Here is a 137,281-nt window from a genome sequence, read left to right on the forward strand (position 1 = left end):
TGTGTCCAGCGGCTATGGCATGCTGCTTCAATGGGCATTTCTTGAAGGCCAAAAGCCTTCAGAGCATGGGATACAAACCAAGGTAAGCAGGCTTCTTTAAAGCAGTTCTTCTCAGAGCCTTTAATATTGACTGTACACAGAAAATCTCCACAAGGAGACAACACGATGCACATTCAGCAAACTTAGCTGTAGAATCCTTTTTCTGCAAAACACCCCAAGAGCAAACCCTCTCCACCTGCAGGGGAAGCGGAGTCAAGTGACGGACTGAGGACGCAGGCTCAGGAGTTAAGTCCACAGGCATGCGTCTGTGCCTTGGCTTTCCCATCTGCGAAACGGGTACGTAGTGCCTCCCTCACAAGGCGGAGAGCGCAGGAGGTAACGTGTGTAAACCTGAAACCATCGATCGCAGTTGCTGTGCCTTCCTGTCCTTCTTGGATGCTACTTACCACCAGAGTTCCTAAATCGTGTCGGTAAGGGGAGCTAGTATCACGATATTTGCTCCCGCTGTGCCCAGGCACAGTCCCCATTCTCTCTGGAGACTGCTCCTCCCGGGCTCCAGGGCCTCTCAGTCTCGAACAATCTCTGCTGCACACTGGAAAAGCTTGCAGAATTTCAAAACAAAAATGGACCCAAAGAACCTTGTGGAGCCACAAAGCACACACGGCGCTCTCCCCAACACAATGTAGAATGACTGTCATTTTATCATTTACGTCATTTCTTGTACAAGCACAGAACTCAACACACAGAAGGTAAATTAATACAACTCACAAATACCGCCAACAACCTCAGTGAGGCGTCATTGTACACGTGTTTGTGCGTGCACCTCTGTGTGTATACAGTACTTCAAATAGTTTGTGAAAAATGGAATTACAAGGGTTTAAGATTGATTTATTTATTAGAAAGGGGAAGTTCAAGAAAAGGAGAGGGAGGGAGGGAGGGAGGGAGGGAGGGAGGGAGGGAGGGAGGGGAGGGAGGGAGGGAGGGAGGGAGGGAGGGGAGGGAGGGGAGAGAGGGAGAGAGGGAGAGAGGGAGAGAGGGAGAGAGGGAGAGAGGAAGAGAGGGAGAGAGAGAGAGAGAGACCTTCTGTCTGCTGGTTCATTCCCCAGATGGCCCCAATGGCGGGGGCTGGGCCAGGCTGAAGTTGAGTTTGCTTTGGTCTAAAAAATGTTTGGAATCCATGCAGTTTCATAATACGCGTTTTTTCCCACGGCCGTTCTAAGAGCTCTCTCACATGCGTGCATGACCGTCCGTGAGAGGGAGAGTGCTGGCACGTGAGGTTACAGGCCCACCCGCCGCGAGACACTCAGGTTTCACAAACCACCAGTGGACGCAAATATTTCAGGCGAAGCTTTAATACTTACAGTTCTCCACTTCACTCCTCCCACGCTGTCCACTCTCTCCTTCACTGTCTATCACTATCCCAACATGTAGCACTTTTCCTCCTTACCCACTCCCTGGCCATGTGGGTCACGGACATCTTGAAGTCTTGTCTTCACGGCACCACAGGAGCCTGGGCTGCACGAAGCATGGGCCCCACCTTGCCACCAACCCCACCTGTGACCAGGGGAAGGTGCAGGCCGCAGGACCGGTCCCCAGGCCTCACCCCGAACAGTGCCCCGGTCTGAGTTTGCCATCCGGCCAGCTCACCCACAGCTCAGCTGCGCTCTCCCCAGGATCTACCGCGTGGCAGCGGTCACTGGCTGAGGAGCACTGCTAAGGGTCTTCTCCAACTGTTTCCATCACGTCTGTCCTACAACTGACCTCTGGCGCAGTCCGACCATGACCTTCACGCTCCTCCCCCATCTCCACCCCCTCCCTTGCCCCCAGCTCAGGCCCCTGCGGGTCAACAACGAGCATCTCAGGAACTGGAAGGAACCAAACAAGCTGGAGTCAGCGCAGCTTTCCGGCAGCATCCACCCCTCCTCACGTGACACACGGCAGCCCTGGTGCCAGGCCCTGGGCAGGCACCCCAGGTGGCACCTGCCTATGCGACACTCAACACACACACATCTCGCCTGGCCACAAGGCCACAGAATCCCTCATGAGGACAGAACTTGCTGTGAGGCAGCAGAGACAGCCTGGCCCAGCGTGGCCCCACCTGGGGCCAGGAGGAAGACCCATCTTGGAGTAAATACATTTATTGATACCCATTTTATATATAGCTCAATGAAATCATCTATAAATATAAAAGCACTTTTCTCTTGGATATCACCGTGGTCCATGTAAATACTCGACGGTCAGCGTCGGCTGCAGGGGCACTGCGAGTCTCACCGCAGGCTCCCCGCCCAGGACACACGAAGCCGTTCCGAGTGGCACTTATGTACTCAGCTGGTCCAGTGGCTTTGGAACGCATGACTATTGGGCATGTGGAGCAAAAATAATGTGTGAGTTGACATCAGCGGGAAGGGCATCACCCATCAACACAAAGTATGCGATTACGAGTTAACACCCCAGGCAGAGAGAGTACCACGGGAGCCGCGGCACGCCAGGCAGCACACAGTGCGGCCCCACGTGCTCGCGCCGGCTCCCAGGGCACAGCCCGCCAGTGCCTGGGGGTCACTCGCGGTCACCGAACAGCACTTCTTAGAGACTCCCGAGAGCGGAGAAGCGATGCAGAGGCTGATCCGGAGGTTAAAGGGAGCTACGTAGTTCCAGTGACACAATGAGTTCCTCCCCTGGGAGTGGATTCTAGGGAAAACAAATTCGTCTCAAATCCCGTCATGACACTGAGCATGATCGTTATGTGACGCAGGAGAAAGAACCCAGGCATCCGGTGCCCCCACACGGGGGCACAACTCCTCTCCCGTCTCGAGCCTCCGGGAAGAGACGCAGACGCACCGCCCTCCGCAGAGTCGCTGTCTTCCGGGTTAGGAGCCAGTGCACTGCAAAGGTCTGAGATGTGCAATGTCCAAGATTCAGATCGGAGAGGCAGTGTTAGAACTTAAGCGAGGCAGAATTTTGAGAGACTACTCAAACGAAAGCCTACGTGAAGCGTATAAAAATTCGGTCTTTTCTATTATTTTTGACTGGAATCGATGGCAACACTCCCTGGTAAGGATGGGGACGCCTCCAGGTCCAAAAGGTCCCCGTACTTGCAGGAGGGCCGAGCCAGGAGAAAGCCACACAGAGTTCCACGGTCTCCCGAGGGCCCAGGGGCAGGCTGTCCGGAGCAGACTGGCGCTTCGGCTATGCACCGCGGCCTGCAGGGGCTTCCCCCGAGTGAGCAACTCGACCCTGTGTCTCTAGGGGCCAGGCACCCGATTCCGGCCGCCCCAAGGCAGCGGCTCCTGGCCCCGGCGCACGGAGGCGGCGGCCACAGCGGCAGACTAGATGGCGGTGCGCGGCGTGCCGTTGTGCGTCAGCGCTTTCAGGCTGGGGGTGCTGGCCAGGTGGCCGCAGCTCCGGTGAGAAGCCACGCCTACCTCGAACACCTCGTGGATAGCTTTCCGGAAACAGTGGAAGTTGTAGTCTATTAAACCTGCAAGAGAGAAGACAGCCAGGCCTCCTGAAGGTCACGTGGGAACTCACCTCCCAGGAACACACACCAGGTGTTAAAACCCCTAACGCCGCATGGACCCCTCGGGGCCTGGGCAGGAACGAGTGGGCAGGCTGCACAGCGACTCTAAGCAAGGCCCGGGAAAGTCAGCTGGAGAGACGTGCAGTGCAATCTAAAGTCCAAGTCAAACCCTGCTCCTCGGGTGCACCTCGGGGTGGCCACGGAGAGCCGAAGGAGACAGCAGAGCTGGGCTGGGCAAGCTGTGGGCACAGCCCTGGAGCCCGGGCAGAGCCAGAGCTGCAGACGGCCTGCACCATCGGCTTGTGCACGCGGCTCCTCCTCCGTGGTAGGAACTGCTCCTCCACTAACATTTTGGTTGAACAATGGTTTCAAAGCTCATGACAGAAATGGCTGCTTGCAGGCACCAGCACTGTGGCACAGCAGGTTAAGGCACTGCCTGCAGAACGGCATCCAATATGAGCACCAGTTCTGGTCCAGGATGTTCCAGTGGGGCCCAGCCCCCCGCTAACAGCCTGGGAGAGCACCACAAGACAGTCCAAGTGTTTGGGCCCCTGCTCCCACGTGGGAGACCCGGACGGAGTTCCAAGCTCCTGACTTGGGCCTGGTCCAGCCCTGGCCATTGTGGCCACTGGGGAGTGAACCAGAGGATGGAAGAGTTCTCTTTTTCTGTCTTTCCCCCTCTTGCACTGCCTTTCAAATAAATACCCAGTAACTTTTTTTTTTTTTTGACAGGCAGAGTGGACAGTGAGAGAGAGAGACAGAGAGAAAGGTCTTCCTTTGCTGTTGGTTCACCCTCCAATGGCTGCCATGGCCAGTGCGCTGCGGCCGGTGCACCGTGCTGATCCGAAGGCAGGAGCCAGGTGCTTATCCTGGTCTCCCATGCGGGTGCAGGGCCCAAGCTCTTGGGCCATCCTCCACTGCACTCCCTGGTCACAGCAGAGAGCTGGCCTGGAAGAGGGGCAACCGGGACAGAAACCAGTGCCCCAACCGGGACTAGAACCCGATGTGCCGGCGCCGCTAGGTGGAGGATCAGCCTGTTGAGCCACGGCGCCAGCCCCAATACCCAGTAACTCTTAAAGAAATGGTTAGTTGCTGCTATATAGCCATTTCCCCCTTCCTCCTTAGAAACGGAACCCCAACCCTGCAAGAGCACCTTGGTGCTGAGCCAGAACATTAACTTCCCAGTCTCCCTTGCAGTTAGATAATGGCCACATGACCAATTCTGGCCAGAGGTATACGAGAATGTGCAGGACTTCGGTGAAGTTTCCTCACGAGAAGGAAGATGTACTCCTTCATCTACACCTGCTGTTCCTTCTTACTGTCCGGAACTCCAGAAGCCACTTTGGACCATGAAGTAATCTGAAGACAGTGCTAAGAATGGCAGAGCCGGAAGAGACCCCCAGGTGCTAGAGGACACCAGGAAGCTGTCTTGGACTGTCTACCTCCAGACCTCCTTCCTGTGAGGAGCACAGACTTCCCAACCCTGACTGATAAACACTACTTGAAAATCTTCAACTTCCAACCTAGACAGCAGCTTCTTCAATCACAAGAACGGCTGAGTCATCACAGCTGTCCACTATCATGGCATCCAAGTAGATAACAAGTGTGCACTTTAATCATCACTCTGGTCAAATTAACATCTCCGGCATCCAAATTTCCGATTGCTCAACTGACATTCAGGAAAGGAAAATACCAAACGCACAGAGTGGCCTGCCTGAACGTGGTGTGCCTTCACTACTTTCCACCTGACGGGGTGACGTCGTTAGATAGCTACCGAACAGCACGCCAGAGGGTACAACGTGCCAGGAGAGCAGCAGACACAGTCCATGCCTACCACGATGCGCTGGCTGGGGCATAAAGCCAGCTACACACAGGAAACAAACCAAAACAATCTGCTGTCAAGTTGGCGACCATGTGAAAGGCGGCCAAGGAAGGGGGTGCTGCGTGTGGGGCACAGTGGTCGCTGGAAGCCTCAGAGCAGGCAGCACTCTGGGGGTACGGGCAAGACTTATCTAGGCAGCAAAGGGGAGCAAAGCTACAAGAAAACTGCAGAAAGCTGGCCAAGAACACAGCACACGAGGAAGACAGGCCAGCTACTGGTCTGACCGGGGGGGAGGAGGGGAGTAGGGACACTGAAGAACTCCCGGGAGGAAGCGCTGGCCATCAGGTCTGAGGTGGACCTGGGTTAGAGGCAAATTAAGGGGGTCCTTAGACTCTGAAGTAAAATAAACTAGAAAACACAAATTTAGATCAATTCAATTCCATTTAAATCAACTTTGGAACTGGTGCTGCACCCTAGTACATAAAGCTGCCACCTGCGACAAAAGCATCCCCAATGGGCGCCAGTTTATGTCCCGGCTGCTCCACTCCCAGTCCAGCTCCCTGCTAATGGCCTAGGAAAAGCAGCAGAGGCTGGTCCAAATGTTTGGGCCCCTGCACCCATGTGGGAGACACGAATGAAGCTCCTGGCTCCTGGCTTCACTGCCGCCATCTGAGGAGTAAAACCAGCAGATTGGAAGATCAGTCTCTGTGTCTTTCCCTCTCTCTGTGTGACGCTGCCCTTCAAATAAACAAACTTTAAAAACCCTGATTTCTGGGTTAGGCATCTGGCATTGCAGTTGGAAGGCACACATCCCATAGCAGAATGCTTGGGTGCAAGTCCTGCTCCACTTCCGATTTCCGCTTCCTGCTAATGCACACCCTGGAGGGCAGCAGGCGATGGCTCAAGGATTTGGATCCTTGCCATCCATATGGGAGATCCAGATGGAGCTCATGGCTTCGGCCTGGGCCTTTCCTGGCTGTTGTAGGCATTTGGAGAGTGAACCATCAAATGCAAGATCGATCTCTCTGCCTTTCAAACAAAATGAAAATAAATAATTTTTAAAATTGATTTCTGTAAATAGTCCAAGTTCTTGGGCCCCTGCACTCACGTGGGAGACCCGGAAGAAGCTCCTAGCTCCTGGCTTCAGATCACCACAGCTCCAGACATTGTGGCCATCTGGGGAGTGAACCAGCGGATGGAAGACACCTTTCTCTCTCTCTCTCTCTGCCTCTGCCTCTCTGTAACTCTGCCTTTCAAATAAATAAATAAATCTTTTACAGGAGGCAGAGTGGATAGTGAGAGAGAGAGACAGAGAGAAAGGTCTTCCTTTTTGCCCTTGGTTCACCCTCCAATGGCCGCCATGGCCGGCGCATCGCATTGATCCGAAGCCAGGAGCCAGGTGCTTCTCCTGGTCTCCCATGCGGGTGCAGGGCCCAAGCACTTGGGCCATCCTCCACGGCCTTCCCGGGCCATAGCAGAGAGCTGGCCTGGAAGAGGGGCAACCGGGATAGAATCTGGCGCCCCAACCAGGACTAGAACCCGGTGTGCCGGCGCCGCAAGGCGGAGGATTAGCCTAGTGAGCCACGGCACCGGCCAACAATTTAGGAATTTTATTCCCAGATTAATTATTACTCAAGAGGGCACAGCAGACGTTTTATTTATTTATTTATTTATTGACAGGCAGAGTTAGTGAGAGAGAGACAGAGAGAAAGGTCTTCCTTCTGTTGGTTCACCCCTCAGAGGGCCACTATGGCTGGCATGCTGCACCAATGCAAAGGCAGGAGCCAGGTGCTTTTCCTGGTCTCCCATGCGGGTGCAGCCCAAGCACTTGCACCATCCTCCACTGCACTCCCAGGCCATAGCAGAGAGCCAGACTGGAAGAGGAGAACCGGTGACCCAACCGGGACTAGAACCTGGGGTGCCTGCGCCACAGGCGGAGGATTAGCCTAGTGAGCCACGGTGCCAGCCAAGACTGGCTGATGTTGATAACTGTTGAAACTTGGTGACAGGTTAAAAGGTGGTTATAAAACTGTTTTCTCTTTATTCTTTCCAAATTTACAGATTCCACACCAAAAGGATGAAAAATAATAATCTAACTGGGAGGAAGATATCAGGAAACAAGACTGAACACACTGATGAGAGCTGGCCAGGAGACAGCACACGGAGATTCTCGGTGTAAGGCTACTTTTGTACACACCTAGAAATGTCCTTTACCAAAAAGCTTTATAAAACTAGAGAATAGAAGAGCGAAAAATAAAGAAATTCTCAAGAATCAGTATCCAAAAAAAAGTACAGAAGAGCAAGCAAACTACAAAGAAGAAAACTGAACAGGCAGGTAAAGGCGCTTACCCCAATGAAAGACCTAAACATTAGAACCACAGGAGGCACCACTTCACACCTACCAGACGGAGTCGCACGACAACACACACCAGGGAGGACACAAAGCGGTAAGAACTCCCGTACAGCACCACGAGGGTGACAGAGGGAAAGCCACTCTGGAGAGCAGCTGGCAGTGCTGAGCAGATCCGTACTCTGCGAATTCCACTCCTAAATACTTACTCGAAAGAAACTCTCCACAAACGCAAAGGCAGACTTGCGCATGAGCCTCTGCTGCAGAACCACGCGCAGTCTTTAAAGGAATCCATACGGCCGGCAGTATGAAAACAGACTGTGGTACACTCAACCCACAGAATAGAACGTGGCAGTGAACACCAGTTACATGTCATCAGTGTGGTTAAACTTCAAAAGCCCTGAACGCACAGAACAAGCAAGCTGGAGAAAAGTACTTACATTTTCATATCATTTATACAAGATATTCAATACTCTGTACTGGTTAGCGATAGATAAAGGGGTAGGGATCTGCCTAGTGGCCCAGAGGCCCACAGTGCCATGCTGGAGTTCTATTCCCATCTCAAGCTCCCAAGTCCGATTTCTTGCCAATGCACACTCTGGGAGGCAGCAGGTGACGGCTCAAGTGGCTGGGTCCCTACCACTCACGCAGGAGCCCTGGAAGGAGTTCCCAGCTCCTGGTTCCAGCCCCAGCCCAGTCCAGACCCAGTCGTCCAGCTGTTACAGGCCTTGGGACAGCACAGGAGCTTTCTCTATTTCTTTCATTTTGCAAAAATTTCTAGTTTTAAAATATATATATATATGTGTGTGTGTGTGTGGGTGGGTATATATATACATAAAATGTGTGCTTTCCATGAATTTGTTGAAGCACCCACATACATATTTTTGCTTTACCTAAAACAACGGTGTATATCTGAACTATTTCACTGAAAGCTAAGGTAAAAGAAGGGGACTTGCTACGGTGAATAACAGGGCACTGGGGCCGGCGCTATGGTGCAGTGGGTTAAGCCATGGCCTGTGGCGCCAGCATCCTATATCAGCACCAGTTTGAGTCTGAGCTGCTCCACTTTGGATCCAGCTCCTTGTTAATATGCCTGGGAAGGCAGCAGAAGATGGTCCAAATCCCTGGGGCCCTGAACCCACTTGGGAGACCCAGAAGAAGCTCCTGACTCCTGGCTTCAGCTTTGCCCAGCTCCAGTCACTAAGACCATTTAGGAAGTGAACCAGAGGATGGAAGATCAATCTCTATCTCTTTCCTTTTCTGACTTGTTCAAATAAACAAATCTTTAAACAAACAACAACAAAAACAGAACTACTACAGATCTCTGAGGAACTAACAAAATAAATTCTCTGAAAACTAGTCTGCCTCTGGGATAAAAGACAACAAACACTAGATCCTCAATATGTTTGTCAAACACATGAATATTATCAAGCAGGTGGTCACTGTAGCACCACAGGCCTAGGAAGAGCTGGACTAGACTCAGAACAGCGGAAACAGAAAGGAAACCCGAGAAATAGTTCCAAGAAACAAATGAGCCTTGGTGAACATCCCTGTATGTGACACAGAAGAGCGAGTGAGGGAAACACGAAATCGCCTCCGTGAGCAGCTCTGTGAGGGCCTCTTCAGGAGTCACGCAATTACCTGACTGCAAGGGAGCTAAGCTTGGCCCCAGGAATGGGGTGGTCCAAAGTCACGAACCACGGGAAAATCACCGTCCATCAAGGACGGCCACAACAGCTACGCGCTCAAGACTGTAAGTGAAGATGTCGGACAGTTACAGCTCCAAACACGAGCTGGAACAGGAGCCCAAGTCAGAGCTGGAGGTGTGCACTTTTTCATCAACCACACCTGGAAGATTCACGGAAGCCACGGACTGGAGGGGCCGACCTGGACAGCAACGAAGGAGACAGAACACTTGGCTCTGAAGCACACTCAGGCCTGAGAAGAGTGTTCAGGGAATCAGACTCACAAAACAACCCAGCGAGGAAGTCCCAGGAAAACAAAAAGGGAAGCAAGTTTTGAGAAAGGAGGGAACAACAGGATCGCAGGCTGCAGAGACTGGAGAGGCTGCAGAACGAGAAAAGGCCACAGGATGCAGCAAGCAGGCAGCAGGGAGCCCCCCAAGGAAGTTTTCAGGAGATGGGGAGCTCACTGCAGGCAGGCAGGCAGGCAGGCGCAAAGTAAGAGAGGCCAGAGTAAGAAACTGTTGAAGACAAAAGACCCAAAGGAGGAAGGAGAGTCTGGACTCTATGGAGGGGAGGGACAAAAGTAGTTTGAGATGATTTTCTTTCTTCAAGACAACCAACCATTTGTCTACCCTGCAATATTACTTTCTCTTATTTTCAAGAGCTCAAAAAATTGAGACCAAGAACTTAACATAAAAAAGCTGTTTAAAATGCCATTACCTTTTCGTTCAAAGCTTTCTTCCCTAAGAATGCAGACCAGTGCCAAAAATTTCGTCACCTCCTTTAAATAGAGGACAGTCGTGTTGTTCAGCTTGATGATTGCCATGGACTCTTTGTCATAAGCACTTCCACTGCCATCTTCCTTTAACCTGTTTTAAAAGAAAGTGCTGTTCATTACAGGTTTCCCAAGCATTCGGTCACATGTAATCTGCACAACGACAACCCCTGCCACCCAGGTTCCTGAGTGTCTTTTGAGAAATACTAACACTGGCTTCATCTATCAGAACAGGGCTGCCACACAGGCACACAACCCCCAAACACAGACTCTCAGGGATTCCTCTCAAAGCAGCAAGTTCCTCACATAGCCTTTACTATCACAGGTAATTGGGCATTTGGAGAAAACAGGGAAACACGTGTAGATTTTAACCAGGGAAATGACAACACAGCAACATCTTGCCAGATGGGGCAACCCACCGCCTTGGCTTGCCTGCACCCTAAGCCCCAGCTAAGGTGCCTCCTTCTCTCTTTACTTCCCTCAGATCACGGGGCCCCACTGCCATTGCTACCATCAAATAATATATCCTTCAAGGTGTATGCTGTACAGCAGGACAATCATACAGTTTCTAAAAAAAAAAAAAAATTCATTTTATTCATTACAAAAAATACGCAAGAACAGTCACAGCCAGAGACCTGTGGCAACTCTGTTGAAATCAACTGATAACAAGGTCTGTGTTCTGACATCCATTCTGACGTGCTTGCTTAATAAAAGACTAAGGGTTGTCTAGTTCTTAAAAAAAAAAATTATTTTAAAGAGTTACAGAGACAGAGGGAGAGAGAGAGAGAGAACTTCCATCTGCTGGTTCACTCCCCAGATGGCCACGACGGCCAGGGCTGAGTCAGGCGGAAGCTGGAAAAGCTATCAGCCAGGAGCTTCACGTGGGTCTCCTAAATGAGCGGCAGGGGCCCATCCTCCGCTGCTTTTCCCAGGCCATTAGCAGGGAGTTGGACCAGAGGTGGAGCAGCCAGAACAGGAACTGGCATTGCAGGCGGCGGCTTAACCTGCTATGCCACAACACTGGCCCCAGGGTTGTCTAATTCTTGCTAAGGATTAAGAATTGTCAAAATTATCTTTTCACAAAAAGTATTTGGGGGCCAGCACTGTGGCAAAGCAGGTTAAGCTGCTGCTTCTGACACTGGCATCCCATCTGGGCACTCGTTTGAGGCCTGGCTGCTCCACATTTGATTCAGCTCCTTGCTAATGTGCCTGGGAAAGCAGCAGAAGTTGACCCAAGAACTTGGGCCCCTGTACCCACATGGGAGATCCAGATGAAGCTCCTGGCTTTGGCCTGGCCCAGCCCCGTCCATTGTGGCCATTTGGCAAGTGAATCAGTGGATGGAAGATCTCTCTGATTCTCCTTCTCTCTAGAACTCTGCTTTTCAAATTAAAAAAAAAAAAAAAAAAAAAAAGTACTTGCCTTCCCAAACAAGGTGAAGAAAGGGAGATATTTACGCTAGCAGTTAAGACAACCTGCACATCAGTGCCCACGTTCAACTCCTGGTTCCAGCTTCTGACAACGCAGACCCTGCAAGGCAGAGTGCTGGCTCAGAGAGCTGGGGGGTTCCTGCCACCTGCACACGGGAGACACAGGCTGAATTCCTGCCCTCAGCTTCAGCCTTGGCCCAGCCTCAGTCGTTGCAGGATTTTGGGGAACAAACCAGCAGACAAAAGCTCATGCTCTCTGTCTCTCAAATAAATGTTAATAAATTAAAAAAATTTTTAAGGCAAAGTTTTTTTAAAATTAATGAAAAACACATATTATGATAAAACTACAAATCTCAAAATTTTGCACCAAACTTACAATTTATTTTTTCCACAAAAATTTTCTTAAAGATTCATTTATTTATTTGAAGATCAGAGTTAAAGAGGGAGATCTTTCATCCACTGATTTACTCTCCAGATAGTTGCAACAGCCACGGCTAGGCCAGACCAAAGCCAGGAGCCAGGAGCTTTATCCAGGTCTCCCATGTGGGTGCAGGAGCCTGAACGCTTGGGCCATCTTCCACTGCTTTCCCAGGCACATTGGCAGGGAGCTGGATCAGAAGTGGTGCAGGGGCCAGCACTGTGGCACAGCAGGTAAAGCCACCGCCTGCAGTGCTGGCATCCCAAATGGGCGCCAGTTCAAGACCCAGCTGCTCCACTTCCAATCCAGCTCTCTGCTATGGCCTGGGAAAGCAGCAGAAGATGGCCCAAGTCCTTGGGCCCCTGCACCCACACAGGAGACCTAGAAGAAGCTCCTGGTTCCTGGCTTTGGATCAGTGCAGCTCCAGCCACTGCGGCCAACTGGGGAATGAACCAGTGGATGGAAGCCCTCTCCCTCTCTCTTTCTCTCTGTGTAACTCTGCCTTTCAAATAAATAAATAAATCGTTTAAAAAAGTATATGAAGTGCAGCCAGGACTCAAACCGGCACCCATATGGGATGTTGGCATACAAGCAGTGATTCTACCTACTAAGCCAAAACTCCAGCCCTGATAGTTAAGACTATCAGAAAAATGTGGCTATCTGAATCTGAATCAAAATATACTAAGGCAGAAGTAGGGCAGTCTTAACCAAAAGGAACCAGAGCTAGTGGCAACACACCCTCATCGCTTCCAGGAGAGCACAATGGGGTATCACAAACTCTGAGGGTGGCACTGAAACTATAAACGGGAAAAGCCTGCAGCAAAACCGTGGGACAAAATATGCATCAAGGTGTCCACAAGGGCCACTTTGCCGTTCTGTGACCTGGCAGTATGCCACGCAGTCTCACCTTCAACTTTTTTACCTAGGATGCACAGAATACAGGTTTTACATCTTCCCTCATTCTAAATAGCACACAGAAAAGGAGGATCTACAATATGAAAATCGCCACTCGTGAAAAAGAAGTAAACATAAAGTCTAAAAGAAATCTGACTTATTACATCTATGGTGTAATGTATGTGAGAGTTTTGCTTTCACAGATTTTTTTAAAACATTTATTTATTCATTTGAAAGGCAGGGTGGGGGCTGGTGTTGCGGCACAGCAGGCAAGGCTCTCACCTGCAATGCTGACATCCCAGAGATGCCAGTTCATTTCCCGGTTGCCTTGCTTCCGGTCCAGCTCCATGTTAATGGCCTGGGAAAGCAGCAGAGGATGGCCCAAGTGTTTGGGACCCTGTTACCTAAATAGGGGACTCTGATGGAGCTCCTGGCTCCTGGCTTTGGCCCAGCCCTCCCCCAGTCATTGCGGTCATCTGGGCACTGTAAAAGCAGATGAAAGATCTGTCTCTTCCACTCTCTGTGTAACTCTTTCAAATCAATCTTTTTAAAAAGAAAGAAAGAGAGGCAGTTACAGAGACAGAGAAAGAGACACACACACAAAGATACATAGATCTTCCATCAGCTGGTTCACTCCCTAGATGGATGAAACGGCTGGTGCTGGGCCAGGCCAAAGGCAGGAGCCTAGAATTCCATCAGAGTCTCCCAAATGTGGCAGGGGCCCTAGCACTTGGGCCAGCTTCTACTGCTTTCCCAGATGCATGAGTAGGGAGCTGGAGTGGAAATGCAGAGGCCAGGACTTGATGCCAGCATCACAGGTAGCAGGTTAACGCCCCGTGCCACAAAGCCAGACCCAATGTATGTGTTTCATAACATATCTTATACTGAAAAAATTTTTACAACCAAATTGATTATTAAATTATAAAAAAAATCAGTTCATTACAGTTTTGATTTGTTAATATTAAAGAAAACGTGGATGTTCTAGTCATTTTCAAAATTAAGAATGGAGGAGCATGAAACTTTACTGAATAATATAGTAAGCACACCAGACACTTCATTTTCATTATGAAGAGAACAGAAACAAAGGGGAGCATGTCATCACTGAAGTAACGAGAGCAGGTAGGACAAATGCACTCTGCTATTCAGAGGCAGCTGGAGAAAGACACTGACAGATGAGGCAGGGAGGCCAAGGTGAAGGGCAGGATCCGAGACGAAGGAGTTTAAACTAAGGGAGCAAAGAGGTGGGTCAAAAGGTAGAGACAGGTATTAGAAAGCAAAGAGCATCGGTAAGCACTTCCGGAATTCTGATGTGACTATCCCCAGAGAAATCAATCAGCTATGACAGGGTATAAGAACTGGGAGTGGCTGCTGAAGTGCCAGTAATTCTCCAAAGCGTCATCTCTGGCCTGGTCTACAAAATCACTTGTTCGCCGGCTTTTGTAAATCTCTGTGTAGAGTTCAGTACATTTACATAAAGGAAGAGCTTATATTTTAGCATTTATTATGGAAATCCAGTTGTAGAGATCATATTTTTATTTGTAAGTCCTTCTAACATCCACAATTCCATTATTCTGACTCTTTGCTCTCTGAAAGAGTAAGAATCTTTCATTTCACAAGGCCTCAGGTTAAATCAGGAACCAACACTCACTTGGTTATTGAAATCACTTTAAATAATCGCTTTTTCGATCTAGTTAAGTCCCAGTAGCGAGAAGGCACAGGACAAAACCCCAAACAGTGGCGGGAGAAAGCCAGCCTGAGTCTGCTTTCTAAGACTGCTCTCCGAGAAGACCCCACAGCAAACCTGAAGAGAAACCATTCTGCAACCTGAAGCACCTGGATGAGAGCAAGCGACCCCATGCCCGAGGGTCCCTGCCAGAATCCTCAGAAATTAGACCCTTTTCAAACAGCTAGTTGTTTGCCACCTGAGAGGTTGCAGGAACATGTATGTAACTTACCCATATATACAAGACACATCGATTACAACATCAATCATGTCACAGCAAAGTTCATAAGACTGCATATCCACAGGGGAACTGTCTGTTGCAATGTAGATTTTGCTGACAACATCAAAGAGAAAAGCTTTTTCAATACCTGAATTCTTGGAAAAACAAAATTGGGGAAGTATTCAGTATTTTTTTAAGAATCACAATGTGCTAGTTATCAAAGATCTTGAATTTTTAAATAACAGCCAAGGTCATTTTTAATTATACAATCCAGTACTAAAAAACAAATAGTACTTGCTTGAAACACTTATGTTATCTAAATTCTATTATCTAAAGAATAAAAGTGGAATTACTTCTCTGCCAATTGACATAACTACACACATCAACAGTTTTTCTTTCAATGACCAACCAAACATTTGACAAAAACATTCTCGAAAAATCAAGCTATGTTACATTTCAATAATCTTTTCTCCTTATTATAATAGGTTTCAGATTTGAATGACTTTGTAATCAGGAAAAATACTTTACGTACCAATTAGCAAAAGATAAAAAAATTACAATTTGATGTCAACATCAAGTGTAACCCAAAGACCCTAAAGAATCAAAGTGGGAATCACATGACAGAGCCCTTTCAAAACAATGTTTGGAGGGAGGCATTGGCGTGCAGTTAAGCTGGTGGGAATGCCAGCATTCCATAGTGGGGTGCCTGGCTCCCGACTCCTGGCTCCAGTTTCTTGCTAATGCAGATCCAGATAGGCAGCAGTGAATGGCCACAAAATTGGGTTCCCACCACCCACATCGCAGACCTGGAATGAGCTCCCAGCTCCTAGTTTCAAGCATGGCTGGCTTCAGTCCTCTAGCCACTGTGGGCTGTTAGAAGGTGAACCAGAAGATGGGAAAATTCATTTCTCTGCCTTCCAAATAAATAAATGGCTTTTTTTTTAATAAATAATGTTTGGAAATATAATAGCTAAATTCTAAACTTATTGGGGAGCTGTCTTTCTATTAAGCTGACTCCCCAAAATAAGAATGCAAAAAATACCAACATTATAGTCAGCAAAAGGAAAAGATCAGTTTCTCAACGTATCCTCCAATAAGGTAGAGATGAAAATAAAACCCAAAATCCAGTTTTTTCCAGTTGCTACTCTCTTCAGCAACTGACATCATGAAGGCATTTTCAATTAAGCAAGCACGAGGAGGACCTTTGTGTGGCCTAGCGCCTAAACCACTGCCTGTGAAGCCAGCATCCCATCTGAGCACTGGGTCAAGTCCCAGCTGTTCCATTTCTTATCCAGTTCCCTGCTAATGCACCTGGGAAGGCAGCAGCAGCCTGCCAGGTTCTTGGTTCCCTGCACCCACGTGGGAGATGCAGAGGAAGCTCCTGGCTTTAGCCTGACCCAGACCCAGCTGCTGCAGCCATTTGAGGAGTGAAGCAGTGGATGGAAGATCAATTCTCTCTTTCTTTCTGTAACTCTGCCTTTCAAATAAAACAAATCATAAAAACAGAGGCAGATTTTTCATCAGCTTATTTAAAGACTAAATATTAAGAATTCAAAAAATGGCCAGCGCTGCGGCTCACTTGGCTAATCCTCCACTTGGCGGGGCGAGTACCCTGGGTTCCAGTCCCGGTTGGGGCACCAGATTCTGTCCCAGTGCTCCTCTTCCAGTCGAACTCTCTGCTGTGGCCCAGGAAGGCAGTGGAGGATGGCCCAAGTCCTTGGGCCCTACACCCGCATGGGAGACCAGGAGGAAGCACCTAGCTCCTGGCTTTGGATCGGCACAGCATGCCAGCTGTAGCGACCATTTGGGGGTGAACCAATGGAAGGAAGACCTTTCTCTCTGACTCTCTCTCTCACTGTCTAACTCTGCCTGTCAAAAAAAATTTTTTTTTCAAAAAACAACAACTCAAGCCATTATTCATGATCTTACTTTTTATTTTACGTGTGAAGTGTGTCACTAGCCTTTAAGCTTGATTCGGACTGAATCATGTCCCATTTTGAGAGAATGTGCATACATACATATATTTAACAAAAATGTAATCAGAAACTATAGCAAACTAAGTAGCTCACTTACTGATATAAAGATATTTAATAGGTTTTCCAAGGTCGGCAGTTGTGGAATGAGTTTCTGCACCACCTTACTAAAGGCTTCAAATATTGAATGGTCATAGATACTAGTCAAATAAAAGCTGAAAAACACAACACAGTTTAATTAATGACAAATACCTTAAATTCAGTGACAACTGTCATAATATGTACAATTTTGCCTCTTTCTTCTTCTTTAACATACAAGTATTTTTATTTGACATGTAGAAATGTTAAATCGTTTAAGTTCAAATATCTTGTTCAGAAATGCCGTCTCCCACCTGCGGTGTGACCACCAGTCCCTTCCCTGAGTCTGCACGGATGGCAGGCAACTGAGCTGCTGCCCGAGAATGCGTCTGCTGAGACAGAAGCTAAACAGCCAGCCAGGTCTTTAGAGCCTGACCCCAAAAAGCTTCATTTCTTCAGAATATAACGGAGACAAAACCCAAGCTTCAAACCCAAGAGAAAGCAAGAAAAGATACATGTATGAAGAGTACAGTTCAGCTTTCTGCTAAAATGTCACCTCCTTGAAAAGTTCTTCCCTGACCACCCTGCCGAAAACGGTCCCTCCATCCCAGCGCTCTCTGCTCCTCTCCCCCACGTGCTCTCACGCACAGCACAGCACTTAAGGCTCCACTAGACACTGCTCTGTGGGGCTTTGGAGCGGTATCACTCCTCGGAGCCTAAGCTCCATGAAGACACCCTGTCTTGCTCATAGCTGCCAGCTGACTGCCCTACACAGTGTTTATATTTGTTGAATAAGCACATAAAATTGCTGCTCAGAATGTATGCGGACAGCACCCTGAGGAGGATGGGAGCCGGGGCTCCACGGAGAACAGCAGGAGTCTGTAGGCCTGCAAGCATGCACAGCAGGGAATCACATGGGTATCTAACAAAATACCTCCCGGATAGAGACAGACCTTCAGCAATTTCAGCATGGGGAAAATTCTACTTGCTTTTGCACCCAGGGAGTATACTCTTCATCATACAGCTGCGTTCATGACACATCTATGTACATTTTACCAAGTCAGAGACACAGGACTGTGGGTATGACTTTACAGGTGACCTAAAGCTACTTTCCAGAGCCGACCTAAGAACCTAACCCTATGCAGGAAGAGGCTACCCTCTGCATAGAAGATCACTGAAGGAGCCAAGGCCAGGAGAGCCTGCAGGCGCTAGGGAGAAAGGAGCATGTCCGTGTTTCCTGTAGGCAGGAGGGTTAGCAGACGGAGAAGGTCCTGCAGGGCCTGTGAGGCTTGGAGGTGGACAGGGAGAAAGAGAACCTACACGGCACAGGGCACTTTCACAAGCTGAGTTTCCAGAAACTGCAGATCAAATACAGTTTCAGCCACAGGCCTGCTAGTACTAAATAAGGCTTGCTACAAAATTCCACTGAGGTTACATGGGGAAAGGGATGGTGTGTAGCATAGGGGTGGGATGCCTTGGAAAGGGACACAGACATGGAGTAAAGAGAATCAGATGAGCCACGGGCACTGGGGGGACACAAGACAAGCATGGCTTCAAATCCAGGTGAAAGTTAATAGTGAACATCCAAGAAGTAAGACTCAGAAATGTTCCAGGGCAGCACCTTCACCTTCTCTACACACAGTGCTTATGTTCTGCCTTTTGAAATGTGAATTACTTGTAATTTTTAAAAATATAACCCAGGCAAACCACAGGTCAGTGAAGCATTTCTACATGGCTTCCTGAAATAATAACTGAACAATACTGGAGGCTGGAAATACCGGCCTGGGCCCATGGGGAAGTCACTAGGAGGGAACAGGGGTAAGGAAACTACACTTGTCCCTCTCCCCGCTCTTCCCTTAAGCTCTTTACTTCCTTCTTGAGTACTCCTCAATTTTCATTTCTACCTATATCATCAAAAAAAGTAAGATGCATGGAAATACTCATCACGCACTCTCAGCACCGAAACACAGAGATGACAATCCTATCTAGGAGGTGTTCTATAGTAATAACTTCTTAGTGATACTTAATTATAAAACAGCAATCCTTCAATTGAACGGCAGCTCTATGCAAACTTACAATTAATCCCCCACCCCAATTCAAACGTTAGAGTCTCATAATATTAAGCTTTAAAAACCGATACAGTAGAGTCAGTGCAAACTTGAAAGTGGACTCCCTGCAAGAGGCTTGTCCTACTGAGAGCTCAAGCTAAAGACTTCTCCAACAAATGAGAGATTCCTCCTCGCACTGAGATGAGGAAGGCAGCAGGGGAGCCCCGAAGCAGAATAATGTCCCGAGCAAAGGGCCTGACTCCAATCCCAAGATGCACTTGCAAAAGCGCCACTGAAGACACTTCATGTGACTTCAGTCACCAGCAAAGAGCAAAGGAGGTGGGAAAGTAACTTCTCAGGAACACCAGGCTCCCAGAACATTCCCGAAGGGCAAGGGCTGAGTGGTAGCAGAAAGCAACAGTGTTCGTGATGACAGAGATGGGAATACATTTACACGGCTCTCAGGGCTCTCACAGCAGACACACACGTTGTTACCTAAGATGGAGTTTTTCTAGCCCAGCATCTGCAAGGTCATCATTGGCCCTTTGATGAATGTCCCTCTGTGTTTCTATTTTGTGATCATCAGACAGACCATCAACTTTGTGAATAAAAACCTCAAAATTCATGTCTGGGTTAACTTTGTAGGCTTTAGAAACAGTAATGTGAAGTCTTGTTAAAGCCTCCATGTAGTCATCCTGTAAGTCAGAACAAAATATTTTTTAAAATCTTACAAAAGTCAAATAATGAGTTAAGAAAGCCTCACACCACTTCGCTCCCCAACCACAAAAAACGGGTGATTCTAATTACTCACAAGCATTCAAACATTCAAATACACTGACTTACACTAACAAATACCCCTTCAAGTTCTTAAAAAATTCAGCTACCAAGTTAATGCTTATAATTTTTAATACTGATAATAGAAAGAAATTAAAAAGGAAAAGGCCATTTCTTCCCAGCAGAATTGTTCTGAAGTAATCCCAGCTCTGCCATGTATTAGCTGCGTGGCTGTAAGCAAGTCGTTGAACTCCGTGACCTCAGCTCACTCCCCTGTCAAACTGGAACTGCAGAATCGACCTCGCCATACTGTGAAGACTGAATTAAGCTGCATCATGTATGTGAGAGCACATGTGACGGAGGCTGTCACTCAGAGCACGCGTAATGTCTAAGCTTATCAAAAGTAAGCTTCCTCAGGGACAGGGACACGGCCAATCCATCTGACCCCGCCACAACTAAATATTTCTTAGACTAAATCTGATTTGGAAGTTAAGGACACGATGCACTCGAGTATCTCCTGACTCAGTTTGCTTATTCCTCCTTACATTTTGAGCACTAATGGGATCTTTCCAGTGAGTGACATCACTAGTATAATAATTAATGAGGTACAGCAATATCTATGAGTAACCAATAAAAGTGGAGAACCAATGTTAACTACTCATTAACTAAGACTCGAGGGTGTAAAACGCATCTTGTAATCATCTGGTACTCTGTGCTCCATAACACTGCCCACTCCCGCACCACCTCTGTAACACCTCTCACGCTGTTACAGAATCCACTGGTGATGAAATATGCTGCAAGCACACGACAACACAAAGAACCTTCCTCTGTTGCCACATCTTTGTGCCCTAGGAAGAGACGTAAACATCATTATTCCTAACTACCTGTGCGTCAATGACATATATCAATGCTCCTGTTCCCCTGAAGATCATCTCATAGTCAAAGGTTGGGTCAAAAAAGTCCATTTGCCCAGGAAAATCCCATATCTGGAAATTCACAAAGGAGCTATTGGAAATGTCATCTTTGTAAATCTTGTTGGTACTTTCCAGGAAGAGGGTCTCATTGGGTGACATCTTATGAAACACCACCTGTCAAAAGAAACAAGAAAGTTTTATGACTATTAAACTGTACAATTTCCATTCAAAATTTCACCCTGGATTAACACAAGAAAATGTGGTCCTGTAGCAAAAAAAAAAGGAAAGTTAAAAAAGTCTACATTCATTGGTATTCACTATCATTGTATTATGACAAAAGATGGCCTCAAATTAATTTCCATTAACTCTATTTTGGAGCTGAATTTTTTTTTTTTTTTTTTTTTTTTTTTTTTGCTCATTTTTGTGCATCCATATTCAGTACTAGTAGTAGCATCAACTCTCACCACCACAGGTTTTCAGGGAAAGAACAAGATTACAACGTATTAATTCTGCCAAAATCTGCTTTAAGATTATGAAAGATGGGGTGGGTGTTATGGCACAGTGAATTTAGCTACTGCTTGGGACACCCATATCCGAGCACCTGGTCCAAGTCCGGGTTACTCCACTTGCAATCCAGTTTCCTACTAATGTGCGTGGGAGGTAGCGGATAATGGCCCAAGTGCTTATGTCCCTGCCACCCACATAGAAGACTCCGATGGAGTTCTGGCTCCTGCCTTCAGCCTGGCTCAGCCCCTGCTGTTGTAGGAGTTTGGGGAGTGAACCCCAAATAACTTCACCCCATCCATCCCCCCCACTACTCTGCCCTTCAAATAAATAAATCTCTTTTAAAAAGTTATGAAAGCTTTATGGCTGAAATGTAAGAAGTTTTGTCACTCCATTTACTTGAGGGGAGGGAGTTGCAGCACAGTTTAAGCCGGTGCCTGCCTGCCTCCCGTATCAAAGTGCCGGTTTGAGTCCCAGCTACTCTGCTTCCAATCTAACTTCCTGCTAATGCATTCTCGGGCAGCAGGTGACAGCCCCAGTGCTTGGGCTCCTGTCACCCACAGGGGAGACCGGGATGGAGCTCCCAGCTCCTGTTCCAGCTGGCCTGTTCCAGCTGCTGCAGCCATTTGGGGAGTGAACCCGGAACATATCTACTCTCTTGCTCTTTGAAGTACATGAAAATAAACATTTGTTTAATTAATTGAATGTCTACCTCAGGCTCTGAGAAATAATAAAAAATGAAATGGACAGTCTTGCCCTGAGTTTATGACCTTGTAGGAGAAATAAAATTAGGGCAGCAACTGTACCAAGAAGAACGTGAAACTGTCCAGGGAGTGAGGGCTGGAGGCTTCTAGGAGTTGACAGGGGAAAAGCAGCTCCATGGGGGTGGGGGGCTGACAGAGGCAATGTTACAAATCACAAAGATCTCAATCCACAGGTTCTCACATCAAACTAACCTGAGTTACTTTCTGTACGAGAAGAGCGGACAGATATTTCCATGGTTTCACCACGAGAAAGTGAGAACTAAAATCAGCTTGCTAAAAAACCCACTCTTAACTGTGCAGGTGAAAATCAAGGTGAATACCACACGGTAATCCAGCAAATTGGGAAAGTTACTTCGTGAGAACTTGGCGTGTGCAGCAGAGGGGAAGGGGCGGCTGGCCTGGCTCACTCCGGGGAACCTCCCCTCGGGCCACCGTACTTGAGAAAGTTCATGGGAAATGGAATGGAACGTCTTCTGTTGGGGAGGATGCTCTGAAATCCGTGCAGTTTCTTTCCTAATACGCAGCTCCGTGGCCTTTCCGAAGGCCCCTCGTCTCTCCCTCTCACTAAAAGGCGTGCAGCCCTGCGTCGCTTCCTACAGACCCCAAGCGTGGACAAATGGGCTGAGGTCGCTCTGCAAAACCTCCCCCAGGTCTTAGAGGATTCTGGTTGACCACCTGCCCGCGGGGGGCGACCGCCTGTCACGACCCTCACCGGGACCTAAGCACCGAACAGGTGCAGCGGCGGCAGAACCCGACTCCCGGCGACGCCACTGGGACCTAGAGTAGGCGCGGGGTCGCTCACAACCCCCCGCCGCGGCTCGGCCAGAGAGGGGAACGAACCAACACCGGGCTGGGGCAGACGCCCGCCAAGTTCTCCAACGGAGCACTGGAAGGCTCGTCTCGGTTTCGTCAATGACAGGGGCCGGGTCCCAGGGGGCGGAAGTCTCGGGCGGCACCGCCGAGCACCTGCCTCCCCGTGGCCTCTCGGGTGCTGAGGTCGGGGTCCCGGCGCACGCCGCGCCCCGGACTCGCACGAGGAGAAGAGAAAGTGCGGCGGGCCGGGGCGCAGGGCCGGCCGCCGCCCTCCCCGGCCTCCCCGCGGACAGCACCTGCGCGCCGGGCAGCGGGCAGGGCCGGCGCGACCCCACTCACCTTCTGGATGGAGGACTTGCCGCTGCGCCGCAGCCCCATGAGCAGAATCCTCGGCTTGGAGCTGTCAGCGCCCCCCGGGCCGCAGCCTCCGCCGGCCCCCGCCCCGACCCCGCCGCCAGCCGCCGCCGCCTCCTCTTCCTCCTCCTCCACGCCGTAGCCGAAATCCTTCGGGAACGAGTCGGCCGCGCCATAACTGCCGGCCAGGGGAGCCTCCTCAGCCCCGTACTGCAGGGACATCGTGCCGGACCCGGAGGAGCCGCCGCCGCCGCCGCCGCCCGCGCCCTGACAGGCCAGGCCAGGCCGAGCCAGGCCGACGCCTGCCCACTCCGCTGCCGCCGCCGCCGCCGCCCCCGGCAGCCACCACCGTCCGGCCCGCCCCCGAGCCCGGCTCTCATAGGCCCTGAGCTGGGGCCAGGCCCCTCATTGGTCGCCCAAGCTGTCACTCGAGAGCAGCAGGGTCTGCGGTGCCTGTCACGTGCCCGGAATCACCTGACTCGCAGCGGCCGAGGGGGGAGGAGGAGTCACGAGGAGGGCGGCCCGGCCGCGCCTCTCGCCGGGCTCCCAGGGCCTCTGCCCTCCGCCCCAGCCCGGAGCCCGCGCGCGTCGGGGTCCTCGCTGCTCCCCTGCCTTCTGCCTGGCTGCCAGAGCACCGACGGGGGAGATGCTCTCTGTGCACCTAAGGGGGGAGAATCGTTTGCCGTTCTACGGTGGCGCTCGCCCGACCAGTGTGTATGGATGCCCGCGATGTCCTGGGAACCTACTAAGGGGCACAAAACTGGAACCGACTCGCACCCTGCCTGTCCTCAAGTTGCCGGGAGATGACAGAGCGCACGGACCTCCCGTGAGTAGCCGCGAGCCGTCATAGGGCAGCGATGGGCACAGGTGAAAATCGAGTTGGGAGGACGAGGACGTCTGTTAGGGGGTGGCGTCGGGGCAGCTCTAGCGGGTGGACGTGAGGTATGGAGGAGGAGCCGAGCCTGAGGGCGAAGCCTCATTCCAGGCAGGCCTGCGTCAGTGTGGTGGCCTGTTCTAGCAAAGCGAAGCCAGCGCGACCAAAGGAAAAACAGCTTCCCCCTTCAGCAAATGGCTCCATAGTGGGTACTGCTGCCACTTGTAACTCGACGGGACTCCGTATCCCTCCTTTCCACCTAGTCAGTGCACTTCTCCAGGGAAGTCCGTCCCCTCGGGACACTGTGTCTCTGTGACCCCCATCAGGTTGGTGACCAAGGGAGTAAGTGACGAGAGCAGAGCAAATGCTTATCACCAGCTGTGTCTGAGAACGCTGTAGGGATGTTCGCTTTCAACCATCAGGCTCTAGAACCGCAAACTTAACGAGAGGCTCCTCTTAAGAGCACAGCAGGGGCGGTGGCATCCTAACCTGGTAGACTTGGAAGGGCAAGCACACCCAAGCAAGGTCTGCAACTTTGGGGAAGTCCAATCCTAGGAGGTAAAGGCAGCCTAGCCTCTCAGCTACACTGCAGAAGGCACCAATGATGGTCCTCCCGTGGTATTCATGGGAACTGGACCCCCCAGGACACCAAAAGCTGCAGACACTCCAGTTCCTTGTGTAAAATGGTGTACTATTTGCGTGTAGCCTATACACACCTTCCATATATTTTATATCATCTCTAGACTATTTATAATACCTAATACCATTTTCAAACGATGGTTTGTTGAATCCGTGGATAGGGAAGGCTGTACAGATCCAAAGGAGGCGGGCTCACTATCTCATCAGGCTGCCTTTCCCACAATCTCCTAGACACCAACTACAATGAATACAGGAGCCGTCTTCATGTTTTTCACGACAGCCCCTCGTAGATTTCAGTCATCATCATCACCCACTCTTCTATCCCAAAGGTTCCTTCAATTATTCCTTCTATAGCATTGGTCGATACAGCTTTACGTAATGATACAAATATTCTGCATCACTACAGTTCAACATGGTAGCCACCAGCCACATGTGGATTTAGCCCTTGAAATGGTGTAGTTTTTCTACACCATTTTCACTTAATTTTAATCACCATGTGTAACTAGTGGCTACCCTGTAGAGAGCACAGCCTTGTATTTTCAAATCTCATCTCCCTGTTGGTCACTCTTATTTAAATTTGAGCTTCCTGACACCCTTCAAACCCAACACTAGCCACAGCAGTCTTCAGGAAGACTGTCTTAGCACCTGGACACTATTTCCAGTAATGCTTTCCTGGGCAGATTTTTTTCTTAATTATCTATATGTGTCGGTGGTCCACACTGATAATCACTGGGGCTTGTAATTTCTCAGCAATCCTAGTTCTAAAGTTGTATAACTACATTTTCTAATCTAAATATAAGACTTGATATTTCAATTTCTTGGTTTAGCTCCAGCAGTTTGGGTACTCAGGTTGTTAGTCATTTTAAAGCTTGTTTCAATATAATCTACCAACGAGCCCTTCCAATTTTGTGGCACTTACAGATTTGGCGTTTCTCCCATCTGGTCCATATGTAGTCCTTTACAGTTTGCAAGGCACTTTTACATCCATTATGTTCAATCTGATCCTTACTACTATCTTGTGAGGTAGGCAAGACATAAAATCCCTATTTTATAAATAAAACCACAGAAGCACTGCAGGAACTGATCTGCTATTGAGCATCTTCTGGTATACCAGTCTTCATCCAGATTCCTGATAGAAATATGGAGGAGGACGCCAGAGCCCAAGGTAAAACAGCACTGGCTAGCACAGCAGTTTAAGCAGGTCAGTTCCACCTGAAAGTGTGATTATCCAACCCACACTTACCACAATGTCCAAAAGGATGGTACAAGAAACAGACACCTAACTTACTGACAAATATTAATGCTAGGCCCCTGAGAAAAAAAGCAGATGAGGATGGCTGCCAAGAAAACAACTTGTACTTGTCTGTATCCACAAAGAGGCTGTCATACTAACTGCTTAAAAAGCCAAGTCTCCCTCTCTTCCAAAACCTTCTTGGGGCCATGTTTTATTATTCATATGGTTGTCAGCACATCCTAACCCACACTGTAACTGTTTATATACACATCTCATAACCAACTTCAAGTCACTCATCTTTATCACTCCCAACACTGAGCTCACTGCTGCCCATGTAGAAGGCACTCAACTTGGTAAGAGAATCTATCCAAGTAGCATCTGGCCCCCCTCCAAAAGCAAACTTGTGACTAAGAGACACACAGACCACTGCCACATTCCTGCCAACATGACTGATTAAAATGCCCTTATAATTGGCTTGGTCACAGTTCCCAGCAGGCGCCAAGGCTCTTGTTTGTTAAACCAGCTTTCCTTGGATCATTTGCTATCTATATGTGTTTTTACCAAAAAATACAGTTTCTCTAACAACAGGGATCGAATACATGAAATAAAAGCTTCTTTAAAATGTCTATCCATGAGGAAAATAAGTGATCAGTAAAACAAGTATCTAACTACAGGTCTTCAGGACAAAAGGACTGACAGACAAGAACATAGTGCGTTACCATTTACAGATCTTTCACATACATTCTCATTTGATCCTCACAACAACCCTGTGAGGTAGGCAGCACAGACAGTCTTCTCATTTAACAGATGAGGAAGTATCTCAGAACACTAAATGGATGTGCCCAAGTTCTACAGTGAGCGCACAATTTGTATTAACATCATCAGTCTAAAAATTTAGCACCCAGTCTCCTCTCATATGTGCCCTACCTACTTCACAGGGATAATGAAGATAAAATGAATTCAAGGTTACAAAAAATATTTTAAGGAAAAAAAGCACTGTGTAATTATACCCACAAACTCTAATTTCCCACAATATATGGCTCATTCCCCTTTGCATCCCAGCTTGTGCACAAACCCCAAATTTTCTATTGCCTCTGTTTTTGTGCTCAGTTAAGCAATGCAGTAAGGCAGGAAAACAGTGTGGTCCTGTTTAAAGTCCTGTAAATTACAATCAGGGTAACTGCTATTCTTAAGCAAATTGAAAACACCACACAGAAAGGCCAGTGTGCAGCTGGGACTCACTGAGGCACAGAGCAAAGCAAGGCAACAGTATCAGATAGGGCACGATTGCATAGAAGGAAAATGTGGTGTCAGAGTTCAGACTGGCACACACACAGTTCTCTAAGGCAAAGTGGTGGCAAAGAAGAGCTACTTGTTCCTCATTACAGAAACAAGAGCAGAAGATTCATGGGAACCCGCTGCAAAAGCATCTTGAATCTCACAGCTCTCTCTAGCTGCCTACAGCAATATAAATGACAGTGTCATCTTCATTTTAAAGAATGACTGTAGCTGTGCTCATATCCTGAACTAAACTAATAGCCCCATGCTAACCTCTGTACCCTCCTCATTCCTCAGCAGATTAATAAACAGAATGTCTTTAAGGTAATGGATTAGATGGCTGCATTTGACGGGTTTGGTTTGGTTTTGTTTTCAGGATTTACTGTGGATTCTCCTGCTGTAAGACCCAAAGAAAGTTATATTGAGTTTTTATTGGTGATTCTAATATATGTGTTTTTAACAGTTAAAGTATAATAGGTGAATTTAACATATTAAAAGAGTTCTATAGCATCTGTTCAGAAAAGATTATATACTATACAAACTATTTAAGTCATACAAAACCATTTTTCAGTGTCTTTTCAACTGAGAAGAATCCTATTCAGCACGCTTCTCCTCCTGAGGTGGTTCATACTGAGCAAGCTATGGGGCAAAGACAGAGGAATTTAGGTGAATTGTATTCTAAATTGGGTAAAATAAAAAAACTTAGTAACAAAACGACTCAACTATTATGTTCAGTTTAGATACTGAATCAGAAAGCTGTATAGTAACAGTTTCTATATCTGTGCTTCTGAAACCATTCGATGACTTTCAATTTAATATCGTCAAACCTAATGAAATTCCTTTTCATGTAAACCTTAAAATTACTGGGAAACTGAAATTCCAATTCATGACCAATTCCATATCATACTGATATGCAATAATCTCTATCTTCCCAAAGATGCAGTATCTTAGAGTAAGGAATTTCTTCCCCTCCACCAAGTTTACTGACATATCCCCTGAAAACTAGAGAAAAGATGGCATGGACAGGGATTAGTCTAGCCAGTAGAAATAACTAATGTCTTAAACTTAGATGGTGCCAAGAAGTTAGCAAGCACTGGCTCACTGTGAGAATGCATACTTCCATGCTGATGAGTAGTTTCCTGCAGGAACACTAGGTTAAACTTTGGGGTCTTCCAATCAGCTGCTGGATTCAATAAGCTTGTTAGACTTCACTGTGCTCTGCTTTCTCACCTATAAAATAGACTGTGTACCTGCTTCACTTATCTCACAGAGTGGGAGAGAAAATAAAGCCCATGATGAGAAATACCTAGAGTCATGTAAAATGGATTATGTGATTCAAACTGTGATAAAACCTCAAAGACTTAGAGCTGACTGATTTAAAGTTTATGAACAAAAAATAAAGTTTATAAAAATTCTCATAGGAGTTTGAACAAAGAAAAAATGTTGGCACTATATAAAATAAAGTGCAAACATATTTAAGCAGCAGATTTGTTAATTCAGGGCCACCACATATGACCATGCAGAGTATGCATTGCACAACTCTAAAAGGTACCATTTACAAAGCAGCAAGCTAACTGAATCAACTGCTTAACAATCTCAGAGCTACTCATTAACCAGTATTCTCATCTTTATGTTGATGCAGGTTCCCAAGAACCTCTTCTTGACCACACTTTGCTTGTCCTATTTAATCTGTCTTGAGGCTTTCTAGAGTCTTCCTAAGTTTGCCTTGCAGTTAATTCAGATTGGTAGGGACCCTACCCCCTCCCCTGTGACCAGTTTTAGTGAGGCCTTGATTATACAATCATTAAAGGTGAAATGACTTTTAATATGAATTCCTTTTTAAAATTTACCTTTGTTTTCAGTTTTTTATTTTCTTCTACAATAGCTTCATATTTTTCTTTCATTTCTGCCAATTCTAGGCGAAGCAGCTCTATTTCTGGATTTTCTGGGGTAGCAGCTCCTAAGTGATGCTTTAAAAAGCTAGTATCAGTGTTAAGAATCCACTGCTCAGAGCTGAGTGAAACTACTGCAGTAACCCAAAGTAGCATCAGCATCCCTGACCAGAGTCACCCACCCTGCCAACAAAATTTACCCAGTGGTTACCCAAAAACTCAAAGGAAAATAATTTTTTCAATAAACAAAAGTACTTCAAAAATTATTATCTGTTTGAAAAAATCAGAGTCTCCAAAATGAGGCCTTTTTTTTTTTTTTTTTTTACTTCAAAGATGAAAAGGATACTCCAAAGCACTATTAGGTTTCTCTGGTTCTTCATATAAGGCTACCAACACTGCAAATCAAAAAAGCAGAAAAAAGTAACAATTAAAGTCTTAAATTTGAATGGCTGAGATTCTGTTTCTTAAGCCAATAAGTACTAACCGCCTACTGCCTGCCAAGTACATTGTTAAGACAGCCAAGGCCCCTGCCAGCAAGGACTTCACAGTACAGCACAGAGCAGGGCACTAGACAGAGCATCAAGCAGCAGTCCTGGACCGGGGGTAACAGGAGTGCAGCCTTGGGCTTCAGGGAGAGCATCAAGGGAGGGAAAGACCCGAGATCTAGGCGATGTATGTTTCAGATCCAACAGGAAGGCCATGGGCAAGAGAACAGTACTGAACTGAAAATTCAAGTATGGCTGGCTGGAGCTGTGAGTAATGTGGCTGGAAAGGTGGTCAGACGCCAGGCTGTGGAGGATCATGCAAGTGTGGCTGGACTTTGATCCGAAGAACAGCAGGCATCTAATTAAACAGTTCTAAGCAAGGAAGACACAGGATCGCCCTTGACTGCTGTGTGGGACGCCAACTGGAGTGGGACAAAGATGGAGGCTAGAGAAACAGTTCTGAGGCAGATATGGTAGTCCAGTTTAAGAAGTGACCTGCACTAGAGGGACAGAGGAGTGGGCAGAAAGAAATCTGGAGAAAACCCAGGTATCCAGAGGGCTACGGTAATTACTGGAGGAAGCCTCAAATTCAAATGTTCTTCAAGAATGAAGTTTCACACACAGCATACCAAATAACCACCAACCAAAATTTCACCAGTATTCGACATTAAAATATATACTGTAATGGTTTCATATCCAATAGCTCATGAGTACCACCTTGCTCTTCTATTGAACAAATTCCTCCTAGAATCTACTCAGAAATCTCACTAAACCAGTTAGACTTTTTGTAAATGAAACTCTTTGAAAGATCTCATAAAACATTGAACACGCAAAAAAAAATGTGCCTCTCTAGACCCTAAGAAGTCCTGTTGTAAGCCATTTTGCGTGCTTCCCCCTTTTGTCTTTTGCAATTTTGATAAAATATAGAGTATGAAAAAAATCAAACAGGCAACCATGTAATACCTTGACAGCACTGTTGCTTAAGAAGCTGGTGTATTTGCACCCCCGCTGTCCCCTCTCCTCTCCATCAGTGTCGGCTACAGTACTCTTTAAGCCCTGTTTATTACTTCTTTCTTCATATGCTCCAGCCTGTTTTTCTTCCATTAATTCCTACTGAGCTCTACTGAACCCTGAATTTCTGAGACATGGATATTAATACTCTTACCCTTTCCTCTCCCTTGTCTCCTACCCCACTTCTTTCAGTTTCTAAATTTGTCCATGGTCCTTAAAACCTGAATAAAGAACGAATGTAAATGTTGTTTCCTGTGCTTTTCTGTAGATGAAATATACTTCCTTTTAGTAAGAGAAGGAAAACTCTTTGCCTGATTATGTTCCCCTTTTTTGCCTGGGCAGCTAGAATGTTTAGAGGTTGATATAGTGCTCAAATAACTAAAATGCCTTCTCTTCTAAAGATCTATCATCTTTAGCCATTCTTTTAGTGTTTTGTTATAAGCAGTTCAGATCTTCTTGGAAATACCTGGATAAAAAACAAATTTGTATAAAGAACCTATGTTTGAAGCTGAAAATAAAACTCTAACTAAATCATACCAGTAGACACTACACTGTCTGGTGTTACGGAGAGTAGAAATCTAAGGAGATGAGGAGTTACAGTGCAGTGGGTGTGTGCAAGGGAAAAGGCAGCTCCAGGGTTTTCCACCCTCACGAAGGAAAAACCCCACATGGCCACAAGGCTGTGCCTCTCCTGTGCAGTCAGTTACCAAATCCTATCGTCCTCTGTTTTGGCTTTCTGCCACTCACTCCACCCAGCCGCTTTGGCCTGCTTGATATCCCTTATCCAAAAAGCCTGGGCAGGATTTGAGTGGTTTTTTCTGGATTTTGGAATATTTGCATATACATGAACTACCTTGGGGATGGAATCCAAGTCTAAACAGTTTGTTTCATAGACCTCTTATGCACATTGCCTAAAGACAAACTGACATAGTGTTTCTAAGGGTAAATTTACACAATGCACATTATGACTGGCACCCATTACATGGGGTCAAGCAGTGGCATTTCCCATTGTGGTGTCATGCTGACACTATGTTTCAGATATCAGAGCATTCTGGATTTTAGATTAAAGACGATCAACCTGTAAGACCTCCTGGAACTCAACATTATTTCATTCAGGTCTTCTAAAGGAAAGCCTTGGTATTCCCACACTTTGAGTGGCACAATCACACCCACCACCTTTGGCCCCCTAACCTTGCTAGGTTTGCATTCCTAACACTTACCACTAGTTGACACTATGTATTTATCTACGCTATGTCTCCCCAGCTAGGATATTACTGCATGAGGCCTGGGACATTCTTCCCCAACTACTGGATCTCCAGTGTCTAGGAGGCCTGAATAAAATGGTCAAAGAAATGAGTTTGCTGGATTTTTGGAGGGAATGACATTCCAAGCATTCAAGACAGTTGCAGTGACAACACAGCACAGCGCTTTCACAGAGGAATTCCTTCACATTAGCTGAAACGTATTTGCAAAGACGGGGAGACTAGTTAGTATCTGAACCCAACGTGGGTAGTAGTAAGTCAAACGGCCATGCCTGCATAGGAATTAAAAGCCCTACCATCTTTTAAGACCGGAGAGTTCTTGGCCCAGAAGCTTCCCCCAAACCCTTGTTTCTGAACACAGAGCAGTTACCAAATTATTTCTCAGACATTTCCTGTTCTTTTCCCATGGTCCTGGTCTCATCTCTGCCAGCAATTCCGTTCTACACTCTGCAAAATCCCAGCCAGTGGGCCAGGCGACACACTGCTGAGCTCAGGAAGCAAGCAGAACCCTTATCACCTCTGGGACCCCTCCTGTTTGAAGCATCTCCCCCAGTAGATGCTGAACTCACGCGGGCACTGATACAGTGTAACAGTGGACTTCCAGCTTTAAGCTTGTGCACAATATAGAAATTCTGATGTGTCCTCGGGCTCCACACTGCATTTCTACCTTCATTACGAAATCTACACACAGCAGGAACTGAATTAGACCAAGACAGCGGGGGAAGCGGGGAGTGCTGCACAGCCCTCTTTCGTACCCGGTCTTTTCCCCAGCTGTCCTGTGTCTTAAGATTCAGGGGACGGGGTGGGGGTGGGGTGTCCGCAAACGCCCAGAGGCGGGAGGAACCGGCACCTACAGGTCTCCAGCAAACACGTCCACTGCGGCTGCTCCAGGCACAGCGGCGGAAGTTGGAGCGACTTTGCAACAGCTGCAAGAGCTGCGCTCCCGGCGCGGGGAGAGCGGGGAGCGGGAGCCAGGCCGCCCCGCCCGCGGCGGCCGGCAGCGCCCGGCCCCGAGCCCACCTCGCTGCGGCCGGGACGGGTCCCACCTGTTCGCCCTCCTTCCCCGCGCCGAGGCCCGTCAGGGGCGCAGCGCCGAGCGGCAGGGCGAGGGGCACGCGGAGCCCTATCGGAGCCCATGCTCACCCTTGGTCAGCGTGTCCAGCACCCCCGACTTCTCCAAGTACCTCCGGAACTGCTCGCGCTTCGAGTCGGCGGCCTGAGGAGACACCGCGGGTCAGGGGCCGGAGCCCAGGGGCCGGAGCAGGAAGAAGGCTCTGGGAGTCCGGCAACCCCGCGTCCACCGCGCTACCGCGGGGGCCCCCCACACCTGCGCGCGCCCCCCACTCCCGCCCGGCGCCGACCCGCAGCTGGCGACCGCCCGCACGCCCCCAGCCACGCCGCGCCCCCCTCACTTTGTAATGGGCCATAGTGACAGCGGCAGCGGCGTCGCTGGCGCCGGAGACCGTGGCTGGCGGGCTCCGGCCGGCACTGCTCATGCGCAGCAGGGCGCACGCGACTGCGCACTGGCGAGCCACGGGCCGGGGCGGCCGGGGTGTGGCCTGTTTTCATGGCGACCGGGACGCTCTGGATCCCCACTCGGGGGCAGAGCCGAGGGAGGCTGCGTGCGCCCGCCCCTCGGGTTGTCCGAGCAGCGCCTCTTCCGGTCCCCGCGGCGATTCGGTTGCTGAGGGAGAAGCGAGGTCTCGGGAGCCGGGGCCCAGCGCCCAGGTGCGGCCGGAGGGGGCGTGGCGCCAGGGGGCGGGGCCCTCGAGCGCGCGGGCGGGAGGGGCGGCCGTCCCGGAAGCGCGCGCACGGTGGGCGCTGGGCGGTCCGTGCGTTTCCAGTGTCCGAAGGTGCGTGCTGCGGCGCCCACATCTGGGCGCGGGCCCTGGAGGGCGAGCGGCCATGTGCTCCGGCAGCTGCCAGCGCCGCGGAGCGCTCACGGGTGCCTTCGCGTGAATCAGCCGCCCTGCCGTGTGGGAGCTGCCGGTGAAGTGGCGAGGTTGGGTGACCGGTGACGATGCGGGAGGCCGGTGGGAGACAGCCACAGATGTGTGTGGCATTTTATTGTGGTTACACTGCGTACAAAGAACCTACGCTATGGAGTCCCAGGATACACAAAATACAAAATCCCCCCCACCCACCCACACACCGTTGTCCAAAGATAGAGGATAAAGGGGCTAAAAGAAGGAACTATGAGGATCAAGAACAATTTCCCAAAGCCATGGGTCCCTCTCAAGTAGGAAACCTGACTCCAAACCACGTAGCCGCGATGCCGAACGTGTGGTTTTTCACCAAATGGATTTCACACATTCTGAAGAGAGCTATAGAAAATGAAGATAAGAAAAATCCTGACCTGGCAACCCTTGGTCTTTGAATTCAGAAGTGTCCCTGCACAGATGAATCGCAGTTGCCACAGCCCTGACAGCTGCCCCTAACAGCTGCCCCTGGCCGTTTTGTCCGTGCTCCGCCTGGGCGAGGCTACTTCTCTGATAACCTAGGGCGCACCGGGTCCAGAAGCCAGAGCTGTTCAGATCTGGAGGTCGGTGGGAAGCCGCCTCCCCGCGAGGCTGTTGGTCAAGGACACTGCAGGATTTGGAGGACAAACAGGATTATTGCAGGGTCTGACCAACCCAGGCTCACAGCACGGCCCTCTCAAAGAGCTGGGTGCCTGTGGACTAGGAAGCAGCTGGGAGTCCCCTTGTGAGGCTGGGGAGGTGCTGGCTGTGCCCTCCCGTAACGGGCCCTCGAGGCTGCCGTTTGGAATGAGGTTACCATTTGGAGGCGACCTCCAGTTTCCACCTTCTGCGGAGGGCCCCCGCGTGGCACTGAGCCACCTCGGTTTCCAGGTGTGGTTAGCTGGCAGAGAGACACCTGCTTGGGGCAACCTCTCGGTGTAGTTGTCCAGGTCTCCAGCAACACCTGACACAGAACAGCGACCTCTGCTGCAGTGGTTCCTTTGGCTGTCTTGGCCGTCAGTTGCTCTTTTTTCCCTTAAGTGGTTCCCACTAGCTGCTTCTCCAAATGTTTTATGAGGATCCTTGCTGTGATTGGAGTGGATGTGTTGAAGATGACTGTGAGCAGTACGAAGTGAACGCATCTTACCAGAAAACACAGCTCCTGGTTCATCCAGAGCACATTGCTGGTCATTTACACGGTGCTTGCCAGGATCTGCCTGGAATGGGGGAGATGGATTTAAACTAGGGTGCACTGCCCTGTGTGTTTGCTTTTCCGCTGAGAAATGACCAGGCACAGGAGGGAGTCGCTTTGGCGACTTGGCAGGTGCCCTCTGATTTTGTTTGGACTGGTTTGCGTGGAATTCCTTATGTTCAGCCTTCCATTTTGATTGGCCCCAAAGCCCTCTTTTAATCTTTTTAAACCCTAGGTAGAAGATTTCTAGAATGCTCAAGAAAAGTGAAACCGTGGCTATGGATTGCATAAATAATAGGAATATTGTCTTTTCTGTTGGTCGTGAGATAAAACAGTCAATTATGTTCGGACAGGGCTGCCTGTGGCATTTAAATAGAGGCTGCAGGTGGAATCCATATAAAAGGTATTGTCCAATCATGAAGCCGACTTCAAGCACAGAGCGAGTGAGAATGTGTATCATGTAGGTGCACAGTAGGACACCTCGGAGTGGAGCTTTGCTCCGTTTCCTCTGTCCCAGCTGGCAAAGCTCTGGCTCCAGGTTCCTCTGATCCCCAGGTGTCTCGAACTCTACCCTTTCCGGTTCTAAATGAGCTTTCATCCTCCGCCGCTCTTTCCCCAGAACCCTCAGCCGGTACAAAGCATGGCCCATGTAGCACAGAGACGGTGACGACACAAAGACCACCTGCAAAGCCCAGTACCTAATGAGGGAGATGGGAAAGGCCTGGTCGTAGCATGCGTTTCTGCAGCCGGGTTGTTCTGTGTTGCAGATGAAGCCAGACTGCTCGTCCTCCCAGATATCTCCAGCTGCTATGCCCAGAACAAGCATTCGGAATACGAACAGGATGGTGAGCCAGAGCTTGCCGACCATGGTGGAGTGGATGTGAACTTCCTCTAGAATACGTCCCAGCAGACTCCAGGCCCCCATGTTTATTCAGCCACCGTCTTAGCTCTGACTCCCATCAGATAGGAGGCAGGGAAATCCTTCCACTCTGAAGGGAGTACCGTTCATTCGTTAGAGCAAACCTGTGGCCAAACGAGAACAAAGCATCACTCTTTACATGTGCTGCTTGCTTTGCTTTTTCCCGAAATAGCAGTGATCATCCAAACAAGAATGTATTTTGGATGTCAGGAATTTTCAAATATGTATGTGTAGATATAAAGTAGTGAAAAAAGAAAATACCTGGAAGGCCGGCGCCGCGGCTCACTAGGCTAATCCTACGCCTTGCGGCGCCGCCACACCGGGTTCTAGTCCCGGTTGGGGCACCGATCCTGTCCCGGTTGCCCCTCTTCCAGGCCAGCTCTCTGCTGTGGCCAGGGAGTGCAGTGGAGGATGGCTCAAGTGCTTGGGCCCTGCACTCGCATGGGAGACCAGGATAAGTACCTGGCTCTTGCCATCGGATCAGTATGGTGCGCCGGCCGCAGCGCGCCTACCGCGGCGGCCATTGGAGGGTGAACCAACGGCAAAGGAAGACCTTTCTCTCTGTCTCTCTCTCTCTCTCACTGTCCACTCTGCCTGTCAAAAAATTAAAAAAAAAAAAATACCTGGAGAGGTGGGTGTATGTCCTCAATTAAGAATGGAATAACGGGCTGGCCTGTGGCACAGCGGGTTAAGCTGCTGCCTGCAACACCAGCATCCCATATGAGTACCAGTTCATGTCCCAGCAGCTCTGCTTCAAACCCAGCTCCCTGCCAATGAGCCTGGGAAAGTAGTGGAAGGTGACCCAAATACCTGGTGGCCCATGTACCCGTATGGAAGACCTGGATGGAGTTCCTGGCTCCTGGCTTCAAGCTGGCCCAGCCCTGTCCTTTGTGGCCATTTGGGGAGTGAACCAGTGGATAGAAGATCTCTCTGTCTCTTCCTGTCCCTCTGTAGCTCTACCTTTCAAATAAATAAAAATAAATCTTGGTACCAGTGCTATGGCATAGCAGGTAAAGCCACCGCCTGCAGTGCTGGTGCCAGTTCGAAACCCAGCTGTTCCACTTCTGATCCAGCTCTCTGCTATGGCCTAGGAAAGCTGTAGGAAATGACCCAAGTTCTTGGCCCCTGCACCTGAATGGGAGACCTGAAACAAGCTCCTGGCTCCTGGCTTCGTATTGCATAGCTCCAACCGTTGTGGCCATCTGGGGAGTGAACCAGCGGATTGAAGACCTCTCTCTCTCTCTCTCTCTCTCTCTCTCTCTCTCTCTGCCTCTGCCTTTCTGTAACTCTGCCTTTCAAATAAATAAATAAATATATTTTTTAAATCTTAAAAAAAATAATTACAGGATTCTGTATCAGAAAAGTCATCTTAGTTGAAGTTTGTTTTTTGTTCTTGTTTTTTTTTTTTCACAACACACAACATTTAATGAAACCAGAACAAACAGATCTGGCTCATGGTACTGGAATTTTAAATCCACATTTAAAATTCTCATACTTTGCTATGAAAAAGTCTATAAATTTTATCATGCTAAAATGAACTCCAAGAACTCTCAACTATTATATGGCACCAGAATGTCATTAGATTTTACTTGAAATAAACTAGTCATTGCTGTGGTATTGTAGAAATTTCCATTGTAACAATGTTTGACCTGCTTAGATTTTTTTTTTTTTTCTGAAGGGAACACTGAGGCAAATTATGCTTCAGTGCTTGCATGCATTATCAGCTAAAGTAGGTTCCATATTCAGATTGACATCCCAGGCGATCTCACAGGAACTGTACCCCAAAGGAAAGATAAAGAGAGTGAATGTCTTCACTCACTTTCATTTAAAAGACTCATACATGCCGTATATCCCTATATAAGGGGAAATGTTACACACATACTAGGGCACGATAGACACAAGGTATATTCAACACAGAAATTCTGTGAGGTAGGTGTATTGTTTCCCAGGTTTACAGATGAGGAGACTGAGGCTCGCCTTACTTTTACCCAAGGCCACACAGCCGGAGCTGCCCCTGAAAGTGTAGATCAAGTGTAGCTTTAGAGTCAGCTCTTGTTTTATTATGCTGTTAGTTTTCCTGTGAGCAAACTTGAAATTTGCATAAAAAGGTATCTGTTTTTTCTTAAAAGTTTATTTAAATGTAGGAGTGTCAAATTCTGATAGTTTTGGCTTTCTAACTGGCTTTAGAGTCTTTACTTCCTTTTTTAAAACCTTGTACAGGGGCTGGCACTGGCATAGCGGGTAAAGCTGCTGCCTACAGTGCTGGCATCCCATATGGGTGCCAGTTTGAATCCAGGCTGCTCCACATCAGATCCAGCTCTCTGGTGTGGCCTGGGAAAGCAGTGGAAGATGGCCTAAGTCCCTGGGCCTGGAAGAAGCTCCAGGCTCCTGACTTTGGATTGGTGCAGCTCCGCCCATTGCAGCCATCTAGGGAGTGAAACGGCAGATGGAAGACCTCTCTCCCTCCATCTCTGCCTCTCTGTAACTCTTCCTTTCAAATAAATACATAAATCTTTTTTTTTAAAGAAAAAAGTTTACTAAAACAGTAAAAAAAAAAAAAGACAAATTTGTACTAAATAAAGTACATGTGATTCTTTAAAAAAAAAAAAAAAACCTTGTACAGTTCACAAGACTTGCAAAAGCACACTGTACATCCAAAATTCCTGAAACAGGGAAAGTTTCTGCTGACTTTATGATGCGAATAATCACATACTGTGACCCAACAGTGCAAAAACACTCCGACATGGAAGCAAGGATGTTACTCATGTCTCTAATCGTCATAAATTGAAAACATCTAAAATAATTATCAACACAAGAAGGATTGAATAAATAATGGTGCATTCCCACTGTGATACTGTGCAACCAGTACATGAGTATAGACTAATACAAAAAAGCATTTGATGTACTGTTTCAGTGAAATTCAGGTTATAAAGTAGTAAGATCCATTGTTATAAATGTATTCATGGGTAGGGATACATACCAAACTAGAAGGTTTTTCAGCAAAATAGTAACTGATTATCTCTGGATAGTGGAATTACCACTGACTTAATCTTTTATAATTATGTGTATTTTAATTTTTCATAAATACCTTTATTATCACAAAAAGAAATCAAGGATTTTTTGCTTCAAGGATAAGAGCACAGTATATCCTAAAAGAAGGAGCAGTATTATTTAGCCTATTATTTAGCCACAAATGTCCCTGGGCCCTTACACACATGGGAGACCTGGAAGAAGCTCCAGGCTCCTGACTTTGGATTGGCGCAGCTCCGCCCATTGCAGCCATCTAGGGAGTGAAATGGCAGATGGAAGACTGACACGGCAGATGAAAGGTTCCATAGCTAAGGGCATGAAAACTAGTATACATAAATACAGTACTATAGAATCCAAAGGTTTCAGGCATCTCTTCCAGAATTAGCGAAGACAGAAATTGACACAGACCTTCTTGAGTGTAGGTAACTCTGAGCAGCAGTCATGCCTGGAAGTCGGACCGCGTCCTCTGGATCTGTCGCTTGGCAGAGCAGATGCAGTGCAAGGCAGTGCCGCGAGTCAGCCGTTAACTGAAATCCATTCCCCTTTCTGCTCGTTCTTGCCTCTAAAACAGCACTGTCCAATAGAGCTGCCTGCTACAGTGGAGATAATTCTCATGCTATCCAGTAAGGTTACATGTAGCTATTAAACACTGGCCATATGACTTGCATATCACAGCAACTAAAATGTTTATTTTAATAGAAGCTTAAAGAGCTACATGTGCCTAGTGGCTAACTTACTGAACGTCACAGATGAAGAATGTTTCCAGTATTCCTAATAACATTGTAATAAATCAAGAGATGTCAATTTAAAGCACCAGGAGGGATGAGTGTGTGTGTGTGTGTGTATGTGTTTGGTGTAATTGTTGTGGCTGGGGACATCCAGTAAAATGTAACTGTTTTTGGCAATGTGAAACATGTTTCCAGTATGAAAACACCTTTGTTATTAAACAACTTCTTAATCATCAGCCCTAATTAGTGGGTCATGTCCAATTTCATTATCAGATAAATCCTGTTTCTCTGTCACGTTTTCTGTTGGTAACATTGTACTGTGGGTCATTGGTGAGTTGGCCATGACTGATGAATATTTCTTTCCTGATCCCCTTGGCCAATCAATAATCACTTTTCAGGGGCAGGCTTTGTGGTCCAGCAGCTTAGGTCACTGCCTGGAAATGCCCACGTCCCCTGTGAGAGTGCTGGTTCAAGTCCTGGCTCTCTTCTGATCCGGCTTCCTGCTAATGTGCACCCTGGGAGTACCAGATGATGGCTCAAGTTCTTAGGCCCCTGCCACCCACACGGGAGACTGGATGGAGTTCTGAGCTCATGGCTTTGGCCTGGTCTAGCCCTGGCTGTTGTGTGGGCATTTGGGAAGTAAGCATCCATCCCGGTGGATGGAAGATAGTCTCTCTCTCTCACTGTACCTTTCAAGTAGATGAAAATAAATATTTTAAAAAGTTTCATATTAAATGTAAGCATTTTATATACATGTTTATTACTATAGTCCATAAATTACATATATGTAACATAAATTAATAAACTTGAAAACTATTCAACCTTAGAGAAATATACGTTTAAATGTATTATATTTTAACTATAAAAATACAAAAATTTCAAGATTTACAATCCCATCTTTCAACAAAGTAGGAGGAAATTTACTTTACTATACTATAGGTATAAAATATAACTAGATACATCTACTTACAAGGCAGTTTAAATATACAAAGTTAACATAGCATTTCTGCTTCTGGATGTATGAGAAATTCATTCATTCAGCAAACCTACCCAAAAACATACTGCACGTATTAATATGTTCACATAGCACTGTTGGTAATTGAAAAAAATCAGCAATAACTTAAATGTGCAGTAGAGGAAGTGTTAACCATAGTACATCTACATAATCCAGCAATTCAGAGGAAAAAGGATTTTTATACATTAACACAGAAAGACCTGCAAGTCATATTACAAAACAATTATAAAACAATACATGCATTTGTTTATTTTGTTAAAAAGCTACATTTTATCTGTCTAAATTTGATTAGCTCAAAGAAACGAACACAGACTTTTCTTGTTGAGGTAGATCTGGGAAGCCAATCCCGCTTAGGAGTTATAGCGTGTACACCTTCAGTCTGTTCTCTAAGTGCATTTGTTCCTTCGCAGGTAAAGAGCAGATGCAGCACAGTTAATGCGGTAACTGAGTCAGCGCTCAACTAAAATTTCTTTCTCTTTCTGCTTATCATAGATAGAAGAAAGTCTGTAAGGGTATACACCAAAGTGTTGACAACGATCATCACTGGGAAAAAAGAGCCGGTTTGGGGTAGGAAGGTAAAAGGAGCATTTATCTTCTAAATTCCTGTTTGAGTCTTTGTTTAAGCAAACACATGGTCATATTCTCAGACTCGTGCTTAAATTCTCCTGGCGAGGGGCCGGCGCCGTGGCTCACTTGGTTAATCCCCTGCCTGCGACGCCAGCATCCCATATGGGCACTAAGTTCTAATCTCGGTTGCTCCTTTTCCAGTCCAGCTCTCTGCTGTGGCCCGGGAGGACAGTGGAGGATGGCCCAGGTGCTTGGGCCCCTGCTCCCGCATAGGTGACCAAGAAGAAGCACCTGGCTTCTGGCGTCGGATCGGCGTAGCTCTGGCCATAGTGGCCATTTGGGGAGTGAACCAATGGAAAAAGGAAGACCTTTCTCTCTGTCTCTGTCTCTCACTATTTATATATCTACCTGTCAAATAAATTTAAAAAAAAAATTTCCTGGCAAATCCCAGATCAGTTTTGCTCAACATGCTAGAGTACTGACTATTCTCACTCTACCTAATTGTTATGTGCTCCTTTCAGAATTCAGTAACACATTTAGATATTTAACAAATAAAACATATTGATGATGAAAGAAGAAAAAATCTATATTTCCTGTGTTCAGGTGACTGACAACTACCATTTTAGAAAACAGAAAAATCAGCAGTCTACATTCTGTACGGGTAAAAGGAATTAGGCTTCTCAGCCTGTAGATGTGACATTCCTACCTCGTAGAAATAGATTCTTTCCACTGCAAGGAGAGCCACTTCGTGGCCACACGAAGAGTGAGAAGCGGGTGACCAATGAGAATTCAGAGAGCCCAGGTGCACAGCGTGCGCCAGAGAGCCAGCTCCAGCTTCCTTGGGAACTCAGACATAATACTAGAATCTTAAACTCGCATCCCAGAAACTCCACGTCTTCAGTAAGGTCTTGCTTCCACTCATGGCGTAGCCCCAGAGAGGTTGGTTTCACTACTCCTAGGATACTCCAACCTCCTTCAGTATTTGGCATATACATGGGCTTTCCAGTCATGTGTCTTAGGTTGAAATTCTTCCCCCTTCAGACAGACAATCGATTTTTAAAAAGCGTTTCAGAACCCGATGTCTAAGTTACAGACTAGTTAATACCTACTTTTCAGGTTAATAAACATCTGTACAGACCCAGAACAGCAATAACATCTGTACAGACCCAGAACAGCAGTGATCTACTTGAAGAGCAATCTACTTAAACACGGTTATCAAGAGTCTGACCACGGGTATGCAAAGTTTTTATTGTCAGCATAGTACATTATTCATGGGTGCTGTCCAGCCATCTCCAAGCACAGCGACTTTCCCTTGGAGGACGCAAGCATGCCAGGTGCCGGAGGAAGGCTCAGCCTCAGGCCTTCCCTGCTTTTCTGTCTCTTCCCCTTTCTCCCCTTTGCATCATAAGCCCCGCCTGCCAGCCGAAGTGTCCCCTGTAAGCAGTCCTTGCGACTGACGGGTGCTGCTTCCGTCCTCCTTATGCAGTCGTTGGCACAGCTGGGACTTCCATGTCTTCAGAAGAGTTTCCACTCTCCCCACCACCACCTCTACCACCACCACCAGCAAGATGGTAGTTTCATTAATCGGCTTATACTAGGGGTAGGTCAGTTTGCTGGGGATAAGAAAAGGTTGAAAAGCACAGCAAATAAGACACAGGCTAAATAAGCAACAATTGCTATCCAAAACCTTGGATCTTTCAGCAGTGCCTTATCAAAGCAGCTGAACACAGTGTAACCTATGGACATCCCAGCAAATCCGCCTGCTATGTGCGCCGCAAAGGACACCTTTGGAGAAAAGATAAGAAAGGAGGGGGGATGGAGGTAAGTGAAGAAAACTCATGACATATTTCAGTTGTACCTCTCCTACTCAAAACACAAACTCTGTCACAGTTGAACAAAAATTTAAGTCTAGAAAACTGAGACTGGCGTTGTGATGTAGTAGGTTAAGCCTCTGCCTGCAATGCCAGCATCCCATATGGGCATGGGTTCAAGACCCGGCTGCTCCACTTCTGATCCAACTCCCTGTGAATGCACCTGGGAAAGCAGCAAAAGATGGCCCAAGTGCTTGGGCCCCTGCCACCCACATGGGAGACCTGAATGAAGCTCCCGGCTCCTGGCTTCAGCCTGGCCCATCCCTGGCTGTTGCGGCCATTTGAGGAGTGAACCAGTAGATGGAAGATATTCATTCTCTCTCTCTCTCTCTCTCTCTCTCTCTCATACAATTATTCAAACAAAAACTACCAAATTAAAAGATGAATCCTAGTGAGACTGAAAGCATCAATCTTTATGTTATACATTCAATGGGCTGAAATTTCCATCACTAGTCTGCAGCCTGCTCTTATTTCTCTGAAAGGGAAATCCTTTCTCTCCTTTGGAATAGTCCCAGTATGGTAGGGCCAGTGGGGTAGAGCCCAGTGGCCAGGGAGAAGGAGAGGTAAGTGAGGACAGTTCCCAAGTCTATTTTCCTTAGGAATTTTCTTAACTTACACATGGATTTGACCTCAATCACAGAGTTATAACCCCTACTTAGTGACTCTTTTTGATGGGCAACCAATTTTTATTTGTAAAAAAGGAAAGTCTGAACTCACCGGAGACCCATTTGCAGGGACAAAGAACCTTCTGTAGAGAGCAAATCCCATGTCTGACACAACTAGAAGGAAAAACACCTTGATGAAGCCCAAGGGTCTCCATAACAGTGTACCAAAGGTCTTTGGTTCCCCCCAAATAATATAGTAATAGTAATAGAAGTTATTGAGACTCTGCTGGGTGCTGTCCAAAGGGCTCATGAATGCTCACAACCACCTGTTGAGTAGGTGCTATCATCACCCCAGTTTACGGACTTTGTCATTCATCACTGACATCCACTGTGTGCCAGGCACCACTCCAGGCAGTAGACGTACAGTGTGGCAGAGACCAAACTGCCCTGCCTCGTGGCGCTAACAGTCTCATGGCAGGAGGCAGACAGGTCAAGTACAGCACGTCACATGGCACTAAGTGCTCTGGAGCAGATACAAAGAGAGGGAGGAGTGTTGGGGATGCCAGGAGTCAGAAGAGGGGCAGGGAAGATCCCTCCAGGCATATGACATGGGGTGGAGAGAAGGGACGGGGCCTCGCTGATGTTAGAAGCAGGAGTCTTCCAGGCAGAAGAGCAAGCACAAAGCCCGAAGACAGGCGTGTGCTTGGTGTGGGAGAGGAATTCCAAAGCAGCTGAGCGGGCCGGATCCATGGTCTTCAAAGCAATATCAGCATCACCTAAGAACTTAGCAGACATGGAAATTTCCAGACCCTCCCTAGACCTGTGACCCAGAAACTCTGAAGATGGAGCTCAACGTTCTGCATTTCAACAAGAACTCCAAGCGATTCTGGACTAGAGTTAGGGATAAAGCAGCAAGCGATGAGACCAGAGACATAGCAGAGGACAGATTCTATGAAATAGACTATAAGGGAGCAAGAACAAGAGCATGGAAACCAGCTGGAAAATTGCTCTGATTGTAGCTCTCTGAGTGCTGACGGTTCCATTTTATACGTAAAGTCTGCTCTGCTTGGCTGGTGCTGTGGCACAGCGGGTTAAGCTGCAGCCTACAATGCCAGCATCCTATATGGGCACCAGTTCAAGTCCTGGCTGCTCCACTGCTAATGTGCCTAGGAAAGCAGCAGGGGATGGCCAAGTCCCTGGGCCCCTGCACCTACGTGAGAGACCTGAAAGAAGCTCCTGACTCCTGGCTTCAGCCTGGCACAGCCCTAGCTGTTGCGGCCATCTAGGGGAGTGAACCAGCGGATGGAAGATCTCTCTCTTTCTCTCTCTCTCTCTCCCTCCCTCCCTCCCTCTCTCTTTGCAACTCTACCTTTCAAAAAAAAAAAAAAGAGTGTTCCACTCTCATGCACCGCACTGACTGATCACCCTCAGGCATTCAGAAGATGGGCCAGGAAAAGAAATACGCCCACATTCTCTGGGCCTCTCTGCAGATACATCAGCTCTCGCTGCAGGAGCTTCCAGGTCTCCCTGCCTAGGCCTACAAGAATTCTGCCCTCTGTGTGCCATGCTGGGAAATTCCTCTTTCACACTCTACAGCAACCCTCAATTCCCTGTGCTCTGCTTGCTGAGCCACCGTGTCCCGTGAGGGACTGAGACCTAGTCCTTGCCTTTGGGGAAATGGCAGCAGGGACCTTGTGTTCTGGCCATATCCCCTTTCAATACTGTATTGACGCTGAAGTCACTGCACAGAAATTGAGGCTGAGCAAGTATTCAATATTAATTTAATTGTACATGACTCTCCCACGCAGTGCTGGATACATGAAGCTCTATCACACTTGCAGGCATTGGCGTTTCTAGATGCAGCCTGAAAAACACAGGGCTACAAAAGCAGAACAAAAAATCTGTGCCAGAGAACAGGGCAGACTTAACTGGAAACAGTTGCTTTTGGTCTAGAAGTCCACAGTAGGAGTCCCCCTCTCCGATGCTGTAACCATCAGAATGTCAGTGTCTTCTTGTTTACCTCACTAGGGAGCTGCCTCTTATCTCTGCAACTCTTTCCTCAGGGTGGGGTTGCTACAACCTCTAAACTGGGACTTTTTTTTTTTCCCCACCTAAAATGAAGCCCTTATTGCAATAAACCAAGTCGTTGTCCCCATTAAAAATTCAGCACTCACTTTAAGAATCACCTTTATATGGATTTTTTTTAAGGATGAAAATGTGACATTCCCGTAACTTTTCTCAAAAGGAAACTCAGTTGCTTAGTTGGAAAACACATCCCACGATTAACACTTGATGAAGATAGGGTCCTAAGCCCAACTGTCCTTCACATGAAGAATAATATTGAAGACAAGACATTCACTATTTAAAGCGAAACAAGGGGCAGGTGTTTAGCCTAGCCCTTAAGACAACTGCACCCCACATCAGAGGACTTGGGTTCAACACCCAGCTCTGGCTCCTCACCCCAGCAGGGAACGTGATGGCTAACGTGATTGGGCTCCTGCCACCTATGTGGGAGACCTGGATTGAGCTCCTGGCTCCCAGGTTTGGCCCAGCCCAATCTTGGCCACTGTGGACATTTGGGAAGAGAACTAGTAGATGAGATCTCTCTCTCTCTCTCTCTCTCTCTCTCTTCCTTTCTCCCTCTCTCTCAAATAAATAAACAAAGCAATACTGTATATGTTTCCAAGAAAATGGGTTTCAAATAAAAATATATTGGTATTCCTTGATTTGTATTTTATGAACCTAGTGTTGCAACTCTTCTCATTTTCAATCCCAGGGAAACCAGACCAAAGAACTGTTAGAAATAGCATGTGCCAGGAGCTGGGAGGGTTCCCATGAGCATATCCCATGCGCTCACCAAGAAGTCTGTAGGCTAACTGTGAACAGGCACCATCGAGTGCCATCAGTACTTGCTAGGAATGGTGTCACACTCCATAAACTGCCTGTCCTGCAGCACTGAGCAGTATTAAAAGACGTCTGTTGAGCCCATTTTCTTATTAATGGCATGGGGTGTATTTTACAAAGGTCATTGATAATCACCTAAAAGAAGTGGATTGACTGAAGACCCGGGTAACTTGGGGAATAACGCTGGCTCCTTCCTTGGTTCTGGCTGTGACTCCTAACAACTTGGGTGGGGGTCTGCTCCTACAGCGGCTCTGCTAGACCCCAGATTCTCCCCCTCCCTTCTCTGCTGGTAATATCCCGCTTGCTCTCTGGGTAAGATGTAGAGAAGAAAAGAAGTATGTATAGTACAGTATAAACAGGTGAATAATTTTACCTCCAAATGAAATCATGGCTGTTTTTACAAATGGTTCAACACCTAAATTTAGTCTGTCCCCACAGAGGTAGTGACCCTTGGTCCCATAATGTGGATAATTGAACTCTTGATGCCAATTAGCAGAATAATTTTTTCTTACTTTGAACAGTCAAAAGCCTAAGCTTTATCCAGTGTCACCTCTGCCTTGGCTTCGAAGTCTGACCTCAGGGCCTACCCAGGGTGGCTACAGCTGGACTGGAGGAGGTCCATGAACACAAGCCCCCAGCCCCGCTCTGCTCATCCCTTCTTCTAGCTTGCCTGGCCTGCCAGCATCCCAAATCTATCCTTGCTTTCAGACTCGGCTAAAATTCCACTCTCTCACCAGATGGAGCATTTGTCCTAAATTCCTTTTAGCATGTAGTTCTAGAATTCTCCAAGATTTCAAAAGACTCAAATTAGATACCCTCCCAGCTCCTGAGCCTCTCTGTTCCTTGGCCTCCACTCTCTTCTCTTCAATACCCAGTCACCACCTCTGGCCTTCTGTCCTAGATCAATTTTGTGTGTGGTTTTTTATGGGGTTTTTTTGTTTTTGTTTTTTTGTTTTTTTATTTGAACATTTAAAAACTAAGACGAAGACAGGCTACATCAGTGGTTCTGAGCTTGCCCTTTGCGGACAAAATCATCCACAAATTCCAGTGTAGGAAAGAGGAAAGCCTAGCATGAGTGCTCTGGGAGGCCACTGTGGTTGAAGCAGAGGAGAGCACAGAGCGCCACTTCCTTAGCCCCCCTCCCTCCACAGGGAGATAAGAAAAGCAAGAGCCCATCACTGAAGCGCCCCCAAGAACCACCCGTAAGGTCTGAGCGAACGCCTCCATTCACCCCTTTCTGGGTAGGGATCCGAGGGACAATCCCTCCTGACCCAGGCCGGCAGTCATCCTCGCTGACAGCGTCTGGGAGATGTGAGAAGGTCCTGGGAAGGCTGAGCAGCTGCGGTGGGAGGTGGGAGGTGGGAGGTGGGAGGTGTTCACAAACACACTTACTTATAAGGATGATGATCAGTAGTCTGATAATTCCAAAGGCAGGAATCATTTCTCGAAAATTCTTGCAAAAAGATAAATAATGATAATATAAGCTAAATATTGGCAAATGAAACCTCAACTTTACCCCCTCTTCATCTACTTTCCATCTCATTTGAGTGTCAGATATTTGCAAAACAAAGCATGAGTTTTCCGATGTACTTGGGTACAGCACCAGTGCACTTTGAACAAAGTGAAACATGATGTTTCATTTCATGACTAGATACAGTTTTATCAGCCAGAAACAACCTAAGTAATACAAAACCAAACTTAACATGTCCTTAAAAAATGAATGCTGTCAAATTAAGTCTGACGGGATATTTCTAAGTTTTCTTTGTTAATATCCGTTGGATATTTCTTCATCCTCTATCCCAGTGGTAACTAGCAAAGACAGCTTAAATTAAGGATACTTCAAAAGAAAAGTTTAAATGTTGGTCAAAAAACATTTGGTTTTAGCTTTGAAAAATTGTAGTGTACCTTCAGAGACCCCTTGCATCACTACAAAACTTTTCAGAAATTTCTTCTTTTACTGAATTACCTCTCTTTTTCTTTTCAAGTTAGCAACTTTCTTCTCAAAAAGTAAAAGTGCTGAAATAGGCATGTTTACTATCAATCATTTTCAAGCTCTGTAACCATAACCTACAGCAAGAAATAATATATATTGGGGGTGGCATTGTGGCATAGTGGGGTAAGCAGCCGCCTGCAACACTAGTATCCCATATGGGCAATGGTTCAATTCCTGCTGCCCCATTTCCGATCCAGCTCCCTGTTAATGCACCTGGGAAAGCTGTGGAAGATGGCCCAAGAGCCTGGGCCCTTGCACCCACATGGGTGACACAGAAGAAGCCCTGGCTCCTTGCTTCAGCCTGGCCCAGCCTCAGCTGCTGTGGCCATTTGGGGAGTAAACCAAAAGATGGAAGATCTCTCTGTGTGTCTCTCCCTTTCTCTCTTTCTCTCTCTCTCTCTCTCTCTAACTGCCTTTCAAATAAAAATAAATGCATTTCTTAAAAAAGAAATAATTTAATAATTTAGATCACAATTCAGTACACACATAAATCGAACCTACTTACCCATATCAGACACGATATGCTCTGATTTTTTTAATTTTGTTCAATTTTTGGCCACAATCCCTTAAACTAAATTCACAACCACTCAGAGTTGCAATCTAAAGTCTAAAAACCATTTTGCTAAATGACTTCTGCATTTGGGGCAATTTTATAATCATTTGATATTTTTTTCTCCTAGAGCACTTTTAAAGTATACCTAAAAGGTTAAAGGGCTAAGAGCCAGTCAGGGTTTTAGCCTGTTTTAAAAAGCAGTTGGCATTTGCACCTACTGCTCACAGCAGGGTAAAAATGATATGCCAACTTCAGGGGGCAATCTGGGGGAGAGAGAGAGAGAGAGAGAGAGAGAGAGATCAAAATGTGAAGCCTTCATCCAGTGAATCCACTTCCAGGAACTTCTCTTACAAAAAAAAAAAAAAAAACCACAGAAATACAAAACAATAAAACATTCTTTACAACATTCTCTGTAAATATGAACAGCTTGAGTCACCCCACGTTGTTTTGAAGGAGCAATTCCCTAAACGAATCAGGACCTAGCTCCATACAGAATACTCTGGGGCACCTGCCAAGACTGACAGCAGCTCCATGCTGGCGAGGTGAGTGGGTGGGCAGGATCCCACATCAACATGCAGCACAATACAAAAGCACTTCCATCTTTATAGTAGTAGCATCACCAGGGTTTTGAATACCAAGAGAAGGTCTCAATGGAGATACAGTCATCAAACTTAAATACTATATGGAGGACTTTGACTTTCTATTTTTTTTTTAACTTAAACCCTTATTTAGTGCTCATTAGTTTAGAGATCAGGCAAAAAAAGATGAGATAGGCAAGGTGAACGGTTGGTCCTACAGTTCTTAGAAAGCAGATGACTGCTCAGTAAGCACTGGTCGGTGAGGACTGCCTGAACCAGTTACTGTTTTAAAAAGAGACCAGGAAGTCCACAGACTCCATTTCTAGAGGTCTTACCACCAGAACATTCATAAAATAGCCTCCCATCAGAGCGTAGACGCCTCCCGAAGCACCCACGAGAGATTTGAGCGGGTCAAAGATGGAGCTGGCAAGGGATCCTACGGGAAGAAAACAGGCACGATCAGACATGACGAATCGTGGAAGACAAAGACTACGGTGATATTTCCAAGAACAAATTCACTTTGGCCCCTCCATAGTCAGTCAGCTTTTTGTTACTCTAAAATACTTGAGAGGAGCCACTGAGGAAGAAAGAAGGCTTATTTCATTTTACAGTTCTAGGGTTTGGGCCAGATGGGACAGCCCCATTGGTTTAGGCACCTGGCAAGGCTGGGGCTGGCAGGGGGACAATCTCAGGTGACCCAGGCAGCAGAGGGACAGGAAGTGAACTCATCTCCTTCCGATGTGGCCTCTCCTGATAGTGCCATCACAGTTCAGTCCTGGGGCTCCACCCAACCCACTTCCCAAAGCCCCACTTTCACATGCCATCACAGATTAAGCTCCATCCTTAATCCATCAACCATGAACCCATTCGTGTTCATGTAAGACTTGGGCTGTGAATAAGCATCCGCATGACTTTGGGGCTCCAAGTCCTGTGCAAAACCTAACCAGAGAAGTACCACTCTGGAGGTTGACTACTCCGAGTTTTCCAAATCAAAGCAGGCAGGGACAGAAACCAGACTCTGGAAGCAGAATTACCAGTTATTTAACCGCACCTCACTTTCCCTACCTGCAAAATGGGGCTATTAGTAGAACTGAACTTTCTGAGTTGTTCATAGAAGTAAACTATCTATCTATATACATATACATATATATATCTAACATACATTTTTTTAGCTATTACTTTGAAATATCTCACGCATTTAGTCAAAACTATCAAAGTATCTGAGACATGCCAACATTTTATTATCTAGTGGCTGGCTTTCTCATGGAACCAGGAAGTAGCCTCAGAATCCTTATCAACATACCATTCGATCCTCTTCGCCAAGCAAGACTTAACTATTTGCTAACCCAATCCAAAATCTCCTGGACTCCAACAGGCTTTAGAAAACACCTCATTCAAAGCTCAGATGTTCTCTCTCTTCTGGTTACTGATAATGGTTAGTCTCTGCCTTCCAAGGCCAGGTCTCCTTCCTTCTGACTGGATACAACACCTACTAGGGGCAACAAAGTGTCTGACTATAGGAATCTTACAAATAGGTGAGTAAACTATTGTAATAAAAATGCAGACTATAACAACTACTAGTATCACAATAGCATGACTGCACTGTGGAAGCTCTCTGGAAGGATGACTTACCCCATAGAGGGTGGAGGCTCCGTTCACGTGAGAAGCAAGGGATCTGGGTGGACATCATGGGAGCAGGCACTTAACCTAACAGTCAGGACAGTCCTTGGAATGTCCCATATCAGGGCCTGGGGTCAAGTTGCAGCCCCACTCCCAATCCCAGCTTCCTGGTAATGCAACTGGTAGACAGCAGATGCTGGCTTAAGTACTTGGATCCCTTCCATTCACGTGGGAGACCCACTTGGAGTTCTGGATTCTAACTTTGGTATGGCCCAACCCTGGCTATTGTGGCCATCTGGGAGTGAACCAACAGACAGAAGATAGATCGATCAATCAATCTCTCTCTCTCTCTCCCTCCCTCCCTCCTTCCCTCCGTCACGCTGTCTTTCAAATAAATAAAAACTAAATCTTAAAAAAAGTGAGAAGATTATTTATTACTCACACAATACCAGTGCCACTGACTTTCTAAACTAGAACATTTCATAATCCACAAGGTACTAAAATACTTTCATATAGGATCAAAGTGCCTCCAAGTAACTTAACTGAGTTCCAGAACAAACCTAGAGGTTTATAAGAATATAAAGATATCCCACAAGCTGAAATATCTAGCATCTGATCAAAAACTATCAGGCATGCAAAGAAGCAGGAAAATATGGCACATGCTAAAGAGAACAATGGATCAAGCAAATAAAAGCTGCCCAGAACTGATTCAGAAGTTAGATTTAGGAAAGGCATTAAACAATTATTACAACTCTATATTCTATGCTCAAAAGTTAAGCAGAGGCATGTAAGATATAAAAGGGGCTCAGATTAAATGTCTAGAGATGGGGGCCAGTGCTATGGCATAGAGGATAAAGCCGCAGCCTGCAGTGCCGGCATCCCATATGGGTGCCAGTTCGAGTCCTGTCTGCTCCACTTCTGATCCAGCTCTCTGCTATGGCCTGGGAAAGCAGTAGAAGATGGTCTAAGTGCTTGGGCCCCTGCACCCACATGGGAGATCTGGAGGAAGCTCCTGGCTCCTGGCTTCGGATTGGTGCAGCTCCAGCCGTTGCGGCCAATTGGGGAGTGAACCAGCGGATGGAAGACCTCTCTCTTCTCTCTCTGCCTCTCCTTCTCTCTCTGTATAACTCTTTCAAATAAAATAAATAAGTCTTAAAAAAAAAAACTTCTAGAGATGAAAATGATGTCTACAATGAAAAAAAATAAGCAGTGGGTTCCATGGCAAATTAGATACCGCAGAAGGAAAGATTAGTGAATGTGACACAGAAAGAGAAACTAGCCAAAAGGAAACACACCAGAGAATGTCTGCTAGAATAAATAAAGCATCTCTGAGCCATGGGACAATTTCAACAGCTGCTACCTTCATGGTTCCCACTGAAAAGCAGAAAAGTTAGTTAGGTACAAGAAAAAAAAAATGATTGAAGTTTTTTCAATGTTTGATGAAAATGATAAACCAACAAATCCAGGAAGCTCAACAAACCCCAAGCACAAGAAACATGAAGAAAACTCCATCAAGGCACACACATACAAAAATCAAATTTTTCTATAGAAACAGAAACCAATAGAAATCTTAAAAGCAGCCAGCATAAAAAGACTCATTTCAAACTCAGGAACAAAGACATGGATGATAACAGATGGTCACTGGAAGTGATACAAATGACAAAACAGCACAGCAATAAGAAAAATACTGTCTCTGAGGACTAACCAGGCCATTGGAACACAAATGGTTAACTCCGCTACAGCAGGACCCTGAGGATAATTGAGGCATTGCCTTGCCTCAGAGTGGCTGCGTGACTCTGACCCTCGCCCCTCCTTGCCAGGGCCGTGGGCTGAGAAGACCACACAGTGTACATCGCTGGTGCTGATAAACCCCACTCACGGGGCTTTCTGCTTCTCCAGACCCCGTGGATGTGGGTCCCTGCAGGAATACATGGCAGGGAGCATCAGAAGACATCTGCCCTCCCCTAGACTCCCTGCCTGCTGTCCAGGTGCTGTCTCTTCTACAATAAAAGGCTTTGGACCTACATCCGTTATAACCCTACCACTGTCAAGCTTGACTGCGACCCCTAGGAAAAGTGTTCAGAAATGAAGGCGAGGGACAGGCGCTCGGCCCAGCAGTTAAGACACCATTTGGGATGCCTCCATCTCCTATTGGAGGGCCTAGGTTCAAGTCCTGGTTCTGCACCCAATGCCAGTCTCCTGCTGAGGAGCACCCTGGGAGACAGCAGGTAACAGCTCAAGCACTTGGGTCCCTGCCACTCACATGGGAGACCTGGCTGCAGCTCCTGGCTCCTGGCTTTGGTCTGATTCAGCCCCAGTTATTGTGGGCATTTGGAGAGTAAGCCAGCAGATGAGAGGTTTCTCTGTTTCTCTGTGTCTCTACCTCTCAAATAAATAAATATTCAAAAAGAAAACAAATTTTTTTCAGACAAAAGCGGAAAGAATTAATAAGTGGGGCAAGCACTGTGATATTTCAGGTTAAGCCACTGTCTACAGCACCAGCATCCCATATGAGTGCAGTTCAAGTCCCAGCTGTTACCTACTCATGTGCCTGAAAAAACAGCAGAGGATGATCCAAGTGTTTGGGCCCCTTCCATCCATGTGGGAGACGTGGATGAAGCTCCTGGCTCCTGGCTTTGGTCTAGCCCAGCCCTGGTAGTTGCAGTCATTTGGGGGGTAAACTAGGGGATGGAAAATTTCTCTCTCTCTCCCTCCCTCCCTCCTTCCCTTCCTCTCTTGCTGTAACTCTTTCAAATAAATAAGTAAATAAATAAGCCTTTAATTTTTTTTTTTTGACAGGCAGAGTGGACAGTGAGAGAGACAGACAGAGAGAAAGGTCTTCCTTTTTCCGCTGGTTCACCCCAATGGCCGCTGTGGCTGGCGCACTGCGGCAGGCGCACCGCGCTGATCTGAAGCCAGGAGCCAGGTGCTTCTCCTGGTCTCCCATGCGGGTGCAGGACCCAAGCACTTGGGCCATCCTCCACTGCCCTCCCGGGCCACAGCAGAGAGCTGGACTGGAAGAAGAGCAACCGTTACAGAATCTGGTGCCCCAACCGGGACTAGAACCCGGAGTGTGGGTGCCGCAGGCGGAGGATTAGCCTATTGAGACGCAGCGCCGGCCTAAATAAGCCTTTAAAAAAAGTTAATAACCTACATATCCATGCAATAAATACCACTTATACCAAAAATATAAAATATATAGAGATCAATCTAACAAAATAATTTGCCAGATCTAAGCACTGACATCTGAAAAACACGCTGCAAGGAATTTTGGAAGACCTAAATAAATGGTAGGATATACCTTGTTCGTGGACTGGAAGATTCACTTTTGTTAAAATGTCAGTTCTCCCCAAGATCTATAAATTCAATGCAATACAAATCCAAATCCCAGACTATTAATTTTTGTAGAAATTGAGAAGCTGATTCGTGCGGAAAAGCAAAGAACCTAGAATAGCCAAAAATGTTTGAAAAAAAAGCAAAATTGGCATGCTATCACTTCCTGCTTTCAAGACACACTAGAAAACAACGGTAATCAAGACAGTTTGGCATTGGTGTAAAGATCTATAAATACATGAGTAGAACAGAACAAAAAGTTCAAAAATAAACACATACATGTACAATGGACAGCTGATTCCAACAAAAAAAAATGCAGAAGAATTCACTAGAAAAGGACAGTCTTATTAACAGATGCCACTGGAAAAGACATTCACATACCAAAAACTGACACTTCAATCCACACCTCGTGCCAGTTCTAAAAGTGAGTCACACTCCTAAATGTAAAGCCCCAAATGATAAAGCTTCTAGAAGAAAATGTAGATGAATGTGCTGGCACTGTGGTATAGTGGGCTAAGCCTCCACCTGAAGTGCCGGCATCCCATATGGGTGCCGGTTCAAGTCCCGGCTGCTCCACTTCCAATCCAGCTCTCTGCTATGGCCTGGGAAAGCAGTAGAAGATGGCCCAAGTCCTTAGACCCCTGCACCTGCGTGGGAGACCCAGAAGAACCTCCTGGCTCCTGGCTTCAGATCAGTCCAGCTCCGGCGTTGTGGCCATGGAGGGAATGAACAAGCAGATGGAAGACTCTCTCTCCCTCTCTCTGTAACTCTGCCTCTCAAATAAATAAATAAAATCTTAAAAAAGAAAGAAAATGTAAATGAAATCTATACAACCATGTGTTAAGCAAAATTTCTTTGATGTAACACTAAAAACATAATTCCAAAAAATTACAAATTATATTTCGTCAAAATGTAAAACTTCTGTTTTTCAAGAAAATGAAGTTTTTAAGAGAATGAAGGAGCTAGCATTGCGGCACAACAGGGTAAGCCACCACTTGCCATGCTAGCCTCCCTCTGTCAGAGTATTGGTTTGAGTCCTGGCTGCTCCACTTCTGATCCAGCTCCCTGCTAATGTAAATCATCCATATGGGAGACCAGGAGGAAGCTCCTGGCTCCTGGCTTTGCCTGGGGAACCATGGCCCAAGTGTTTGGCACTCTGCCACCCAGACAGAGTTCTAGGCTCCTGGCTTCTGCCTGGCCCCACCCTGGCCATGGTGGCCACTTGGGGAGTGAACTAGTGGATGGAATCTGTCTCTCCTTCTCTCTCTATTAATCTGCCTTTCAAATAAATCTTTTATAAAGAGAGAGAATGAAAAAGCAAGCAATACACCAGGAGAAAATATTTGCAAGTCATATATCTGACAAAGGACTTATAATCATAATATATAATGTATATTATTATATATAATAAAGAAGATAACCCAACTTTTTTTAATGGACAAGTGATTCAAACTGACCTTTAGCAAAGAAGACATATATGGGTGGCAAGTGAGCAAAGGAAGGCTGCTCTCCATCACTGGTACTGGGAGATGCAAATTCAGGCTCACTGAGATCTTGCTACATCCTTAACAGATGGGCTGAAATGAAAAAGACTGACCACATCCAGTATGTGTGAGCATGCAGAAGAACAGGAACGCCTGGTGAGAATGGAAAACGGTGCCACTTTGCTGCCATATGACCTAACAATTCTACTCCCAAGAGAAATGAAAGCACATATCCACACAAAAATCTTACACACGTATTCACAGCAGGGTTATTCATAACAGCTAAAAGGTGGAAACTCTCCAAATATCCATCAGTGGGCTAATTTTATACCCATACAATGGAATATTATCCAACCAGAAAAGGGAAGGAACAAAGAATAATACACACTACCACAGGGATGAATGCTGAAAACATTATGTGAAGTTTTAAGAAGCGAGTCACAGAGGACCATATATTGTGTGATTCCACTTACATGAAATGTTCAGAACAGGCGAATCTGCAGAGACAGAAGGAGAGGAGTGGTTGGCCTAGAGCTGGGGCGAGGATGTGGGGTAGGGACTGAGGGATGACTAATGGGTACAGGGCTTCTTTTCAGGGGATGAAAATGTCCTGTGGTTCTGTGATGTTGGGTACCTAACCTTGTGAATTAACTGAACACTGGATTGTGCACACTAAGTGGGTGGACTGCATGGTGCATGAACTATTTCTTGGGGCCGGCACCGTGGCTCATGTGGTTAATCCTCTGCCTGTGGCACCGGGATCCCATACGGGCACTGGGTTCTAGTCCCGGGATGCTCCTCTTCCAGTCCAGCTCTCTGCTGTGGCCCTGGAAGGCAGTGGAGGATGGCCCAGGTGCTTGGGCCCCTGTACCCACATGGGAGACCAGAAAGAAGCATCTGGCTCCTGGCTTTGGATCGGCGCAGCGCCGGCCATAGCGGCCATTTGGGGAGTGAACCAATAGAAGGAAGACCTTTCTCTCTGTCTCTCTCTCTCTCTCACTGTCTATAACTCTACCTGTCATATTAAAAAAAAAAAAACAAAAAACATGAACTATTTCTATTTCTCAGTCAAGCCAGGAACAAGCTTGTCAGTTTGGGGACTGTGTTTGGCTCAGCAGTTAGGACACCCATGTCTGCCATCAGAGTGCCAAGGTTGGAAACCTAGCTCCAGCTCCTGACTTCAGCTTCCTGCTAATGGGAACCCTGGCAGGGCACTGGTGATGACAGCTCAAGTAGCTGAGTCATCCATGGGGGAGACCTAGCTTGTGTTCTTGGCTTCAAGCGTTAGCCCCACCCTAATGCAGTCATTGTGGGCACTTGGGAAGTGATCTGTCTCTCAAACAAGTAAAGAAGTAATTTTTAAAAGAGTGTGACTTTCTAGAAGTTAAACATACCATATCACAGGACCAAACTATCCCATTCCTAGGTATTTGCTCAAGAGAAATGAAAACCTTTGTCCACATAAAGACTTAGGCGTACATGTTCCTAGCAGCTTTGTAACAGCCACAAACTTGAAACACCTCAAATATCCATCAACAGGCTAAACAAAAATGGGGGTATATGTCCCAACACTGACATAAACCAATAGAATCAACTGTGATGCATGCAACCATGTGGCTAAATCTCAAAATAATCATGAAAAAGGAAAGAAGCCAGGTGATAAAAAACATATTTTCTATAATCCCCTTTATGGACATGCCTAGAAAACACAAAGTAAGCCATAACGACAGAAAATCAGTCTGTGGGTGCTGGCGAGGGGAGGGTCACAAGGAAACCTTTGGGAGGTGGTAGATTGTGATGATGGTCTCATAGTTATATACTCATAGCAAAACTGATAAATTATACACTTCAAACATGTGTGGCCTATTGTATATCAATTACACCTCACTAAACAAATAGAAAAACAAAAACACAGATCCCAGGGCCACCTCCCCAGAGACTCTGACTGGGGAGGGCTAGGGGGAAGGGGAGCAGAATAGCTTTCCATGTAACATGCTCCCCGGGAGATCTGAGCATGGGTCAGATTGGGGCAGCCCACACTTCTCAGTCTTAGATGTGCATAGGCAACACCTGTGAATATGTTAACAATGCACATTCTGATTAGCAGGTCCCACATGGGGCCCAACAGGCTGCACTGTTCCAACCTCCCAGGTGATCCCAGTGCTGTGGACTGTGGAACACACTTTGCTAAGAGCAAGGGTAAGGAGTTGGAATCATATTCATATGTAGGAAATAATCTAGAAAAAAAGCAAAGCAAGAAAAGCAGCGAGGAGAGCTGGTGGCCTTCTTGGAAGGTCGGTTGATCTCCGCACCACAGCAAGTGTTTTAGAAAGGGTGGAATATGATCTCATCCATGGTTGAGGAAGGAGACCCAGCCTGCACTGGGGAGGACAGACTGGAAGGGCAAAGGGATTCGTGCCAAGAAGCTATTGCAGAAACGGGCAGAGGACATGAGCAGGTTACTCATGGTGGCTCTCTACTCTCTGCTCTCTCACTGGGGAGTGGCTGAGAGCACAGGTTGAAATTCAGCTGTGGGAGACACAGGCTTGTAGATGTGGGAGCTGAGCAAGGCTTGTCTGTTGCAGAGGACTTTGCAGGGCAGGGGGTGGGGGAGGCAGAGAAAAACAGGAGTGTGCAGAAAGGGAACGTGGAAAAACAGGATCCACAGAACAGGTGGAAAGAGGGCAGCTCTGTCACCCTTGCTGATTCCATCTCTTTAGCAGGGCTAATGATGGCCTCCTGCTCTCCCTCCCCACAGCCAGGGCACCACGCAGGATCAAGGCCCCCCTGCAACCCTGGGCTCTAGGAGGTAGGTCAGGAAAGAAGTTGTGGGTGCAGTAATGGACTGGACTGTGTCCCCTAAGGGTTCCCTGAAGTCCTAACCCCCAGGACCTCATGGAAACAGGGTTGCTGTGGGTGTGATCTGCTAAGGTGATGTCATCCTGGAGTAGGGTGGGTCCCTACAACACAATGACAGGTGTGCCTCTGAGAAACACGATGGGAGGGCAGTGAGCAGAGGCAGGGATGGAAGCAATGCAGCTGCAAAGCCAAGGAACACCTAGGAGGGACAGCCACGACCGGGGGTGCCAGAGGCCAAGGACTCTCCCCTGCAGGCACAGAGGCGCGTGGCCCTGCAGACGCCCTGATTTCACACAGATCTGAGTCCCTGCATTTCTGTTAGGTGAGCCACCCAGTTTACAGTGTGTTGTTACAGCAGGCACAGCGCTAATACCACACCCACAGTAGTGTGAGTGTCCCTACTTATTTGTAAATCACATGTACACCAGGGGGTTTCAAAAGGCTCACAGAAAGGGGCAGGCATTTAGCTGAGTAGCAGAGACCCTGGTTAAGATGCCTAAGTCCCATATACGCTATAGGACCTAAGTCCCATATATGCTACAGGACCTGGGTTCCACGCCCAGCTCTGGCTCCTGACGTTGGCTTCCTGCTAGTGCAGATGTTGGGAGGCCACAGTAATGGCTAAAAAGTCAGCTCCTGGCCCCCAAGAAGGAAACCTAAATTGAGTTCCTGGTTCCTGGCTTCCATCCAGTTCAGTCCTGGCCATTGTAGTGGATGGGAGCTCTGTCTGTCTCTCTCTCTCTCTCTCTTCTCCCACCCCATCTTTGTATGTCTCTGCCTCTCAAATAAATATTTTTTAAAGTTAAAATTAAAAATGGAATTAAAAGATGTTTATTTTGGTGAAAAATTTTGAAATCTATGCATATGAAGGGTCTTCAAAAAGTTCCTGGAAATCATATTATAAAAATCTATGCATGGATTTCCAATTTTTGAACCAAAACAAACTTATCTTTAAAAAAAGATTTATTTTATTTATTTGAAAGGCAGAGTTACAGAGAGAGAGAAGGAGAGATGTGGGGGGAGGGGGGTCTTCCAGCTGCTGGCTCACTCCCCAAATGGCCACAAGGGCCAGGGCTGGGCTAGGCCAAAGCCAGGAGCCAAGAGATTTTTCTGGGTCTCCTTCGTGGGTACAGGGGCCCAAAGACTTGGGTCATTTTCCTCTGCTTTCCCAGTTGCATCAGCAGGGAACTGGATAAGAAGTGGAACATCTGGGACTCAAACTGGCGCCCATCTGGGATGATAGTGCTGCAGGTGGCAGCTTAACCCACTACACCACAGCACGTGCCCCCAGACTTATCTTTTAATTACACTTTCCACAAGCTTTGTGAAGTATTCTTGTATGTACTGCTAAGCTAATGTTTTTTATAACATAAGAAGTTAAAAATGATGAGACATTGATTAAATAATGTTAAATTATTTTTACCTCATTATTGCTAAAAAACATCTTTAAATAGGCAGGGTCATTAAATAAGCTTTATTACATTTTTAAAGATTATGTATTGGGGAAAAAAAAAAAAAAGGCCGGCGCCGTGGCTTAACAGGCTAATCCTCCACCTTGTGGCACTGGCACACGGGGTTCTAGTCCCGGTTGGGGCGCCGGATTCTATCCCGGTTGCTCCTCTTCCAGGCCAGCTCTCTGCTATAGCCCGGGAAGGCAGTGGAGGATGGCCCAAGTGCTTGGGCCCTGCACCCGCATGGGAGACCGGGAGAAGCACCTGGCTCCTGGCTTCGGATAGCATGATACGCTGGCCACAGCGGCCATTGGAATGGTGAACCAATGGCAAAAAGGAAGACCTTTCTCTCTGTCTCTATCTCTCACTATCTACTCTGCCTGTCAAAAAAAAAAAAAAATTAAAAAAAAAAGATTATGTATTGAAAAGGCAGAGTTACAGAGAGAGCGGGAAAGACAGAGAAAGAGATCTTCCATCTGCTGGTTCACTCCCCAGATGGCTGCAATAGCTAGGGCTGGGCCAGGGCGGAGCCAGGAGCCAGGAGCTTCATTTAGGTCTCCCACATGGGTGCAGGGGCCCAAGCACTTGGGCTATCTTCCACTCCCTTCCCAGGTGCATTAGCAAGAAAGCTGAATTGGAAGTGGATTAGCCAGGATTTGAATCAGTGCCCATAAGGGATGCTGGCAACTCAGGCAGCAGCTTAACACACTGCACCACTGTGCCAGTCCCAAGCTTTATTATTTTTGAAAATCTTGGTTACATGTGGCATAATACAGAAATGGGAATATTAATCTTTTTTTTTTTTTGACAGGCAGAGTGGACAGTGAGAGAGACAGAGAGAAAGGTCTTCCTTTGCCGTTGGTTTACCCTCCAATGGCCGCTGTGGTAGCGTGCTGCAGCCGGCGCACCGCGCTGATCCGATGGCAGGAGCCAGGTGCTTCTCCTGGTCTCCCATGGGGTGCAGGGTCCAAGCACTTGGGCCATCCTCCACTGCACTCCCTGGCCACAGCAGAGAGCTGGCCTGGAAGAGGGGCAACCGGGACAGGATCGGTGCCCCGACCGGGACTAGAACCCGGTGTGCCGGCGCTGCAAGGCGGAGGATTAGCCTAGTGAGCCACGGCGCCGGCCGGAATATTAATCTTAAATTCAGGATTTTTTAAATAGGGATTGCTATCATGGCCAAAATTTTTTAATGATACATAGTTTCACATGGAATAATTGTATCACTGACTGTGCCGACTCCAATTACGCAAAATTCTTGTTGTGATTTAATACGAATTCCTACCTTCCTCAAGGTCAGTGAAAGTGCTACAATAAATTTTAAAAGCCACTAAATGTTTACACTGAAAAATTTTAAAACAGCTTAAGAAATGGTTTCCCAGCTTTGTAAGTGTGAGCATAGATGTTGCAACATTTCAGCAGCAATGTCACATGATGATAAAACAATCTCCAAATGCCAGTTTCCAAAATGCCTTTCCAACGCATGCGTACTTTTTGAAAAGCAGTTCTCATTCCTTGGGCGGAACATGCCACCATGGCCTCAAGAAGACATATTTTGTGTTTGTTTTTTCAATAACATCTGTTGACTGGCAGATTTCTGAAAACCCTTTGTTATCACGGGGGAAAAAAAACATCAAATTAGGTACCTATCTATTGGTAAAAGAAAAATATATAAACTAAGATAAGTCACTCTGTTTCTGATCCAGCTTCCTACTAATGTGCCTGGGAAGACAACAGATTATGGTTCAAGTATTGAACCCCTGCCAACCTACATGGGAGACCAGGATGGGATTCCTGGCTCTTGGCTTCAGTCTGACCCAGACCTGGCTGTTGTAGCCATTTGGGAGTGAACCAGTGGATAGAAGCGCTCTTGCGCTCGCTCGCTCACTCTCTTTCTCTCTCTCCCTCTCTCGCTCTACTTTTCAAATAAATAAATCAATCTCTTTTAAAAAACATTCTTGGGGCCAGCGCCGGTGCTTAACAGGCTAATCCTCCACCTTACAGCGCCGGCACATGGGGTTCTAGTCCCGGTCGGGGCGCCAGATTCTGTCCCGGTTGCCCCTCTTCCAGGCCAGCTCTCTGCTATGAGGCCCAGGAAGGCAGTGGAGGATGGCCCAAGTGCTTGGGCCCTGCACCCCATGGGAGACCAGGAGAAGCACCTGGCTCCTGGCTTCGGATCAGCGAGATGCGCCGGCTGCAGCGGCCATTGGAGGGTGAACCAACGGCAAAAAGGAAGACCTTTCTCTCTGTCTCTCTCACTATCCACTCTGCCTGTCAAAAAAATAAAAAATAAAAATAAATAAAAAAATAAAAAAGATTAAAAAAAACATTCTTGGGACATGCATTAGGGCATTATGGCACAGCAGAGTAAGCCACTGTTTGGGGTGCCTTCATCGCATATCAGAGCTCCTCTTCCTCCCTCCTTCTTCCTTTAAAATAAAATAAAAATAAGCAAAAATATAAGAACAAAAACAATTTTTAAGGTTTTATGATAACCCTGTATCTCAGAGCATCCTTTATTCCTTGTAAAGATTACCTACCTGATTTTTGTAACCAGGCACACACAAACTGCTATAAATCCGACGGCATGCAGGAGAGCATGCCAACGAGGGCCCTGAGCCCCTGGGTGCTGTGGAACTGCCACCCTGCCCCAGAAAACCACACACACCTACGGGACACAGAAAGATGAAGAGGGGCCTGTGTTGACCTGTATCTTACCTAGCCGTTATGCTTGATTTCTTGCCCATTTTTTTAAGAAATAGATTGGTAAAGAACATCTACAAAAAACGCACAGCTAACATTACACTTAGTGGTAAAAGGTGAATTGCTGGGGCCAGTGTTGCAGCACTGAGTGGTGGAGCCACCACTTGGGATGCCCACATCCCAATCAGAGTGCCTGAGTTCGAATCCCACCTCCACTTCTGATCCTGCATGTCTGCTAACACACACTCCAGGAAGAGCAAGCGATGAGTCTGAGCTCCTGGCTTCAGCACGGCCCAGCCCTGGCTGCTGCAGGCAACTGGGGAGTGAACCAGCAGAGGGAAGATCTCTGTTTCTCTCTATCTCTGTCACTTTGTTTTTCAAATAGATCAACATAAATAAACAACAACAACAAAAAAGACAGACTGCTTTCTGGCTAAGATCAGGAAGCAGGCAAGGATGTGTGTTCTCACCACTCTTATTCAGCAACAGCTCTGGAAGTGCTGGCAGTGCTCAAGGCAAGAAATGGAAACAAGAGGCACGTGCTTTGGAGAGCAGAAATAAAAGCATCCCTGTGTGTGGATGGCGCTGAGGTTTCCGTGTCCCCTCACGGGGACTCAGGTGTCGGAGGCGTGGTGCCCAGGACGGTGGTATTTGGAGGCGGTGGAAGATTTCAGACTGGGGGCAGGGGAGCAGTGGGAGGTCCCAGGCCCTTGAAAGGGATTACGTTATCTCTTGTAGGACCCTGGTTAGCCCTTGAGAGAGGTTGCTGTAAAAGCTTGAGCTTGGCCCCACCTCGTCTCTCTGTGGCTTCCTGCGTGAGATGTGATCCCCTTTCCCACCCCTGCTCCCACCGTTGTCATCTGCCATGAAGTGGCGTGGTCCAGAGGGTCCACGCCAGAGCTGAGCCTGAGCAGGTGCCATGCCCTTGAGCCTGCAGAACTGTGAGCTAAGTAAGACACTCTGCTTCATGCGTGGTCTGCCTCAGCTATTTTGTTAGAGTAATTCAAAATGAGCTCATTCAGATGCATGATGACTGGCAGATAACATGAAAATCCCAAGAAATCTGAAAAACACATAGGAAAATAAAAAACCTAGAACCCTTTACTGAGTTCAGCAAGATCACAAGATTCAAGAGCTACATACAAAAATTAATTATACTTCTAAATACCAGCAGCAAACAGATGTACACTAAAATTAAAAATACAAGCCCACTTCGGAGATGCAAATAAAAGACATACTCTTTATGGACTGAAAGACGCAAGATAATGAAGATGTCAATTCTTCCCCAATGGATGTGCAGGTTTAATGCAAGTCCTACTAATATTCCAGCAAAAAGTTTTAAAGATACAGACAGAATTATTGCACTATTTATATGGAAAGGTGAAAGAATTAGAACAGCTAAAATGATTTTGAAAATGAAGAGTATAGTGGGGAATCACTCTTAGTGATTTCAAGACTTACTATACAGCTTCGATAATCAAGACTGTGCAGTCTTGGTGGAGAGAGAGACACACAGGTTGCTGGAACAAAAAAACATCACAGCAGCCCCAGCCAACCCAGGCAGGGAATTCTGTTGAAGGCGCACAGCCATTCTATGCAGGAGGGACGGTCTTTTCAGCAAATGTTCTGGCATAACTGGAAATACACAGGCAAAACAAACAAAAGGAGCCTGAATTTGAACCTCATACCTTATGCCACAACTAACTAACTCAAAATGGATCACATATCCAAACGGAAATCATAAAACTATAACTTCCAGAAAATAATACAGAAAAAAACTTTCAGGACCCAGGGCTCAGGAAAGTCTTTAGACATAACTCCAAAGCACAGTCCATTGAAGGAAACATAGAAAATTGGACCTTATCGACATTTAAAACTTGGGCTTTGTGAAAAACCTTGTCAAGAGAAAGAGGGGCCAGCGCTGTGGTGCCGCAGGTTAACAAGCCACTGCGTGCGGTGCTGGCGTCCCCACTGCCTTGCCTTGGATTCTGCTCCCTGACCCGGATGGGGTTTCTGGTTCTTAGCTTCGACCTGACCCAGCCCCAACCACTGAGACTGTTTGGAGAGCAAACCAGCGGATGGAATATCTCTCCATCTCTCTCTGTCTCTGTCTCTGTTAACTGCATTTAAAACAAATAAATGAACCTTAAGAAAGAGAGAATGAAAAGTAAGCTACAGACTAGGAGAAAAGATTTGTAAATACACATTCAATAAAGGACTAGTACCTAGAACATATATAAAACGTCCAACATTCATTGGTACAAAAAAAATTTTTTTTAAATGCACAGACTCACTGAAGAAGACAGACAGATGGCAGATAAGTACAGGAAAAGCTGTTCACTGGGGAAATGCAAATTAAAACCACGATGAAATAGCACTCTACAGCTACCAGAGCTGGTTAAACTAAAACCAGTGACAGCATCAAAAATGCAAAATGTGGACAAACTGAAGCACTTATCCACTGCTAGGGGAAATGTAAAATGGAACAGATATTCTGGAAAACAGAGTGTTTTCTGGTTTTTTGTTTGTTTGTTTGTTTTTTGACAGGCAGAGTTAGACAGTGAGAGAGAGAGAGAGAGAGAGAGGGAGAGAGAGAGAGAGAGAAAGGTCTTCCTTCCGTTGGTTCACCCCCCAAATGGCCGATCCGAAGCCAGGAGCCAGGTGCTTCCTCCTGGTCTCCCATGCAGGTGCAGGGCCCAAGGACTTGGGCCATCCTGCACTGCCTTCCTGGGCCACAGCAGAGAGCTGGACTGGAAGAGGAGCAACTGGGACAGAATCCAGTGCCCCAACCAGGACTAGAAACCGGAGTACCAGCACTGCCGGCAGAGGATTAGCCAAGTGAGCTGCAGTGCTGGCCTCTGGTTTCTTTTTTTTAAGACTTATTTATCTACTTCACCGGCAGAGTGACAGACAGAGAGATCTTCCAACCACTAGTTCACTCCCCAAATGATCACAACAGCCTGGGCTAAGCCAGGCCAAAGCCAGGAGCCAGGAACTCCATCAGGCCTCCCACATGGGTGTCAGGGACCCAAGGACTTGGGACATCTGCTGCTGTTTTCCCAAGAGCATTATCAGGCAGCTGGATTTGGGAAGTGGAGCAGCCAGGGCTCAAACCAGCGCTCCTGTGTGAGATGCCAGCATCATGGACAGCAGCTGAACCCACTGTGCCATAATGCCAGCCCCTGGAGTTTTCTTTAAAAATGAAATGTATCTCTATCATATGAACTAGAACTGTGCTCTTGGGAATTTACCCAAGAGACATAAATACTTAACTTCTAGTCCCGGTCGGGGCACCGATCCTGTCCCGGTTGCCCCTCTTCCAGGCCAGCTCTCTGCTGTGGCCAGGGAGTGCAGTGGAGGATAGCCCAAGTGTTTGGGCTCTGCACCCCATGGGAGACCAGGAGAAGCACCTGGCTCCTGCCATTGGAGCGCAGTGCGCCGGCCGCAGCGCGCTACCGCAGCGGCCATTGGAGGGTGAACCAACGGCAAAAGGAAGACCTTTCTCTCTGTCTCTCTCTCACTGTCCACTCTGCCTATCAAAAAAAAAAAAAAAAAAAAAACCCTGAACTTAGGTTCATAAAAAAGTACACAAATGTTTATAGCACTGTTATTCTTAAAAACCTAAAAACCTGGCAAGAACCCAGATGTCCTTCAATGGGCACCTGTTTAAACAAGCAGTGGCACATCCATACCACGGAACGGCACGCAGCACGGAAAAGGAATGAACCACTGATACAGGCAACAACCAGGGCGGACCCCCAGAGCACCACGCTGAGTGAAGCCACTCCCAAGACTACACACTGGCTCAGTCCTTCTGTATAACATTTGTGAAATGCCAAAGTTATAGGGAGCAGATAAGTAGTTGCCAAGGGCAAAGGAAAATGGGGGAGTGAGAGGGAGAGAATACAGCTATAAAAGGACAGTGGGAGGAACCCTGGGAGTGTGGGGACTGCGTCGTAGCCGACCAGATGAATGTGGAGGTCCTGGTTGTGATTCTATACTCAAGTTCTGCAAGACCATAGCATGGCGGGAGTGGGGGGAATGAGCTAATGGGCCCATGAGATCTCAGGTATTATTTCTCACAAGTGCCGTAAATACACTTATCTACAAACTAAAGGCTCGACTTTGTAAGAGGTGGACAGTTGACACAGGGGTTAAGATGCTGCTTGGGACACCATACCCCTTACTGGACTGCCTGGGTTAAAGTCCCGGCTCCCCTCCAGCTCCAGCTTCCTGCTAATGTGCACTCCGGGAGGCAGCAGCCGACAGCTCCAGTACGTGGGTCCCTGCCACCCACACAGGAGACCCAGATTGAGTTCCAGCCTCCGGGCTCTGGCCTGGCCCAGCTCCAGCTGTTGCTGGCATTTGGGGAGTGAACCAGTAGATGGTAGATCTCTCTCTGTCTGCCTTTCAAATACATAAAAATAAGCAAACCTTTAAAAGTTTAACTGTTAAAGATGTTTCCAATAATTAAACAGATAAGCATTGTAGTGTATTCATCCCACACCATAACGGGTCATTTTGGGCACACCCGGTTTTGGTGACCACTGCCCTGGGGCCTAGTCCCACTCCCCCACCCCTTTAATTGGTCTCCACACTGCCTGAAAGTTGTCTTTCAGAAACACAAATCTGCTCAGGTTGCTTGCCAAAATCAGTTGTCTGACACCCAAGGGCCTCTGTGCTCTGGTTTTAGGTATGGACCCTGCACCTGGAACTTGCAGTTGCCAGGGAGCCAAACCCAGGCTGAGAGTGAAAGACCTGGGGCCAGGCACAGCGACTTGAGTTCAGGGGCTGATGTGACCTCTAACATCTGATCGCTAACTAAATGCTCACTGATGCTCAGCCTGCAGCACAACCAATTCCTACTCAAAGGCACACTACCCCCTCTGCTTTTACTCCCAAAGTCCAGAGGCACCGATTGCATTGCCCTCCCTCCTCCATCCCTGACCCGGGGAACTGACCTGCAATCACGCCGGCCAGGTACACCAGCCCCACTCGGAGGCCCTTGTGCACCATTTCCAGGGGAATGCCCAACACGAGCTGCATGAAAAGGTTGCCCACGATGTGCTGAACACTGCGGAAACAAACATTGTCATGAATGCTGTGCCGAACCCAGAGCGTATGCCCTTATTTATTTGAGAGGCAGAGTTACAGAGAGAGAGGGAGAGACAGAGAGAGGTCTTCCAACTGCTGGTTCACTCCCAAGTGGCTGCATTGGCTAGGGCTGGGCCGGGCTCAAGCCAGGAGCCAGGAGCTTCTCTAGGTCTCCCATGTGGGTGAGGGGCCCAAGCCCTGGGTCCATCTTCTGCTGCTTTCTCAGGTGCATTAGCAGAGAGCTGGACCAGAAGAGGAGCAGCTGGAACATGAACCAGCACTCAAATGGGATGCCAGCGACACCAGCAGCAGCTGCACCTGCCACACCACAACACAGGCCCAGTAGTTTACATTTCAATAGGTTTTCAAACAGCCTGTGTGGCAACCTCAGGATATTTAATAAAACAGCGATGTCAAGGGAAACTTCCTTCCCAATTCTACATAGAAAGTTACTTAAGAACATGCGCTAATGTACCTTTCATATACTATAATTTGGCACATAACATATTTCAACATGGGTGCTTTTTATTACAATTTTTATATTTAAAAAAATCTAGGTGGCTGGCGCCGTGGCTCAATAGGCTAATCCTCCGCCTTGCGGCGCCGGCACATCAGGTTCTAGTCCCGGTCGGGGCACTGGATTCTGTCCTGGTTGCCCCTCTTCCAGGCCAGCTCTCTGCTGTGGCCCGGGAGTGCAGTGGAGGATGGCCCAAGTGCTTGGGCCCTGCACCCCATGGGAGACCAGGAGAAGCACCTGGCTCCTGCCTTCGGATCAGCGCGGTGCGCCAGCCGCAGCAGCCATTGGAGGGTGAACCAATGGCAAAGGAAGACCTTTCTGTCTCTCTCTCTCTCACTGTCCACTCTGCCTGTCAAAAATTTAAAAAAAAAAAAAATCTAGGGTTGGGGAGGAATTTTTGGCCTGGCGGTTTAGACACTGATTACGAAGGCTCCATCTGGGGCCAGCATTGTGACGCCAGCATCCCATTCAAACCCCATCTGCTCCACTTCGGATCCAGCTCCCTGCCAATGCACCTGAGAAAGCAGCAGAGATTGGCCCAAGTACGTGGGTCCCTGCCACCCACATGGGAGACCCAGATGGAGTTCTGGGTTCCTGGCTTCATCCTTGCCCAACCCTGGCTATTGCAGGGATTTTAGGAAAGAACAAGTGGACAGAAGCCTCTCTCTCTCTCTCTCTCTTCCTGCTTTTCAAATAAAATGAAAATAAATAAATAAATTTTTAGATGTATTTATTTTAAATGAAATTCATATCAGCTTGCTTGTCAAACCCCACAAACATCTCTGGAGAGTCTCTGAACAAAATTTAAAAACTCCCACAATGCTTTTTATTATCTTTAAAGGAGATTTCAGATTAAACCAAAATGTTGAAAAGCAACACAGGGGCTGCATCTTCCACAGAACAGCAGCTTTTGTATTAGCTTCAGCGTTTGTATTTTTCACGCAGTCATTTACTTAACAAATCCCAGCCAGTGAGAGGTTCTCTGGGCATCAGTCACCCTCAGGGCCACATGCGTGCCCAGCCTTGGCCATCACTGCCAGGCCGTCTGCAAAGATGCGGGACAGGGAACGCGTCGTTCGGCACACAGTGGTCTGGCAAGGAGAGGGGCACCAGGTTTCCAGGGACCTCACACATGAAGGGGATTAGAAATGTCTGCCCCTGAAGTTGAAGAAGAAGGTCAAGGAAAGCCATGTCGCCCTCTGAGAACTCCTTGAAGGTGAACAGTGAAAAACCTCACAGAATCCACACCCCCACCCACCCCCGCCGTCGTCTCTGCTGCTTGAGGCAGGACTAGAAGTGGCACAGAGACACAATCCTGCCATGTGCCTGGAGCAGAAATACTGAGGTTCTCTTAAGATTTATTAATTTATTTATTTGAAAGGCAGAATGACAGAAAGAGGTGGCAGTCAGAGAGAGAGAGAGAGAGAGAGAAAACTTCCATTCACTGGTTCACTCCCATAAGTGGCTGCAACAGGCAGGGCTGGGGCCAGGAACTCCATCTGGCTTTCCTATGTGGGTTGGCAGGAGCCCAAGCACTTGGCCATCTTCCACAACTTTCCCAGGCTCATTTGCTGGAAGCTGGATTAGAAGTGGAGCAGCCAGGACTTGAACCGGTGTTCTGATTTGGGATGCTGCAGGTGACAGCTTAACCAGCTGAGCCATAACACTGGCCCCAGAAATACTAGTTTTGTTTTGGTGTTGTTGTTTTCATTCAAATTTTATTCATCCATTGAATCTGTGTCATCCACAAAGCCATCCCTCTTCTGATCTATCTCTCTGTCTTTTGCTATTTTACTGCAGCTAGCCCAACACCTGTTTCCCTTATCCCAAGTCTGCCTCCTCCAGGGAGGCTGCAGGAGCTCACACTGACCTGGCCACAGACAGCCATGTCACATAGTTCTGGACAGTGAGATTACAAGGAAGAGCACGTTAGATGTTTAAAGGGAGATCCTCTCTTGACAAAAGGGATGATGCATCGCCACCTGTGTCACTCCTTCCCTTTCTTTTGACTTTGAACACAGTGCTAATAGCAGCCAACTTGCAACCACGTGAGAAAGGCCAGGGGGACAGAGATGTCAAGATAGGACCTAGAGCCCTGGCTTCATTCAGCTGATGAACCAGCTGCCTACCTCTGTTCTCAAACAGGAAATAAAACAGGCTCTATTTGGTTAAGCCCCTGTTGTTGTTGCTGTTGTTGTTGTTGTTGTTGTTGTTATGATTAGTTACGTGAATTCGGAAGCATTTCTACTCTGTGCCACGCCATATGTGAAATGTGCAACACAGCCCTGTGAATTCTGAGTGCCTTACTATGTGTCAGGAACTGGGAAAATGAGAGCGATTGTGTCATTTAATTGTAGCACCCTTATGAGGGAGGTGCTATTACCCCATTTTATAGAGGAAGAACCTGAGGCATAAAAAGGTTAACTAACTATCGTATGCTGTTACGCTGTACTGCCTCAGACTAACATTTAGCTGACTGCTCCTCTTTATAGTTTGAAAACCCTTGAATGCAGGACCCACATTTGTTCAGGATTTACTTGGTAAGTGAGAAACCAGTGTGTACAGAGCAATTGCTGGTTTCGTCTCTGGCTTACCAAGCCTCTGTCTGAGTCCTGTGTCCCATACCTACTTAGTCCTCAGCCAAAAGAGTCATCTATCTGTTCAAGTCTTGGGCTGGACAGGTTGCATGGACAAGGCTGGCCTCACCTGACATCATGGGAGTCCAGCCAAGAGGCGGGGCCCGCACCAAGGCGCTCGCAGCTGGATGGGCTCAGGATGCTGAGTGGGATCACCGAAAGCCATCAGCATGTAAGACGATAACAAGACACTGGATCTCCCGTTGCCTGCATTGTCTCGGCTGGATGCCAGCATCACACACTCAGCACACCAGTCACAAGTTCACTTTCTGCGAGTGTGAAGCAGTGGCGGAGGGAACCGGTGATTCAGCTCTACCTCTACCTAACCTAAAGGGATCATTTAACAACATCAACGACTGGAGATGGGCCATGCTGTTGGTTTGGTAATGACTTGGTCTCTACTCACTAATATTGCTATTTCAGAACTGACTTCAGGCAGTTATAATGAAACATAAAGTACTCCGGCCTTAGAGTTAGCACTAGTGAGTGAAGTCGTAGCCCTGCATCCTAGCTGTGTGACTTGGAGCAAGTCACACATCATCTAAGCCTCAGACAAAGAACGATGGGAGTAATACTTGCCTTCTAGGGAACTTGTTGTGAAAAATCAAACAAGATAATGGATGTGAAAGTGTCCTACCAATGATAAAGCCCTGGGGGCGGGCATTGGGTGCGGTGATTAAGATGCAGGGGGGGGGGGGTAGGCGCTACAGTGTAGCAGACAAAGCCACCTGCAGTGCTAGCATCCATACGGGTGCCAGTCATGGCTGCTCCACTTCTAATCCAGCTCTCTGCTATGGCCTGGGGAAACAGTAGAAGATGGCCCAAGTGCTTAGGCCCCTGCACCCAAGTGGGAGACCCAGAAGAACCTCCTGGCTCCTGGCTGGAGATCAGCGCAGCTCCGGCCATTGTGGCCATATTGGGGAGTGAACAAGCAGATGGAAGACTTCTCTCTCTCTCTCTGCCTCTCTGTAACTCTGCCGTTCAAATAAATAATCTTTTAAATAATAATAATAATAATAATAATAATAATAATAATAAAAAGATGCAGCCTGGATGCCCAAATTCCCTATCAGAGTGCCTGGGTTTGGTGCCCTGGGCTGACTCCTGACTCTAGCCCACGGCCGATGTTCACCTGGGAGGCAAGCCAGTGATGGCTCTGTTTGGTTCTCTGCCACCCACATAGGAAAACCAGATGGAGTTGCAAGCTCCTGGCTTTGACCTGGCCCAGCCCCAGATGTCGTGGACACTTGAGGAATAAACCAATGAATGAGAGAGCTCTGTCTCTCTCTTACATAAAAGTAAATAGATAAAATTTTAAAATAATAATAGTGCACCAAACACACATTAGGGGTTACAATCACTTTATCATCACCTCTGACCCCAGGAACTACACTGCCAGTCCTTACCCAGCATGCACCAGCATGTATGAGATAAACCTCCAGGCTTCCTGCCTCTTCTCAGGCCTGTAGATGAAGGGACTCTCCAGGATGCCTGTGTCCAGGGTGATCCACTGCTTCTGAGGCTTCCACACGGCATAGTAAATAAACACTGCCAACTGACAGGGAGGAGCAGGCAGGAATGTTAGCCACAGTCAGGTGCAGTAGGTGTTTCCAAAGATGAGCTCTCAAGTGGGCCACCCCATGGCACAGGCTCAGAAGAGGACAGCAATTAAATGTCTCTACTGGGGCCGGCGCCATGGCTCACTTGATTAATCCTCTGCCTGCGACACAGCATCCTATAGGGGTGCTGGGTTCTAGTCCTGGTTGCTTCTCTTCCAGTCCGGCTCTCTGCTGTGGCCCGGGAGGGCAGTGGAGGATGGCCCAGGTGCTTGGGCCCTTGACCCGCGTGGGAGACCAGGAGGAAGCACCTGGCTCCTGGTTTTGGATCGGTGTAGCTCTGGCCACAGTGGCCATTTGGGGGGTGAACCAACAGAAGGAAGACCTTTCTCTCTGTCCCTCTCTCACTGTCTAACTCTATCTGTCAAATAAATAAACTTTTTAAAAAATCTCTCTACCAGGGGCCAGCACTGTGCCAGAATGGACTAAGCCTCTGCCTGCAGCACCAGCATCCCACATGGGCGCCAGTTCGTGTCCCGGCTGCTCCTTTTCCAATTCAGCTCTGTGCTATGGCCTGGGAAAGCAGTAGAAGATGGCCCAAGTGCTTGGGCCCCTGCACCCATGCGGGAGACCCTGAAGAAGCTCCTGGCTCCTGGCTTTGGATCGTCTCAGCTCTGGCCATTGTGGCCATCTGGGGAGTGAACCAGCAGATGAAGAACTTTCTCTCTGTCTCTCCCTCTGTCTGTAAGTCTCTCTCTCAAAAAAAAAAAAAAAAAAAGTCTCCATCACCCTCCACTCTGGTCAGGCCCTACTGCCTGCCAGGGTTAGGGACAGTGCTCGTGGACACCCTGATCTCTACCAACCCTTCCCCTCATTTAAATCCCTACTGCCCATCTCCCCACCCTACTGGTTGATCTTCCACTTACTGCTTAATATGAGTCAGCACTACCTTCAGCAGGAAAAGGGGAAAATCCTAACATTACACTGGAGAAACCTGGCAAACGGTGCCTTAACCAAGCAATGAGCATCAGTGTCGTGGTGATGGCCTACGGATGTCTTCTGCTCCACCATGCAACCTGATGAGATCATGTCCCTCTGTGGTATTCTTTCCCCACACCCACAATCTACTCTACTCATGTGCAAAACACCAGACCAACCCAGACTGGGGGACCTTCTACAGGCTCCGTGGACAAGACTGAGAAACAGCCTCAGGTCAGAGGAGCCTGGCGACACAGGACAACTCGGTGCAGTGTGAGACCCAGGACCGGAGGGCAGCAGAGGACTGGGAAGAGGACACTCATAGAAAAACCTGGTCAAATCCAACGAAGTCTCAAGTTCAGTTGGTAGCAACAGACCAAGGCCAGGTTCTGAGTTTTGCTAAATGTGCGGTGGAAAATGGGATATTACCAGTGGGAGAAATGGCAGAGTGATGTGCAGGAGCTCTCTGTATGCCCTTTGCAACTTGTATGTACAACTGAAGTTGTTCCGAAATTAAAAATGTATCTTTAACCTTTTTTTCAATTGATATTTCTGTGCGAGGCAGATGTCTCAGCACCTGCTCCATGACCCTTCTCGGAAAAGTGCCTTCTGAACAGTACCCATTGTGTAAGCAGTTGTGCTCCGTCCCATGTGACCTTGTCCCGTTCTTCTCCAAGCCCCTGCCCGCCGCTCACCACCCCCACCACATGCACTCACAGCTGACCCGAGCGCGGGCACCACGGCTGATCCCTGGGCTCGGAGGGGCAGAAAGAATACAGAATGCAGACACCCATCTGAAGCTTCTGCCTGTGCCCCAGATCCTGGTGACCTCCCAGCTGCAGGCCATCTCACAAGAAAACCCCTCTACAGATGATAGACCCCGACAGCCCGAGGACAGCTGCCAAGAACGCTTCCATAAAAGCCTGTCTCTGCTGGAGCCCTAAGAGGCTTGCTCCCTGCCACAGTTAATGTACTGGTCAGTGAAGCTCGGGTACTAGGGGAGCCAGATGTCTGTTCAAACGTTGTTCTAGATGTTTCTGTAAGGGTATTTTTTTAGGTGAGATTAACATTTAAATCAGTAGACTTTGAGTAAAGCAGATTGGGTGGCTCTCATCCAATTATTTGAAGGTCTTAATACACAAAGTGTGCCCTTCATTAGGAAGAGAGAATTCTGGAAGCATCTGCCTTCGGCCTTGAACTGCAAATCCTCCCTGGATCTGCAGCCTGCTCGCCTGCCCTGCAACCTTCGGACTTACCAAGCCTCCACAATTATTTGAGCGAATTCCTTAATATAAATCCCAGTCCCCCTTCCTCTGTCTATACACATGCACACACATGTGACATGTGCACACCCTACTGATTCTGTTTTTCTGGAGAACCCTGATTAGCACAGTCCCTGATAAGGAAGCTGACACATAAATGGGGACCAAGAGGATGACAAAATGGACTTCCTACTGTCCCTGAGGTCCCTCCCCTCAGGCAGCCAGGCTCTGCCAATGCCTCTAAGACTCTGAGACTCTGCAACACAGGAGATAAAGCTAAGTGTCCTGAGGCTGCCCAGTCGCCAAGGTGCAACCTGGGGGGAGTCATTCCACTCGCCAGACCTTGCAGTTTTTTCTGGAAAACAAGGGCAGACTAGACCAGAGTCTGAAAACACACCACATGTTGCCCAGAAACGCACCATTAGAAAGTCGAATTTTTTTCCTACAAAAATTCAAAGGCAATTTATAATTTTTCTAAATATATGGCCCAAACTGCCCTTGCTAACCGATCTTACTTGGCTCATAAGGAAAGGCCAATTTGCAACCCCAAGATTATCTGATTTCCAAAGACCCCACCAGCTAAAATGAAGGGAGCCAGTAGAGTCGCAATCACTGCTGGGAAGGGGATTTGTCTGACAAATGGACCATAACCCCTGGCCGGCAGTGACCAGGAGCATAGGAAAAGAGGAAGCTCCAGAGAGAGGCAGGCAAAGGTTCCACGTGTGCTGTCCTGTCCCCGCTCAGCCCCTCCCTTCCCACCCCCAGTCTGGTCCCCCAGGGGGACCAGTACCCCCACCCACCACCACATTTACCTCGGCCAAGCTGATGGCGATGATGAACAGAGGGGGCGGGAGGCAATTGGCCCTTTCCAAGTAGGTTCTCCGGACCTTCTCAGGAAGCATCCACTTTGAGACAATCCTGTGGACCTTCCTAGCCTTGGGGGGAGCTGCACCTCCCCCATCCTCTCTCATCCGCTCCTCTTCCTCTATCTCTTCTTTCCCCTCTTTGTCCGTACTCAGGTTCACACTCTCCATCTCCAAGTCGTGAGCAACAGCCATTGTCCACCTGAAAGGGACATGAAAGGCAGGGAAAACAGGTGACCAGATGGTCTTCATTCAGGCCGTGGCTCTGCTGGGCTCTGGCACAACCGCTGGTTTCCAAAGTCAAAATGGCCTAGACTCCTAAATGGACCCAAAGTTTTTACTTTATTAATTATTTTAAAAAGCATGAGCCTTGAGCCAGATGACTGGGATAGAACGTGATTCCCCCATGTAACAGTTATAAGGAACCTTAGGGAAGTCACTTAAAGTGTCCAGCCTTCAAATGATGTCTTCTGGGGCCAGCACTGTGGCACAGTGGGTGAAGCAGCTGCCTGCAATACCAGCATCTCACATGGCAGCCAGTTCGAGCCCCAGCTGCTCCATTTCTAATCCAGCTCTCTGCTAAGGCAGCTAGGAAGGCAGTGGAAGATGGCCCCAAGTGCTTGGCCTTCTGCCATCCATGTGGAAGACCCAGATGGAGTTCCAGGTTTCTGGCTTTTGCCTGGCCCAGCCCTGGTCATTGCAGCCATTTGAGGAGTGTCTCTCTCACTCCACCCCCTCCCTCTGTAACTCTGTTTCAGATACATAAATAAATCTTTTAAAAATTGCATTTGTGAATCTGTCACCTTTTATTTATCTGCTCATCTGCTGATGAACATTTGGGTTGTTTTCAGCTTTGGGCTGTTGTGAATTCAGCTGTTGTGAACATCCTTACAGAAGTTTTTGATTTAATACCTGTTTTCAATTCTTTGGGGTACGGACAAACGAGGGGAACTGCTGGCTCATAAGGTAAGTGTATATTTAACTTACTGGGAAGCCCTCAGATTCTGTTTTACAGCGAGGAAAATGGCAGCACTGGCGTCACGGCCTTCCTGGGAAGATCCTTTGAGACAATACATGGAAAGCACTCGACACGGTATCTGGCAGGTGGCAAATGCCCCGTAATTATTGGTTGCCATTGCCAATGGAGTGGCAGGAGTGTGGAAGGACGGCTAGATAGATAGGTGGGATGGAGCTGAGCCCGCAGCCTATTTTCACACAGAAGTTACTGGGAGTCAGATCAAATCCAATTTTTTTTTAAATTCACCTCAATAGGCAAGGTTCCACATCACAACCGGTCACATCCATTAAACTTGGGGAGGAAGAGAATTCTCTTTAGCTTTTCTTCTCTGCAGTAACTTTTCTGAAAATAAAGTTCTCTTCCCTTCACTGCTTCTTTCGCCCTCCCACACACTCACCCCTCAGGGTCAGTCACTTGGTCTGCAGATGCACCCATTTTATTCATTTCCCTTGAATATTGATGATTATTTCTTGTTTTTGCCACTTTCTATAATTGACAAAATTACAGTTTGTATTTAAGAGCATCAGCTTTTCACCACCAATATTAAAATATTTTTAAAATAAACTATGGGCCGGTGTTGCGGCTCACTAGGCTAATCCTCCGCCTGCAGCGCCGGCACACTGGGTTCTAGTCCCAATTGGGGCTCTGGATTCTGTCCCGGTTGCCCCTCTTCCAGTCCAGCTCTTTGCTGTGGCCTGGGAGGGCAGTGGAGGATGGCCCAAATGCTTGGGCCCTGCACCCGCATGGGAGACCAGGAGAAGCACCTGGTCTCCTGGCTTTGGATCAGCGCAGTGCGCTGGCCGCAGCAGCTATTGCAGGGTGAACCAACGGAAAAGGAAGACCTTTCTCTGTCTCTCTCTCTCTCACTGTCACTCTGCCTGTCTAAAAAAATAAATAAACTATGATCTGGCACTGTGGCGTAGTGGGTAAAGCCATCATCTGCAGTGCCGGCATCCACATGAGTGCCTGTTCGAGTTCTGGCTGCTCCACTTCCAATCCTGCTCTCTGCTATGGCTAAGAAAATCAGGAGAAGATGACCCAAGTCCTTGGGCCCCTGCACCGCATTGGAGACCCAGAAGAAACTCCAGGCTCCTGGCCTCAGATTGGACCAGCTCCAGCCATTGCAGTCACTTGGGGAGTGAACCAGTGGATGGAAAACCTCTCTCTCTCTCTGCTTCTGCCTCTCTGTAACTCTGCCTTTCCACTAAATAAATAAATAAATAAACTCTATTAGGGGTGATTAACACAGTCTGAACAAATCATATCGTAAATTTAAATGCCACCCACAATCATTTTATAAGAAAGTAAACTTTCACATCCCTAACAAGACACTGTATATTTATAAAAGGAACTAGACAAATGAGGATTGTATTTCTCACCCAATTTTCTCCTTTCCCCAGATTTCAAAAAGTTTCCAAGCATTTTACAAGTGCAAGCGCAGTTTAGGTCGGTTTGTGAGCTGCAGTTCCCATGCTGAAACAAGGTGCAGCCGAGACTCAGTCCCGAGTGCTCGCTCCCTCGGCATGCGCAGCACAGGGATCTGACGTGGGGCTCCAGCTGCCCCGGGCGCCGGCTACAGACAAACGTTGGCAGCAATGTGCAGCATTTTCCTTCTACCTCTCTTCTCGGTCAACCGCGAGCATGCCCAGCGTCCAGACCTGTGGGACTGCCCGGCTCCCTGAGGACAAGGGCCACTGTCCAAGTCATCTTATCTACAACACCTGCTGCTGTGGCGCTCAGAGGCGTTCCTTCCACTCTGTGACCATCCCAGCTCTCCCACTCCTGTTCTTCCACCCCACACCTGAACCGCCAAATGCAGCCAACCACCTTGGCAATACGACCAATCCAGCTGGCAACGGTGAGAAATGCTGATGGCATTCCTCACATTAGGGGGCTGTGAGCAGGCGGTAAAAACTGACGTGGCCTGTTGGAAGGCAATGGGGAAGCAGCTATGAAATAGAAAGAGGATAGGCCTTTCAACAGAACCCTTCCAGAAAGCTACACCACAGATGCACTGGAGCGAGTGTGCACGCTATATTACAAGGATGTTCAGTGCAGAACCATTCTGGAGAAATGATAAAGAACCCGGAAAGCCATCCGTGGAGGTGCTGCATTTTCTGACAATTCCAATTCTTCGGAACTGACATCTGCTCACCAGCACTTCCGCTCCTGGGTCAAGGTTCCCTTCCAGAGGGCCTCAGAAGGCAAGTCTAATCTAAGGTCATTAATCTTGTCCTTGTGAGGGTGGGGCCTGAAAACGAACTCTACAGGTTCTCTAGGCCAAAGGTGGGACACGAGGCCTTAGACACACTCTTTGGATTACCAGAACTTTGGGAGACTCCACTGAATAGAGCATCAGTCTCACAACAAAACAAGGGGCAGCGGTTCTAACACGCAAGAGTCTCCCAGAGACTCATCCACAGCTTTCCAGTGATTTACTTCATCACTCGACCTAGGGTTGCTAACAGAGTGGATTTTTACTGCACTGTACCGACTGTGCTTCCTCACCCAGTAAGCAAAGATCACGTGAGTTTCTCGAACTTTCTTCCATGTTGGCTTGTTGTTATACTGCACCTCCTACCTCTTATCTGCAGAGAGTTGCAGCTGCCTACTCTGTTGAAATGCCACACACATGCAGACCAAAACTGGGTGGCCCTGTCATCAATGTTCTCATCCTACTGGAATGCAAGACGTGGGGTGGATTGTTAGACAGCTTCTAACCTTCTGGTTAAAACTGGAGATGGGGCCCTGCGTTATGGTATATCAGGTTAAGAGCAGCCTGCAATGCTAGCATCCCATATAGGCATTGGGTTGAGTCCCAACTGTTCCACTTCTGATCCAGCTCCCTGCTAATATGCCTGAGAAAGCAGCAGAAGATGGCCCAAGTCCCTGGGCTCCTGGCACCCACATGGGAGACCTGGAAGAAGCTCCTGGCTTCTGGCTTCAGCCTGATCCAATTCTGGCGGTTGTGGCCATCTGGGGAGTGAACAGCAGGTGGAAGATCTCTGTCTCTCCCTCTCTGTAACTCAGCCTTTCAAATAAATAAAATAAATCTTTAAAATAAATAAAAAACCGAAGATGTTCCCACTATACTGCAAGAACCAAAATCCTTCCCTTCATGTCTCGAAAGTATTTCTAAGAGGAAATACAGAAAACTTTCCTACCAGGGGCCAGTGTTGTGGCACAGTGGGTTTGGCTACTGTCTGCAACACCAGCATGCCATATGAGCCCCAGGTCAAGTCCCAGCTGCTCCACTTCTGATCCAGCTCCCTGCTAATGTGCTGGGAAAACAGTCCTGCTACCCACAGGGAAACCAAGATGGAGTTCCTGCCTCCTGGCTTCAGCCTGGCACAGTCCTGGCCATTGAGGCCTTTTTGTGGGGGGGTGAATCTGCAGATGGAAGATCTCTCTCTCTCTCTCTCTCTCTCTCTCTCTCTCTCTCTCTCTCTGTAACTCTCTGTCTCTCCTCTCTCTGTAACTCCATCTTTCAAATAAATCTTTAAAAAGAGAAAGATAAAAAACTTTCCTAGTCCCTGACCTTGCCTGGTATAATAAACATTGTTTATTTTACAAATCATGGAGTTGATGTGTTGGCCAAAGACTGGAAGGGCAGGACTGTGCTCATTTACCCAGAACATTTGTCTACCTTTAAAAAAAAAAAGAAAGAAAAAAGAAAAAGCCACTGTGGAAAAGGAGATTTCCATAGGAGACCCTTGACATTGGCAAGGGATTTTTTCCAAAGATCTCTCAGAGGTCCTAATTCACTATATATCACATAGTGTTTTTGAAAATTACATTGTGAGCCTATAACCAGAAAAGTCCAAGTAATTCCATTTCTGTCCTTAAAAGAGTCTGTAAACACAAAAACAAAGTTGCTTATAATATTAGCTGTCTGGGGGCCAGCACTGTGGCACTGCAGGTTAACACCCTGGCCTAAAGCACCGGCATCCCATATGGGCACTGGTTCGAGTTCCCACTGCTCCACTTCCGATCCAGCTCTATGCTATGGCCTGGGAAAGCAGCAGAAAATGGCCCAAGTCCTTGGGCCCCTGCACCCAGGTGGGAGACCCAGAAGAACCTCCTGGCTCCTGGCTTCGTATTGGCACAGCTCTGGCTGTTGCAGCCAGTTGGGGAGTGAACAAGCGGATGGAAGACCTCTCTCTCTCTCTGCCTCTCCTCTATCTGTGTAACTCTTTAAAAGAAATACATAAATCTTTTTAAAAAATCAGCTGTCTGATAGGGCAGTCATCTGGCTCGGTGGCTTGAGACACTGCTTGGGAGGCCTACATTCTATGTAGAAGTGGTTGAGCTTGAATCCTGAGCTCACTTCTGATTCCAGGTGATGGCTCAAGTACTTAGGTCACTGGATTGAGTTCTGGGCTCCTACCTTCAGCTTGGCCTAACCCAGGCTGTTAACAGGCATTTGGGGAGTGAACTAGCCAACGGAAGGTCTGTGTGTGTCTGTGTGTGTGTGTGCACACGCGCATGCATGCGCGCGCCTGGCAAATAAAATGAAAATATAAATAAATAAATAAATGAGTTGTTTGAGGATAAAGCAGTGAGAAATGCTAAACCACCTATGTCTTTCAGCGGAGTTGTATTTCTCAATACTTTGCACCAGAAGACCAAAAGAAGGGAAGACAAAGAACACGCCATTAGAGATTGTGTCTCTCGTCAACTGTAGGTCAAGTCCCAGCTCTCGAACAGCACTTCCTGCACAAACCCAACTACTTCCCAGTGCACTTGTCCTTGTATCTCTGTGACACACATGGCAGATCTGCTGATATCAGAGATTCCAGGCACCACTCAGCTCCACATTCCATGGCGATTTTCTGATGGGGGGAAAAAAAAAGGCAACTTCATTTTCTCTTCCTTTCTATCACTGGCACTATCGAGAACTTTCTTGGGTGAGCTTTTTTTTCACTCTGCAAAAGAAAAATGAAGATTTTGGGGCTGGCACTGTGGTGTAGCAGGTAAAGCCACTACCTACACTGCTGGTATCCCATATGGGCACCAGTTCTAGTCCCAGTGGCTCCACTTCTGATCCAGCTCTCTGCTAAGGCCTGGGAGAGCAGTGGAAGATGGCCTAAGACCTTGGGCCCCTGCACTCACGTGGGAGACCCAGAAAAAACTCTTGACTCCTAGCTTCAGATCAGCCCAGCTCTGGCCATTGTGGCCAACTGGTGAGTGAACCAGCAGACAGAAGACCTCTCTCTCTCTCTGCCTCTCCTTCTCTCTCTGTGTAACCTGTGTAACTCTTTCAAATACATAAATAAATCTTTAAAAAAAAAAAAAGATTTTAATCACTGACTGCAAATTACATAAAGGCTATAGCCAGAGGAAAATAATAAGTCTTGTGAGATGTGCAGGGAGAGTGGCAGGCCCGGCTCACAAACCAGTAAATGGTCAGGTCAGGCAAAGCCACTCGGCTCACACTCAGCCACAAGGGGCCTTCAGAAGTAACTACAGAAATACACAAACTCTGAGTGCCGAGTCTGACATGGCCAAGGACTTCCAGTGTACTCTTCTTTAAATTTTATTTTATTATTTACTTGAGGCAGAGTTACAGAGAGAGAGAGAGAGACAATCTTCCATCCACTGATCATTCCCCTGATGGCCACAATGGCCCAGCCTGAACCATGCCAAAGCCAGGAGCCTGGAACCCCATCTGGGTCTCCCACATGGGTGGCAGGGACCCAGATACTTGGGCCATGTTCCACTGCCTTCCCAGGCGTATCATGAGGGCTGGATCAGAAGTGGAGCAGCCAGGAACCAGCGTTCACATGGGACTGTCCGCATCACAGGTGTGGCTTACCCAGCTCGCCACAACGCCAGCCCCATTCTTTTGATGACACTTACGTCGTGGTCATTTTTCAGATTTTGTGGGAGATTCCTACTCTCAGCTTGGTGGGCAACAGGGACCTCTTCCCATAAGAGAAGCCCAATGTGCAAGGAAGCTAGGGCTCAGGCATGTGACCTGGGCTGGACCAAACAACTACGTTTGTTTGCTTATGATTTTGAGCTGGGGATGGGGCAGCAGTATCTGGTGTGCAGACAGCTTCGTTACTGGGGTCAGCGTGGCATCCAGCTGTATCCTGGCAGAGGCAACCAGGGGGCTGCCCTCAGCTGCCTGGCTCTGGGAGGGGACGTCAGTGTGGTTCTAGGTAACAGAGCTCCCTTGGTTTCTGCTCACTTCCCAGTCTTGTCTCTGGTGACTCTGCCTCACCCACGGTGCTTTCAATAAAACTCATTTCCTGATTTAATCAGCCAAGATCTGTTTCCGCCCCTTACCCCAGGGAACCTGACCGACACACCCCAGTAGCCAAGAATTTCTTCTCAACTATCTGGAGTCTTCCTGCTGCGAGTGACGCTCACGTCGCGTTGTGTTTGGATCAGACTTGTTCCTGGTCTCCACGCTGCTGCTTCCTGGTTGTGTGACCAGGGCTGAGTCCCAGCTCCGGGCCACCTGCACAGTGCTCTCACCTGCACACAGAATGGCCTGCACTGCCTTAGAACCCAGAAGCAGGTGTTCAACATCTGTTTCCATCCAGGTTCCCAGGCCCACTGCAGAAGGGGAGTGGAACAGGCTCCGTAGCTCTCTGGCCAGCACACCAGACGGCAGATGCAGCAGCACCTTTGAGAGCCGTGGAGGCTAAGGGTCCCCACGGCCTCCCCAGCTCACCTAGCCTGGGATGTTCTCCTGAAGGGCAGAGATAGTTTCACTGCTCTGTTCTTTGTGCCCAGAACTCTTCTTAGCACACAATAGATATTCAAAAAATACTTAGATCTGGAAATTTACACCACCTTTGCAACTTTTCTATCCCTCTAAAATTATTCCAGGCATGGAGTTTTAGCCTAGCAGTTACAATGTGGGTTAGGATGCCCACATCCGAGTACCAGGGTTTGAGTCCTGGCTCTGGCTCCTGAATCCAGCTTCCTGCCAAGGCAGGCCCTGGGGAGCAGCAAGGGAGGCTCAACTGGACTTTCGTTGTCATCCTGTGGGAGACTTGAACTGAGTGAGTTCCTGGCTATAGCTTAGGCCAAGCACAGGCCTGGCTGTTGCAGGCATTTGGAGAGTGAACCAGCAAATGCAAACCGCTACTCTCTTTCTTGCTCTCTCATATACATATGTATTTTTAATGTAGTAAAATGTTTCCAAAATAAGTTTATTTAAAATACTTGTGGAAGAAAGGGAGGGATTTAGGGAAGGAAGGAAGGCAGAAGGAGGAGAAAAGAGAAGGAGGGAGGCATCCCAGCCACACCACAGTACCTGAAACTTTGACAGTGCCCCCACCACCTGTTCCTTTGCACACGGCCCCCACCGCATTATTGCTCTGCGTTCCCCGCGTTGTCAGAGATCTGTGAAGCCACCATGCTGCACCGGCTACCAAAAGGGGGCTCTCGCTGCCTTTGGAGAGCACCATTCCTTGTGAAGACCAGAAGACCAGAGTTCTACTCCCAGCACGCGCATCTCATTACACAGAGTCCGGTGTCCTCAGCTGTAAAATGGGGCTCACTTTTACACAGAATTGTTGTGAGAATCAAAGGAGACAGCAAGAGCTTCTTGGGGGTGGGCGTTTGGCACGTGGCTAAGATGCAACTCAAGGTGCCCGCATCCCGTATCAGAGTGCTTGGTCCCAGCTCTGCTCCCAATCCAGCTTCCTGCTGATGCGCACTGGGAGGCAGCGGGGATGGCTCTAGTAGCTGGGTCCCTGCCACCCATGGTGGAGACCCGGACTGAACTTCAGCTCCTGGCTTCAACCTGGCTCCTGCAGGCATATGAGGAGTAAACCAGTGGATGGAAGATCTCTCTTTCTATCTGTCTTTGTCCTTCTGTCTTCTAAATAAAACGAAACTAAAAAAAATTTTAAACACTGCTTTTTTTGTAACTGTGTAGAGGGGGCTACCAAACACTTATTATGTGCCAGCTCCCACACCAAGCCCTGTATGAGCGCTCTCCTCCTTGATATTCACTGGAGGGAGGGTACTAACATCCTCATTTTGTAGGTCAGGAAACTCAGGCTCCCGGGGTAACTTGCTCAAGATCCTACAGCCAGTGAGGAGGGGGCTGGGAGAAGAGCCCAGGGCGGCTGAGCCCCGAGCCCCTGCAACTTCTGCTGCCCCTGAGATTTCCGACAGCAAATGGGATACAGGTGCCCACCCTCTGGTGGGTCATTTTCATCCCATTCTTCCTTCCACCCTCCTCTCCCTCTTCCTCTGGCTGCCCCGCCAGACCCTAGGAATTCCTGAACGGAGGCTGTAGAAGAATGGGGAGGTCACCACCTCGGTGGGAAGCTGAGGCTGGGACTCCCCATCACTTCGGTGCTGCCGCCGGGCGTCCAGATGGGGACCAGCGGCCAGGACAGGACAGCACTGGTGGTGTTGCACGGGGACAGACTGCATGCCCTTCCTCCTTGCCTCGATCGGGAGGGCACTGGCAGGGCCACACCCAAGGCGGGAAGACAGTTTTGCTCAGCTGCATTCAAACAAGTGGCTTTAAATGCCTGAATTATCCTTATATAAACAGCGGGCCCCACCCACTCATTGGTAGCAGGCGGGCTCCTGCCAGTGCAGGGTTCAGCCTTGATGTGGCCGGGGGAGCCCAGGCGCCTGGGCAGCAGGCTGTGCCGGCCGTACCCCATGGCTGCCCAGTGGGGCTCAGTGGGCAGGCCTTCGGTGGCGTTGCTAGGCAACCTTGGTAACTGGAGAGGCCCCTGGATGGGCAGGCTCCACCACTACACCGCACACTGTCATTACCCGCGGTGCCAAGGCCCACAGCAGTCTCTGTGTGGTCAGGGCCCGAAAGGATGCTTTTTTAGCTACGGAAATTAAGAACCGGCCTTTCAGTATTACGGGGTTGTGGTTGTGGTTGTTTCTGCTCCATCTCTGAAGATACACTTGGAAGAAATCGGCAAAAGATTTAGACAGAAAAGGCCTTCCAAAGCCCCCTTTTCCAGAAGTCTTCCTCCGTCCTGCAGCAATGCACGCTGGCCCTCAACCATCAGGGCGGCTCAGAGAGGGTGGCTGTGCTCCCTGGGGCTCTCCGCGGCCCACTGGCTGCCAAAGCTTCTTCCTCGGACTTCCTCTCTTCCCCAGTTGCAGCGGGGGGTTGGGGTGGGGGTGGAAGGCCAGCGCTTCCGCCACACACAGGGCAGAACATTCGAAGGCAATCAGAGCACTCACCCTTCCCAGGCTACAGAACCATTTGCATTTACTGTTTTGGCAGCTCTTCCCATTCACCCACGTTAATTTTTTAAATTGATTTTTGTTTATCTGGCAGGCAAAGAGACAGAGAGATACTGTATCCACTGGTTCACTCCGCAAATGCCTATGAGCCTATGATAGCCAGGGCAGGGCCTAGCCACAGCCAGGAGCCAGGAACTCAATCCCCACCTCCCCTGTGGGCAACAGTACTTGAACCATCATCCGCCACCTCCTAGGGTGCACACCAGCCAGCTAGAATAGGAAGCAGAGCCAGGACTCAAACTCTTCAGTATGGGACGCGGGCAACCCTGGTAGCATCTTAACCACTGAGCAAAACAATGCCCCTAAAATTCCCACTTTATTTCTTAATGTTTGTTTTCATCTACTTGAAAGGTAGAGAATCTCCCATTTTTCTATTTGCGAGAGAGAGAGAGAGAGAGACAGAGAGAGAGATCTTCCATTTTTTCATTTGCTGGTTCACTCCTCAAACGGTCAGGGTTGGGCCAAGCTGAAGCCAAGAGCCTGGAACTCCATCTGGGTCTCCCACGTGGGTAACAGGGATTGAAATACTTGGGTCATCATCTGCTTCTCCCAGGATGCACTGGCAGGAAGCTGGATTGGAAGCAGAGTAGCTGGGACTCAAACCAGCACTCCGATTTGGGGTGTGGGCATCTCACATGGCGTTTTAACCCACTGTGCCGCAATGCCTACTCCAGTTCTCACGTTGTCAGTGAGCAACTGAGGCTAAAAGAGGCAGCCATGATTGCATACCTAGTGACAGCAGAGCAAACCCAGTGAGCTGAGGGCAGGTCCTGGCCTTTCCTCTACCACACCGGCTCCTCAGAGCTTTTCCATATAACAAATATGCACCTATGTAATAGCAACGGCAATACACGGTGGTGTAGAAGACACAGGAATTTCACCCTGGGTCTTGCACTCTCCTCAACACCCAATGCTTGCTGACCATGGCTGTGTTTTCAAAGCTATCTGTGCACACTAAGGAACAGTCTGGAAGAACTCCCAAAGACAAGCACATTCACCAAGTGAATTGATAGACTTAGTCCACTGGTGCACAAGGCTGAAGGAGGACCCTGACCCTAAGCCACTTGCTCCTTAATTCAACAAAGTTGGTCTGCTGGACAGCATTGGGAGACTACCCAAGACAGTAAGGAGGCAAAATCACTACTTTCATTCGATATTTGTAGATATTTAAAAAAAAAAAAAAAAAAACTAAAACCTTTCCCTGCCTCTGCAATGTTTCTTAAATAATGGTCCCCGTTGGCACAGGGCCAGGGCTTTCCCGGAATGTGGGATTTGCAGTGCTAAAATAAGGACAGACCCGGGCAGAGGACGTCTGACCTCCCTGTCCCATCAGAATCACCCGGGGAGGTTAGGTGAAGATAGCCCGCTCTAACCCCAGGCAGTGGCTCCCCACCCTGGCCACACAACCAAATCCTCTGATGATTCTGTTTGTCTCACTCACCCCAGATCAGTGGAATCAGAGCCTGGGCGGAGGGGGGGAGGGGGAGGGGCACAGTACTGGTGTTTTAAAATGTGCAGCCAGGATCAAAACTGCCTGCCCTAGAGGGTGTGGGCTGGGGTCTTGCCCAGGAATCTGCATGCGTTTCTAGCAGCTCCCCTGGGGATTCTTCTGTATGCCACATCTGATAACCAACCAATGCTTACGGTCTGCGTGCTCTCCTGCCACTGGGCAAGCATTCCCTGAGTGCCTTGCCTGTGCTGGGTTCTAGAAACACATGGGGGAGGGCGGGAAATGGAAAGAAACCACTCCTGTTTCCAGGCCCTCCCTACTCAGTGGGAAATGCAGACCTATAAATTTTCCAAAATTGCATACTGCAATTTAGATTAAAAAGTGGGTCGGCATCCTCACACTGGTGGCCACCACGCAGTTTCCAGCACCCCAGTGTGGCAGGCTAAAGACAGAGCATAGTATTTGCAATTTTTTTCTCCACTGAGAGATGAGATTTGTTTCCCCTCTCCCTGGCCAGCCCTGTGACTGGTTTTGACCACTACCACGTGGCAGGGCATGCTGGGTACCATCCAAGGCCAGCCTTACGAGACCCAGAACCCCTGCTTGTGCTCCTTCTGGAATGCTCCCTCTCTGAAGCCTCTTGTCATATAAAAAGTTTGACCACCCTGTGGCTGCCACACTCCGAGAGGCCCACGCTACCCACCTGTGGAAGAGCACTAAGTGGCAGGCCCGTGAATGAAACCGGCTTGCACCTCCCGCCCAGCTCCCCCCGCCTGCTGAACACAGCAGAGCAATCTGACCTCTGCAGACCCCACAGGAAGCCGATGAAGGACAGAGCTGCCCTCTGCCCAAATTCCCAGCCCACAGAACTGTGACAAAAGATAATGATCGTTGTGTCAAGTCACCCGGTTTTGGAGTGAGTGGTTAGACGGCAGTAGCAACCACCACATCCAGTCAGAACCCAGGGACAGAATGCCATCGCCTGCCATTGGGGCTGGCATTGTAGTCCAGCAGGTTAAGCCATATGAGCACAAGTTCCAGTCCTGCCACTCTGCCTTTCAAATAAATAAATAAATCTTAAAAAAAAAAAAAAGGAATGGGGCAGGGGGTGATGCTGTGGCATAGCAGGTTAAGCTGTGGCCTGAGACTCCAGCATCCTTCATAAGAACCAGTTCCAGTCCTGGATGCTCCACTTCCAATCCAGCTCCCTGCTAGTGGTCTGGGAAAAGCAGCAAAGAATAGCCCAAGTGTTTGGGCCCCTGCCATCCATGTGGGAGACCTGGATGAAGCTCCTGGCTTCTGCTTGGCCCAACCCCGGCCGTTTTGGTCATCTGGGAAGTGAACCAGCAGATGGAAGACCTCTCTTGCTCACTCTCTCTGGAACTGACTTTCCATATAAATAAAGAAATCTTTAAAACAAAACGGAACAGTGGTCATCCTCATCTCTCTCCAGGGAGTAGACTACAGGGCCTCATCAGACATATCCCAGGTTCTACCCCCACCTCTGTTCCACTCCTGCCCCCTCCACAACAAAGCAAAACCACAAGTCAGAGTTCATCAACTCTGCTTAAAAGCCTTCAGCGGCTCCCCATTCTCCTGAGGACAAATAAGCACAGATTCCCACAGCTGACAAGGCCCCGTGCGACCCAGCTCCTGCCTGCCTTGCTGAATTCGGCTTCTGCCCTTGGCACCCAACACCTCTCTGCTGTGGCCACAGGGACTCTTCCTATTCCTGGGACACATCAGCTCTCTCGGACTCAGGGTCTTTGCACTTGCTTCTCCTTCCACTTCATCCTTTCTCCCCCAGCCTGTGCTCCAGCATACACCCCCACGGCTGATGGCCACAGCAAATAGCTCCTCCCCAGGAGCTCCCCTGCCCGTCCCGACCCCTACGCCCATAAATTCTACCCTTCGTCCCGGATTATTTCCTCCCAGCACTTAACCACTGCCTAAAAATATCCAGTTCACATCTTATCTGTCTGTCTACTGGAACGTGGGCTCCAGAAACATCGGAAATGTTTATTTTCTGTTCCATCTGTAGCCCGGCACCTATTAGAGTACCTAGCACACAGTGTTTGCCGAATGGACCATCAAAAGAACAAAGGAGGAGACATGGAACATAGAAGAATGGAGCCGCGAAAACAGCACTGACATTACAGGACTCAGATAATCCTGGTTCTGGCTCCACTGCCCTTGCTGACTTATGGACAAGCCATTGCACCTCACCTGACCAGGAACCTCAGCCCCACCAAGACACAAGGGCCGGTGATGCTTACAAGTGCCACACACCAGAAGTCGTCACATCTTTTGTTCATAAATCCCCTTATGAATATTTGGAAAAGCTATGTCCCTTCTTGCATATATTAAGATAATAAGTGAAAATATTTTTTTCACAATTAAAATTAGTTCCAAGACTGAAATTTCTGGCATAATCCTTGTGGGAAATATGCATTAAATACATTGTCATTCAACCCATGGAGCTACACATTTAGCTTACTGAGCTTATGGAACCTGTCTACCCATCAATCCAAAGGACAAAGCCACTCCTCAGTGTCAAACCAATCAACCAAATCAGATCAATTTTCTGTAAGAAAATCCACTTTCATTTTTCTAAAGTTCCATAACTGTGTTTCTTTGCATCCCCGCAACAACCAACTCAACTCTCAATTCTAATTTTACAATAAACAGATAAAGAACTAAAGCACTGTTGTTTAACATAGAGTAGCACAAATTCTCGAGCAATTCTGAAGTACCTGAGTTCAAATCCTGGTTTTGTCACTCAACAGCTTGTCCGTGGCCTTGGGCAGCTTAGTAAGCCTCTGGGTGTCTGGGAATCTCATCTGCAGGAGGACAGTGAGAGTGGATTTTCTAGATGTGGTAGGAGTATCACATTAGCTTATTCCCATAAAGCCCTTGGAACAGTGCTCAGCACATAGCATCTGATGTGTATTCCGAATAAAACACGAGTAAGTACCACGCGAGATTGGGAGCGAGGCACCACTCCCTGCAGTCTGTCTTTCTCTCTCTCTCTCTCTTTCTCTCTCTCTCTTTCTCTCTCTCTCTTTCTCTCTCAGGAACAGAGCCTCTCCAGTCATCCTTCTGGACAATTTACCATAGGAAGCTTGAGGGTGGGCAGAAATGTAACTTCCTTTTATAAAGCCAAATAAGGGACCCAAAGGGAGCATAGTTGGCCCGTCCCAGGGCCCCTGGCACATCTGACACACTGGCATGTGAGAGCTGGGTTCAATTCCTGGCATCCCACCCACAACATAAGAAAGCACCCCTTACATAAGAAAACACAAAGGATTGCAAAGGAACAAACAGGAGATCCTTGAATTTGCTGAGAAGTATACAGATGTAAATTAGTCATACATTTCAATACTTTCTCTAGAGAAACAGATCAGCTGTGACCCAGCTGCGTCCAGCTGAGAGCAAAGTCGCAGATGCTCAGTCACAGAAACCCGCCAGGGGCCCTTCCTGGGTGAGCCCCACAACATCAGGCCTGAGCACCTTCGCATCATCTCCCGGACCCCAGGCCTCAGGACCACCTCTGAAATGCAAACCAGGGGTGTCTCTCCCATTGCTCAGTCCCTTCAGTGGGTACCTAGCACCCTTGGTATAAAACCTAGGCTCCGGGGCCAATGCCTTGGCTCACTTGGTTAATCCTTTGCCTACGGCACCGGCATCCCATATGAGCACCAGTTCTAGTCCCGGTCGCTCCTCTTCCAGACCAGCTCTCTGCTGTGGCCCAGGAGTGCAGTGGAGGATGGCCCAAGTGTTTGGGCCCCTGCACCCACATGGGAGACTGGGAGGAGGCACCTGGCTCCTGGCTTCAGATGGGCACAGCTCCGGCCATTGTGGCCATTTGGGGAGTAAACCAACAGAAGGAAGACCTTTCTCTCTGTCTTTCTCTCTCACGGTCTGTAACTCTACCTGACAAATAAATAAAATCTTAAAAAAAAATTAAAAAAAAAAAAACCTAAGCTCCGTGACAAGGCACACTGGGCTCACCTGAGCCCTGCCTATGCACCAACCCTCATCTCCTCCCATTCACTCCCCCAAATCACCCTGCACTGCAGCCACACTCAGGCCCTGGCAGCTCCAGCTCCCACCCCCCGCCAGGCCCTTTCTTTTTTATTTGAGAGACAGAGAAAGATCTTTCATTCTCTGCTTTACTCCGGGAAGCAGAGCCTGAACCTGAGCCCGGCCACGCCCACATGGGATACAGGTGCTCCCAGGGCTACCCTAACAGCTGCACCTAACATGCCCCTCCCCCACACCTTCCATTCTCTCCCTCTGCCGGGATATCTTCCCTCACCAGTAGGTTCTTCCAGGGAAGTCTTAATGCCCCCTTAGAGACTCTGAACTCTCCAGCCACTCCACAGAGCCCTGCTGAGCACCCTCCAAGTCCCTGGCATTGCGCTGGGACCAGAGGACACAAAGCAGACACGGAGATGACCCGCCCCTCTTGGTCCCTCAGCCATGTTAGGAAACTGGCGCAGTTTTAGCCAGGTGGCCGCTTGGCCCAGCTACCTGAGCCAGGCTCCACCCCCATCCTAATGGCATTCGCTGCTCCTGCTTCCCTGCCCGCCCTCAGGCAAAGTTTTAAAAGGGCCTGTTCCTGAACACGTGCTCTCTTGGCTCTCCTCTCCTGCCCTCTTGGTTCTGCTCTCTTGGCTCCTCTCCTCCTCTTGTCTCTCTTCTCTCTCCTCTCTCTTATACTTTCTCTCTTTTTCCTTCGCCGCCCCTTCACTCCAGTCTGTAGGGTGTTCCCCAAAAACCCTTTCCCTTACTCTGGTGTTCGGTGTGTTTTGTGACGGCTAACATTAATATATAACAAGCCACCCCTGCGCAAGCCTAGAGTAGAACTGCCTCCTTTGCATCGTAACCATCTCCTGCACCAGCCTCTGTGCATCCCGAACAGCACATCCACTTCGAATCCATTACCCAGTACACGCAATGTGTCAGAAATATGATCAGCTTCATTTCCTGTGTTTTTAAAGATTTATTTATTTGAGAGGCAGAGTTACAAAGAGAGGAATAAACGGGGGGGGGGGGGGGGAGATGGAGGGGAGGGGAGAGGGAGGAAGGGAGAGAGAAAGAGAGAGGTCTTCCAACCACTGGTTCACTCCCCAGATGGCTACAACGCCTAAAGCTGGGCCAATCTGAAGCCAGGAGGCAGGAGCTTCCTCCAGGTCTCCCACGCAGATGCAGGGGCCCAAGCACTTGGGCCATTTTCTCACTGTTTTCCCAGGCCGTAGCAGAGAGCTGGATTGAAAGTGGAACAGCTGGGACTCGAACTGGCTTCCACATGGGATGCCAGTGCCACAGGAGGAGGTTTAGCCCACTACCCACAGCGCTGGCCCCCAGTCGGCTTCATTTACTCACAAAGGGTTCATCAAACATTTTAGACCAGGGCCCTTCAAGGTGCTGGCTATGGAACCAGGAACCAACAGAGAAGACCCGGCCTGCATGGGCCGGAGGATCTCAGGGCATGAGCAGAGCACTGGAGTGAAAGAACCAGGCAAGAATGAGTGAACGGATTAGCGAATCCGGGCAGGAGGCCGCCTCCTCACCTGCATGGAGCAGGAGACAGACAGGAAGTGCGGCTGGGGGAAAGGCGAGGTCCTTCGGCCCTTTCCGGTAGAGAAACCGAAGGGCAGCAAGGAGCCCCAGCCAAGAGCACGGAGCTTAGATCTAGTCTGCTGCACAAGAGAATTGCGGACCCATGACGCCTGGCCACGTGACCCTACGCAAATCCATTAACCTGTGTGTGCCCTTAGCTCCTCATCAGCCAATGATAATAAAACGGAACTATGATTAAAGGTGATAGCGCATTTAAAAGTCGCTCTGGGGCGGGGCAGAGCTGGTTTGTAGGAGTGCGGGTACAGGTTCAGGAACCAGCCCCTCCCCTGGTACTTCCCAAGTCTGCCGAGTGCCTTCAAGGTCGGGGTTATCTCTGTAGGGGAGGGGGAGGGGCCAGTGAGAGAGGGGCGTGGCAGGAAGGGGTGAGGGAGGAAGGAGCACAGGTGTGGATCAGGAAAGCCCAGGTGTGCCTGGCAGGTGGCCCGGGGCCGGCCCTGTGTGGTCGCCCGCCCGTCCTCTTCATAAAGATGCCGTGCAGAGGAGGAAGCCGAGCTCAGCGAGTACACCGGAGAAGACCCGGGCTGTGAATCCAAGTCTCTCTGGGAGACTCCAAAATAGCTTTCCGCTGCACCACGCACGCTGCCCGAGGCCGGCCCGTGCTCACTCGGCGTTAGCGGCAGTTGTCTTATTCCCGGGGGGAGCAGAAATTGTACCCCCCCCACATCCTCCCCGCTCCGAAAATCCAGGCCCTTGCTCAAACAACTACGAACAAGCAAACCAAGAGTAAGAAACTGGTGAATGAGCCAAAACCCCGACACCCGCTCCAGGAAGGAGGCAGCCAATGGGCCCGGAGCTGCCACGCCGGAGGAACCGCCTGGGCTCCCCCCTCCAGTGCCCAGGGCAGGCGCAGGTCCGCCGGGCGGGAGCGCTGAAGACTGGCTCGTCGCAGGCACAAGCCGCTGGGGGGATGCGGGGTGCTGGGGAGAAAGCGGGCGACCCAAGCCAAATGTCCCGGGGGGACCCCCTGACTCCTGGCACACGCTGCCTGCAGGTCTGCCTGAGGCCCCTCGGGGAGGTGGCCCGGGAAGCTGAGGCTGCCCAGGCGCGCCCTCCCTTCCAGCCTCCCCCAGCGCGCGGTCTCCGGGCCCGCGACGTCGCCCGCGCGCCCTGCGCCCGCACCCGCGCCCGCACCCGCACCCGCCGCCAGGCGCCGCCCCTCACCTCCGGGGGCCCCCAGCGGGTCCCCGTGCTCCAGGCGTCGCGGGGCCCTCGGAGCTGCCTGCGGCTCGGCGGAAGCTCCCGCCCCGCCAGGCGCTGCTCCGTGCGTCTGCCCGCCTGGGACTGAAATCGCCGGCCCGGGGGAGGGAGCCCGAGGAAATCCCCTCCCAGCCTGCTCGGCGGGCTCGCGCGTGGGCTGGCCCGCGATGAATGAGTCCTCCCGCTCCGCCTGCTTGGGTCCGAGCCAGGGCTCCTCTGACGGCCTCTCCCGGGCTCTGAACTCCCTTCCGCCTCCACGGCCTCCCGCCCTACCTGCCGCCCGGCTCTCCTGCCCTCCACTTCCCCGGGGGAAGATCTCTGTGGGTCAATGCCTGAGGCCAGGCCCAGTCCTCCCACCACCCTCTCCCAACCCGCCCGCGCCCAGCGACAGGGACTTGTGTGGGTCAAGGGGGGTGGTTTGATGAGGATCCTTCGCGAGCCCCCTGGATCCTCCCCACCGACCTGGATCTCCTTGGGCACTGGTAAAATAGGCCTGCCAGTTTCTGTGGATTCATTCGATGCGTTTTGAGAATAACCCACTTTGAAGGAAAGGGCGGATTAGCATGGACCCCTCTCTGCTACTCTTCTCAGAAGACACAGAATGAAGTCCCACAGCCGATGGCTACTCAAGATTCCGGCAGCAGGGACCCAAGGAGGGGTGCCCTTATGGGAGGGCACTGGGAAACTCAGAGGAAATGACACACTAGGTGGGTTTTGAAGGATGAGTAGGAGTTCTCCGAAATTCTAAGGCTAGAAGGGGAGCAGACAGAAGAGTCCACACAAAGGGAGGGGATGTGGCAAGAAGCGCTGGTTGCTGGGCGCATCACCAGGTGTGGAAGGACCCTGCGGACTCCGGCCGTGTCCTCAGCCACCGGGACTGCCCTCGGGTCGCCTGCAGTGGCGTCTGGTGTCTCCAGCTGGGCGGCACAGCGCCTCGCTGATCTTCTTGCACTGCTCAGGTGCTACATGGACTAGGGCTGAGAACGTGGGTCAAGCACGTTTTTTTTGTTTTTGTTTTTGTTTTTGGCTTTTTTTTGTTTTTTGTTTTTTGACAGGCAGAGTGGACAGTGAGAGAGAGAGACAGAGAGAAAGGTCTTCCTTTGCCGTTGGTTCACCCTCCAATGGCCGCCGCGGCCGGTGCGCTGTGGCCTGCGCACCATGCCGAAGGCAGGAGCCAGGTGCTTCTCCTGGTCTCCCATGGGGTGCAGGGCCCAAGCACTTGGGCCATCCTCCACTGCACTCCCAGGTCACAGCAGAGAGCTGGCCTGGAAGAGGGGCAACTGGGACAGAATCTGGTGCCCCGACCGGGACTAGAACCCGGTGTGCCGGCGCCGCAAGGCGGAGGATTAGCCTATTGAGCCACGGCGCCAGCCCTCAAGCACATTTTAAATCAAGATTTAACACCCCTACATGTAACAGTTATCCAACAACTCCTTGCGACACTGGGATTCCTGCCTGACGCCTGTGCCGATACCAGTAGGTGCATCCCACGAGCACACCAGTAAGAAATCTCACTAGAAAGTAGCTACTCTGAAGAAATACTTTCCTTCTGTGGCCATATACTCCTTTGAGTGGAAGCATCTCCATTGCGTGGTTTGACAGATTTAGATTATCTAGTGACTGCCCAGAACACGTTGAACCAACTGAGGACATGTATAAAGTGTTCATTCGATGGATGTGGAGGTAAAGAGTGGGGGCCATCATTGCGGTGTAGCAGTTAAAGGCGTCACCTGCAGTGCCGGCATCCCATATAGGCGCCAGTGCCAAGTCCCGGTTGCTCCACTTCTGATCCAGCTCTCTGCTATGGCCTGGGAAAGCAATAGAAGATGGCCCAAGTGCTTGGATCCCTGCACCTGCGTGGGAGACCTGAAAGAAGCTCTTGGCTCCTGGCTTCAGAACAGCTCAGCTCTGGTCTTTGCAACCATTTGGAGAGTGAACCAGTAGGTGGAAGACTTTCTCTCTCTCTCTCTCTCTGCTTCTCCTTTTCTCTCTGTGTAACTCTTTCAAATAAATAAATAAAAGGCAAAGAGTGGCATAAGGGGATATTAACAGGAGGACGTTCGGTGGGAGGGTACAGGGCAGCCAGCATGTAGACAAAGCTGCCAGGGAAAACGGAGAGGCAAAATGAATGATCCAGACTGGCTTCCGAGTGTCCATGTAATTTCTTTGTGGAAAGTGATTTTTATTGCCACACGTAATGGTAAGCATTAAGAAATAACTATTGACTGGTTTATGTATTAATTATTCAGATGTCTATCTAGCACCATAGAGAGCAATAAAAAATTAATTTAGACAAACACTCATGCGTTGTTTTTCAGTTATGTTTTTATACTATTTGGAGACCTTGGGAGTATGTAGTAGTTTAATATTTCAGACTGGTGTCCCTTTGGCAGAGCAGTGAACACGATGCCCACATTCCGTGTCAGAGTGCCTGTGTTTGAGTTCCAGCTTTGCTGCAGTTCCAGCATCCCGCTGAAGCACACCCTGGACGACAGCAGATGATGGTTCAAGTACTTGCGTCCCTGCCGCCCACATGAGAGATGTGGATTGAGTTCCAGGCTCCCCGCTTCAGCCTGGAGCTGAAGAATTTCAGGAGTGAACCAGCAAGATGGACAATCCCTATCTCCCTTCCTTTAAAATAAAATGAAAATCAATTCAATTCCATTTTTCACAAAGAGAGAGGAGCTCAAAACCAGATCATCAAGGGCTTTGTAGTCCGTAGTGAGAACTTTTGAAATAAATAAGGGCAGCAAGAATGCACGAAAGGAGGCCTGTGACGTCACACTGGTTGACGGATAAACCACACTAGCAATTGTGCACGCATGGTTTGGGTCCAGTACCTTTCCTCTAAGTCTGTTATCTGGGAAGCTAAGATGATACAACGAAGGCAAGAAATCCTAGTGCCTCCCGACCACCATCTGAGACACCTGTTGCTGTGACTCCACTCTGCAAGGATGCACTCGCAAGAGGTGCTGGCGGCCGGATGCTCTGTTGCAGGGCACAGCCCTTGCTTCATTGCTGAAGGCTCAGCAATGCTTCTCAGCATCATTGAGAATCACCGCGAAGCAGGAGGTTTTCCCAGACCACAGGGGGAACTTCCTCTGAGGGTGCCCATGGCGTGCAGTTAGTTATCAACGCTCTGTGCTCCAGTAATTTTGCTGCTTTTGCTTATCTTTGCTTATTCTGCTTCTGTAGGCATTGTGAGAAGCTCATAGATTTGGGGGCTCTCTTAAAGGACATACACCTCTTGGAAAAATGACAATCTTTTTTTGAAAGCTTTTACGTAATAAATAAAAATTTCATAGGTACAGCTTTTGGAAATACAGCGGTTCTTCCCCTCCCGGCTCCTACTCCCTCTACCATCCCATTCTTCATTAAGATTCATTTTAATTATCTTTATATACAGAAGATCAACTCTATACTAAGTAAAGATTTCAACAGTTTGCACCCCACAAAGTATAAAGTACTATTTGAAAACTAGTTTTATTGTTAATTCTCATAGTACAACTCATTAAGGACAGAGGTCCTGTATAGGAGCAAGTGCACAGTGACTCGTGTTGTTGATTTAACAATTGACACTCTTATTTATGATGTCAGTGATCACCTGAGGCTCTTGCCATGAGCTGCCAAGGCAATGGAAGCCTCTAGAGTTCACAAACTCTGACCTTATTTAGACAGGGCCATAATCAAAGTGGAAGTTCTCCCCTCCCTTCAGAGGAAGGTACCTCCTTCTTTGATGGAATGACAAACTTTGGGGTTGAAATTGGTATTAGGGCAGTGGGGCCACTCTGGCTGCTCAAGTGCAGCCAGACGGGAGTCTTACGTCCCACATAAAGTGGGAGAAGGGACAGCTCAAAGGTTCTTGTAGCCGTGGATGCGCAAAGAGCACCAGGAGGCAGATCCTGCAGTGCTTGGTTGTGCAAACGCACAGCAGAAGATGGCTGGGAGGGCCCATATGGCAACCGTGGCGAAGTTCCCAACCAGGGTTTGCGTATCTGTTTCTTATCAGCCTCACCAATGTGAATCAGTTCCATCAAAGGACAGAATTACAACCCTGCAAAGATCACAATTGGCTTTCCTTTCAGTTCCAGAGTTGGGTTACACCTCATTCCATAAACGAGGGTAAGCACTCCAACGAGTGGAGCAGAGGAGGTGGGCTGTACAGACAAGGAAGGGCTAACGACAACAGAAACAGAAATCGAAGGGTGGATTTGTCATTTCAAAGTCACTTCCTTGTAAAGCGGAGATGGGGAAGCAGATCTATAGAAAAACAACTGACCGGTCAAGTTCAGGTTGCCTTTTCCCTGTGAGGATTAAGGCAGAAGGAATTTTACAAGGTCCACAGGGAGACGGGTCTCTTTGGGAAAGCTGGCTCTTATACTGCAGCTTCGGGGCGAATGGCACCATTGTGATTTGTGGTCCAGTCTGCTGAGACCCAGGACCCGGGCTCAGTGCAACAACTCTGGCCTCCTCTACTTTTTATGTTTACCGTGCCCACAAATCACTTCAGTTCAGAGACCCTGACAAGCTCCTGTTTCTAAGCATACAACATTGACAGCTTCCCTCTGACTTCATGTCTCGCTGAGGTCAGTAAGCCAGGCTGCTGCTCAGTGCTATCCAACCCGGCCGATCCAGGGGCCGCTTGGCCAGCGTCAGGAGACACACGGAGCCCTTGACATGCTGTTTCTCGTTCCTCACCAGCAGCTCTTTGCTGCTCAGGCAGAGACCAGAGAAGGAGGGTGGCAGGACTGGCTCAGGACCAGGGCAGGCGTCTGGCACAGCAGGTGATGGCTCATGTCACTGAGTTCCTGCCATGCCCGCGGGAGACCCGGATTGAGTTCCAGCTCCTGGCTTTGGCAGGGCCCAGCCCTGGCTGTTGCAAGCATTTGGAGAGTGAACCAGCAGATGGAAGATCTTTGTCTCACCCTCTGCGTCTTCCAAATAAAATGAAAATAAATTTTTACAAAAAAAATTTGAAAGACCAGGGCCAGGTGTCCTTCCAGCTCTCCACAATCCCGTTTGTCTGAGAACTGCCCCTACCCACACCCCACCACTCAGGACCGTAGCTGCCATATAAGTGTTCTGTGGCCAACACTGGCCACCGTAATTGAGCCAGGAAAGATGGACACTTGACCCAGGTGGAGCCAATTAGTTTCCGTTTCCTGGAAATTGGCGATTGGCGCAGAAAGACCCTACTCTGTCTCTTCTCCTATCTGCAACTTTCAAAGGGAGCAACCACGGCAGCTTCCGAGTTCCCAGTACGGAGGAGAGCAATCTTCAGGGCATCTGGGTTTATCACCACCGTCACACCTACCACAATGAATTTAGATCACCTACGCCCCTGTCTTTTCTTTTGCCAAAGGACACACCTTGAGATCCTGAGCTCCTCAAGAGCAGTAGCGCCCATTCCATCTTTGGGTCCATGCCCTGGTACCCAAAATCAGACACAAAGTACAAAGCAATTAATGCTTGCTGAACTTGCAAGCTGGGGAGCCTAGAACCATGACAATCTCAAGGCTCCCAGGCACCAGAAGGTGCTGGGTCCTGTCCTTTGGCCACCGAGAGTCTTGTCCGAATTCTGACCCACATGTCAGGTCACCTCGGAGCGCCCCCAGACCAGGGTGCCCAGCCCCTTGAGTGCAAGGAATCTAAACAGCCAGGCTGCATAAAGCGACTCATGGGATCCTTCCAGGTTCCCTGCACCATGGCTCTCACCTGCTCAGTCCTTGTGTTTGACGAACCTGCAGTGCGGGAGTCCCAGTAAACCCTTCTGGGTTTCAGCATTGTATGGATCTATGATTCAAAGAAATTACGAATTTTTTAAAATGTGTACTGTTTATGAAGTATGATATATACTAATAGTGTCCATAAACCCCAGCAGAGCAGAACTAAAACAGCAACTAGGTTAAAAAGTAAAGAAAATCTTTTTAAATCCAAGACCGACCTTGATGGAAATGTAAAGAATCCCCAGAGAAAACAAGAGTAAGCAGTTGAGAGAGCGCTGTGTGCTGTGGGACAGGTTAGGGTCCCCAGTGGCCCAGAGCCCGTGTTTTCCTGGGCTGTGGAAGTGAGGCAGGGACATCAGGACAAACCTGCGTCTGAACACAACAGGAAGGAGAATCAAAGCTCCAAGCTCGCACTGACACAGTGGTGCCTGCATCCTATATTGGATGGAGTGTCAGTTCAAGTCCTGGCTGCTCCACTTCCAATCAAGCTTCCTTCTAATGTGCCTGGGAAGGCAGTGGAAGACAGCCCAAGTGGACCTCTGCCACCCATGTGGGAGACCAGGAGGGAGTTCCCGGCTCCCGGCTTCAGCCTGACCCAGCCCTGGCTGTTGCAGCCATTACAGAAGTGAACCAGCAGGTGGAAGATCTCCTCCACTCCCTAGCCCCATCACTCTGCTTTCAGAATAAATAAATCTTAAGAGGAAAATAAAAGTACAAAACTGAACTTCCCCAGTTCTCAAACTTCCATCCTCAGTGGGTTTACCAAAACCAAAAGCAAACAATTGCCAAACGGTGGGGATGGGGGCCTGTCTCGGCCTTGGATTAGAGGTGAGTGAGAAACAAACAGAAAGGAAAGAACGTGGCTTAGCAGTAGGAGTCTCATTATCGGAGAGCCTGGGTTCCCACCCAGCTCCACGTCCCAACTCCAGCTCCAGCTCCAGCTTCCTGCGAATACACAGCCTGGGAGGCCGTGGCGACGGCTCAAGTGCTCGTCTTCCTGCCACGTGGGAGGAGGGAATTGAGTTCCTGGATCTCAGCCTTGGCCCTGGACATTCAGTGCCTCTGGGGAGTGAACCTGTGGATGGGAGTGCACTTGCTCTCTTGCGCTCTCATTTTTTTTTTAAATTACAAATAGCTTCTTAAACAAACAAACAAACAAACAAAAACTGCCTCTTCTGAGAAGTCTCTATCTCATCAGCTACACTCATAGAGATTTAAGCAGGGGAATAATCACATTATCTGTGTGGTCCCAAACACTCCAAGATGGACATTTCTAGTGTTCCTGAGAATGGCAGCGCCCAGGGCAGGAGCAAGGCTGAGCTCCCTGCCACTAACCCCAGTCCTCAGAGATGCTCACCATGTTTCAAGTGTCAGGACTCAGGGCAGGAGAAACAGGGATCTCCCCACACAAGGAAACAAGCCCCTGACTCAGGAACAACCAGCTAGGGAATCACCCATAGCTGGGAGAGAGGCTTAGCGGACACAGGCTATGATTTAAGTGTCTTCATTATGTTGAGACAAAGCAAGGGGATTAAAGTCACAACCATGTGGGGTGGGTGTTGAGGCGCAGCCGGTTAAGCCGCTGCGTGGGGCACCTAGACTCCACATCAGAGTCTGCTTCCAGTCCCAGCACTCCACGCTTCCAATCTGCTTCCTACTAACAAACTAGGAGGCAGCAGACAATGGCAAATGTATTCAGGTGCATGCCACCTACCCTGGAGATGCACAAGGAGCTCTTGGGCTCTTGGCTTTGGCTTGGACAAGGCTTGGAGGTTGCAGCCATTATGGGGACTGAACCAGCAGGTAGAGGAGTTCTCCACCCTCACATTCTCTCCCTCTCTTTCTGTCATTCTGTTTGTGAAATAAATAAGTAAATCTTTTTCTATCTGCTGGTTCACTCCCCAAATGGTCACAACAGCCAGAGCTGGGCTGATCCAAAGCCAGGAGCCATGAGTTCTTCTGGGTCTCCCACGTGGGTGCAGGGGCCCAAGGACTTGGGCCATCTTCCACTGCTTTCCCAGGCACATTAGCGGAGAGCTGGATCAGAAGTGGAGCAGCAGGGTCTCAAACCAGTGCCTGTATGTGATGCCGGCACTGCAAGCAGCAGCTTTACCCACTACACCACAATACTGGCCCCAGTAAATCTTACAAAACAAAAAAATTGAAATTGAGAGACCTCAGAACAAATTCTTATTTGAAAAAAAAAAAAAAACACACACACACACACAACCCAGAAAAAAAAATCCATCAAAGTTAATCAAACACATTTAAAGAAGAATCAAATAAAACTTAGAGAATGGAAAAATATAATAATTGTTATTGGAAACACAAAGTACAGGTTATATCACAGATTAAAAATAAAGGAAACAATTAGTGTATTAGAAACTGAGTGAGGGATCCAGCATTGTGGCACAGCAGGTTAAGCCACCGCTTGCAATGCTGGCATCCCATATTGGAGGACTGATGTGAGCTTCTTGCTACTGCACCTGGGAAAGCAGTGGAAAATGGCTAAAGTGGCCCCTTGCCTTCCATGTAGGAGACCTAAATGGAGTTTCTGGTTCCTGGCTTCAGTCTGCCCCAACCCTGGCTATTATGGCCATTTAGGGAGTGAGTCAGCAGATAGAAGATATCTTTGCCTATCTCTCCCCCCACCCCCCATTGCTACAGCTTTCAAATTATTTTTTAAAATATTTTTAAAGATTTTATTTATTTGAGTGGTAGGATTACAGAGAGAGAGAGACAGACAGAGAGATCTTCCATCCCCCAAATATCCACAATGGCTGGAGCTGAGCCAATCTGAAGCCGGGAGCCAGGAGCTTCTTCCAGGTCTCCCATGTGGGTGCAGGGGCCCAAGCACTTGGGCCACTTTCCACTGCTTTCTCAGGCAAGAGCAGAGAGCTGGATGGGAAGAGAAGCAGCTGGGACTCAAACCAGCGCTCATATGTTAACACAGAGTTAAGGGAAACTTTAAAAAGTGTGCAGTCCTATGTTAAAACCTCTCTCTCTGCATCTTGCGGCACAAGAAGCTTCAATGTTGTGATCTCAGCCAGGCGGCAGTCTCCCCATCCTCCACTAAAACAATCCTTCGATTTGTTCTGGTGTTGCTTTCCTGGCAATCCAACAGTTCCTGAATAATTCTGATGAAACTTGACAATGGAAAATCTCCAGGGCTTGGGGAATCCCTTATTATTTCCTCAGATTTATTGTCACAGCCATTTACAAATTTACCCATTCACTATTTTTTTTTAATTTATTTGAAAGATAGAGTTACAGAGAGAGGTAGAGACAGAGAGAGGTCTTCCATCCACTGGTCCACTCCCCACATGGCTGCAACGGCCGGAGCTGTGCCTATCCGAAGCCAGGAGCTGGGAGCCAGGAGCTTCCTCCCAGTCTCCCATGTGGTTGCAGGGGCCCAAGGACTTGGCCATCTTCTATTGCTATCCCAGGCCATAGCAGAGAGCTGGATCGGAAGTCGAGCAGCCAGGACTCGAATGGGATGCTGGCACTGTAGGCAATGGCCCTACCCGCTATGCCACAGCGCCAGCCCCAAGATCTATTTTTCTTTTGAAAGGCAGAGTGACAGAAAGAGAGGGAGAATCAGAGAGAGAAAGAAGTCTTCTATCCAGTGTTCACTGCTCAAATGCCTACAACTGCCAGGGCTGAGCCAGGTCAAAGCCAGGAACCAGGAACTCCACCTGAGTCTCCCACAGGAGCGGCAGGAACCCAAGCACTTGGGCCAGCACACTAGCCAAGAGCTGGACTGGAAGCAGAACTGTCAGCACTCAAGCCTTCACTCCAAGCTGGGATGTACACATCCCAGGGGAGGCTCAACTACTGCACCCCAATGCTCTCCCAAAAAAGGGGTTTGATTTACCAGACCCCTATTACGGTTCTAACCCATAACGGGTAGGAACATAGACAGACAGGTATAAAAGCTTTTCTAAAAAATTTAACCCAGCATCCCAGATGAAAATGTACATGGCCCGATTTCTGCAACGTAGTAAAATAGGCCATTTGAAGAGAGGACATGAGTGTCTCGGCTAAACAGCTGTTAGTTATTTGTACTCATTCCAAGGCTTCCAGCACAAAACCATTTGCTCACATCACCATCATTCCAATGTTGTTCTGCTGCCCACTAGTTGCCCTCCCCACACACTCATCTGTCAGAAGATTTAGGAAGGGACGAAATCCTCACGTTACTCCTTGGACAAGTCTGCCACCATTTAATTCAGTGAGAACTTCCTGTCTATACATTTTTTCAATTTGGGAGAGAGAGCTTTGCTTGTGGTGTCTACTTGGTGGGCCCAGAATTGTCTTGAAATGGATACTTTTTTTAAACATTTTATCCACAGATAACATGATGGGTACATAAAATTTATTAGACATTTCAAAAATCTATTCCGACAAATAAATGAATTTACCAAAGTCACAAATACAAGATGAAAACACAAAATTATAGCAGACAATACATAATAAACTTGGAGTAAACACTTGGAAAATGAAAGCTTTATTTTTTTATTTTATTTATTTATTAAAGGTATATTCTTTCTTTGTTTCTCATAAATTCTCATGTTAATGTGATATTTGCACAAAGAGAACAAATTCAATGGAGTTCCTAGGTATAGTTCTACAAATGAAATCACACTTCCCTTCCTCTTCCAACAAAATCTTTTTTATTAGGATCTTATTAACTCAGAACTCAAATCACTTAAATTTATTAGGTTCTAAAAATTTACTGTTCTAGGAGCTGGTGCTGTGGCATAGTGGGCTAAGCCTCCACCTGCAGTGCTGGCATCCCTTATGGGCGTTGGTTCAAGTTCCACTGCTCCTCTTCTGATCTAGCTCTCTGTGGCCTGGGAAAACAGTGGAATATGGCCCAAGTGCTTGGGTCCCTGTACCCAAAAGGAGACCGGAAAGAAGCTCCTGGCTCCTGGCTTCGGATAGGCCAAGCTCCAACCGTTGCAGCCATTTTTGGGGAGTGAACCAGCGGATGAAAGACCTCTCTCTCTCCTTGTCTCTCCTTCTCTGTCTGTAACTGATTCTCAAATAAATAAATAAATAAATAATTTACTGTTTTAACAAGTGTATGAATATAAGTAAAGGAAAAATTGGCAAGTGTGTTACTATAGTAGAATATTTAACATAATCCTCTCATTCGTTAATAGATCAAGTAAGGATTCAATGAACTTAAATAGCACAATTATCCATCTTGATCTAATGTACTTAAACATACAAAATCCTTCCAAGTCACATTAATGTTTGTAAGTATTGACTTGTATTAGATCATACAGCAAGTTTCAACACAATTCAAAGAGTTCAAATCCTATAGATCACATCTTCTCACCAAAATATAATTAACCTAAAATTAAAAACAAAATGATACACACATACAGGAAATATATAGAATAGGACAGAGACAGGATGTAGACAGAGGTTGCCAGGAGCTGGGGGAAAGACAGAAAAGGAATAATGTTTAGAGTCTATATTGGGATAATGAACAAGTTTTAAAAGTATATAGTGACTGGCTGCAACACTTTGTGTATGTAGTTACTGCCAATGAACTACACCTTACAAATGCTTTCAGGGGCCGGAGGTTAGCTTAGCGGTTAAGAGACCCACATCCTCCATCCGAAGGCTTGGGTTCAGGACCTGACTCTGACTCCTAACTACACCTGCAGACCTGGAGAAGCAGCAGTGATGGCTCAGGTAACTGGGTTCCTGCACACACGTGGGGATGTAGATTAAGTTCCTGGCTCCTAGCTTCAACCCTGGCTACTGCAGGCATTTGAGGTAGTGAGCCAGTGGATGGGAGCTTTCTCTCTCTCTCCCTCCCTCTCTCTCTCTCTGTTTCCCTACCTCTCAAATAACCTTTTTTAAAACTTCTTCAATTGGTAAATTTTATGTTATATATGTATTTTTAAATTATGATAAAAAACTAGAAAACCACCAAAGAGATCAATGAAAGCAAAATGAAAAACATACTTGGGAATAAAATAACATACTTCTAAATGACCCACGGTCAAAGAATAAACCTTAGTGGCAAGTAAAAAATCCTTAAAACCAAAATATTATATATCAAAAGCTGTGTCATGCAGAAAAGTGCTTAAGGATAAATCATATATATATATTTAGTTTAAAAGCAGAATTACAGAGAGGCAGAGAGGTCTTCCATCTGCTGGTTCACTCCCCAAATGGCCACAACACTAGAGCTGGGCCAATCGGAAGCCAGGAGCCAGGAACTTCTTCTGGGTCTCCCATGCAGGTGCAGGGGTCCAAGAACTTGGGCCATCTTCTACTGCTTTCCCAGGCCATAGATGAGAGCTGGATTGGAAGTGGAGCAGCCCAGTCTCAAACTGGCACCCATATGATACGGGATGCTGGTGCTGCAGGTGGCAGCTTTACGTCACAGTGATGGCCCCAGAGAAATTATATATTTAAGTGGCATATAAACCAGCTGTTGCTATAAAAAGCATTACCCCCAAGTGCAGTGAATTGAACCAATGCTTCTTATCGCTCACCCTTCCTGTGGGTAGCTTGGTGGGACGGCGCAGGTGCAGGGGCAGGGCTACAGGCTGGGCAGGAGCTAGAGAAGGCACTTCAGGATGCTCAGGTCTGACAAGGTGGTCACAGTCGTGGGCAGGAAGCCCTCAGTCCTCTCCTCTGGAGCTGCTACACAGCGCTGCTTGAGTCCACGCAGCATGGTGAGTGGTGACTTAGTTCCTTGGGAAAGGAAGTCGTTCAAGGCTGTGAAGCTCACGGGGTAAGGATCCTCGGGGCCATCCTGGTGGCTTGCTACCACCCAGGGTGAAAAATTAAAAGCACTTTTTCCTTAGAATCAGAAACAGGACAGGAATGGCTATCATCCTCATTTCTAGTCAGTATTATATCAGAAGTCATAAATTGCTAGTTAAAAAGAGACAAGGGGGGCGCATTGGGTTAGTGCCCTGGCCTGAAGCGCCAGCATCCCACATGGGTGCCGGTTTGAAACTCGACTGCTCCTCTTCCGATCCAGCTCTCTGCTATGGTCTGAGAAAGCAGTAGACGATGTCCCAGGTCCTTGGACCCCTGCACTCACATAGGAGACCCAGAAGGAGCTCCTGGCTCCTGGCTTCGGTTCGGCAGAGCTCCGGCCGTTGCAGCCAGTTGGGGAATGAACCGTTGGATGGAAGACCTGTCTCTCCTCTCTCTCTGTATAACTCTGCCTTTCAGATAAATAAATAAATGTTAAAAAAAAAAAAAAGAGAGAGAGAGAGAGAGAGAGACAAGGATCTAATTCTTTTTAAGGGTTGTAAAGGAAAAACAAAGCTAATTATTTGTAGGTAATACACTGGCCCATACAGGAAGCTGCCCCCAGCACTACAATCTCCTTCAATGAGTAACATTTAGCAAGCTTGTTGGATTTCTTATCAAGGTTCAAAAACCAGTTGAACACAGGTATAGCTCAGAGATGTTGCCGGTTCAGATCCAGACCATTGCAACAAAGCTAATATCACAATTAAGTGAGTCACACACATTATCTGATTTCCTGGTGCAAATAAATTTTATATTCACATCGTACTGTAGTTTATTAAGAGTGCAGTATCTCTTCCTCTCATCTGTTTCTCTCACTGTCTCTCAGCCTTTAAAATAAATGAAAATAAGTAATTTTTTTAAAAAGAAGGGCTGGTGTTGTGGCATGGCTGGTTAAGACGCAGTACTCCACATCAGAGTGCCAATTCAAGCACAAGTGCTTCACTTCAGATCCAGCTCCCCGCTAATGAGCCTGGGAAAGCAGCAGATAATGGCCCAAATACTTTGGCCCCTACCACACATGTGAGAGACCTGGATGGAGTTCCAGGCTCAGCTGTTGTGGCCACTTGGTGAGTGAAACAGCAGATGGAAGATCTATCTTTCAAATAAATAAATAAATACTTCTTTTAAAAAACCAATGTTAAAAAGGGAGGCAGGAGTTTAGTCTAGCAGCTAAGATGCTGCTTGGGGTGTCCATATACCATGTTGGGAGGCCCAGGTCTGGGTCTAGGCTCCTCTGGCTTCCTGCTCACGCACACTCTGGTGTTGCACGAGTGGCAGGAGGAGTCTGTAGCTCCAGTTGCTCAGGTCGTGTCTTGTTCCCGATCAATGTGGCAGATTCTTCAGAACTCACAGCTCCCGTGTTGCAGCTCTCCCCTCCACGGATCACAACTTCTCATCTCTGCCCGGTTCATCGAGAAGTGATGGCGTCATCTGCTTCTCTTCTGTGAGGGTTCTTCGTCTCACAGTCAAAAAAAAAAAAAAAAAAAAAAAGGAATACTAACAAGGAAGAATGAGCAAAGCAAAGGAAGTTTATTGAAAGACGCCGAGAAAGGGGCTGGCGCTGTGGCATGGCTGGTAAGCCGCCAGCATCCCATATGGGCACCGAGGTCATGTCCAGAGCTGTTCCTCTTCCAATCCAGCTCTCTGCTGTAGCCTAGGAAAACAGCAGAAGATGGCCCAAGTCCTTGGGCCCCTGCACGCATGTGGGAGACTCGGAAGAAGTTTCTGGCTGCTGGCTTCAGTCTGGCCCGGCCCTGGCCCTGTGACCATTTGGGGAGTGAACCAATAGATGAAAGACCTCTCTCTCTCTCTCTCTCCCCCAACCTCTCTGTAACTCTGCCTTTCAAATAAATAAATGCATCTTAATAAAAAAGAAGCAGCAGCGGCAGCAGCAGCAAAATCTCCTAGCAGCTGCAAGGGGAGGCCACAAAGGGGTCTGCCAGCCAGAGCTACCTTGCTTGGGATTTGTGTGTGTGTGTGTGTGTGTTTCTAAAGGTGAAATCTGCTTGATAGGCCGAGGTGTATGCTAATGAGGTATTCCATGTGAACCAATCATGGGCCTGACATGAGTAGCCTATTTTGCATAGAAGTTTGCTGATGGCCGGCGCCGCGGCTCACTAGGCTAATCCTCCGCCTTGCGGCACCGGCACACCGGGTTCTAGTCCCGGTCGGGGCACCGATCCTGTCCCGGTTGCCCCTCTTCCAGGCCAGCTCTCTGCTGTGGCCAGGGAGTGCAGTGGAGGATGGCCCAAGTGCTTGGGCCCTGTACCCCATGGGAGACCAGGAGAAGCACCTGGCTCCTGCCATCGGATCAGCGCGATGCGCTGGCCAGAGCGCGCCTACTGCGGTGGCCATTGGAGGGTGAACCAACGGCAAAAGGAAGACCTTTCTCTCTGTCTCCCTCTACTGTCCACTCTGCCTGTCAAAAAAAAAAAAGAAGTTTGCTAAGTGCTCAGTCGGGTCTGAGACAGCAGGAAGTGGGGCAGATGCAGCAACATCTGAAGATTACATTGGATACCTTTCTCCTGTCTGCCAGGACTCTCAGAGGTTTATACCAGGAATGTTTCTCCCTTTCCTTCTCAGGGGCCTCTGGGATCCCTATCACTGGGAGGCAGCAGGTGATGGATCAAGTACTTGAATCTCTGCCCCCTGGTGGGAGACTCAGACGGACTTCATGCTCTGTACTGGCCTGGCCCAGCCCTGGTGTGAGCATTTGAGGAGTGAACCAGAGGATGGAAGATCCTCCCTCTAGCCGTCTCTGTCTCCATCTCTCTTTCTTTCAATGAAATTAAAACAATCTTTAAAAGAGTGTTACAGCATTATACATTAAAAACAATTCATGTAGGCTGGCGCTATGGCTTAACAGCTAAACCTCCGGGTTCTAGTCCCAGTCGGGGCGCCAGATTCTATCCCGGTTGCCCCTCTTCCAGGCCAGCTCTCTGCTATGGCCCGGGAAGGCAGTGGAGGTTGGCCCAAGTCCTTGGGCCCTGCACCCGCATGGGAGACCAGGAGAAGCACCTGGCTCCTACCTTCAGATCAGCGAGATGTGCTGGCCGCAATGGCCATTGGAGGGTGAACCAACGGCAAAAAGGAAGACCTTTCTCTCTATCTCTCTCTCTCACTATCCACTCTGCCTGTCAAAAAAAAAAATTTTTTTTTATGTGACCCTGCTTTGGCGTGGCGGTTAAAGCCACCGCCTGCAGTGCTGGCATCCCATATGGATGCCGGTTCTAGTCCCGGCTGCTCCTCTTCCGATCCAGCTCTCTGCTAAGGCCTGGGAAAGCAGTAGAAGATGGCCCAAGTGCTTGGGCCCCTGCACTCGTGTGGGAGACCTGGCAGAAGTTCCTAGCTCCTGGCTCTGGATCAGCACCGCTTCGGCCATTGCGACCAATTGGGGAGTGAACCAGCAGATGGAAGACCTCTCTCTCTCTCTCTCCCTGCCTCTCCTCTCTGTGTAACTCTGACTTTCAAATAAACAAATCTTAAAAAAATTCATACATACCTTAATCAAAAATATTTTATTACTAAAAATGCTAACAAATCATCTGAGCTGTTGGAAAAATGGTGCCCATGCATTTATCCATGCATTTGCTCAACAAAAGGTTGTCACAAACTTTCAATTTGTTTAAAAATGCAATGTCTGTGACATATTTCCAATCCTGCTTCCTGTTGATGTGTCTGAGAAGGCAGTGGAAAGTCTCTCTCTCTCTCTCTCTCTCTTACACACACACACACTTCTCTCATTCTACCTTAAAAATAAATAAATAATCTGATTCGGGTGTGAGCATTATGATACAATGGATTAAGCTATTACTTGGGACATGCACTTGGCATAGCAGAGTGCCTAGTATCCGGTCCTACCTCTATTTCTAATCCAGCTTCCCAGTTATATACCGGGAGGCAGCAGATGATAGTCCACGTACTTGAGCCACTGCCATCCACAGCGGAGACCCAGAAGGAATTCTTGGCCCCTGGCTTCAGTCTGGCGCAGCCCCAGCTCTTGCAGTCATTTGGAAAGTGAACCAGCAGATGGAAGATCTTTCTCTTTCTCCCTCTCTCTCTCTCTCTCCATCTGTCAAATAAATAATTAAATAATAAATATTTATAAATTACCCAATCTGTGTATTCTTTTATAGCAACACGAAACAGAGTAAGGCAATACCATATTCAGGGATGGAGAGATGAATATTTAAAGATATGAGCTATTGGCCGGCACCCGCAGCTCAATAGGCTAATCCTCCTCCTGCGGCACTGGCACACAGGGTTCTAGTCCCGGTTGGGGCGCCGGATTCTGTCCCGGTAGCCCCTCTTCCAGGCCAGCTCTCTGCTGTGGCCCGGAAATGCAGTGGAGGATGGCCCAAGTGCTTGGGCCCTGCACCCCATGGGAGACCAGGATAAGCACCTGGCTCCTGGCTTCGGATCAGTGTGGTGCGCCAGCCGCAGGGCGCCAGCCTCGGTGGCCATTGGAGGGTGAACCAACGGCAAAGGAAGACCTTTCTCTCTGTCTCTCTCTCTCTCTCTCACTGTCCACTCTGCCTGTCAAAAAAATAAAAATAAACAAAGATATGAGCTATCTATGGAGTCAATAGAGTCCTATGGAATTTGACAATGGGCATGAAAAAGACCAAGAATAACCAAGACACACCCAAGAAGCAGAGCCAGTCACAAGGATGTGATACCACAACTGCCCTTTTTCTGGGTTTTCCCTTGGTGCCCTGAAAATAAAAACCTCTTCCTGTGCTTCCCCATTCTCCTTAATGTTTCCCTGTTTTATGTTTCAACAACGGGTCTGGTCACATTTATTTTTAATCCCTGTTCTTTAGGACATGGTCACATAGGTGCCCAGGAAGCCCAGGGCAGAGAACTGCATGTCAAGCAACTGAGGCAGGTGCACAGGAAGGGAAGTCCAATGGGCAGAACCAAAGAGGCGCAGCAACCCCGGAACAGGTGTGCACTGGAGCTCTTTCAGAAACAAGAAACGCCACAAACACGGAAATCAAGCATTACAAGTCCATCTCACCTTGCCGACCTCGTTCCAAGGGCCTGCGATCGAGAGTTGCCTTCCTGGGCATTTCCACATACCAGCGCTCTCCTGCATGGTCTGCAAAGCTTCCCCCATCCCCCGGCGGCAGAAGCAGATTTGAGACATTTCTCCTGCTTCTTACTCAAAACTAATAATGATAATAAAGTAATAAAGTCTTTCTCCTCCCAAAGAACGAGCCTCACAGAGTGTGGCTGAGAGTGGTGGACAGGGGCCCTATAACAGATGTGCCTTACTCAATATTGTCTTAACCAGAGCCATAATAATCATGGCAAACACATTACATATTGTCTTAACTAGAGCCATAATAATCATAGAAAGCCCATTAAACGTTATCTTAACTAAAGCCATAATAATCGTAGCAAACATACATATGTATTTGTGTGTGTGTGTTGCTTGTCATGTGGAAGACACTGCTCTAAGTGTTTTACTTTTGTTAACCTATGAAGTTACAGTAATTAAAACCATGTGATGTGAATTCAAGGATAAATAAACCAATGGGATAGAAGAGAGACACAGCCACAAACCCACGCATACATACATGGTAGAGTTGGTATTCCAGATTAGATTATAGGGGAAATAAATGGCAAATACCTATGGATGTGGCAGAAAAGAAAAAAGAGAGAGAATCCTTCTCCCGTTGTCTTAGCCTGTTTGGGCTGCTTTAAGAGAAATGCCATTCACGGGCCAACTTGTGAACAACAGCTGTGGAGGCTGGGAAGTCCCAAACCAAGAATCCAGCAGATTCTGCATCTGGGGAGGGCCCATTTCCTCTCTAAGGCAGCCTTCGGGGTGTCCTCAAGTAGTGGGGGGAGTGAGGACCCCCAGAGTCTGCTGCATGAGGTCTCCAATCCCGTGCATGAAGGTCCATTCATCATGAGCTATTCACCCACCAAAGGCTCCATTTGAGTCCCATCACTTTAGGGGCCAGGATTTAAAAACGCATGAATCTGGAGACACACAGACCTTCGTCTCTCATGCTCACCTTGCAGAAAAAGAAATTCCAAGCAGATCAAGGACTTAAACAAATGAGGGCAAAAAACTTTTCAAAGAAAACTTACAAAAATGTGTTCGAGAACTTCAGATAAGAAAAAAATTTTTAAAGATAAAAGCAAATGCCTACTGTGATATGTGAAATATTTAGCCTTCTCCACTCCCCCTCACCCACCCATTTCCCGGCACTCAGTTCCTAAAACCTTGGATTCTCTTATGGGGTAAGTGCCTGTTGGCATCCTAAGGAGAGGAGTTGGGGCTGGGGACCCTAGATGGCCTCGGCATGGGAACTGGTTGCCAGGGAGACTCTCAGTCCCCCTCCCCAACTCCTGGAGAGGGGAGAGGAGCTAAAGCTTTAGTGGTTTATCAGTAGTAATGGTTTAGTCAATCAAGCCAAACTTACGAAGCTTCCATAGGACCCAAAAGGACTGTACTGGGAATGCTCCTTCTCCCTACTTCTCCCCATGCATCTCTTCCACCTGGCTCTTCACCAGTATCCTTCATAATAGCTTTTACAATAAATGAGTAAATGCCAGTAAAATGTTTCCCTCAGGTCTGTGAGCCATTCTAGCAAATTCATAGAACCCAGGAAGAGGGTAATGGGAATTCCAGTTTACAGTCTAGCAGTCAGAAGTACAGGAAACAGCCTGGGACAGGTGATCAGCCTCTGTGAGACGGAGACCCTAATATAGGGTTCTGGGCTAGCTGGGTAAATTGGTAGTGTCGGAATTGAATTGAACTGGGGCAGCAGTTAAGTCCTCACTTGGGATGCCCACACCCCGTATCAGAGCGCTTCACTTGACTCCTGGCTCTTCAATTCCAGCTTCCTGCAGTGTGCTCTCAGGGAGACAGCAGGTGACAGCTGACATACTCGGATCCCTGCCACCCTTCTGGGAGAACCTGGTGGAGTTCCAGGTCCCTGGCTGACCTAGAACAGCCCTGGCTGTTGTAGGCAGTTGAGGAGTAAACAACCAATGGGTGGAAGATTTCTGTCTGTGCATTTCAAAAGCATAAAAGTTAATTGTGGGTGATCCTGAGCCTGGTTGGGAGACTGCCTGCCTAGCCCATGCAGGAGGTTAAGAGGGGATGGCATGGCCGGCGCCATGTATTATTAAGAAAAAGATAGACAATTTCAGTCACAGTAAAACTCACATCTTTCCTTCAAAACACATCAAAGAGAATGAAAAGACAAACAGCCAAGTACAAAACTGGGCTAAGGGCATTTGATAACAAAGAAAATACCAGTGGTCAAGAAACATACAAAAAGTTGTTCAACCCCATTACTCCATGGAAAGATGCTAATCAGACCTATGGTGAGATATTGCTCCTTTTACATCCACACTACTAAAAACAGTGAAAAAGCCAGACAGTATGGGGTGCTGAAGAGGATGTGGAGCACTGGAAATTCTCATCGAGAATGGAGAAGCAGTTTAATATTACCTAACACAAGTTTCCAAGCGCATATCCTGGATCCCAGCATTTTAACTTGTAGTGTACACCCAAGACAAACCCATGCACCTGTATACCAAGAAATAGGTTCAAGAATTTATAGGCAACATTTCTGTTCACAGCAGCGAAAAAGTGGAAACAACTGAAATGAATAAATGATGGCAAATTCACACAATAGGGTGCTCAGAGTGGACCTAACTTCAGCTACACTGTACCACATGAATTATCTCCAAAGCTACTGTTGAGCAAAATAAGTAGGTTGTGAAACAATACATATGGTATGATTCCCTTTATATAAAATTCAACGATCAGGCAAAAAATTTTAATATACTATTTAAGAATTTACAAACATAATTCAAACAGTTTTGGGGAAACGGAAGTGAAAGCTAAATTTATCCTGGTGCCAAAAATTTTGAAATCTGTGCATATGAAGGGTCTTCAAAAAGTTCATAAAAATGCATGTTATGGAAAAGTATGCATGAATTTCAAAAAAAACTTAGACCAAAATAAATTTATCTTTTATTTATTATATTTTTAAATTCACTTTAAAAATTTTACTTGAAAGGGACTGTGCTGTGGCACATTGAGTTAAGCTGCCACTTATGACACTGGCATCCTATATTGGGACACCAGTTCGAGTTCTGGCTCCCTGCTAATGTGCCTGGGAAAGCAACAGAAGGTGGGCCAAGTGCTTGGATCCTTGCTCTCTCTGTCTCTGCTTTTTGCTCTATAACTCTGCCTTTCAAATAAAATAAATCCTTAAAAATTAAAAATTTAAAAAATTATTTGAAAAGCAGAGCGATGGGGTCAAAGGGGAGGAGAGAGATGTAGAGAAAAAGAGAAAGAAATCTTCTATCCAATGGTTTACTCCTCAAAAGCCCTCGACAGCTGGGGCTGGGTCAGGAGCCTAAAACTCCACCTGGGTTGGGCTGGCGCTGCGGCTCAATAGGTTAATCCTCCGCCTGTGGCACCAGTACCCTGGGTTCTAGTCCCGGTTGGGGTGCCGGGTTCTAGTCCCAGTCGCTTCTCTTCCAGGCCAGCTCTCTGCTGTGGCCAGGGAGTGCAGTGGAGGATGGCCCAAGTGCTTGGGCCCTGCACCCCATGAGAGACCAAGATAAGCACCTGGCTCCTGGCTTCGGATCAGCAGCGGTGCGTGAACCAACGGCAAAAGGAAGACCTCTCTCTCTGTCTCTCTCATCTCTCTCTCTCTCTCTGTCCACTCTGCATGTCAAAAAAAAAAAAAAAAAAACCTCCACCTGGGTCTCCCACATGGGTGTTAGGGACCCAAGTGCCTGAGCCATCACTGCTGCCTCCCCACGTGCACATTAGCAGGAAACTGGATCAGAAGCAGTAGAGCAGTCAGGAATTGAACCCAGGCCCAAGCAGAGGTTTAACCTACTGTGCCACAATACCTGCCCCATGATTTAATTCTTCTACATGCCTTGATTTGCAACTTGATACATTTTCCTACTTCTATTGGCTCTACATATGAAGCAGAAATGATCATCTCCAAACGCTAAGATTGACAATGGGGAACCTGGGAACGGATCTGCACTTAGCAAATTGAATCTTATGGGGTCAATTTTCCCCTTTGGCTGAGTGTCCCTAGGATGTTTCACAAATTCTAGTCTCATTCGGAGATTCTGAGAGCAAGGGCTTTGGGCTAAGTGGGTTTGGAACACGCTGCCTATCCTAACGCTCTCCTGATGAGTCACGGAGCACTGTTGGCATCATCGTCGACGGGCCCCTGCAACAAACAAGTCTGTTCACCTCTGCTTCACCTGGCCCTTCCCAAACCTGTCTGCCCTCTTTCCTGCAGCACTTGCTGTGATGCCTGTCATCCTGTTCAACTCCAAACAGGCAATGCCCTCTTGCAATCACGTTGTGAACTACATGGAACATCTCTTGCCAAGTTCACTTACAAAATACATCTACTCTTGCTTAGTAAAATACCTTTAGAGACGGCAGTTTTGTTATGCTAGTATATGTATCCTATGTTGGAATGCCGGGGTTCAAATCCCAGCTCCGTTGATGTTTTGTTTTGTTTTTTATAATCTTCTTTTTAAAAAAAAAAAAATGTGCTTACTTGAAAATCGTGGTGGGCGCAGGATTGGAGAGAGAGAGAGAGAGAGAGGTCTTCTATCTGCTGGTTCATTCCCCAAATGGCCACAATAGCCAAGTCTGGGCCAGGCAGAAATTGTCAGCCTGGAACTCCATCCTCAGTCTCCCACATGGGTGGCAGGGGCCCAAGTAACTGGGCTTCCCTCTGCTGCCCTCCCGGGTGCACCAGCAGGAAACTGGATCAAAAGTGGAGCAGCTGGGACTCAAACTGGCACTCCAATATGGGATTCCCTGTTGCAAGCAGTGGCTTAATCCACCACACCACAATGCCACTCTTCTCTTCTGCTACTCCACCCTACCCCACTCCTGCTACCCCCACCCTCACACTGGTTCTGCTACTGATTCCAGTTCCCTGCTGATGAGCACCTGGGAAGACAGCAGGTGATAACTCAAGTGCTTGGGTTCCTGGTACCCACAAGGGAGACCTGGACCTCTGGCTTTAGCCAGGTTCAGCCCTGGCAGTGGTGGGTATTTGGGGAGTGAACAAGCAGATGGGAGCTCTCTTTCTGGCTCTCTCTCTCTCTCCCTCTTTCTTCCTCTCAAATAAATACTTAAAAAAAAAAAAAAAAGAGTAGGGGTCGGCGCCGTGGCTTAACAGGCTAATCCTCCGCCTTGCGGCGCCAGCACACCGGGTTCTAGTCCCGGTCAGGGCGCTGGATTCTGTCCCGGTTGCCCCTCTTCCAGGCCAGCTCTCTGCTATGGCCCGGGAAGGCAGTAGAGAATGGCCCAAGTGCTTGGGCCCTGTACCCCATGGGAGACCAGGAGAAGCACCTGGCTCCTGGCTTCAGATCAGCGAGATGCGCCAGCTGCGGCGGCCATTGGAGGGTGAACCAACGGCAAAAAGGAAGACCTTCTCTCTGTCTCTCTCTCTCTCACTATCCACTCTGCCTGTAAAAAAAAAAAAAAGAGTAGATGTCAAGTTCAATGGCAATGATTCTTGTTACCTCCATGTTCTCCTAATACAGTATTTGGTAATATTATTTCATTGGTTTAAATGTTTTAAATTAGGTGAAGAACTAAGGCGTGTTTGGTTACAGAACATTCAGACCATTCTGACTATTCATGCACTTTGAGGCTAATAGGAAAAACCAAACTCAGTCTCTCCTATGCTCTCATTCGACAATTAGAGAAGACTTCTGTGACCAAATGCATGTGTGTGTGTGTTCGTTCATGTGTGCATGCGTGCATGTGTGTATGCATGTCCAGCGGGAGTCCCCACATATGCCAAACAAGCAGTGGTTTCTGCAGCAGACACCAGCTGGGTGTCCTCTACTTCAAAACCTGGGTACAGGTGCTGGCGCTGTGGCACAGCGGGTAAAGCCACTGCCTGCAGTGTCAGCATCCCATATGGGCGCCAGTTCCAGTCCCAGCTGCTCCACTTCCAATCCAGCTCTCTGCTATGGCCTGGGAAAACAGTAGATGGCCCAAATCCTCAGGCCCCTGCACCCGCGTAGGAGACCCAGAAGAAACTCCTGGCTCCTGGCTTCGGATCGGCGCAACTCTGGCTGTTGCGGCCATCTGGGGAGTGAACCAGCGGATGGAAGACCTCTCTCTCTCTCTCTCTCTCTCATCTCTGTTTGCCTCTGCTTCTCTGTAACTCTGCCTTTCAAATAAATAGATAAATAAATCTTTAAAAAAAATACCTGGAGCCGGCGCCGCAGCTCACTAGGCTAATCCTCCGCCTTGCGGCACCGGCACACCAGGTTCTAGTCCCGGTCGGGGCACGGATCCTGTCCCGGTTGCCCCTCTTCCAGGCCAGCTCTCTGCTGTGGCCCAGGAGTGCAGTGGAGGATGGCCCAAGTGCTTGGGCCCTGTACCCCATGGGAGACCAGGAGAAGCACCTGGCTCCTGCCATTGGAACAGTGCGGTGCGCCGGCCGCAGCACGCCTACCGCGGCGGCCATTGGAGGGTGAACCAACGGCAAAAGGAAGACCTTTCTCTCTGTCTCCCTCTACTGTCCACTCTGCCTGTCAAAAAAAAAAAAAAAAACCTGGAGACAGTATCAGACCCAAGACTGTACCCCTCACTTTGGACGCCAATCAAAAGCCCCAGGTTTTTCACCTGTGCTCCCAACCGATCAAGGTTCCCACCATGGCCTCCTCCAGCTTCAGAACTCGAACACTTAGATTACTGGTTTACTCCAAAGGATATTACAAGGGGCCGACGCCGTGGCTCAACAGGCTAATCCTCCGCCTAGCGGCGCCGGCACACTAGGTTCTAGTCCCGGTTGGGGCACCGGATTCTGTCCCGGTTGCCCCTCTTCCAGGCCAGCTCTCTGCTGTGGCAAGGGAGTGCAGTGGAGAATGGCCCAAGTGCTTGGGCCCTGTACCCCATGGGAGACCAGAATAAGCACCTGGCTCCTGCCTTGGGATCAGCGAGATGCGCCGGCCACAGCGGCCATTGGAGGGTGAACCAACGGCAAAGGAAGACCTTTCTCTCTGTCTCTCTCTCTCACTATCCACTCTGCCTGTCAAAAAAAAAAAAAAGGATATTACAAGGGTAACTGAAGGACATCAGATGAACAGAAAGGTAAAGCAAGGCACAGAGGGAAGGGGAGCAAGGCTCCTATGACCTCTCTGGATGTGCCACCATCCAGGAGCCACTAGAGGATCTGCCATCCTGAAGTGCATTTGAACTCCGTCCCTCTGGACTTTTAAGGAGGCTTCATTACGTTGGCACAATTCACTCCTTGGCCATTGACAATCACTTATCTCTAGCTTCTCTCTCTTCCTTGGAGATTGAGAGGCTAGGCTAAACATTTTCAGTCCTCCCTAATGAAGCCTTGGTCTTTCCTGTGACCCCTTCCTGATGCAACCCAGAGGCTGCTAGCTACCAGTCAGCTCAACATACAAAAGGCCACTTCCAGACTATGGCGATCCCAACCACTTTAGGAGCCGTATACCAGGAAACAAGGAGAAAGACCAAATCTGTATTTCATAGCGAGAGGCTCAGATGGGGCCCCAAGACATAAAAGTGTGTTTGAGTACAAACAGGATCACATGACGTCGGGACCACATGTATGCTCAGGGCAGCCTAATGCTGACTGTCAGAGAGAGAGTGCCAAAGGGAAGAATCTGAGCTGATTCCTTTCCTGCTTGAGACCTAGAGCAGGGGATCTTTGTGAATGGTTCGGGAGGGGGTGGTCCACAAAAAAGCACAGTTCAAGTGTTTTCCAAAATAGAGAAGCAAAGGATCCTTTCCAAGATCTGAGCTCAAAGGTTTCCTTCATATGGAAGCTCTTCCCACTGCCAGAGCAAAGGGAAGATGCTCTCCTCTTATGTATTGCTAAAAAAAGTATACGGCATACAATTTTTAAAAATATTTAAAATTACCAGCTTCCATGAAAAGTTTCTTTTTTCTAAACAATCGACAAGTTAATTTTTTTTAATATTTTATTTATTTATTTGAGAGAGAGAGTTACAGACAGTAAGAGAGAGAGACAGAGAAAAAGGTCCTCCATCTGTTGGTTCACTCCCCAAGTGGCCGCAACAGCTGGAGCTGAGCCAATCAAAAACCAGGAGCTAGGAGCCAGGAGCTTCTTCTGGGTCTCCCACATGGCTACAGGGGCCCAAGCACTTGGGCCATCTTCTACTGCTTTCCTCTGCCATAGCAGAGAGCTGGATTGGAAGAGGAGCAGTCAGGACTAGAACTGGCGCCATATGGGATGCCAGCGCTTCAGGCCAGGGCTTTAACCCACTGCGCCAGAGAACTGGCCCTTCATTTTCTAACAATACAATCATACAACACTAAGGTCATTCCAACTGCTTAACTCAGACAAACAAGCGGTTGTGTGCTACTTAAAACAAACAAACAAACAAAAAACAGAAAACATCCCTCCTTATAGCACAGATCCACCAAGAAAACGGAGAGAAATTAAGTAGAGACAATTCTCTCGTTCCACTCTTGCTGAGTGCGAGCTCACACTGAAGACCTGTAAGCCAGCCCCACCTGCCTTTATCTCCCCATTTAGACAGCAGATGTCTCACCGCCCATCTCAATTCTCTATGCAATCGCTGCTCTGTGGGCGGCACGCAACACTGCATGTTCATTTGATATGGAATTTCTTTGCTCACTAGTGGAGACTCTGGGCTGAAGAAGTGTAGCTCAGAGACCCAAAATGGCACAGTACCTTCTGTCCCAATCCTTTTTTTTTTTTTTTTTTTTTTTTTGGACAGGCAGAGTGGATAGCGAGAGAGAAAGGTCTTCCTTTTTGCCGTTGGTTCACTCTCCAATGGCCGCTGCGGCTGGCGCACTGCGCTGATCCAAAGCCAGGAGCCAGGTGCTTCTCCTGGTCTCCCATGCGGGTGCAAGGCCCAAGCACTTGGGCCATCCTCCACTGCCTTCCCAGGCCATAGCAGAGAGCTGGCCTGGAAGAGGGGCAACCAGGACAGAATCCGGCGCCCCAACCGGGACTAGAACCTGGTGTGCCAGCACCGCAAGGCGGAGGATTAGCCTGTTAAACCACTGCGCCGGCCTCTGTCCCAATCCTTTAATAGTATTTTGAGCCTTTGCATGTACCACTGGCAATGCAAAGCCCAGTTCAGAGCAGGTATCTATTGCTGTCAGGACCCATTTTAGCCACAGGGCTAAGGCTTGGGTCCAATATGATCTGCTTGCCACTGTGTGCCAAGCCTTACCCTGGGGACCTCCCAGTAGCCACCTGCAGTCCATCTCTCTCGTTGATGGAACATTTCTTGTTGGCATTTGTGCCTCTGAAGGTGTGATAGGAAGATGTGCAGACTCAGCCCATCTCTGCACTGCTGCAGCTGCCCTGTCCACTCATTTTGTGGACCCATGTGGCCACTCCAAGGGAATCTACCAAGAAGTCCACTTGGTGGTTCCAATCACTTTCTGATCCCAAATGGGGTTCTCCTGATAGACATTGATATGTCCTACTTTAATGCACCCCTTAAACTCCCAGAGTGATTTCCACAGGGCTGCACCCCATTCAGGCATCCCTTTAATAGTCTGGTTTTCCATTTCCTATCAATCTGACCATGTGATCAGATCATTGGCTACTGTCCCCAATCAGGAGAAACCTGAACACAGAGGCCATTTTGCCATTGCTCAATTTTTCTATCACTACTAGGAAAACGGCATGCAATTCAGTCCATCAAGCTAATATAGTCTTAATTTCTTTAGTAAGAGTTGCTCCATCTGCTGGCCTTTTTTTTGTTTTGTTTTGTTTTTTGTTTTTAATGTCATTGAAAGGCAGTGACAGAGAGAGAGAGAGAGAGAGAGAGAGAGAGAGAGAGATGTCCCATCTGCTGGTTCACTTCCCAAATGGTTCAACAAGCAGGGCTGGGCCAGGATGAAGCCAGGAGCCTAGAGCTCCTTCCGGGCCTCCCACGTGGGTGGCAGGGGCCTGAGCAGTTGGGCCATCCTCTGCTGCCTTCCCATGTGCATTAGCAGGGAGTCGGATGAGAAGCACAGCAAGAGGGACTCAGACCAGCACCCTGATATGGGATGTGGCAATGTAAGCAGCAGCTTAACCTTCTGGGCTACAACACTGTCCCCACCTGCTAGGGTCCCATCTACTGGTCTTCGTGAAAACATTTCCAAACAAGACCCTGTCCCTAACGTCTTGAAACTGCTGTCAGCATGCCAAGCTGTTGTTTGGTCAATTGAGAGCTCTTCGTAGGGTACTGCCCACCCGGCAACAGATCCTGGCAGCTCCTCGGATTGTCCCAGCATGGGTCCTAGAGGCAGCAGGCCGCCTGCTTGTGGGTCTCATGGGCATCCCTCCCACAGCTCCTCCTCCATGTTCTTGGATAAGCCATTGTCACTTTAGTATGGAACTTTTCTGGACACTGCCTTTCCAATCACACTGTTTCTTTGAGGTCACCCGAGACACAATGGACTTCTCAGTCTAATTATTTTATATCCCTCCATCTCCATGGATGACCAATAACAAGCTAGTCATTGTACTCGGAAACAGCAAAGGGACATTTCTGGTCCAAAATCCCAACGGCCGCTGCTGGGAGGCACTTGTGGGCCTTTACCATAAGTTCGTCTGTCTTGGTGCAGGAGAAGTCACTTCCAAAATGACATCTGAGGGGCCGGCACTGTGCCACAACGGGTTAATGCCCTGGCCTGTAGCACCGGCATCCCAAATGGGCACCAGTTCAAGCCCCGGCTGCTCCACTTCCAATCCAGCTCTCTGCTATGGCCTGGGAAAGCAGTAGAAGATGGCCCAAGTCCTTGGGCCCCTGCACCCACGTGGGAGACCTGGAAGAAGCTCCTGGCTCCTGGCTTCAGATCAGCGCAGCTCTGGCCATTGTGGCCAATTGGGGAGTGAACCATCAGATGGAAGACCTCTCTCTCTCTCTCTCTCTCTCTCTCTCTCTCTCTCTCATGCACACACACACACACACACTTTCTCTCTCTCTCTGCCTCTCCTCTCTCTGGATAACTCTGACTTTCAAATAAATAAATAAATCTTTTTTTTTTTGACAGGCAGAGTTAGACAGTGAGAGAGAGAGAGACAGAGAGAAAGGTCTTCCTTTTTCCATTGGTTCACCCCCCAAGTGGCCGCTACAGCTGGCACGTTTCGGCCAACACACTGCACCGATCTGAAGCCAGGAGCCAGGTCCTTCCTCCTGGTCTTCCATGCAGGTGCAGGGCCCAAGGACTTGGGCCATCCTCCACTGCACTCCTGGGCCACAGCAGAGAGCTGGATTGGAAGAGGAGCAACCAGGACAGAATCCGGCATCCCAACCGGGACTAGAACCCGGGGTGCCGGCGCCACAGGCAGAGGATTAGCCTAGTGAGCCGCAGCACCGGGCAATAAATCTTTTTAAAAAATGACATCTGAATGGGAATCGTAAGGGTCCATGGTATCCAGAATCACATCCTGAGGTCCTGGGGTGTAGGACTTTGACACATGACTTGGGAGAGGGAGAGACACAATTCAGTCTATAACAAGGAGCCCTGATTTTCCTCCACTGTTGTGTATAAGGTACATTGCTAGGCATCAACTGTTTTATTCTGACCACAGGTTGTAAGATCTGCAGCTGACTGAGAAGACCGAACACCCCCCAGAGATGCTATAGTCAGAGCTGGGTGTAGTAACTAGAAAAAAAAAATTGTATATGAATGTTCTTGAAGTTGTATGCAGTATTACGCCATTACATTAGGTAGGGGGTTTTGTTTTCAGATGTACTTCTTTGTTTATTTGAAAGGCAGAGTACAGAGAGATCTTCCACCCACTGGTTCACTTCCCAAACAGCCACAACAGCCAGGTGTAGGCCAGACCAAAACCAAGGTATCCAGGACTCCATATGGGTCTCCCGCATAGGTGTCAGGGGCCCAAGCACTTGGGTCATCTGCTGCCATCTTGCAGGTGCATTAGCAGGAAGCTGGACCATAAGCAGAGCAGCTGAGAATCCAACTGGCACTCCAATATGGGGCGTTGCTGTCCCAGGTGGTGGCTTAGCTTGCTGTGACACAATGCCAGCCCCTAGATAGGAAAATTTTGTATGTGTGGGTAGAAAGGGTATTTATACATATTACATGTATGTGCATGTATGTGTGTGCTTATTTGCATGATGGTTAAGGGGTAGACCTTGTTAAATATCTACGGTATATGGTACATCCAGCACTTCTCCCTTCTTTTGAAAACTATCTCATCCCTTCTCACCATTCATGAGCCCCATAGGAGACAGCATGATTTAAATAACCACGACCCCGGCCACCGATGTCAGCCTTGGCTCAGTATCTGCAGACCTCAGAGAGCCTGTCACAAACAAGGCTCGCCATTGTAACAATGTATCCTCAGAACTGGCTATTGAAGGATTTAAGTCAGGCAGGAGCTTTCACCAGGAATGCTGTCACCTGTGACACATCAGATAAGGAGGAAAGTAGAAAGCCACTGTTGCTACGGTTGGCTCCAGGAGCACATGGCCTTGGCCACCACCACCCAGGGTGCAGAGGGTCCCAGAGCCGTGGCTTACTAAATCCTCACATGCCACTTCATTTTCTCCCCCACTTTCCCTCAGTTCCAGATTCAAGGCCCTTAGGCGTGTGTCTGTGGAGAACTTAAACCACATCCAGAGACCCAGCTGTGAGAAGGTCTAGAAAGGGCGGTTTTAGCTTTCCAGCCTCTGCGCTGCAGGGGAGCATGGTGAGAGAGGGCTGACTGTATGCACGCTACCTTCATCTAATCTTTGAGTGCTACATTTCTAAAAAGCTATTTTTAGTAGGCAATATAGTCACATGATTTAAGAAATAAAAATCCAAACACTGGGCAGCGTTGGCCTAGTGGTTAAGTCACCCACAGCTCACTGCTGTCATGACCTTTGCCCTTGGCCTGTCTGCTTTAGCTTTGACAGGGCCATCTCCACTCTTTGGTAGCCATTGCTTTGATTGTGCTTTGTCTTCATGATCATATTTTTTAAAAAAGATTCATTTCTTTATTTGAAAGGCAGAGTTACAGAGAGGCAGAGAAAGAGAGGTCTTCCATCCGCTGGTTCACTCCCCAGATGGCCGCAAAGGCCAGAGCTGCATCAATCTGAAGCCAGGGGCTAGGAGCTTGTTCCGGGTCTCCCACGCGGGTGCTTGGGCCATCTTCTACTGCTTTCCCAGGCCATAGCAGAGAGCTGGGTCAGAAGTGGAGCAGTCGAGAGTTGAACCAGCGCCCATGTGGGATGCCAGCACTGCAGGCTGTGGCTTTACCTGTTATGCCACAGCACTAGCCCCCACAATTGTATTGATAGAGCCATATTTCATCTACTGTTATAGTTCTCCAAAGAAATGCTTCAGGAGCTTGACTGTAATTGTTTAAAATTTCCAATGAAAGCTTTGCTCTTGTTTGCAACTGACCAGAATACACCAGTTTTGATGGCCATCAAGCAGAAAGTTTGCTCCACTTGAATTGTTCAGCCAGGATTGTGTAAGCTGAACCAATAGGATTTCTACGTCAGTTATTTGTTTCTGCTATTATCTGTTGCTCCTTTTCTTTTCTTTTTTCTTTTTTTTTTTTTATGTCTTTTTTTTTAAAGGTCTTCCTTTCATTGGTTCACCCCCCAAATGCCTGCTACAGCCGGCACGCTGTGCCCATCCAAAGCCAGGAGCCAGGTGCCCCCTCCTGGTCTCCCATGCGGGTGCAGGGCCCACGCACCTGGGCCATCCTCCACTGCCCTCTCGGGCCACAGCAAAGATATGGACTGGAAGAGGAGCAACTGGGACAGAATCCGGCACCCTGACTGGGACTAGAACCAGGAGTACCGGCGCCGCAGGCGGAGGATTAGCCAAGTGAGCCGTGGCGCCGGCCTGCGCCTTTTCACTTACAGCATACACAGGATAAATTGCTTTCCTTGCAAATTGATGTGGATGGTCTGCCACTATGAGCTTCACCTTCAAAATCACCTTGGCCTTTCTTTGTTTTTAAACTTTTGCTGATGTATTTGAGAGAGAGAGAGAGAGAGAGAGAGAGAGAGAGAGAGAGATGCTCCTCTAGTTCATTCTCCAAATACCCACAGTGGCTGAGTCCAGGCCCAGCAAAACCAGGAGCATGGAACTCAATCCAGGTCGCCCATGTGGGTGACAGGAAGTCAGCTCACTTGAGTCATCAGCTGTTACCTGCCAGGCTATGTGTCAGTAGGAAGCTGGAATCAAGAGTCGGAGTCGGAGTCGGAGTCGGAGCCAGGCACCAAACCCAGGCACTCCACATGGATGTCGGTGTTCACACAGGTGTCTGAACCGTTAGACTAAATGCCTATTCTTTACCCCTTAAAACTAATTACACGTTTATGAACTTCTGATCTCTTTGAGACATTGTCCCAAGGAGATATTTGTAAAGCATCGATGATTTCAGCATTCTCCTCCCCAAGCTTCACCATAAATTTGATGTTCTTGGTTCGATTTTAGCTGAATTTGTTTGACTCTGGTAAGGGCTCTTTTCACATTGATATCTTATCCTTCTTTGTGCCTCCAACCAGATCCTATTCATACATGTTATAACAAGTTAGTATGAATCTATTTTGGTGCAAAACTTTTTTGGAATCTATGCATGATTTTTTCGTAGTATACATTTTCTATGAACATTTTTAAGATTCCCTGTATATATGAAGCATAAAATATGCATTATTTATGCCAAATTTTTTTAAGATATATTTATTTATTTTGAAAATCAGAGCAAAGAGAGAGAGAGGGAGGGAGATAGAGAGAGAGGGAGAGAGAGAGGATCTTCCATCTATTGGTTCATTCCCCAGATGGCCACAACAGCCAAGGAGGAGCCAGGTCAAAGCCAGGAGCCAGCAGCTTCTTCCGGGTCCCCATATGGGTGCAGGGGCCCAAGCACTCAAGCCATCTTCCACAGCTTTCCCCAGGCTATTAGCAGAGAGCTGGCTCAGAAGTGGAGCAGCCGGGACCCAAAGCAGTGCCCACGTAGAATGCAGTGTCACAGGCAGCAGCTTTACCAGTTACACCACAATGCTGACTCCCCAAAAATTTAATAATCAGTGAGAGAGAACAATATTACAGAATCTAGAGCCAAGTAAGGACAGTCTGACAACAATGAGAAATCCATTTTTCCCCCACCGTCTTCATTTTTAGAAAATATTTCCTTTAGTTGCAAAATATCTAAGCAATATGAACATGTAGAAAGTTAAAAAAAATTCAAGTGTCTCGCAAGTCCATTTTTCAAAAGTACTGTAAATAGTTTGTGTATCTATCTATCTATCTATCTATCGCCTATCTATCCCTGTATTAACATGTGTATATAGGGGCTGGCGTTGTGGCATAGCAAGTAAAGCCACCGCCTACAGTGCTAGCATCCCATATGGACACCGGTTCGTGTCTGATCCAGCTCCCTGCTGATGGCCTGAGAAAGCAATGGAAGACGGCCCAAGTCCTTGGGCCCCTGTACCCACGTGTGAGACCTGGAGGAAGTTCCTGGCTCCTGGCTGTGGAATGGCCCAGCTCCAGCCATAGCAGCCATTTGAGGAGTGAACCAGCAGATGGAAGACCTCTCTCTCTCTCTCTCTCTCTCTCTTCTTTCTACCTCTGCTTCTCTGTAACTCTGCCTTTCAAATAAATAAATGAATATTTTTTAAAAAATGATAGGTGCCCATGCCTGTTATTGTCAGGTTTCATTTTAAAATATATATGTGGAGGCTGGTGCTGTGGTACAGTGGTTTAACGCCCTGGCCTGCAGTGCTGGCATCCCATATGAGCACCGGTTCAAGACCTGGCTGCTCCACTTCTGATCCAGCTCTCTGCTATGGCCTGGGAAAGCAGTAGAAGATGGCCCAAGTCCTTGGGCCCCTGCAGCCACATGGGAGACCTGGAAAAAGCTCCTGGCTCCTGGCTTCAGGTCGGCACAGTTGCAGCCATTGCAGCCAATTGGGGAGTGAACCATTGGATGGAAGACCTCTCCCTCTCTCTCTCTGCCTCTCCCCTGTGTAACTCTTTCAAACAAATGAATAAATCTTTAAAATATATATATGCGCCTGTGTACAGTTTTTGTGGTTTTAAATTCCTTCCACAATATCATTCAGATTCTTCAGTAACCTGGATATTATGTCCAAATTTGTCCCACAACCCTGTAATCTATTAATGCTAAGGCCATAGCCTTCATTAATCCCTTAAATCTTGCGTCTGTATGAGCAAAACGCCTGCTCTAACCCTATCCTGGCTGCTCGTTGGTTTTGAACTCTTGAAATTTAAGCTCCTATTTTCCCTCTTAGATTCTGCCAGAATTCTCGATGGCCATCTCAGAAGCTCCCCCTACATGTATTCCCTGAGGCAGTGCAATCCTTTCTTTTTGCCCTCCCAGATTCTTCCTTCTCTTCTAATCACAGACCTGTGTTTACCTGGGCCACAGGGATGGGAGCATAACTCAAGACAAGCTAATTAACATTTCCCTGGGATTTTTAAAATCAGAGGTCAGAGAATGATACTTCTTTCTTTTCTGGTTTAAAAAAAAAAAAATTGTACTTAGAGGGTGGGTGTTTGACCTAGCAGCTGAGATGCCAGCTGGGACACCTGTTTCTCTTTTCAGAGATCCTGGGTTTGACTCCTGTCCGCAGTTCGGGTTGATAAAAACCCTGGGGGCAGCTGGTGATGGCTCAAGTGGCTAAATGAGACCTGGATTGAGTTGCCAACTTTAGCTCAGCCTAGTCCTGGACATTGTGGGCATTTGGGAAGTGAACCAGTGAATGGAAGCTCTCTCTCTGTCTGTCTCTCTACCTGTTGAACCACAACAAAAAATTTGTGATTACTTGAGTCTGAAACTGCTGGTGGCCATAGATCCACCCTCAGGTGAAGTCAGATTTATTCCACATAGCAATTCTACTATCTATTAATAAACGTTTTTCTAATGGATTGCTGACACAAAGCTCGCATACAAGAGATAAAGGCCAGTTGAATTCTTTATTACGCAATAGGTAATATTCACCCCTTTGCCATATAAGGTAATATGCTCAGGTTACAGGGATTAGGAAGTCAAAAGGTATAATCTTGAGATTAGGAGTTTATCCTGGGCCCTAAATATAATCATGTGTGTCCTTATTAGAGGGAGGCAAGTAAAAAATTTGACACAGACAAAGAAGGAAAGCACAGTGTGCCCATAGCATAAGAGACTGCAGTGACACACCCACAAGCTAAGGAATGCTGGCAGCACCAATGGCTGGAAGAGGCTAGGCAAAGCTTCTGCCTTAGCGCCTTCAGATGGAGCATGGCCCAACAAGCACCTTGATTTTAGCTTAGTAAAACTGATCTCAAACGTCTGGACTCAAAGAATCACTTTCTGTTGCTAAGCCACCTTGTGTGCGGTAATGTGTTACAGCAGCTAGAAGACACACGTCCCACTTACAAATGAAACCGAGGCCCAGACAGGTGCAGAAACTTTCCCAAAGACCTGCAACAAAGCCAAGATCTACATCCCGGCTATCCGACTGCAGAGCCTGTGCCCCTAACAGCTGTGCTATCCTGTAACTAACGGGAAGAAGATTCTATGCTTACCATCTTGTGGTTGTCACATTCGCTTCCTCAAAACTCCTGCCTCCTTGCAACCCCGCTCCTGGGGCTGATTGCTGCACTATAAGTCCTTTCAGGCTAAAGGAAAGAAAGGCATTCCCAGCTTAACCCAGGAGATGGGGCTTCTCCATCACAAAGGTTTATAGGAAAAAAAGCATAAAACCATTCTGGCTATACACCCAAGCTCTGTGGAACTAAGTCCTACAACAGCTCCAGTGTTTGGATAGCCAGTCATCATTCCCCACCACACTCACAGGTGGTCACCTATTACTGTCCCTCCTGGGTCCCCATTGTCCTGAGACAGTTTGTCCCTGTCCTTGCTCCTGCTTCTTCCTTCTGCATCTACTGATGGTGTTTCTCTTTTTGCTCTTGCTAAATCCCTTTTGTTCTCTTCTTTCTCCTAGATGATATTGTCTTACGGCTTCTCTTAGTGCTTTTTGTGTGTCTTTATTTCATTACACTCACAGCCAAGTGCCTCTAAAAGGAATGGTTAGCTTGGCCAAGTACTATCTGACATGACGCCCTTGCTGGTCAGAGCTGTCATTCTAGACCTCTTTTGAGGTTTACATTCCACTCAACGAATTCAAAAGTTATACAACTATAGTAAGCTTTTTTTTTTTTTACTTTAAAATGGTGATATTGACAACATGTGGGAAATCTTTTTTTTAATAATTTTTTTATTTTTATTTTTATTTTTTTGACAGGCAGAGTGGACAGTGAGAGAGAGACAGAGAGAAAGGTCTTCCTTTTGCCGTTGGTTCACCCTCCAATGGCCGCCGCGGTAGGCGCGCTCTGGCCAGCGCACTGCGCTGATCCGATGGCAGGAGCCAGGTGCTTCTCCTGGTCTCCCTTGGGGTGCAGGACCCAACCACTTGGGCCATCCTCCACTGCACTCCCTGGCCACAGCAGAGAGCTGGCCTGGAAGAGGGGCAACCGGGACAGGATCGGTGCCCCGACCGGGACTAGAACCTGGTGTGCCGGCACCACAAGGCGGAGGATTAGCCTAGTGAGCCGCGGCGCCGGCCGGGAAATCTTATTCATTGCAATATTTAAAGTGAGGATGAAAAATGTAAATGTCAACTTAAAAATACATAAAGGATACATTCAAAATTTAGAGGACATGCAAAGTAAAACAGCTGGCTTTTTGCCCAGCATCTTGCTTTGTTGGCATCCCAAAGTAAACAACGGGGAAAAAAAGCTGTGAGCTGAAAAGTAAAGAAAAACCCACCGGACATAAATGCCAGCACTGGGGCAAACATTCTTTGTTCATCACAGCTGCGCTAAGCATTTCAGCTTCTTCTTATCCCAATTAATCCTGGTGGTCAACCTCTGCTACAGGCTCACTTTACAAGCGGGGAAACTGAGGCTCAGGTGGGCTGTGGCTGGCTCAGGCTCACGACGTCGTCCACAGCAGAGCTGATACCTGAGCCCACGTCTGTGTGACCTTTGTGTCTCTGTCTGAACCACATTCCTCTGCCGTGTGGCAGGGAGAAGAGAGGCCTCCCGGTCTCCCATCTCCCGGAATAGCAGAAGCTGCAGCAGCAGCAGCCGTGAGGTCAGTCTAGCAGAGAGAAAGCACGGAAGCAAAGGCAGGACCCAAGGACCGCGCTACCTGTGGCCGATACTCTACCAAAGGAAGACGGAGTGACCTCTGGTGGCCTAAGGAAGTCCATTCCCAACCGCTGGGCAGGGAAGCCCTGAGTCCTGTCTAAGCGGACACAATTGTGGTGACAAGGAAGTCAGCGGGAGTGGGGAACACTCCCTAATAATTGTACTGGATCATTAGTCCACCTGTGTCCCTTGTGCCTTTGACCTTCATGGGATTTAGTTGTACCTCTCTGTCTCATTTTGTTATTCTCTACAACTTTCTATTCACTTTCCCTTAAAAGTGACATCGTGCAGTGACTAAATTCATGGACTCTGGAACCAGACTTCTTCAATCCTGACCCTACTCCTTACTCTACTTATTGTGCAATCTTTCACGAATTACATAAATTCTTCATACAACTTAGTTTCCTCTTCAAATCCTACCATATAAACTTGTATACCTTTGATCTCTCTCTCTCTCTCTCTTTCTCTCTCTCTCTCTCTCTCTGAAATGCAGAGATACAGAGACAGCCACAGAGAGATCTTCCATCCTCTGCTTCACTCCCTAGATGCCCCCAACTGCCAGGACTGGGCCAGGCTGAAGCCAGGAGCCTGGAACTCAGTCCAAGTCTCTCATATGGGTGGCAGGAACCCAGATACTTGAGCCACCTCTGCTGCCTCCTAGGGTGGGTATTAGCAGGGAGCTGGACCTGGAAGTAGAAGCGGGACTCAAATCCAGGTGCTCCAATATGAGTGCAGGCACCCTAAACATTGCTCCAAATGCCTGACTGCCCCCCGCCCAGCCGCTTTTTTAATTTACTTATTTATTTGTAAGGCAGAGAGACAGACAGACAGACAGACACACAAATCTTTCATTTACTGGCTCACACCCTAAATGCCTGCAAGAGCCAGGACTAGGCCTTGCAGAAACCTGGAGCCAAAAACTCCATCCAGATCTCCACATGGGTGACAGAGACGTAAGAGATCATCCATCACACCCTGCCTCCCAGGCTCATTAGTAAGAAGCTGGAGCAGAAACAGAGTAGCTGGGACTTGAACCAAGCACTCCAGTATGGGATGCAGACACCCCCAGCAGCAGACTAACCTGTTGCACCACAACACCTGCCTTCCCCCTATTCTTTTTAATAATTGCATTAGGTCCATCATAATTCATTCAATCATAGCTTTGGATGATGAAGTTCTCTTTAATGTCAGTGGTTAATCACTGCGAACGATGCCGCAATAAACATCCTCCTAGATGTATTCCAATGCATTTCTTTTATAGGATGCCTACCCTGAAGTTGGATTTGCAGATGAAAGGAGACAGTTTTATTTTTAATAGATGTTGCTGGAACGCTTTCCAATAGGCTATAACAACTTACAGCAACCTACCATACTTTTTCAGCAGGCCCGCCAGCACTAAATGTGATCTGATTAACTTTCACAGTCTGATCAGTAAAACAACATCTCACTGCTACTTTCATTTGCATCTCCCTGTTTGTGAGGCTGGGTCCATTCAGACTTGTTCTGTGACTGGCTTCTTCCTGCCCTTTGTTTTTCTGTGGGAATATTAGTTCCCTTCTGGTCAGTTTGTGGGAATTTCTTCAATGGTAAATGTGAACTCTCTGTCCACTCTATTTTATTTCCCCCTCCGACTTGTTGCTTACCTACAAACTTATTTGAAGTATTTCATTTAGTAAAGTTGCTGTTTCTTCTCTCATAATATCTGCATTTGCCACCTTGGTTAAGAAGGTCTACCTCAAACCACCTTTTTTTTGGGGGGGGGGGGGGCAGTGAGCGGAGGTCGAGTTACAGACAGTGAGAGGGAGAGACAGAGAGAAAGGTCATCCTTCCATTGGTTCACTTCCCGAATGGCTGCAGTGGCCAAAGCTGCGCCGATCCGAAGCCAGGAGCCAGGAGCCAGGAGCCTCCTCCACATCTCCCACATGGATGCAGGGGCCCAAGCACTTGGGCCATCTTCCACTGCCCAGGCTATAAGCAGAAAGCTGGTTCAGAAGAGGAGCAGGACAAGAACCAACACCCATATGGGAAGCCAGTACCGCAAGTGGCTTAGCCTTCTATGCCACAGAACCAGTGCTGGTCTTACCTCCTTTTTGTGTGTGTGTGTGTGGTTTTTTTTTTTTTTTTTTTTTTTTTAGTTTCTTTTATTTTAATAAAGGCAGCAGAGAGAGGGAAAGAGAGCGAGAGATCATCTTCTACCCACTGGTTCATATCACAAATGCTCACAACAGCCAGCACTGGGCTAGGCAAAAGCCAGGAGCCTGGAACTCCATCCAGGCCTCCTACATGGGTGGAAGGTCCCCAAGCACATTAAGCATCATCTGTTGCTCCCGTGGTCCACATCAGCAGGAAGCTGCATCAGAACCAGAGGGGCCTTAATCCCAGGCACTGCGACTTTGGATATGAGCCTCCCACTGAGCCACAATGCCCACTCCTGTGGGCTTATCTTGCAGTAATTCCAGGATGATATTTAACAATGATGATGATTGTGGTCATCCATGTCTAGAGTTTCTAAATTTTGCCATTTTGAACGCTACTCTCTGTTGGTTAGAGATATATAGTCCTTTTTGTGTGCAATTATTTCTTTTTTTAGAACTAAAATTTTTATTTTTATGAGGTTCTCAAGTTTATTAGAGGACATTAATTTGCCTCTGTCCCTAAATTATAGCGCACACTTGCTCTTGGCATGCGATAAGAGCAAACTATACAATCTTATTAAGAATGACTACTGGGGCCAGCACTGTGGCACAGACGCTTAAAGCCCCAACCTATAGAACCGGCATCCTATGTGGGCGCCAGTTCGAGTCCCAGCTGCTCCTCTTCCAATCCAGCTCTCTGCTACGGCCTGGGAAAGCAGTAAAGATGGCCAGAATGCTTGGGCCCCTGCACCCACATGGGAGACTCGGGAGAAGCTCCTGGCTCCTGGTTTTGGATTGGTTCAGCTCCGGCCATTGCAGCCATTTGGGGAATGAACCAGACGATGGAAGATCTTTCTCTCTCTCTCTCCACCTCTCAACTGTCTGTAACTCTACCTCTCAAATAAATACATAAAATATTAAAAAAAAAATAGTTACTGAACTTAAAGTCTTTTTAGTATCCATTGACATAATATTAAAGGTTTTTCTCCTTTGGTGCATGCAATTTACGAGTTATTTTGCTTTGTTGCCTGTTAGTCAATCATCCTTACAAGTTTGGAATAACTCATTGTGGTCATAATGTATTACTTTTATTTACTGGATTCCATTTGCTAACATTTTATTGGAATTTTTGCTTCTATTCATTAGTAAAGGTGACCATAGGTGTTTTTGTTTTTTAAGATTTACTCATAGGGCCAGCACTGTGGCACAGTTGGTTAAAGCCCCAGCCTGCATCACTGGCATCCCATATGGATGCTGGTTCAAGTCCTGGCTGCTCCTCTTCCAATCCAGCTCTCTGCTATGTCCTGGGAAAGCTGTTGAAGATGGCCAAAGTTCTTTGGCCCCTGCACCTGCAAGGAGACCCAGAAGAAGATCCTGGCTTATGATCAGCTCAGCTCTGGCCATTGTGATCATATAGGGAGTGAACTAACAGAATGAAAGTCCTCTCTCTCTCTCTCTCTCTCTCTCTCTCATTCTACCTCTCTCTGTAACTCTGTCTTTCACATAAATAAAATAAATCTTTAAAAAACTTACTCATTTGAAAGGCAAAGCTACAGAAAAAGAGCAAGAGACACAGAGAGAGAGAGCTTCCATCTTCTAGTTCAGTTCCCAATTGGTCACAATAGCCAAGTCTGGGTTGGGCTGAAGCCAAGAACCAAGAACTGCATCTTGGCCTACCACATGGGCGACAAGGGCCCATGCTATGGCCTGGGAAAGCAGTAGAAAATGGCCCAAGTCCTTGGGCCCCTGCACCCTTGTGGGAGACCTGGAAAAAGCTCCTGGCTCCTGGCTTTGGATGGGCACAGCTTCAGCCACTGCAGCCAATTGGGGAGTGAACCAGCGGATGGAAGACCTCTCTCTCTCTCTCTCTCTCTCTGCCTCTCCTTCTCTCTCTCTGTGTAACTCTGACTTTAAAATAAATAAATAAATCTTTTCAAAAAATTAAATATAATAAAATTATGTCAGCCTCACAAAATAAATTAGGGAGTTTCCAAAGTTTGGTTAGACTAACAGATCAAATATGTACGGAACTCTGCATTCTTCAAAGGTTAAGAGGAGCCTGGCTCCTGGCTTCAGATCGGCGCAGCTTCGACGGTTGCAGCCATCTGGGGAGTGAACCAGCGGATGGAAAACCTCTCTCTCTCTGTGTCTCTACCTCTTTCTGTAACTCTGTCTTTCAAACAAATAAAATAAATCTCTAAAAAATATATATATATATATATATATATGTCTACTTCATTAATTCCAGAGGCAGAGGAGTGGGGAGGAGAGCTTCCACCTGCTGACACCGACTGCAAATGCCTGCAACAGCTGAAGCCGGATAAGGTCAAAGCCGAGCCTGGAACGTGACCCAGGTCTCTCATATGGTTTGCAGGGACTCAAGTATCTGCTGCCTCTCAGTGTGTGGAGTCAGAAGCAGAGTCAGGGCTCAAACCCAGGCACTCTGACATGGGATGTGAGCAGCCCCCTAATCTCTGCACCAAACGCCTGCCCCCTTAGAAAAGTATTTACTTGAGAGAGAAAGAGTCCGAGAGACAGGCAGCTCCCAGCTGCTGGCTCAGTGCTCACAAAGGTTCTGACTGGGACTGAAGCTGGGTGTCACCAACTCAGTCCTGGGCAGGAACACGATTACGTGAGCCATGATTGCTGCCTCACAGGGTCTGCAGCAGTAGGTAGCTGGAGGCAGTTGCCGGAGCAAGGAATTGAACTCAAGTACTCTGAGATGTGGGACGTGGGCACCTTAACTGCTAGGCTAAATGCACTGGCCCCCCACACACACACACACGTTTTTTCTTGCTAATTTTTTTTAAGATTTATTTATTTTACTTGAAATTCAGAGTTACACAGAGAGAGGAGAGGCAGAGAGAGAGAGAGAGAGAGAGAGAGGTCTTCCATCCGATGGTTCACTCCTCAAATGGCCGCCACGGCCAGAGCTGTGCCAATCTGAAGCCAGGGGCCAGGTGCTTCTTCCGGGTCTCCCACATGGGTGCAAGGGCCCAAGCACTTGGGCCATCCTCCACTGCCTTCCCAGGCCATAGCAGAGAGCTGGATTGGAAGAGAAGCAGCGGGACTAGAGCCAGCGCCCATATGGGATGCCGGCACTTCAGGCCAGGGCGTTAACCCACTGCACCACAGTGCTGGCCCCTCTTGCTAATTTTTTAAGATTTATTTATTTATTTATTTGAAATACAGAGAGACAGAGGCAGAGAGAGGGAGAGGTCTTCCATCCGCAGGCTCACTCCCCAGACGGACACAATGGCTGGAGCTGCGCCAATCTGAAGCCAGGAGCTAGGAGGTTCCTCCCGTGCAGGTGCAGGGGCTGAAGGATTTGAGCCATCTTCTACTGCTTTCCCAGGCCATAGTAGAGAGCTGGATCAGAAGTGGAGCAGCCGGGGCTGCGGCCGCGGCTCAATAGGCTAATCCTCCACCTTAGGCGCCAGCACACTGGGTTCTAGTCCCGGTTGGGGCGCTGGATTCTGTCCCAGTTGCCCCTCTTCCAGGCCAGCTCTCTGCTATGGCCCGGGAAGGCAGTGGAGGATGGCCCAAGTGCTTGGGCTCTGCACCCCATGGGAGACCAGGAGAAGCACCTGGCTCCTGGCTTTGGATCAGCACAGTGCACTGGCCGCAGCGGCCATTGGAGGGTGAACCAACAGCAAAAGGAAGACCTTTCTCTCTGTCTCTCTGTCTCTCTCTTTCGAAGAAGAAGAAGAAGAAGAAGAAGAGCAGCCAGGACTCAAACCGATGCCCACACGGGATGCCAGCCCAGCAGGTAGTGGCTTCACCCACTATACTACTGCACTGGCCCCGCTTGCTAATTTTTGAATTCTACTATATGTCACCATTTTATCTATCGTTTCTTTTTCTTTACATGTGTTCATTA

General features: G+C 48.1%; 4 protein-coding genes and 1 pseudogene across 6 annotated transcripts; all 5 read right to left on the reverse strand.

Annotated features, from left to right (window-relative positions):
• Positions 1–1,849: 1,849 nt before the first annotated feature.
• RRAGC (Ras related GTP binding C) lies at positions 1,850–23,331 on the reverse strand. Its single transcript, XM_062191014.1, has 7 exons — positions 23,040–23,331; positions 20,590–20,793; positions 19,427–19,626; positions 16,906–17,020; positions 14,845–14,987; positions 10,095–10,243; positions 1,850–3,478 (listed from the first exon to the last, which is right to left on the reverse strand). Exons 1-7 carry the CDS (start codon positions 23,274–23,276, stop codon positions 3,327–3,329), a joined length of 1,200 nt encoding a protein of 399 aa, XP_062046998.1. The 5' UTR covers positions 23,277–23,331; the 3' UTR covers positions 1,850–3,326.
• A 3,181-nt stretch (positions 23,332–26,512) lies between these two features.
• Positions 26,513–33,222, reverse strand: MYCBP (MYC binding protein). The gene is made up of 5 exons (XM_062191018.1): positions 33,142–33,222; positions 32,873–32,945; positions 29,318–29,366; positions 28,930–29,059; positions 26,513–27,718 (listed from the first exon to the last, which is right to left on the reverse strand). The coding sequence occupies exons 1-5, from the start codon at positions 33,154–33,156 to the stop codon at positions 27,674–27,676; spliced, it is 312 nt and encodes a 103-aa protein (XP_062047002.1). The 5' UTR covers positions 33,157–33,222; the 3' UTR covers positions 26,513–27,673.
• Positions 33,223–34,259: 1,037 nt separating this feature from the next.
• GJA9 (gap junction protein alpha 9) lies at positions 34,260–35,804 on the reverse strand. Its single transcript, XM_062191013.1, has one exon. The coding sequence runs from the start codon at positions 35,802–35,804 to the stop codon at positions 34,260–34,262; it is 1,545 nt and encodes a 514-aa protein (XP_062046997.1).
• Positions 35,805–41,487: 5,683 nt separating this feature from the next.
• On the reverse strand, positions 41,488–94,600 carry RHBDL2 (rhomboid like 2). Of its 3 annotated transcripts, XM_062191015.1 has the most exons (9): positions 94,520–94,600; positions 90,466–90,552; positions 75,948–76,200; positions 72,746–72,894; positions 68,054–68,166; positions 49,978–50,078; positions 47,911–47,971; positions 43,727–43,788; positions 41,488–42,923 (listed from the first exon to the last, which is right to left on the reverse strand). In XM_062191015.1, the coding sequence occupies exons 3-9, from the start codon at positions 76,191–76,193 to the stop codon at positions 42,744–42,746; spliced, it is 912 nt and encodes a 303-aa protein (XP_062046999.1). In that variant the 5' UTR covers positions 76,194–76,200; positions 90,466–90,552; positions 94,520–94,600; the 3' UTR covers positions 41,488–42,743. The 3 variants fall into 3 exon arrangements, with proteins under 3 accessions (XP_062046999.1, XP_062047000.1, XP_062047001.1); XM_062191016.1 differs by lacking the exon at positions 90,466–90,552 and having other exon boundaries at positions 94,520–94,593; XM_062191017.1 differs by lacking the exon at positions 43,727–43,788 and having other exon boundaries at positions 42,771–42,923.
• Positions 94,601–104,346: 9,746 nt separating this feature from the next.
• LOC133759050 (small nuclear ribonucleoprotein G-like) lies at positions 104,347–104,535 on the reverse strand (annotated as a pseudogene).
• Between the last annotated feature and the right edge of the window lie 32,746 nt (positions 104,536–137,281).

This window comes from Lepus europaeus, chromosome 5, assembly GCF_033115175.1.
Source record: "Lepus europaeus isolate LE1 chromosome 5, mLepTim1.pri, whole genome shotgun sequence".
In the NCBI taxonomy this organism is placed as follows: Eukaryota; Metazoa; Chordata; class Mammalia; order Lagomorpha; family Leporidae; genus Lepus; species Lepus europaeus.

What these genes read in the sequence shown, in the direction of transcription:
- MYCBP (XM_062191018.1), bottom strand. An exon ending in GCTGGACACGCTGACCAAGG is followed by an intron (nt 29,367 to 32,872) that starts GTGAGCATGGGC and finishes TTTGATTTGCAG; the next exon opens with TGTTGGTAGCCTTATATGAA. An exon ending in AAACCTAATAGTGCTTTGGA is followed by an intron (nt 29,060 to 29,317) that starts GTATCCTTTTCA and finishes CACTGATACTAG; the next exon opens with CTTTTTAAAGCATCACTTAG.
- RRAGC (XM_062191014.1), bottom strand. Translation starts at nt 23,276, where the DNA reads ATGTCCCTGCAGTACGGGGCTGAGGAGGCTCCCCTGGCCGGCAGTTAT. An exon ending in GATGTGTCTTGTATATATGG is followed by an intron (nt 10,244 to 14,844) that starts GTAAGTTACATA and finishes CTTTTAAAACAG; the next exon opens with GTTAAAGGAAGATGGCAGTG. An exon ending in AGAAAGCTTTGAACGAAAAG is followed by an intron (nt 3,479 to 10,094) that starts GTAATGGCATTT and finishes TCTCTCTTGCAG; the next exon opens with GTTTAATAGACTACAACTTC.
- GJA9 (XM_062191013.1), bottom strand. Translation starts at nt 35,804, where the DNA reads ATGGGGGCCTGGAGTCTGCTGGGACGTATTCTAGAGGAAGTTCACATC.
- RHBDL2 (XM_062191015.1), bottom strand. Translation starts at nt 76,193, where the DNA reads ATGGCTGTTGCTCACGACTTGGAGATGGAGAGTGTGAACCTGAGTACG. An exon ending in TCGCCATCAGCTTGGCCGAG is followed by an intron (nt 72,895 to 75,947) that starts GTAAATGTGGTG and finishes CCTCCCTGTCAG; the next exon opens with TTGGCAGTGTTTATTTACTA. An exon ending in ATTTTATGAATGTTCTGGTG is followed by an intron (nt 47,972 to 49,977) that starts GTAAGACCTCTA and finishes TCTTTTTGCAAG; the next exon opens with AATTTTCGAGAAATGATTCC.